The sequence below is a fragment of the Gopherus evgoodei genome, chromosome 1, assembly GCF_007399415.2.
Source record: "Gopherus evgoodei ecotype Sinaloan lineage chromosome 1, rGopEvg1_v1.p, whole genome shotgun sequence".
Classification (NCBI taxonomy): Eukaryota; Metazoa; Chordata; order Testudines; family Testudinidae; genus Gopherus; species Gopherus evgoodei.
Genome location: NC_044322.1, coordinates 51,321,110 through 51,465,288, shown reverse-complemented (window position 1 = coordinate 51,465,288; position 144,179 = coordinate 51,321,110). Strand labels below are relative to the sequence as shown.

The 144,179-nt window shown below is 40.8% G+C and overlaps 1 protein-coding gene across 1 annotated transcript; it reads right to left on the bottom strand.

The window, feature by feature from the left end:
- Positions 1–67,943: 67,943 nt before the first annotated feature.
- On the bottom strand, positions 67,944–143,896 carry COG6 (component of oligomeric golgi complex 6). The gene is made up of 19 exons (XM_030563975.1): positions 143,714–143,896; positions 142,154–142,297; positions 140,716–140,787; positions 138,298–138,356; positions 120,200–120,311; positions 116,640–116,722; positions 116,334–116,404; positions 115,389–115,482; positions 108,953–109,081; positions 108,773–108,864; positions 99,512–99,576; positions 93,977–94,068; positions 92,134–92,251; positions 82,041–82,172; positions 81,084–81,251; positions 76,726–76,833; positions 75,576–75,629; positions 72,248–72,327; positions 67,944–68,179 (listed from the first exon to the last, which is right to left on the bottom strand). Exons 1-19 carry the CDS (start codon positions 143,858–143,860, stop codon positions 68,032–68,034), a joined length of 1,968 nt encoding a protein of 655 aa, XP_030419835.1. The 5' UTR covers positions 143,861–143,896; the 3' UTR covers positions 67,944–68,031.
- Between the last annotated feature and the right edge of the window lie 283 nt (positions 143,897–144,179).

Here is a 144,179-nt window from a genome sequence, read left to right as displayed (position 1 = left end):
CTCCGCTATTATATCCGCGTGCTGTACCCTCCATAATATTTGTGAAGGGAAGGGTGAAAGATTCAGTGAGGAATGGACCTCCGAGGTTCGATGCCTAGAGGATGAATTTGCACAGCCAGAGAGCAGGGCTACTAGAGAGGCCCAGGAAAGGGCTTCAAGGATTAGGGATGCCTTAAGGGAGCAATTTGATGCAGAGAGCCAACAGTAATGTTTGGTGCCTTTGCTGTGCTCCTTTCTACCTTGGGGTACAATATTTACCACTTCCTGCAATAATAAAACGTATTGTAAAAGCCATAAAATCCTTTATTCAAAGTACAGTACATAAAAGGCCAGGGGGGTTATGGTGGTGGACTGTACATTCAGAGGTTTGAATATGTCCTGTTTGGATTACTGTTCAATGTCTGCTGCACTTCAGGATTACTATGCTGCAGGGTAATGGGGGTGGAGTGCACAGGGTAAGAATTGTAGTTATCAGGGCTGGTAGGTGATCGTACAGGTGTTGGGGGCAGCTGGGGGTAATAAGAAACTGGTTGCTGGAGAAAGGTGTTTTGTGCAAATACTGGGGAACAAGAAAGAGAGCTTTGGGAGGGGTGTGGGTTACCACTGTACAGATCTGCCTGCATGGCTACGAGAGACTCGAAAGACTGAGTTTGGCGAGCCAGGAGGCTTATCATCTGCTTTGAGATTTTTTGGTAGCCAATTCCTTTCTCCTGCTTTCTGTTTGCCTCCACTCATACATTTTCTCTCTCCATTCCTGCGTCTTCCTACTTTCTCTGTTGTAGTGAATCATAACTGCTTTGATCAATTCTTCTTTTGATTTTCGTGGATTTTTTCTCAAGTTCTGCAAGCGACGTGAGGCCGGTGATCTGGCTGCATTAGTCAAGGTCACTAAAAAAAACATAGATAGAAACATGTAATACACAGAGGCTACATTGTTTATTATCACACAGTGAAGGAGTTTTTAGACTTTTTGTAGCATCCTTCCCACATACCTAACATAACACAGACAGGCCAGGGAAGCAAAGGCATGGCGAGCAATGGGGTGAGTGTTTCTGCCCCGACTTCACCTTGGAGGGGGAATTGACCGATGGGTCACTGGGGTTTATCTGCACTGGGTACAGGAGGTAGCTGGTGTCCTGCACAGGGGACAGTAGTGAACAGGAAAGTGACAAGCTGCTGGCGGGGGGGGGGGGGGGGGGCAGTCCGCGTAACTGCCGGCCTGCTGGTGGGGGGGGGGGAAGCAAAGCTGTGCTGGCTGCCTGCTGGGAAGGGGGGGAGGGGAAGACCGGAGGACACCGCGGGGCTGGCTACGTGCTGGGAAGGGGGGGGGAAGACCGGAGCGCACCGCGGGGCTGCCTGCCTGCTGGGAAGGCGGGGGGAAGACCGGAGGGCACCGCGGGGCTGGCTGCCTGCTGGGAAGCGGGGGGGGAAGACCGGAGGGCACCGCGGGGCTGGCTACGTGCTGGGAAGGGGGGGGAAGACCGGACCGCACCGCGGGGCTGGCTGCCTGCTGGGAAGAGGGGGGGAAGACCAGAGAGCACCGCGGGGCTGCCTGCCTGCTGGGAAGGGCGGGGGAGACCGGAGCGCACCACGGGGCTGGCTACGTGCTGGAAGGGGGTGGGGGAGACCGGAAAGCACCGCGGCACTGGGGGGGGACCGCGTACCTGGCACCCTGCACTCAAGTATCCCTAAATTCTCAACAGGGTTTCCTACTGCCAGATATATCACTGCTGCGTGTTACCTGGGAAGAGAAGGAGGGTCTTCTACAGCAATGTGGATTCCGCCCTGGCCCCTATGCAGCTTGCCTGTGTGCAACCATGGTCCCTCCACCCCTCGCTGCACAGTGGATCGGACGAGTTAGCCTGACCGGGACAAGGACCACGGTGGCTCTCCCGATAAACTTGAGAAAGCAAATTGCGCACGCTCTGGCTGCAACTTTTCAAGAGATTACCGAGGCAGATTACAGAGACGTGATAGAGCAAATCAATGGGCTATTCCACATTTAGGCATGCATGCAGGCAGCCATAACCCAAACCCTCTTCTCCCAAAACATAAAAATCTGCTTACCCCGAGCACACTCTGCAGCTTCTTCCTCACCAGCAACTTCCAGCTGCTGCGACTGGCTAGCCTCCTCCTGGCTTGAGAAAAGCTCCTGGCTGCATGCCTCCTGGGACTCCGGGGTGTCTCCCTCCATGCCAGTAGCCTCACTGTCGGCTTCCTCTACATCCTGCCCCACTTCTCCCTGCTCTGAACTCTCCATCGTGGTCCTCGGATTGGCAGTGGGGTCACACCCAAGTTTGGCATCCAGCTCCTTGTAAAAACGGCAGGTTGTGGGGGCAGCTCCTGAGCGGCGATTTCCCTCACGGGCTTTGCAGTAAGCACTCCTCAGCTCTTTTATTTTGACCCTGCACTGCAATGCATCCCGTTCATGGCCCCTTCTCAGCAAGGACTGCGATATCTGCCCATAGGTATCATAATTTCTCCTTCTGGAGCGCAGCTGTGCTTGCACAGCTTCCTCACCCCAAACACTGATGAGGTCCTGCAGCTCGGAATTGTTCCATGCTGGGGCTCGTTTGGGGCGTGGAGGCATGGTCGCTGATTGATTGAATGATTGATTGCACTCCACACCTGGCTGAGCAAACAGGAAGGGGATTTTTAAAATTCCCGGGGCATTTAAAGGTGAGGTCAGCTGAGCCCAGGGCAGTGGAGTGTGCATGATTACCAGAGAGGCTTCTAAGGTATGCTGGGATACCTCCTTATACCACGGAGGTCAATAAAAGCGCTGGTGGGCGTCCACACTTGCTGACCAGCGCTGGATCAGCAGCGCTGGAATCCCTACACCCGAGACTCAACCGGGTGTACAGCCAGCGCTGCAACCAGGGAGTTGCAGCGCTGGCCGTGCTTTGCAAGTGTGGCCACATCCTAAGCTGCAGCGCTGTAACCCCCTCACCAGCGCTGCAGCTCTCTAGTGTAGCCATGGCCTGAGATTCTAATTCTTAGCACTATTTTATGACCTCCATATTGTTGATAATTATTACCCAGTGAGGAAAAGAACTGCTTACCAAAAATAAATTTTAGTGTCCTAGACATATACTGGTAATATATATGCTATGGGGCTGTCCATGAATTATATACCATATAGTTTGTTGATTTTCAAGACTCACCCATCCCTTGTAATACTTTGTAACACTGAAACAAACATGCAAAATTGAGGACCCACCTATTCCCTAATGCATTACATGATTTATGGACAGTTCCTAAAATAGAAGTAAATCATTTTGTAAGCTAAAAGAAACAATACATTTTCATACATCCAAAGAATTAATACATATTAAATAAGTAAAGTATCACATACACATTTACTGCAACAGGATCAATATTCCAATTAACATTCACTTACTGTAAGTATTTTATACAGGTATAGAAATATTAGCCCTCCAAAGAGTTTAGAACCGGTCTTATCTATTCTTTTCTCCGGACAAGACCAATCTCCCTTGTCTCACTGGGTGTGTATGTCTGGCAGCAGCTGATAAAATTACTTTTTACAAACAAGCTCCATGCAACAACAGCAGTGGTATCAGCCTTTTCTATAGTCTCACTATGGACAAAGCAGCGATGGGTCAAAATTCCACAATGAGACTAATAAAAACACACTTGAACTGGTACAAGAGATTCTGTTCCTGTATTAGTGACCTTGAAAAATATCTTACTGGAGCTTTCAAATTGTTTCTATATATGTATATATATATGTAAATTGAGAGAGAGAGAGAGAGAGAGTATTAAAACTAATAACATATTCCCTGTAAAGATATATTCTGGATAACAGTGATGACAATATTCTTCAATCAGTGCCACGGCTACTGATAAGAAACCATAATACTCTGCAACAGGAAAGCATCTAGCTACCTTTTGATCTTAGTTTCAGCCTTACAAATGTTTAATTTCTGTTTCATATTATCAACCTATTGCAGAGCCTGGTCCAGTGTGGTTCTGAATTCTCTCAACTTCACAGGATCAGGCCCTCAAAGATCAGAGTCTTAGGCAGCAGCTAAGCTGACATACCTTTAGAAACCAAGGCAGAAAGAAATGCTCTCTTCCAAACGATCTTGCTTGGACTCCACTGCTATGAAGAGCAGGAGGGAGCGTTTAATTACTAATTAGGACAGAGTTCAAGAATTTCAGCCAGAGGAAAACCACAAAATGATTAAAAGGTGCAAGACTGGTCTATTTCTTTAATGGCCAGGCCAGGTCTGCTGAACTGGAAAGCTTAGGAAAGCTATCAGAACAACATAATACAGAGCCATTAGTAATCTGTGTCAGGTAAACTAAATTCCATGTCTCAGAAACATGCCCATTCTTAATAACCAAACTTGTTTCCATTTTAGAGATTTTTTGTTTGTTTCTTTTTATTTTGATGTGCTGAGTACAATGTGCATGATTACTAAGATATATGGAAAACAAGCACAGTTCATGTTATTTACAAAGTCTTTGAAATGAGGGATTCTTTGTAAGCTACCATCACAAATGCAGAAAACAAGCCAGGGTTATACCTTGGTTGGGGTTTTCAAAAGCACCTAAGTGACTTAGGAGTACAAATGTCATAGTCCTAAATCACTAACTCATCTAGGTGATTTTGAAAATCCTACCCCTTCTCTTTGAGAAGGCAGAGCTCCCAAGCTATGGGCAAGATCTTGCCCCGTGTTCCATATACAATACACTGGTGGGGAGCTGAAGGGCCAGGAAGCAACCCATGCAGCATAAGGGCAAGATGGACCACTAAATACACTCTTGAATACAAGGAGGTGAGCCCAGCTAATGCACCCGCTAGTTCTTCAAGCTGTCAAGGAGGCATAGTCATTGGGAATATAGCTAGACCCCAGTTTACATACTTTAGTTAGCAGCAGGGGTGTATGTATGTGTGTGTGTCATTTTAAGAACCTACACACACACAGGAGCTGGAGACTGTCCTTCATATTCTTACCAACCACTGCAATATAGACATGGATAGTGCTTAATTTGCCCCGGCACCTCTAGGCTTGGCAGTTCATAGCCCCTGCACCTCTGGGCTTCTGCCCATCAGCCACTACTCCCTGGCAGCCCAGTTCTGAAAGCAGTGCTGCCTTCAGAGGTGGGTGCCCAGCCAGCAGCCGCGGCTCTCCGTCCACCCAGCGTGAGCCCCTGCACCTCTTTCATTACAAATTAAGCACTGGGCAAAGATGACAGCCATTTTACAAAATGGAAGGACACAGTTATGTATATGCTAAAGGCAGTAGAGCTAAAGTTGTGGCAAAAGTAGGAGATCTTCATTCCACATAGCTGGATGTGGAAGGTGGGAAGTGGGGGCTGAGTTGTGAGGGAAATGCACACAGCTGGAGGGTGGGCAGGGGCACAGTAGAAGGGAATCTCCTTCCTGTATTAGGACAGTGAATGGAGGAGGGTAAATTGGAGAAGATCATTGGGGAATAAGGGGCGAAGTTAACAGGAAGATTGGTGTAAAACAGGGAGAGCTGCGTGACCCATGTGTGCCATATAACTCAGCAAAGGCGAACACACTAGCTGAGCTTTAAAATAGGGTTTGGTTTAAATGCTCCACTTTAACGACTTTAATTTTAAATTTTGCTTGTAAACTCTTGCCACAGGATACATTTTCACTAAAGTAACACTGCTCTAGATCACCATCTTGTGGTGATGAAAGATATGCAGTAAAACAAAGCTTCATAGTATCTCTTTCCTTTATTATTTTGATTGGTTTGGGCCCATCATTATAAAATATCATCACCTCTTTCCCCTACCCCTCTTGCTGCTGGCATCTGCATGGAAATGCAGTGCACTGGGGGACTTTTGGCTCTTTAACAGGGAGAAACAAAGAACACGCTCAGCTTTTAATGGCGCAGCAGGCTGACAAATCGCAACCATCCCCCTTTTGCAGGGTGAATGCTGTACAGGTTCAATCTGTGCAAATCTCTGAAGGGTAAGACACTAGCCATGGAGTAGGATCACCTTTGACTGGCTGAAAAAAAATATGGGAGAAACAGGGTGAGGGTTCCCCTCAATGAACCAGGATTTCTGGCACCATCTTATTTGGGGGGATGGTCTCAGGGGAGTATTAATTTTGTAGGCTGCACCCCTGCCTAGCTCCTAATGAGATCTCCAGGATCTATTAGAGGACTCCCAACAGCCTACCCTTCTTCTACATGGAGTTAGGAGCCATTCCATAGGGCTGCATCATCACTTGAACATATAAAACAAGAGTGGAAACAAAATCTAGAATACGCACTGTAGAAAAAAAAAAACTCATGGGCTGCTCCCGTAGGGATGGACTGATGGTGCTAAGAGACCCCTCTCTGATCTCTGTTTGCATGCTTTCTGGACCTCGTGGCTCCATTATGTACCTCTGGCTAAGGTGTCATGCTGTAATTCTCTCTGTGTCATTTGTTTGGATTTTATTTATTAATGTTTCTAATGTTGGCATTGCCCAGCCCCCTTTTTAGTCCCTTTTTTATGTAAATGTAGCTCTGGCTGCAAATGAAGGCCACATGACTAACATCTCCTGCACCACCCAGAAAACTTCCTCCAAACTCATTCCTTGAAAGGAGAAGCTGCTAAACAAAACAGCCCCAAATTGGGCTGGAAATCACATCAGAACACACTGTCTCATGCATTTTCCAACTTTCCCTGAGTTTGGAAATGCTGCCAGGCAAGGCTTTCTTGTGGTGCTCTAATGATGGTCAAGGCCAGGAAGCGGAGAGAATAATTACAAAGCCAGGACATTTTATTAAAGTGAAAACAAACAAAGAAACAAACAGTATGAACAAAAACTTTTTGAACCACAAAAAAAGCTTCCACTTGATTAGAATTTTAGGGTTCGATCTTACCTTATCCAAAAAAGGTTTGTGATATTTTATATCCATTTTTATTGGTATGGGAAGGCCCATTAAACTAAACAGGAAGGCCCAGATTTTCCAAAAGTGGCCATTAAATTGGGTTGTATCCATCACTGGTTGCCCAGTTTGAAATATATTAGGTCTGATTTTCATAAGTGCTGAAGCCCCATAGCTGCCATTGAATACATTTAGAGTTGTACGTATTCAGAAGCTCTGAAAAATGAGGCCAAAGATATCTCAGAGTCAGACACTCAAAATAAGTGGCCATTGCTGAAGATCAGAGGCATAATTTGTTATAGGGGGACAGGAGCAGTTGCCCTCCATGCCCCATACCTCAACTTTTCTTAGGTCTTTATGCTCCATCGTATCATCTGCTTTCCCCCACCCCCACCCCAAGACTTTGATATAATTTAATCACATGTAATGTCCTATAAACTGACAACTTTGCACTCTCCCTGAGAATTTTTCTGAAATGACGACCTTGTTGAGGATTTCAGCCTAAACATACCCTAGCGGATATGTACTTTTCCACAGTGCATACTGTAGCTGTGCACTGTACCTTGCAGAAAATAGTTTCAGTGGAGGCTGTATGACAACACGAGAGCTTTAAACAATAGTACAAGCTTTGTTATGACACAGGCAATGTGAACCTCTTCAGTCAGGAGGTGAGGATTCTACTTTACTGCCAGGAGAGAGGGGGTAAAAGTGAGTTCATTCCAGACACTCGGCATACAAAACAAACACACATGCACGCACCTGCTGGTAACGTGAGCCTGTCATCACCCTGCCTACTGTGTGGGTGCCCTCATGCTGGCGTGCCAGCCATGACCTTCAAAAATGGCAAGCAACGTTCAAAAACAAGATGAAACTGGGAGGAGAGAAAAGAGACGAGCCTTCCAGACTCACATGACATAACACTACAGGCATGATCAAAGTGCAGGACTGCTGAACTCTGACTGCTTGTTTAGTCACAGAAGCTTGTTCTTTGAGGCTTTGTTTATTTTGTGAACTAGCGTATGTGATTGGTTTGGGTTTTTTTGATCAACTATGTTTTACTCATCTTTTTAGTAACTTCTTTGGTAGGCACTACAGTATCTGAAAGAGAATCATGCCACCAATGCGCCATGTAATACTTACACTATCAAATAGGAACTAATAAACCAGGAAGTAACCCTCCTTTGTTACATAAACCACTGGAATCTGAAAAAGTTACTCACAAGAAAATAAAGATATCTGCTGCCTTGCAAATATCAAAAAAAGCCTGGTACCTATAAGCTTAAATTCAATATGTAGCTCGTGGTAAAGTTATGTGGCATGTGCATGTCTGGGATCGGTTATTTTCATTGAAACCAGAAAAGCCACTGTATAAGGCAATCATTAACTAAGACACTTTGTTCCCACACTGGGTACTGTACATGCAACAAAATACATGCTGGACAAGGACATTTATATAAAACATGTTTTTGCTTCAAGTGTCTTGTAGCCATGTTGAGTCTTTGGGAAGAAGAGACCATCAGAGATAGTGATGCTTTTCACTGACCTTGCAAATAACGTTGAATATTCAAGCTTTCGGGCCAGTTTACCAGAAAAGCTTAGTTTACAAAAGATAGACAGACCTCTTTGTGTTTTCCAGTAGCACCTACAAATGTCAGCCAAGGCTGAGGCCTCATTGTTCTCGTACACAGAACAGAAGACAATCCCTGCCCTAAAAACGTGCAGTGAAACAATGTAGCAATGGAAAAGGAGGTTGCTACTAGAAAGCCTTTTTCCTCCTTCCCCTCCCTTACTCTCCCATTATCTACTGGACAGAAGCTGACTCCTAAACCCCCCTTCACCACCTTCTACATGGAGCCAGAGTCCCTGCCATTCCCAGGGCATGATCTCTTAAAGGCCCCAGATCTCTCCATGAGGGCACTGAATGTGGAGGGCAGCAGCAAGAGGCAGGGGAGCCTAGTCAGAAAAAGAGCTTCTGCAGGAGCAATGCTATAGGCTGGGCAAGCAGAGTTAGAACACATCCTACTGCCTGCCACATGGAGAGAGTTCCTGATCCCCTAGAAGTGGCTTGTTGAAAACTCCAGTTCTCCTCAGGAGGGCGGGAGAAAAGGTAGCAACAGCAGAGGAGACACTTTAGTGCCTCAGAAGCCCCGGCCCTCAACCAGGAGCACATCTGTTAAGGGGGAATTGTCTAGCATCTAATCTTCAATTTAGCCCTTGTGTTGGGAGCTTTAGCCATTTTATTTTTGTCACTGTCTTCATGCTTGGTTTGGCATCCTTTTTGTGGTGTCCAGTTTTTGATTGGTTAATGTTTATGTAATCCTGCCGAGCAATTGAGCAAAGGCGTGAAACCCAGACAAAAGAGTGGGAAAGGGTCACATGATCTTAAGTAATCTGCCTGGTAAAAGGACATGCTATAAGGGGCTGACGTAGTGTGACAGGTTCCTGCGTTTGAGCTGCGTGATTCTTCAAAGGAACATCAACCACCTACCGGCAATTCATATGGTGACCTGCGCCGGACATCTGTGGTTCCTGATCCCTGGTGGTATAGTCCTGGAGGTTCCCTGACCATGGTTCCCTTTCTCTGCAACAGAGGCAGAAGTGAACTGTTCCCATCCAGCCTGTGGTCATTGAACTGTAACATTAAGACTGTTTGGTAGCCCATTTATTCTAGTTGGGGTCTGGGCTTAATGCCCATTTGTTTGGTAAACCACTGAGCTGTTTTATATCTGTTGTTTTATATCTGTTTAATATCTGTATATCTTTCTTGTTAATAAATCCTTTCTTAGTTTACCTTGTAAATATCTTTAAGTATCTTGTTTTCACATGACTATAGGTGGTAGACCCTAATTTGGGGAAATCTAACTTGTTTTGGAAGGAGGGGTCCTTAAATATTTCCCTTTTAGTTTTCTTCTGGTACTACTTGTTTCTACTTGAATAGTAATAATTATAATAAATAGTGTCAATGTAAATCATATGTCAAAAGTCAACACTGTCAGACCAGCCCCACTCCTTTAATCTACCCAAGGTATCCATATAAACCTGTCATGTACAGGGACTCTATCTAATATATATTACATATGTAATCACCATTGCCATAGTAACTGAGTTCCTCACAACCTATAATGTAGTCACCTTCACAACATACCTGTGAGTTCGAGATTATCCCCATTTTACAGATAAAGTGAAGAGACAAAATAACTCGCTCAAGGTTACACACACACTGGAAGTCAGTGGCAGAACAGGGGATTGACACCACTTGTCCTGAGTCCCAGGTTAGGGACAAGTTAGACTATCCTTCCTCTTTAAAAGTCCTGCATCTTTGAGGATGGAGACAACAGAATGCAAATAGGAGACCAAGGGACTGAAATATGGAAATGTCAGAGAAGACTCAGACTGAAAATTCCTTTTGCTTGTACATTTAAATAAAAACCTGCTGTTGAACAAATGTAATTAGTCTTGGAAGGATTAGATTTTTTAATAAGTAAATGTCGATGTCACACACACACACACACACACACACACACACACGCACACACACACTTCCATCAATAAAAATTTACAGCTAGGCAAAGTGAGAAACGTGCTGCTTGAGAACTGATTAGAGTTTGGTTTAGAGAGATTTACTTTGTATATTTTGACCTGTGATGTTGACCATTTGTGTTTTAACAGTTATAAAGCTATCAACTTGCAACATCTATGTCATTAAATAATTATTCTCTGACCTCCTCCTATAATTTCCCACAACTATGACAAGTTACATAAAGATGAAAATAAATTATTTGAAATAAACTTTGCTATTACCCATCAAAACTATCAAAAAATATACTCTAAATCTGCAAGCCTAAACATAATATGGCCTGCCTCCCTGCATGACAGAGTCAGAAATCATTTTCCTTCAGAAGAATACAAATTCCCTTCAGAAAAACCTATGTTCAATGCCCCAATTTGTTTCCATTTTAGCAGGCTGGCCTGGCAGACATCAATGTCTCTACAGGTTCATCACAGCAACCAAGCAGAGGAATAAGACGCAGCTTCAGTGGAAAATTTATGCTATGGACAAAAAGTGCAAGTAATTGACTTGCATGAAGCAGACCAAGGCCTGGATTCACAAAGGGACTTAGGTGTTGGGCTACTTCGAGGGTGCCTAGAAAATCATTGGAATAGCGATGGGATCTAAAAGCCTGAGTGAGGTACCTTGGCTCTCTAGTCAATGAATAGGGAGAAATAGGCACCTAAGAATATGACCCACCAAAGTTCCTCCTCCTCCCACCCCACCCCACCCCACCAGGCCAGCTGTTTTGTGGAGTTAGGCAGCCTTTGAGCATGCTTACTAGGTCAGGTCCCACAGATGAGCTAGGCATTCTGCTGCCTACTTCACCACCTTTGTGCATGACACTGAGGCTTAGGTGGGAGATAGGTGTCTAACTCTAGAGTTTAGGCACCTAAATACCCTTGTGGATCCAGGCCAGAGAGAATGTTGGTGGTGTTTTAAGGAAGCCAGTTAATACTCCATTCCAAAAGGCAGCATGCGACGTGAGTGTGTGCTCACATAGCGTAAGCAGGTAAAAACCATAAAAGCTTTCCCCAAGATCTCAGTCTCAGCTAGCGCCTCTGATCATCTGCATACATAAATACCACATTGGTTGAGCACTGTGTGAAGTATATGCCAAGATTCAGACAGATTCTTGTGCACACATTTGCATAGATGACTCTTTTGAAAATCGTTCCTGAAAAGTGTGATTCTACTTTGAAAAATAACTACGGATGACATTGTGGCATTCCATGACTATTTCATTCCCTTCAGGTCAATTCTGCTTAGTTCATGAATTAAAATGAAGTTTTTTCTAAATGCTAACAGTGTGTATTCATCCTGTGAGAAACTTTGTGCTTTTCTTCTGCTTTATAGTGTCTCAGTTGGCACCTGTGAAATGAGATGTTTGTTTGGCTATACAAGGACTACTGGGGTGACTAAGAGCCGTGCAAAAACTAAAATTCTAGTATGGTGGCCTAGCTGAAGTACAGCTTTAAAACCGAAGTGTGCAGAATCAGGAGAAAGAATCAGGAAAAGGACTTGTTCCTCACAACTCCATTAGCAGGAAGACCATGGGAAAGAATCACAATGGAACATGGCAAACAGGACACACCTATATAATAATTAATATTTTTAGATGTACTCAGGCTCTAATGGAATCCCACCCTACAGGATGCCTCTCTGCAGATGCTGAATGCTGGTGCTTTGGGTCTGCACATCTTGCAGCACCCTACAAAATCAAACCTTAAGTCTGGGATTTTGAGAGGGGGCCTAAAGGACCCAGCTCCCATTGAATTTCAATAGTATTTGAGCTCTAATTCCGTTAGACTCCCTTGAAAATTCTAGCCTAATCTACTAAAAGAGGCATTCAAGGGAGATGGTTGTCACCATTACTGTATATTTAAAAATTGTTCAGACATGATGTTGGTGGGAATGGGACAGAGAGAATTCCTACAAAACAGAGACCTGTCACATCACACTTGACCCATTTGGCCCAACTCTTTATTGATTCTGTGATAAGGACCTCAGTGCATTCAAGGGACGTATGTAATAAAATGGTTTATTGCATCATTGTTTCACAATATGCCTGTTTGGCTTGCAACCTTAACAGAACAAAAAAGTTATGGGGCAGTTATATATACTATTTAAACATTAGCTGTGGTAAAACTGACAACCACCAGCAACATTATATCTAGCAACAAAGACATGGTAACCATTAATGTACAAATATAGATTATTTTCCCTGTAACAGTAAAGGCCTGAAGAAGAAATTTATTTCCAGGACAAACATTAAAGTAAAAGTGAGCACATATCATGCTTCTTGCTTTTAGTTTTACAGAATATCAAAAACGTAAAGGGAATTTACTTGGAATTGGGCCTCACCACACTAAAAGCAGTAGTACTATTGCAGCTACTTCTTCTATCTTATCACATATACTTCTAAATAGATAATGGGCCTGATCCTGCACAGGCCGCCCAGAGAATTCAGGGGGCCTGAGGCAAAGAAATTTTGGGAGCCCCTTCTATAAAAAAATTGCAATACTATATTCTCCTGGGGGCCCTTGTGGGGCCCAGGGCAAATTGCCCCACTTGCTCCCTCCCTCTATGGGTGCCCCTGGGAAAAATAAACCTTCTGCATCTCGGCACAAACCCAGTTTTGAGAAAACTTCTTTACAAGGTATCACTGGTTCTGAGCATCAGCTAGTGCTAAAAGGCACTAAAACTCATTAAAATGATTGGACAAATATTTTCCATCAAAACTTTTTCTGGATCAAAAATTGGGGTTTTTAAAAAGCAGAAAAAAATCACAGATAATGTCTGCTTTCCTTCAAAATTTGTTGTGGCTTTTTTTAATTGAAAAGCTGAAAATAGTGTGCTAAAACTCAAACATGGTTTGAGGTTTCAGAAGTGTGTGGCCAAATATTTGCTGCTTGCTGTGTCTGATTGTTTTAAGAACCATTAAAAAAATTCTGCTTAAAAAAAAATACAAAACTTTTGAACCACCTCAGCTTGTAACCAAACACCTGAGCCCATCCAGGCAGAGATTTTTCTCTGCTGGCTTCCTTGACTCATATCTGTCTCCATAACTTTGGGTTCATTTAGGTTAGAACATAAGAACAGCCATACTGGGTCAAACCAAAGGCCATCCAGCCCAGTATCCTGTCTACTGACAATGGCCAATGCCAAGTGCCCCAGGTGGAGTGAACCTAACAGGTAATGATCAAGTGATCTCTCACCTGCCATCCATCTCCACTCTCTGACAAATAGAGGATAGGGACACCATTCCTTACCCATCCTGGCTAATAGCCATTAATGGACTTAATCTCCATGCATTTATCTGTTTCCTTGAGACTGGCTCCATGGGGTCCCTCACAAACTGAAGATGGTTACTGTGGGTTTGTCTTTAGTATAGCTTATGTACATAGTCCACGAACTGAGCATTTGAGCTTGTTCCAGAATCTGGGATAAGCCTATGTTATCAAAATTGAAATGCTCCAAATAGCACATGCATGTGAATGGACACAGGGTGTTAAAATTAAATTAATCCAGGGGTTCTCAAACTGGAGGTCAGGAAATTATTACTGGGGGTCATGAGCTGTCAGCCTCCACCTCAAACCCCGCTTTGCCTCCACCATTTATAATAGTGTTAAGTATATAAAAAAGTGTTTTCAATTTATAAGGGGAGGGGGCCGCACTCAGAGGTTTGCTATGTGAAAGGGTTCACCAGGACAAAAGTTTGAGAACCACTGAATTAACTTCTCTGAAGCCTCAGGGAATGCAGGGGAGGGGGGGTCTCCCTTGGTAAGGTTGGGAAGGATATTGCTCTTCTCATGTGATCCCTCCCCCAATTTTAATGAAGCTACCCTCCCATGACATGAATCTCCCTATGGCACTGAAATTAAATATAGACTATAATTTGGCATTTGAGAAGTGAAAGGGGTGGTAGCCCTTATGGAAAAGCTAACAGCTTGGCTCTTCTGTAAGCCTCAAACTGCTGAATGAGCTTTAGGGTAGGGAAGGCTGTGCCTCCCAAACAGCCTGGCCCTGCCCACTATCCGACCTCCACCGACTTCCTGCCTCTGACTGCCCACCCCCCCTCAGAATCCCCGACCCATCCTGCTCCTTGCCCCTCAGCATCCCCCAGAGACCCCACCACCATCCCGGGACCCCACCCCTGCTCCCTGTCACCTGACTTCCCCGACCCCTATCCACTCCCCCCCCCTGCTGAGTCCTGACAGACCCCCTGGAATGCCCACAATCCAACCCCCCCATTCCCTGTCCCCTAACCACCCCCCAACCTCTACCCCCTCCCTTTGCCCTGACTGTCCCCAGTACTCCCTGCCCCTTAGCCAACCCCTGGCCTCAGCCTCTTATCCCCAGCTCCCTCCTCACCCGGAGCCTCAGCTCATCACTGAACAGCTGCAGCGAGTCTCTGGCGGGGCCTGAGACCCTCCCCGCTCAGAGCTACGTGGTCAGGGGGCAGGGCTCTGAGCTCCACACCTAGCGGAGAGAGCTGAGCTCAGTCTGGAGCTCGCAGCACCACCCTCTCACCACACGGCTCTGAGTGGGGCGGGGCTCAGGGGCCCTGCCGGAGCCACATTGCAGCACTGTCCGGGAATGCTGTTGATGCGCTAAGGCTCCGGGAGAGGGCGGAGGTGGGTGTTAGGGGCTGGGGCAGGAGCCTCAGCTGTTCTCTTTCGGGCAGGGCCAGCGCTTCCATTTAGACAACCTAGGCAGTTGCCTAGGGCCCTAGGATTTGGGGGGGGGGGCGGCATTTTGCCACTCTTGGCAGCAATTCAATGGCAGGGGGGTCCTTCTGTGCTCCAGGTCTTCAGCGGCAATTCTGTGGCAGGTCCTTCACTAGCTCTGGGACCCACCACCAAAGTGTCCTGAAGACTGGGAGTCGTGGAAGGACCCCCCCACCACAGAATTGCCACCAATGACCGGGAGCGCAGAAGGACCCCCGCCTAGGGCGCCAAAAAACATGGTGCCGCTCCTGCTTGGGGGGCCCCTGTGGAGCCCGAGTCTCATGGCAAATTGCCCCACTTGCCCCGCCCCCCCCCACCCTTGGGGGGCCCTGATCCTGCAGCACTTATACATCTGAATAGTCCTCCATGCAGTCTATTGAATTATCCTGTGAATAAGGGCAATGCATTTCACAAGGGTAATGTAACAATGTAACATTTTCAAATCACACACATACAGCCCATTGAAGTTAATGAAAAGGATCGGGCTTTTTTATTTCACACAGATGGAAAACCCAAGATAGAGAAGTGATTGCAACTCAAAGTGGCCTGAGGTGGAAAGTACAGGGGAAGTGGGCAGTTTTAGGCCAGCCTCTCTTCATAGGGCAGTAAGGGATGGTTAGACATTACAACCAATCTACTTTACCAGCTTCATTGAGCTTTCAATTAATGTGTTAGTTTCTTATTCCAAAAATGGGATTCAAACAACACAGGCAAGACACTCTCTCTACTAGAACATTCCCATATAGTAAGTGAATTCCAAGGCTTACAGCACATCTGATATCGTCCCCAGAACTCATCACTCTGCTAATACACTAGAATCCAAGGAATTGTGCACAATTTCAGTATTAAGAACTATATCGGAGCCTGCTTTTGCTGGCTGTGCTAAACTTTATCTCAGTACCCAGGAGGTCATTTGTTAAATTGTGGCTGGAGGACTGGGGTGAAAATGGAAGGATGGACTAGTTTCACAGAAGAAAAGTAGCTGGGACAAGGGAGACTGTGCAGGGGAATGAGGGGTTGAAGCACATAATAAAACATACGATTCTGGCTTTTATTGCCATTGCAGGGGGACGTCTGCATGGAATAATTCTTTCTTGGGTTAATTGCACAAAGGTAGATTTCTGTGAAGAAATACAGGGTTAGGTGACCAGCTCACCTGCATGAAATAATAAGCCACAATGCAGACACAGCTGAGGGATTGGAGTCCTTCCAATTACTAGCCCTCAATATAAAAAAATACAGTGCAATGGGCCAGAGACAAAAATACAATAAATATTCTGGGGAGAGCTATTCAGAACAGAGACTATATTGTAGTGCAGATTAAAAGGAACAGTCTGAACTGGAAAAGGATTAAAGGTTACTTTAAAGAACTCCTCGAAGCCATCAATGCAGAGGACCTGCTCCTGTTCCCATGGAGGTCAATGTTTTTCTTTGATTTCAATGAAAGCCTGAACCAGCAGATATACTGTAGGTCTATATTCATTACTGAGATGATTTTTTTTGTCTTGCTTGCCATTTTACAATATACTGTAGGTGGTATTCTTAGTTATCGGTGTTCAAGCTGTTAATAATAATTTCTGATTTTCTGTGTTTGCAAAATGTAGGTCTCAGAGCAAATGGTGCTATCATTTGCTTAAGTCCTAGTTTCATATAAAGGGTATGTCAACACTACGAAATTACTCCGATTTTACAGAATTCGATTTTTGGCTACAGATTGTATAAAGTTGAGTGCATGCGTCCACACTAAGCACATTAATTTAGCAGTGTGCATCCAAAGTACCGACGCTAGCGTCGACTTCTGGAGCGTTGCACTGTGGGTAGCTATCCCATAGCTCCCGCAGTCTCTCCCGCCCACTGGAATTCTGGGTACATGTTGTCAGGCCCCCCCCCTCCCTTCCTCCCTCCGTGAAAGCAACAGCAGACAATCGTTTCGCGCCTTTTTCCCTGGGTTACCTGTGCAGACGCCATACCACAGCAAGCATGGAGCCTGCTCAGATGACCATCACTGTATGTCTCCTGGGTGCTGGCAGATGTGGGACTGCATTGCTACACAGCCGCAGCTCATTGCCTTTTGGCAGCAGATGGTACATTATGCCTGGTAGCCATCGTCATCATGCTGCTGGGTCCTCTTTTAGCCGACTTCGGTGAGGTTGGTCAGGGGCACCTGGGCAGACATGGGAGTAACTCAGTCAGGTCATTCCCATCTTCTGTCAAGCAGCCAGGAGATGAGGATTGCTAGCCGTCGTAATGCAGCATCTTCTGCCGAGCACCAGGAGATGACGATGGCTAGCAGTCAAACTGCACCATCTGCTGTCAGCCTAAGATGTAAAAGATAGATGGAGTGGATCAAAACAAGAAATTGACACAATTTGTTTTGTATTCATTTACTCCCTCCTCCCTTCCTCTGTGAAATCAATGGCCTGCTAAACCCAGGGTTTTGAGTTCAATCCTTGAGGGGGCCATTCTGGGTGACAGTCGTTTGTGTTTCTCCTTGATTTTAATTCCCTGTAAGCCATGTCATCAGTCACCTCTCCCTCCGTCAGAACAATGACAGACAATCGTTTTGCGCCTTTTTTCAGTGCAGACGCCATACCACAGCAAGTATGGACCCTGCTCATCTCAACGCAGCAGTCACCAACATTGTAAACACCTCACACCTTATCATGCAGTTTATGCAGAACCAGAACCTGAAAAAACCAGGCGAGGAGGAGGTGACAGCAGCGCGGTGACGAGAGTGATGAGGACATGGCACAGAAGTCTCTCAAAGCGCGGCCCCCGGCACTTTGGAGATCATGGTGTTAATGGGGCAGGTTCATGCCATGGAATGCTGATTCTGGGACTGGGACACAAACAGGGTGGTGGGACTGCATAGTGTTGCGGGTGCAGGACGAGTCCCAGCGGCTGTGAAACTTTCACATGCGTAAGGGCATTTTCATGGAACTTTGCTTCCCCCTGCCCTGAAGCAGCAGAATACCAAGATGAGAGCAGCCCTCACAGTGGAGGTGAGTGGCAATAGCCCTGTGGAAGCTTGCAATGCCAGACAGCTACCAGTCAGTCAGGAATCAATTTGGAGTGGGCAAATCTTCTGTGGGGGCTGCTGTGATGCAAGTAGCCAAAGCAATCACTGAGCTGCTGCTACCAAAGGTGGTGACTCTGAGAATGTGCTAGTCATAGTAGATGGCTTTACTGCAATCGGATTCCCTAACTGTGGTGGAGCGATAGATGGAACCCATATCCCTATCTTGGCACTGGACCACTAGGGCAATCAGTACATAAACTGCAAGGGGTACTTTTCAATGGTGCTGCAAGCACTGGTGGATCACAAGGGACATTTCACCAACATCAATGTGGGATGGCCAGGAAGGGTTCATGATGCTCGCGTCTTCAGGAACTCTGATCTGTTTAAATGGCTGCAGCAAGGGATTTACTTCCCAGACCAGAAAATAACTGTTGGGGATGTTGACATGCCTATAGTTATCCTTGGGGACCCAGCCTACCCCTTAATGCCATGACTCATAAAGCCATATACAGGCAGCCTTGACAGTAGTCAGGAGCTGTTCAAATATAGGCTGAGCAAATGCAGAGCGGTGGTAGAATGTATGTTTGGATGTTTAAAGGGTTGTTGGCGCACTTTAATAACTTGCTCAGACCTCAGTGAAACCTATATTCCCATTGTTATTGCTGCTTGCTGTGTGCTTCACAATCTCTGTGAGAGTAAGGAGGAGACCTTTATGGCGGGGTGGGAGGTTGAGGCAAATTGTCTGGCTGCTGATTACATGCAGCCAGATACCAGGGCAATTAGAAGAGCACACCAGGAAGCGGTGCGCATCAGAGAAGCTTTGAAAACCAGTTTCATGACTGGCCAGGTTACAGTGTGACAGTTCTGTTGGTTTCTCCTTGATAAAAATCCGCCTCCTTGGTTGACTCATTCCCTGTAAGCCACCCACCCTCCCCCCTTCGATCAGAGGTTGCTTTTAAAGGAAATAAAGTCATTACCATTTAAAAATCATGTAATCTTTATTAATTGGTTATAAAAATAGAGAGAGAACTGACAAGGAAGCCCGAGTGGGGTGTGGGAGGAGAAGAAGGAAAAGCCTACTTCAAAACTTGTTGAATGACAGTCTTCTGTTGCTTGGGCTGTCCACTGGGGTGGAGTGGCAGGGTGCACAAAGCCTCCCCCCTCTACCTCCCACGTTCTTGGGCATCTGGGTGAGAAGGCTCTGGAACTTGGGGATGGGGGAGGGCAGTTAAACGGGGGCTGCAGCAGCACTCTGTGATCCTGCTGCCATTCCTGAAGCTCCACCAGATGCTGGAGCATGTCTGTTTGATCCCGTAGTAGCCACAGCGTTGCATCCTGCCTCCTCTGATCTTCCTGCCACCACCTCTCACCTCAATCGTCCCTCCTGTTCTCACGTTCATCCCTCCTGTCCTCACGTTCATTGGCTGCTTTCCTGTACTGTGATAATGTGTCCTTCCACACATTCAGATGAGCTCTTTCATTGCGGGTCGACTGCATGATCTCAAAGAACATTTAATCTCGCGTGCGTTTTTTTTTGCTGCCTTATCTGAGATAACCTTCGGGATGGAGGAGGGAGGCTTAAAAAATTTGCAGCTGCAGGAGGAAAAAAAGGGAGAGAAGCATTAAAAAAGATACATTTTACAGAACAATGGGTATACTCTTTCACGGTGAACAACACTATTCACATTACATAGCACATGTGATTTCGGTACAAGATCATTTTTTGCATCTTATATTGAGTGCCTGCGGCTTTGGTGTTAGAGATCAGTTAGTTTCTGTTTGTAAAATGCTTTGATATCCTCTCTCCTCAGAGAAATATTCACAGACTAGGAGGCTTTCACAAGACAAAACCTTATAGAATAAGTACATACTAATATTCATTTTACTAATGAATAAATTGAGACAGACAGGTAATAGGACTTGCTCAAAATCACATCTAGGAATAGAACTCTGCAGTCCTGGCTCCCAGTTGCCTGCTCTAACATTAATTTTAACTTTTACCTTCCCTTAATTCCACCAGTGCTTTAGATACATGAGGTGCCCGCTCACTCTCTCGCTTGCTCTCTGTAATTACTCTGTATTTGGAAGGAAAATGACAAAATCTTGTCTCTTTATATATCCTCTTGTGCACAGAGTAAGAGGATTCTCTTCTCTGTAACACTTTTTCACTAATAATGGAGGTGGATTCCTGAAGATGCCTATTAACTTAGGTCTCCTATACAGTGGTGACAATCTTTTCCATTACCCATGTACAATACTAAAATGAAGACTCTTTCTCTTCTCCTCATTTACAAATTCATATTACATGTGAAATCAGAACCAAGATCTCTTCTATCGGAGCAAAGGTTTGCAAACAGTACTAGTTCAATGAGCAGAGGGTTACATATTTACCTGCGTCACCTGGCAAATATAGTTACCAGCTGAGCCAATGGGACAGCTCTTTGAAAGACATCCTGGTAATCTGATGTCTTTGAGGGAGAGATACAACAGTTTTTGTTTGCTTACAGTTCTTTATAAAAGAGAAACCATTTATTGAACCATGTCTTTGAAGGCTGCCTCTTTGTGGCAATACAGTTTTTCATTCCCTTAACTTTATAGGAAATGGCACAGCATGAACTGTATTGGTAAGATACAATAAAATGAATCTACCTACAATTTTCGGCTAGATAGCGTAGGTGCATTAGAATTAAATGTTGATTTGGAAATTAAGCGCAAGATGGAGCTTGGAACCTAATTCAGCAATAGGGTTAAACCCACTTAAAATGGGTACAGTAAATATAGGCTTCTGTTTATCATGATACATATTAAATGACAAATATGAAGAACATATGGCCATATTCTCAGTCTGATGTAGATTGGTATGAATCCAATGATTTCAAATACAGTGATGTTTATTTACATCAGTTGAGGATCTTGCCCATTAAAACGCTGCTAATACTAGACATGTAGAAAATGCAAACACCACCAGCCTGTCATCTGTGATATTATGGCTGAATATGAATGTGCTTTTTCTCTTTGGTTGGTTGATAGATATTTGTTCTCTAAATCAATATGCTTCCTATGTTTACTTTCCCTCTTCTTAATGGCCAGAATAGGCCACTCTTGAAACAGTAAAAAAACAAGGCCCCCTTTCACTCTTGTGTCATCAGCTATAGCATTTGTAGTTATCTGTTTATTAAGGGACATCCTTTAATAAAGAATGTCCAAGGACTCAGTCTTTGTTCCCTGGTTATACATTTAGGTATTCCAGATTTATATTGCTCATTTAATTTAATTGAGGCTTATTAGGACTACAAATTTTCTGCTAGAAGGAGAAGAGAAAATAGCAAAAGGTATGTGGCATTTTTCATAAAGAGATCAAAAGTAATTGTGTCACTTGTTTTCAAGGTCAGGTTTGCCATTAAGCTGAAATCTAAAGTAGGGTACATTGATTTACAGGAAATTGCTCACTTACACACATATTAGGCATTTACAAATACTACTTTCGGAGCCCCTCTATGCTGATAAGCTTTTGTTATTTGAGCCAAGTATGTCATCAATAACGTCAGTGTATGTTTATAAACATTTTTTTTTCTGATTCTGGTATTCAAAGTTCAGACAAATATTTGTTTTAGAGTCGCTTCAAATGAATGGCCTGAAATTCAGCCACACACCTCTCTTCAACAGGAAACTCTAAGTCTATTGGACTTCCTAGAAGCAAAAGAACCAATTAGAAGGTTAATGTAGTTTTCCTGGAAAATGGAACTAGTTCTTTATTTACTTCTTGAACTAGAAAAGACCCAGCAGTTCTTATCATCATCCCCTTAATCTTAGAAGCTATTAAAAAAAACTCTTCACAATCTTTACAATTAAGTACAGAACATTTTTATCATTTGAGAGTATTTTTAAGCTAAAAATAAATTAAAGATGGTCTTGTGTTTAAGGCATAGGATTGGGATTTATGAGATTTGAGTTCAGTTCTTGGTACTCCCACGTATCTTCTGTTGTGGCCTTAAGTATGTCAATTAGGCTCCAACTGAGCAAAGCACTTCAGCTCATGCTTAACGTTCAGTGCATGTGTTTAAATGTATTGCTGAATCAGGACCTATATCTCTCTGTGTCTCAATTCCTCATCTGTAACACTGGGATTTATAATGTTTTCTCTCCCCCCCACACCTCTGTTTCATCTGTTTAGACTGTACACTCTTTGGGGCAGGGACTGTCTCTTAACATGCTATTGTACAGAGCTTAGCACAATGGATTCAGATCTTGGTGCATCTACATGCTCCAGTAATACAAATATTAATCAATAAATAATAGGAGTAATGGTGTAAATGGGGGTACACCGTTGGGTACTATGTGGCCAAACTTTCAGCTGGCTTCCCTGATGGAGGCTGCAGAATTTACAACATGCAGCAGGAACATGTGCAAATCAGAGGTGCTGACATATTTTGTAGGCACAAGTATGGACACCAGCTGAAAATTCAACTGTTTGTCCAAAAATGCAACATAATTTAGAAAAAAAAACAACCAGCCCCAATTTTACTCTCACTTAGACCAGTTTTTATATGGATATAACTCTGCTGACTCCACTGAAGTTACATACATGCTCAAGAGCCTTGATGAATGGAGGCCTCACTCTAGGAAGAGAGCAGTGTCAGACCCAGTACATTTTCTTTATGTACACAAGATGCATTTACTGAGGAAAAGTCAAAGCTCTAACACTGCCTGTGTTCCAGCATAACAATGCTAGATGGTGTCACACTGGAGAAGTTACAGTTCTCTTTTGCTCTACCCAGTGCACTGAGATAAAAGCACCCCTTAAACAAACCAATCATGATTTGCACTTCCTTCCCACCCCACTATACGACTACCCAAATCTGTGCAGGATTGGCCTGTCCGCTCTTTTGGTGTTCATTGGTATCAGTGTAAAAAGTAAGAATTCTTGTTTATTTCACCATCAGTGCACAGCAATGTGATACTGATTAGAGACAGCATGCAGCCCCAAACAAATTGCCTAGCATCTTTGGCCCCTGCTGTAAATTGATCTCCTATATCCCTGCCAGACTAAATCCGGAAGCAGACCAAATCTTTTTTTGGAATGATTCTTCTTAGCTATTTTTTGTGTCTCAACCACTCATCCTTCCAGCATTCTGAGACTAGTCATACGTATCCTTATTCTCCTCCAGGAACAAAGAAATTGCTGTACTAGATCAGACTAGTGATCCACCTAATCCAGTACTCTGCCTCTGACAATATCCAGCACCAGACACTGCAAGGGACCCTTGTGATGAAAGATTTTGTCATCTATAGAGGAAATTTCTTCCAAACTTCCATCAGTTAACAGTTGATTTATCCCCTGAAATCTGAGTGCTTATATATCCCTAACTTTCTTCTATCCTATCTAGTGTAATTGTGGATATTTTCATTAACCATTTAAATGTCTAATCCCTATATAGTGACAAGTAATTTCCTTTTCTCTCTGCCCCAGCAGCTAAGCAAGAAAAAGACTCTCTGTATACTGGTTCTTAGTTTGCTCTTCTGTCAATCAAATAATAACAATCCATGTCAGATAATAACAGAAAAATTAATGTATTCAAATATGGCATGTTGGCTGAGATAGTGAGCTGCCAGATTAAAACGAAAATAGGAGAGCAGATTCCCAGAGGAAAGTGAGAGAAAACTTCAGTAAGGCAATTCCTATTGCAATTTCACATATGAGTGTCAGGTTTCAGAGTGGTAGCCAGTGTTAGTCTGTATCAGTAAAAACAAGGAGGAGTCCTTGTGGCACCTTTGAGACTAACACATTTATTTGGGCATAAGCTTTTGTGGGCTAGAATCCACTTCATCAAATGCATGGAGTGAAAAATACAGTAGGCAGGTATAAATATACAGCATATGAAAAGGTAGGTGTTGTCTTACCAAGTGCGGGGGCTGGGGGGAGGGTCAGTGCTAATGAGGTCAGTTCAAGGAGGTAAAAGCAACAAAGAATCCTGTGGCACCTTATAGACTAACAGACGTTTTGGAGCATGAGCTTTCGTGGGTGAATACCCACTTCCTCAGATGCATGTAATGGAAATTTCCAGGGGCAGGTATATATATGCTAGAAAGCAAGCTAGAGATAACGAGGTCAGTTCAATCAGGGAGGATGAGGCCCTGTTCTAGCAGTTGAGGTGTGAAAACCAAGAGAGGAGAAACTGGTTCTGTAATCGGCAAGCCATTCACAGTCTTTGTTCAATCCTGAGCTGATGGTGTCAAATTTGCAGATGAACTGAAGCTCAGCAGTTTCTCTTTGAAGTCTGGTCCTGAAGTTTTTTTTGCTGCAGGATGGCCACCTTAAGGTCTGCTATAGTGTGGCCAGGGAGGTTGAAGTGCTGTCCTACAGGTTTTTGTGTATTGCCATTCCTAATGTCTGATTTGTGTCCATTTATCCTTTTCCGTAGAGACTGTCCAGTTTGGCCGATGTACATAGCAGAGGGGCATTGCTGGCATATGATGGCGTATATTACATTGGTGGATGTGCAGGTGAATGAACCAGTGATGGTGTGGCTGATCTGGTTAGGTCCTGTGATGGTGTCGCTGGTGTAGATATGTGGGCAGAGTTGGCACCGAGGTTTGTTGCATGGATTGGTTCCTGAGCTAGAGTTATTATGGTGCGGTGTGCAGTTACTGGTGAGAATATGTTTCAGGTTGGCAGGTTGTCTGTTGGCAAGGACTGGCCTGCCACCCAAGGCCTGTGAAACCTCATCCACTGGCTATACACAGTACTCTCTGTGCATCCTCCAGAAACTATTCCCATGACTCTGCATTTATACAGGGGAAATTGACATTTTGAGATTACCTTGTTAACCAATAAATATATGTTCGGTATAGTATAAACTACATTAATAGATATTACGTGCATGGCATTAATATAACATACATTATATATCTAGGTGTTGGGAAATTATGTTAACAATGTATTATGCTTTCTCCACAATTCTATTCACCCATGTCAAGTATCCCACAAAACATTGCAAAGCTGAAGTCAGCTTTGACCTCAGAAAATAGGAAGCCTGTCAAAGCTAAGATACATGAATGGTGTATCCTAGTACAGATTGGGATGTACCTCTATGCCCATCATTTGGAAAATAGTATCCAAAACAGAGATAAGAAAAGCATAGAACAAAACAAGTGAAGGAACTGTTATGAATGGGAGGGGATTGGATTTTAGTGATGTGGAAAGAGTTTTGTAACTTGTGAAATCACCCTATACCACTAGTTGAAATGCATCTCTTTGTAGTACACCTTCTGTGTAAGGTGAGCACACTGTGAGAAGGAGGTATGTATGTCTCCTTTTGGGGCTGTGCCATTTTTCTTTAGACAATAAATTTGGCTATGTTGGGTTATTTGGTCTCCTGAACATTTAAGAATGAACCGCAAGTATAGTCAAACAATTGGCTCCACGTTTGAATCAGTAACCTCCACTATTTAGCAGAGGAGAATAAAATGAGAAGCAAGCTTATTGCTCACAATAGAGTGATTGAGCTGTAAGATTACAGAAGTGAAATAGAGGCTGATGAAATGTGTGTGTAGGTGTTAATGGGGAGATAACCATTTTTATAACTGCCTTAAAAGCTATTTCATAAAATAGCATCATTGAGAGAGACTTAAACATGTATGATAATATCTTAACTGACTGTGTCTCTGTAGCAGGGTGGTCTCCTGCTCCTGCCCTGAAGGGGTAAAAACAGCCCTGGGAGGCGGCTGTGGCTGGAGAAGGCAGCTTTAGGCTGGGCAAGGTAAAACTCTGACTGATTGGGGGAAGTGGCTGCAGCTGGGGCCATGCCCCAAACAGACTCATCTGGCCCTATAAAGGCAGAGAAGCCAGGAGCAAAGAGTCTCTCTCTAGCTATAGAGGGAAATGGGCCTGGCTGTAGGGAGCTGGACGTAAGGTACCTGAGTGAAGCAGGGCTGGAAAAGACAGAGGAGTTGGGGAGCTCCAGCTGGGAAAGACCCAGGCTGCAGCTTAGCATTGGGCTAATAGGTACTTGGGGTTGCAGAGGGCAGCCCAGGGGAAGGGCCAAGGCAGCAGGTTCAAACCCAACCTTGCTAGTGATGAGCAGGCTGATAATACAGTCTGCCCCAGGGCAGGGGCTAGACAATGATTGGCAGTAGCCTTATACTGAGGCAAGGTGGGGATAGTGGGTGAGGGTTCCCCAGGGAGAGGAGACCCTAAGACTGAGGGGGTTGCTGCCAGGGGGCAGCACCCCATGTAAAAGGCTCCAGGGAGGGACACAGGGGCCAGAGGACAGGTGGATCACCAGCCTGCAAAGGGCGCTCCAGAGCTAGAATGAGCTAATTCCCAGGCGTCACCCGCAGGAGGCGCTGCAGGGGTGAGTCTGCCCGTCTACAGTCTCATTTGGCATTATCTTGAAGGATAAATTTGTAAGATGATATACGCTATTTAGATTTTACTATACTTATGTCACAGCGCCAGTCAGCACCCTCTTTTGGCCGCTCACCAGAATGCTGTGAGAGAATCCAGCTGCTGAAATTCCCAGATGTTTTAAATCCCCAGTGTCTAAATCAGTAGTTCTCAAACTATTGTACTTTCACATAGCAAGCCTCTGAGTGCGACCTCTCCCCTAATAAATTAAAAACACTTAATATATTTAACCCCATTATAAATGCTGGAGGCAAAGCAGGGTTTGGGGTGGAGGCTGACAGCTCGCGACCCCCGTATAATAACCTCGTGACCCCCCTGAGGGGTCCTGACCCTGACTTTGAGAACCCCTGGTCTTATGGCATCTGGGCACACTCTTGGGGTGCAAATCTTCTTTCTGGTGCCCCTTCTGGGAGCTGTGGCCACACAATACTCTGCCCAGCCCTTAAAACCATGCTGACCCCTCAGAGTCTCCCTAGAGCTTAACCACATCCTATCTCAGAACTCCGGTCATGTGGCATTCTGGGCCCACAGTTTTACTACTTCAGGGGCCATGTGAGTGGAGTAATACTTAGAACAGAGACTTTTCACATTGTTCTAAAACTATTGCTTTTAATCTCATGAGAAATACAGAGATCGATACAAAAAGAATAGAAAGTACATGCATTTCCCTGCCTTAGTTTCCTCATCATTCCAGGACACTTTCTGGGCTAGAGTCAGAGTTGTCTGGGGTTAGCCAAGTTCCTTCTGCTACATGTATGCATGGTGTTATGAAACATGCAGCCTTCTCCCCTAGCCTGCCGTCCCTTATCCTGGACAGTCTGTTCCTGTCCTCATCACCTCTCCTGCCCAAAACTTCCTGTGTGTCCCCTTCAGTCTTCCCCCATGAGCCTATCATAGGATGTCTGGCCCTTCTAAGAAAAGTAGGCTCAATCCTCTTGTGCCTGAATACTTGTGTTCTTGTCAAACTTGATAGGGGTTACAGGGTAGTATCTGCAGCTAGGAGATCTCTAAGGAGATATAAGGGCTGGGAGAATAAAGGTGGCTGAGAGACCAGAAGCAGGGAGGCCTGAGTGATGAAGGCAGAGACTGTGGTGAGCCAGAAGGAAGCCTGGGAAACCAGAGGCTATGAACAGCAGAGGCAGCGAAGCCTAAGGGCTGGAGATGGTGACACTAAAGGGCCAGAGATATGTGTCTGGGGTAGAATACAGGGATACGAGGCATGGGTTTGACTAATTTATATTAATAAAATCAACCCAAGAATGGTCACAAAGTTGTTTCTGAGGGGCCAAGGGAATTGGGGGACTGAGTTTGGCCAACTTTTGTTGGGGGGCTAGACTATTACAAACCCCTTTTTAAATGCCTCTTTTGTCACCTCTCTGTCTCTTTATTCTACTCTGGGAATTTTCCACTCCCTCTACTTCCCCTTTCCCTTCAGAGAAGTAGATGGAAGCGTCTTCTCCCAAACTCCTAGCTAACCCATAGTCATTCACATCTTTCCACCTGAACTGGTGGCAACTGAGTTCTAATGACCGTCCATTTTACCTGGCCCGACAGGCATGACACAGCCCTGCCAGTCCATAGACAAGTCCATATTTAAATAGATACATTCAGGCCTCATCTACACTACAGACATTTTGCCAGTATCACTGTACCACCAGAGTCCCTTAGTTTAAGTGAAACTTATGCAGACTGAAGGAGTTTTTCTATCAACATGGCAATACCACCTCTCCAAATGACCCAGACATCTGTTGGAAAAGTAATATGGCAAATCACAAAATTTCCAGTAAATTCTTGGAACTTAATGGGGACAAGTTTAGCTTCAGAAAGTGGAGGAAGTAAACAAGGGGACAGCAATTTCAGTCTTGATTCTGACAAACAGGGAGGAATTATTTGCAAATCAGAAGGTGGATGGCAATTTGGATGAAAGTGAGCATAAAATGACAGATTTCATGATTCTAAGGAAAGGAAGAAGTGAGAGCAGCAGAAAAACGACAATGGACCCCAGGAAAGCAGACTTCAACAAATTCAGAGAACTGGTAGGTAAGATCCCACAGGAAAAAAATCAGGATTAATTCTGATGACCTGAAAATCAAAAAGGAATCCTACAAAAAGTGGAAACATGGACAAATTGATAACAAGGATTAACAAAATAACAACACAAGCATATAGGGACAAAATCAGGAAGACTAAAGCATAAAATGAGTTCCACCTGGCAATGAACATAATAGGTAATTAAAAAGAGGTTCTTAAAATACATTAGGAGCAAGAGAAAGAAGAAGGAAAGTGTAGGTCCTCTACTTATGGGGGAGGGAAAGTTAATAACATGAAGAAGGCTGAGGTGCTTAATGCCTATTTTGCTTTGGTCTTCACTAAAAAAGGTTATTGGTGATCCGATACTCAAAGCAATTAATATTAACAAGAAGGCAGAAAGAACAAGTTAATGAATATTTAAATAAGTTAGATGTATTCAAGTTGGCTGGGCCTGATGAAATTCACCCTTGGGTACTTAAGGAACTAGCTGAAGCACTCTCAGAACCATTAGCAATTATCTTCAAGAACTCATAGAGGATGGATGAGGTCCCAGAAGTCTGGAGAAAGGCAAACATAGTACCTATCTTTAGAAAGGGAAGCAAAGAGGACCTGGAGAATTACAAAGCAGTCACAGCCTAACTTCAATACCTGGAAAGATACTAGAAAAAAATATTAAACAACCAGTTTGTAAGCACCTGGAGAATAATAGGGTTATAAGGAATATCCAGCATGGATTTGCCAAACCTACCTAATTTCCTCCTTTGACAGGGTTACTGGCCTAGTGAATGTGGAGGGGGGGGGAAGCTTTAGACATGATATATCTTGATTTTAGTAAGGCTGTTAACACAGTTCCTCAGGACATTCTCATAAGCAACTAAGGATATGTGGAGTAGACATAATTACTACAAGGTGAGTGCAACTGGTTGAAAGACCATACTCAAAGAGCAGTTATCAGTGGTTCATTGGCAAACTGGGAAGGCGAATCTAGTGAGGTCCTGCAGGTCAGTCCTGGGTCTGGCACTATTTAGTGTTTTCATTAATGACTTGGATAATAGATTGGAGAACATGCTTATAAAACTTCAAAATTACATCAAGCTGGGAGGGGTTGCAAGCACTTTGGAGGACAAGGTTAGAATTCAATACACCCTTGATGAATTGGTCTGACATCAACAAAATAAAATTCAATTTTAAAAAGTGCAAAGTACTTCAATTAGGGAGGAAAAATCAAATGCACAACTAAAAAATGGGGAGTAACTGGCTAGATGGCAATCCTGTAGGAATGGATCTGGGGGCTTTAGGGGATCACAAATTGAATGAGTCAACAACGTGATGCAGTTGTGAAAGACTAATATGTTGGGGTGCATTAACAGGAGTGTTGTACGTAAAACATGGGATGTAATTGTCCCACTCTACTCTGCACTAGTGAGGCCTCACTTGGAATATCATGTCCAATTCTGGGTGCCAAACTGTAGGAAAGATGTGGACAAATTGGAGCGAGTCCAGAGGAGAATCAACAAAAATGATAAAAGGTTTAGAAAACCTGACCTCTGAGGAAAGGTTAAGAAAAACTGGGAATGTTTAATCTTGAGAAAAGAAGACTGAAGTGGCACCTGATAAAAGTCTTCAATACATTAAGGGCAGCTATGAGGAGGATTGTTCTCCATATCCACTGAATGTAGGTCAAGAAGTAATGAGCTTAATCTGCAGCAAGGCAGATTTTGGATAGATATTAGGAAAACTGTTCTAACTATAAAAGTAGTTAAGCTCTGGAACAGCCTTCAGAGGCAGAATGTGGAATCCCCATTGTTAAAGATTTGTAAGAACAGGTTGGATCAACACCCGTCAGGGATAGTCTAGGACAGTTTTCTCGGTCCTGCCTCAGCCCAGAGGGCTGGACTTGATGACCTCTTGAGGTCCCTTCCAGCCCCACATTTCTATGAGATTAGGTATGCTGACAGAAGCAGTCTTATTGGGATAGCTACATTGGTTAGGGGGTGTGGTTATTTCACACCCTTGACTAATATAGCTATGCCCACAAAACTTTGTGGTGTAGGCCTGGCCACAGTGATATGGCAAGTTTCATAGCAGCAACTTCATACTAACTTTGTGACAGCAATCAGAGTTCAAAAGTCATACATAGGTTCCCCAAACCATCATAGCTTGTATAAAAAATTAGAATATTTTGTGCATCTTCAGGCACTATGGCAACTGTGTTTCAACAACTGGAAGTAAGCAAATCAGATTCATAGATGTACTGAAGAGGTTGCTGTTAAGTTATAAATGCACTGCCAAAAACTATAGTGATTTTTTTCAGATATATAAAATATATCTTGAACACCCATAAATGTAATATTAAAGTCACAAAACAATGCTGACATAAGGGAAGATCATTAAAACATGCTCCTTTATATTATCTATATTCTTTTGACTTCATATATTTGTTAAATGGCAAATTTACAGATTTTGGAAAAAACATGAGATATGAGTTATATAAAAAAAATTGGGGGGATTTTATTTAAAAAGATCTTATCAACCTCACCAGAAAATCTAGCAATTTGATTAGTTATCTTCAGGACATCAAAATAAATACAAATATATGTCGTCCTATATTAAGACCTAAGGTTGACTAGAAGATGTCTCCATATATGCTTTTTAAAAAAAAAACAAAAACAAACAAACAAAACACCTTGCACACTGAATAACTGCATATAATCTGCAAACATACAGAGGAATCTCTTCTTATGTCACTAAATGCATCAATTCTGAGCTGGAAGGTAGTAGGTATTTAAAATAAGAACTTTACGCAACAGCTTAGAACAGGAAATTAAGAATAATAATTGAAATTGCAGAGGCAATTTGTATAGGCAGAATGCTATTACTCACATTGAAATTTGGTGAGTTAACAGCCCTATTCCTGCAGAATGTGTCATTGAATCTTTGATGAGCAAAGGTGGTGAGGAGCTTGGTTTCAAACCCTTATCAAGATGGCTGATCTACACTGGGGGGGTGGGTATCGATCTAAGATATGCAACTTTAGCTACGTGAATAGCATAGCTGAAGTCAAAGTATCGTAGATCGATTTACCTCGGATCCTCACAGCGTGGGATCGACGTCCGCAGCTCCCTGTGTCGACTCCGCTACCGCTGCTCACTCCAGTGGAGTTCCGGCGTCGACGGGAGCGCGTTCGGGGATCAATATATCATGTCTAGATGAGAAGCAATATCGATCCCCGAAAAATCAATCGTTACCCACCGATATGGCGGGTAGTCTGGACATACTTGGTAGTCTCCCTAACACCATGTCTGGGCATTGCTTCAGTATTGACTCGGAATGAAATATATAACCTACTTAATCACTAACACCACTTCTTGAAGCACCTTACAAGTTTCTGTCCCACCCCAGTGTTGGCTACATTTAAGCCTGCTTACCTTAAGACATCTGACAGGATTGCTTCATAGCTTCATGTGGTATAGCTGTGGATAAGTTTTTGTAGTTTTGTAACTGTAATGTCTGTTGCTAAGTGACTGCACAGCTGAGCTCCTGCAGTAGTTTGGAGCCTTGTTAAAATGAGAACAGACACAAAAAGGGTGAGTAGAACACTTTTGAAACTATAGCTTCAGTTTCTGGAAACTGTATATGCTTTGTGCAGGATATGAATAGACAGGTGTGAACTGTGCTTCCTTCTAACTAAAACAGATCATTTTTCAGTTCCTTGCTGGAGATCAATATCAATTATAGCAAGTAATTTATGGCTTTTCCATCAAATATGAGATCAAATAAAGTGCTTCCCATACTGGATTTTAATTAATGTGTAACTAGAGTGACTTTTCACCTAAATATCCTCTGTGCAACTCAGTGCTGTCCGGTTTGGTATTACCCAGCTTTTCCTTTGAGATTAGATTGCAGTAGAGTACACTAATTCTCATATTAAACATTTTTAACAAAATCACATAAAATCAAATGTACCCTACATTATAAAATCACATCTGTTTTCAGAAGTTACAGCCCTCACAGATAATAAAAATAAGACATTTTTGTTAAAGGCAAGTTATCCTCCTCTTCTTACTAATTAATATTGTAATTTAAACTTTATTTTTGTATTATTGTAGTGTCCAATCTGCCAGGCATACAGATGAAGAGACAAAGTGCTTTAAAATCGGAATGGAATATTTATCTTTCGTATTATCTATCTATCCTTCAACATACAACAACCCCACTGTCACTGGGCAGGCTTAGTGCATGGACAAGATCATACGGATGAAGAACAGACAGACAAAGCAGAACCTAAGCGAGACAGAGGTTACGCTGACAGGCACTTTGAGGAGATAGCTGCCACAATGTGCTCTCCTGCAGCTGAAGATGCTCACAAGTTACAATTGGTCAAGTTGGTCTGCAAGCATATCTGTCATGTCCTCTGCTCACTACCTTGGTTCCTTCTAGAACATCATGTCAGATTCAAGTTCTCAGTCCTTGTCATCAAAGCATTTAAATGTGTGAACATAGGGTACCAAAAAAATCACCTAGAGCTCTGAGATGAGAACCACATTCAACAACTCCTCTCCTCAAGTACAGTGGAGTAAAGCTGGGCCATGTAGGAGACAGTTTTCTCCAGGGCCAGGGCCAGGCCTAGACTGTAGAAGGAACTCTCCCATGAATTAAGAACCACCACTCACCCCACAACCTTGCACTCCAGGTGCAAGGAGCAGGCCTTTGCCCTTGTTTTTGCCAATATAAGCACAGGACACATTGCACATCTAATATAATAAGCATTTAAAATCCCAACATAATTTCTCCCTGGGGAGAGGGAGGAAGAATGAACCAGTGGCATGTGACAGATATCATTCACATCACTTCATACATCTCTAGAAGACGCTTGGATACTAGAGTGGCGAGGGCTGTATAAGAATTTGAATAGAATAAAAGAAACAACATATTAGCAAAATATCAAAAGGCACCAGCTCTTGTTAGCTATACTGTTAACAATTCCCCACTCACTTCTCCCTCTTGACTAGATGCCTCAGCTAGCATCCCCCACCACTGGTGACCTCTGCCCTCTCAGCTCTTTGTCCAGTCCACAGAAACAGACTCAGGCACAGGATGAGGAAAAAATGACATAAGCAAACAAAGAACTGCCAGTCTGATGGTGTCTGTGTTACTGAAAATGGTTTCACGCCTCATGGCAAGTCTGCACTCCCCCCATTCCCACTGTGTCTTCCAGCAGATACTCCTCCAAGCTGCCACACTCTTCATCCACAGAGGGAGGAGACACGGTCTGCAGGGGCAGAATAACCTCCTGGTCAGTCTCGGCCTCCTATTTCAGGAGTGTCTGGCAGTGGCAATTCCTACCACTCTTGCCCACCTTTCCACTTTATTGCTGCCCAATTGAAGGGCTAGCTTAACCCTACCAGACATCTTCCTAATGGGCCACAGTTCACTTGGAAGTATAAAAACAGATGGAAAATTCAGCACTCTGGCCTAGCTGTTGCAGCCCTTGGAGTAAAGGGGAGTTTTTCTATCAATTTTAACAACAGCAAGGTCACCATTTGGTGCTAACAACAGGATCCTCCAATTTTTAGCTCAAATTCTTCTAATTAAACTCAACAAGCAGCTCATCTGTGTGAACAGGGTTTTTAAAAAAAATCTTAGAAGACATGTTCTAGTGGCTAGGAGATTGCAATGAGAATACAGCATATGTAGCCCTTCTGCCTGTTGGAATCAGCAGTAACAAGGGCTGAGTTCAGTATCTAGGAGTTCCTTTTCAACAATACTACACAAAACCAGCTCCAGTCCCCACCCAGTGACCTGGGATAATTACACATGACCCCGGGGTACCTCTGAGAGGCAATACTTCCCCTCTCGCAATCACAGAGTCTGAGTGTAAAAAAGAAACTTATTAAATGGAGCGAAGTCACCCAGCATCAATTTGGGAAAACGCCACAAGCAGGATTAATAAAAATAAAACCATGAGCAAAAGGCCCATGCCAGAGTACATTGGGGCAGTGTCCTTTTCCCCTCAGATTCTTAAGTCCAGCAACCAAATGTCCATTTAATGTGCCTGTCCCTTCTCTGTACCCCACTCAGAGTTGTTGTTCTTGGTCAGTGCATACCTAGAGTTCAGAGATGCATCTGCAGAGCTCACCTCCCACCTGGAGTGGAGGGGGGGGTAAGAAGGCACCTTACTCACTCTGCTGCCCAGGCACTCGCTCAACAGCTCCTCCCCACTGGCCGCCCTGCCAGCCAATCACCATGCCTCTCTGCCAGATGCCCTGCTGTCCAATCGTCGTGCCCCAGTCCTCTCTGCCAGTCACCCTGCTGGCCAATCACATCATCTCTCTGCTGGCTGCCCTGCCAGCCGATTGGCCAGGATGTCTTCAGGGCCCACTACTTAATACAGTTCTCAGTGATTTCAGCTGTTAGTGGGGGAGCCTCACTGCTGGTGCACACTAGGCAGCCTCTTGCATCAGAAACACAGTCACAAAGCAGGTCTAATGCTGAGACCTAGGTATCAGTGATTTCAGCTCTGCGGTGTGTAATAAGACTCTCAACTGAGTCTAAATTAGCTCTGTCATTACACAGTGGAGAGAGGGAGGGTCAAATGCTTGCTCACATGATCACTTTTAGCTGCTATTGGAACTCCAGTCTCCTTGTTGATTGGGGCAGGAGCAATAAAGGGATGTGTGAATCACAGGCAGCAGAACTGTGCTTGGCATACCCTGACTGAGGGACTCACCGTCAACTAAACGGCAGGGGACATGGGTTCCAAAGGCCAGTGAGTTGAGAGAGGGTGAGGGCCAGCTATTTGTAGTGAGTGATTTGGTTCCTGCTTAAGGGCCCTAGACAGCATTTGGGAGTTTCTAACCAGCCAGAGAATTCTCCAGCTACTGTTTATGGACAGAATCCATCCCTTGGTGCTACCTGAGTAGCACAAAGGGATCAGAGCACAAACACAGGATCTAGCTCTGTATGTCTATGATCTTTTTGATTCTTATGCCTCCCTATGATTTTGTTCACTGCATAGACACCAAGGTGAGAGGCACTTTAAAAATACCACACTGGATAATTAGGTGTACATTTCAGCTTTTTGGCTCAGCAACCATCTTCTGATATATGTATGTACAGCACCTAGCACAACAGAGCCCTGATCCTCACTGGAAGCTGTAGGTGCTGCCACAGTACCAATAACAACTTATGACCAAGATCCAGCAAGACACTGAATGTCTCCTGGGATAGGCTGAGAGCCTGGAGCTCCTAGTGAAGTCAATGGGAGTGAAGAGACTCTGTATGGGCCAGGAGGCACACAGTTCCTCACAAGGTGAGGCCTCTTTGAAGGGGAAAAAAAAAAAAGGACCCTCACTGCGGGGACAAGAATAGAATTAGATCAGTGAAAATCTGTTCATCACTTGTAAAGGTAGCAGCTGAAAACTAGGGCACCAGATTAAAAGAACCTCCTCCCCTGGGTTGTAACGTTGAGCCTTTAGTTAATACCATTGGTGGTAAGCCTGTGGCTGCTGCCAGTTGGAATGACAAGGTGAGTGAGGAAATATCTTTTACTGGACCAACTTCTGTGGGTGAGAGAGACAAGCACACTTTGTCTTCACTTTGAATCAGAAGCATTAAGCATCTCCCAACTAGTATTTTCTGTAGTTCAAAGCCATACAGCCATGGAACGGGCATGGTATCCAGTGTGGTATTTTTAAAGTGCCTCTCACCTTGGTGCAGCTTTCCCCATGCTGCCTAATTAATTTGCCCCAATTTGTAGAGCAAAGGGTGAGCTCATAAATCAGTCTCTCTCTCCATTCCTGCTTTGGATTCTCTACTAAAGGTGTTACTTGGTTTCAGTTGTGATGGTGCTTTTAATTTCGCTAGTAACTATACGCATTTCACATAGGCCATTGAACTGCGGTCATATGATAACTTTCAACTACCAAAGCAATCTGGCTTTGAGCTGGCCACCTCGAGAAGAAAGACTCCATAGATCATTACCAGCTACCTTTCAGCCATGCCATTTTCCCTTTTCAAATTCATGTCTGCATTGTAACCCATGGCGCCTGTATCACAATAGCCAATAAATATCCTTGAGAGCAATTTGAATATTCTTCTATTGTATCTGTGTTGGAAGCGGGGCCCCCACTCTGATCTCACACTAGCAAAAAAAAAAAACCAAACACAAAACCCCCCTCCTTTGTGCTATGGACTAGAAATGGGTTAGTATTTTAGAGAACTTTTGAAATACAGTAACTGAAGTCATCTCAACTCAGTGAGGGCTGGAGTTCATCCTCAGTCATACTCAATATGAGATTTCATCACATTATGTTGCAAAACACCTTTCCTGCTAGATAAAATGTAACTGTAACAATCTCAAACCCACAGTTCTCAACCATTTGGTGTTAGCAACAGGTCAAAGTTTAAGAGTAAAATAATTTAATATACAAACACTTGTAGAATATCTAAAAAATGCCTTTTTAAAAGGTCATGTTCCGAACCCAGGTGCCTTTGAGATTGTTAAGGGGAAGGACGGGACTCTACCATTTTCCCCTTTCCTTTCTAAACTTAGAATAGACTCATAGAAGATTAGAGTTGGAAGAGACCTCAGGAGGTCATCTAATCCAAACCAGGGGTGGCTCCAGGCACCATCACATCAAGCGCATGCTTGGGGCGGCATGCCGTGGGGGGCGCTCTGCTGGTCGCCGGGAGGGTGGCAGGCAGGCCGCCTTTGGCAACATGCCTGCGGAGGGTCCGCCAGTCCCGTGGCTTCGGTGGACCTCCCGCAGGCACGCCTGTGGGAGGTCCACCGGAGTTGCAGGACCAGCGACCGGCAGAGTGCCCCCTGCGGCATGCTGCCGTGCTTGAGGCGGCGAAATGTCTAGAGCCACCCCTGGTCCAAACCCCTGCTCAAAGCAGGACCAACCCCAACTAAATCATCCCCACTAGGCTTTTGTCAAGCCTGACCTTAAAAACCTCTAAGGATGGAGATTCCACCACGTCCCTAGGTAACCCATTCCAGTGCTTCAGCACCCTTCTAGTGAAATAGTGTTTCCTAATATCCAGCTAGACCTTCCCCACTGCAACTTGAGACCATTATTCCTGTTCTGTCATCTGCCACCACTGAGAACAGCCGAGTTCCATCCTTTTCAGAACCCCTCTTCAGGTAGTTGAAAGCAGCTATCAAATTCTCCCTCACTCTTCTCTTTTACAGACTAAACAAGCCCACTTCCCTCAGTCTCTCCTTGTAAGTCATGTGCCCCAGCCCTCTGATCATTTTTTTCTGTTTTGCACTAGTGCTGTCTGAGCCTAGCCTTGAACTCCACAAGACTCCCACCTTTCTCTACAGACAGTACCACTGCCTCAGTCTGCCCCCTACCTCTGGTCTGAGCCAGTTGAGGTTTCAGATTTATACACAAGAGTCAGAAGCCCTAACTGATGTTCTCAGCAAGGGGGGGAAAACCTTATAAATTTGGTAAGTCATCAACTGATTAATGTGCTGGGTGTTTGAGGTTAGACACTCTGATAATAAATATCAGACAGTAGTCTAAAATATTTAATCAGATTTCTTTAAACTGCTACGTAGCCCATGTGAGAGCTGCTTTTAAATGAAAACAATGTTCATAACTTTCAAGGATAGCGTATTTATTGTTTTGCAAGAACTTTCATCTGGAGAACTTCTCTATCGTCTCACGTTAGTTCCTATACACAAACCTTATGATGTTTTTGTTCTTTCCACTGTTTAATGTTTATCTTCCTTTACAAAAATAAAAAGTCAAATGGGAAAGTGTGTTTTGTGGGCACTCCCACTGTGTGTATTTGCATATTTGAATGGTATCTCAATAGCAGAATGTTCTTCAAACAGTCTGAAATCACAGAGGCTATGCAGGTAGTAATCAGAAGACTATGCACAACTACAGATTATTATGCCAACCAAGAATCAAGCAAACAGTAGCAAAACACTCTAGCTAAAAGTGCCAAAGTTAGTTGGATAAATCCCCACAACAAGTATGTTCAGTAATGGCTTGCTTTACATTTTGGGTTTAAGTGTAATGAAATCCTCTTTGGCATGGTAGTTGTTTCCAAATTAATTGCTGTTTTATTTTAGAAGATTGTACAGCCCAGCATCTGAGAGTGACTTTGTTTGCCAACGAACACTTTTATCTGGAGGTTCTTCAGAAATTTCAGAAAAGTTTGATCTAATGTGACAAACTGCAGCACTTCTGGAGGATTCAGTCACCAGGAAGCACTTTTTAAAAAAAAAAAATTCCTCAGCCATGATGTGAAGAAGTGATAAAAGTGGTTCTCCATTATCAAAGTTAACAGCATCCACTTTCCTCAGTGCTCTGTTCTGACAGTTCACACAGTGAGGAAACGTTTCTTATTATGTCTGTATTGTGAATTGAACAGTTTTTAAAAAGAAATGGTCAAATTCCAACTTGATGGAAGTTGGTGCAGCTCAATTAGAAATGTTTGGGACAAATTCTGCTGTGACTTGAAAACCATAGGGTAAGTAAGCTGGTCAGAAAACAAGTATAAATGGAAGTCAATCGTAAAGTAGTATCACTTGCACCAATCTGGCATTCAGTGGACATATAGATAAGAATGTGGAAGCAAAAGGTGCTCATGTGTGTGTGGGGGAAAGATGCTAATATGAAGCTGTGAAATAATACACAATTGAGGCTGACTAATTTGACAGCCTACTGTTAATTTATTTTTTCTCTTAATCACCTTCTTCTGTCTCTGCTGAGTTTGTAAGTTACACCAGTTTTTGTACACTCCCTGGATGTCAAATCAGTTACACTTCATAAACAAGTTACACCTGATTTGTGAATAAATTTGTTAGTCTCTAAGGTGCCACAAGTACTCCTGTTCTTTTTACATCAGCACTGAGTCTGGTCCAAAGTTTTTAAATAGAACTGCCATGTCAGAACTCTGTTAGTGTCTCTTTCTTACTAAAATGTAAATCTGAGTAAATAATTAGTAATTAGAGCTGGTCAAAAAACAGGACAAAGATTTTGTGAAATATTTGGAAATTTCAAAGTTGTTTTCATTTGGCATGATACAAAATGGACCCCTTTCTCATTTTGGATAAAATCCACACAATATTTTTACTGACATTTTAGTTTTTAGAAATTATCCATTTTTGATCACCAAAAGTACATTTTCTTAGCAAAAGCCAGGTTTTGAGTGAACAAAAATATGTTGAAAATATTTTGAAATAAGTGATAAAAATATTGGTAAAAGATATTGTGAGAAAATGGAGAAGTGTAGAAAGCTCAATTTTCAACAAAAAATTTATCACAAAAAACAAATTGACTAGTTCTATGAATAATAAACAGGAACATGGGAATTGCCAGACTGAGTCAGACTCAAGGTCCATATAATCTGGGATCTGACAGTGTCCAGCATCAGACACTTCAGAAGAAGGTATAATAACCCCGCAATAGGCAGATGTGGGATGATCTGCACCCCATATAGGTGTCACCTTGAATTCTTGTAGTTAGAGATTAGCTTAATCCCTTAACCATGGGTTCTAACAGTTCTTCCAATTTTTTATTATTAATTATGACAACTCTGCATATTCATCATATCCAGTCCCTTTTTGAATCTTGCTAAGTTGTTGGCCTCAACAACTTCCAGTGGCAATGAGTTCCACAGTCTAACTACATGGTGTATGAAGTAGTATTTCCTTTTACATGTTTTTAATTTCCTACCTTTTAATTTCAGTTAATTTATTTATTGAATTTCCACACTCAGATCACAAACGTTTCCCATTTATTCATTATTTTTGGTAGCATAATTAGTATTACAATAGTATTTAAGATGCCCAGCAGAGATCAGGTTCCCCATTGTGCTAGATACTGCACAAACACATAGTAAGAGACAGACCCTGGCCCCAAAAGAATTTACAACCTAAAGAGACAAGATCGAGTGGGAGAAAAGTAGTATTATTCCCATTTCATAGATGGAGAACTGAGGCAAAAAGACACAGATACCAGTTTGTGCCAACAAAATGCATCCAAACACACATTATCAAGGAAGTTCTTATATGCATATGATACATAATACAACTTAATGATCCTCAAAGCAGATACCTCAATGACTGGAAAAGCCATCCTGAACCTACCTCTTAATGATGAAGAGAAGCTGACTGAGAATAATAAGAAAGACTTGAACAAATGACCATAAGGCTACTTGAATTCAGAGTAGTACAGAATGGGATCACAGCATGCAGCAGAACGAAGTTATAAGATTTCAGGAAAGAAAATTTGGGATCTATTAAGAAATCTAGCTAGTAACAAGTGACCAGGAGTAAAAATTAAAATCAACAAGTGAAGAAGGAGGTTAAAAAATGCTACTATAAGAACCAAACAATATGGCATTACAACATGCTCCACAAAGATCTAAGAGTTAAAGAAAATCTGTATTGGAAATGGAGAATGGGAAGCCAACCCCTCAAGAATAATCTGAGAATCAAATAAATCCAACATGCAAGAGACAAGAGCAGCAAAAAGCTAGCCAAAAGGGAATAAGAGTTTTAAAATATACCAGCTTTCATTTTTAAGCTAAATTCCCCTAATTAGTACCTGAAAGCAAAAACCTCAAAGTAGTTTTTCGTGAAACAGACATACTTGATATTCCAAATTTCCCATTGTAACAGAGTCATGTGCCAAGTGAGTCAGCAGATCCTAGCATCACAGAGGGCCAACTCTTGATGTAATTTAAGAGAGAGAACTTTTAAAATACAATAGAATCTCAGACAACACCAGAGTTGCGAACTGACCTGTCAAACAAACACCTCCTATGGAACCGGAAGTACACAAAGCCGCAGAGACAAAACAAAAAGCAAATACAGTACAATACTGTATTAAATGTAAACTACTAAAAAATAAAGGGAAAGTTTAAAAAAAGATTTGGCAAGTAAGGAAACTGTTTCTGTGCCTGTTTCATTTAATTCAAGGTGCTTAAAGCAGCATTTTTCTTCTGCCTAGTAAAGTTTTAAGCTGTATTAAGTCAATGTTCAGTTGTAAACTTTTGAAACAACAACCATAACGTTTTTTCAGAGTTATGAACATTTCAAAGTTATGAACAACCTCCATTTCCAAGGTGTTTGTAACTCTGAGGTTCTAGTGTATTAGTGCAAACTGATTCTTGCCCTTATAAATGAAACGCCAGGTTCACCTGCCAGAAAAGAAAACAGTAACATTTTTTAATAAACAAAACAAAACCTGAAAAAAATCAATGCTTAAAATTGGAATAATTTCCCAAGTAGCTTTGCGTGGCCATTTTAGATAATATCAGTAACTGTTTCCCTGCAGGCATCTTTCCCATTTTCTTGGATTCATGCTCCAAGAAACATAAGCTTTCATGGAACACTGATGATTCAGGATCAATCTGGCTTCCATTAAAGCAAATGACAAGACCGATGGCCCTGGAGCTGAACTGAATCAAGCCTCCTGAAGGATGGGATATTGGTAAATACTGGTAAAAGATATTGTGGGAAAACGTAGAAGTGTAGAGATCTCATTTTTCAACCAAAACGTCTCATGAAAAACAAATTGCTTAGTTCTATGAGCAATAAATAGAAACACAGGAATTGCCAGACTGGGTCATATTCAAGATCCATCTAGTCTGGGATCCTGTCTCTGACAGTGGCCAGCACCAGATGCTTCAGAGGAAGGTCTAGTAACCCCACAATAGGCGGATGGGAGATCCTCTGCCTCCCATATAGGTCTCCTATTCCTATTGACTTCAGTACCTTGCTGTCTCAGGGCCTTAGTTAAACAGTTTTACAGCTGATGGCAGCAATCTCATTCAGGCACAGTATCTTCCCGCAGATCTAACATTCACGTAAAAAAACTGCTGGAAAGGCAGATTATCCAGTTTTGTCTTTCTATCTGAGTGGCAGCTAATGGGTGTGTGATCAGATGTAGGCAGGGGATTTTCCATGCCTTCTCAGGGCAGGCTGTGGCCAGATAAGGGCACAAACAGAGCAGAAAGATTCACATTAGGGATACATCAAAGTATTAGAATACCTGCTTATTCAGTGCTATAGTTTGATTAAAACTCATAGTGAATGGGGGCTTTTCCTCATAGACGTTAACAACCAGCCTCACAAAACTCCTGCGGGATACTAGCTATTCTTATCCTTGTTTTATAGACGGGGAACTGAAGCACAGAGATTAAGTGATTTACTCACAGTCTATGGCACTCAGGAAGGAACCCAGATTTCCTGCCTCATAGTCCCGTGCCTTAACCACAAAAAACTCTCCTACCCTGAGCCTGCACAACACTGTTTCACCCTCCCTCCACCCAAGAAAATCACTCCACTGTGCTCACATCAGTTTGTGAAGTGACAGCATTTGAAGTTTATAGAAAATGGCTGTGGGAATTTCTCGCCACCTCTAGCCTCCTCCTGCAGAGCTGCACCCAGGGAGCTTTTGCTGGGCTCTCTACACAATTACAATATTTAGGCTAGTTTTTCAAAAGATATTTATGCAGCTAAGCTTGGAGAGAGGGGGTGGGAACTCTTAGGATGCCAGCAACTGCAGGGCTGTCTGTACAATTTGGTGACACTCAGTACTTCTCTAATTACATCTTTATGGAGTTAACCCCTTGTGGAGTAAGCAGAAGATAGAATTCTCTCCATGTTTTAGAGCTGAATACCCTGAGGCTGAGACGATAAGTTAATTGACTAAATCTACAGGCACTGTTATAGTGGGTTTACAACTCAGGAGCTGCTCTCAGTACTGGGTTTAGTAAACTCACTCATGTTACCTCCGTTCTAGACTTGCAATCCCTGGCTTCATTCACTGCCTGCTTTTCAATTTCTGCAACAAAATGAAACAGGATTCCTCCAGTCAGCAGCCATTTTCACTGCGCAGTTCTGATTGATCCACAAAGCAGATCCATCCTGCACACTGAGTGCGATGGCTCTAGATGCCCCTGGCTCCAGAATTCATATAGGCCTGTACATTGACTGAGGCAGGGGTTCTGTGGAAAAAAACAGTATGTGACCATGTAATTAATGCATGCATACAAGGAGGCTGAATTAAGGTAACATAGGCAGCATTAATGCTGACATTTTGTAACTTCTGAGTGCTTGACTTTGCAACTTTCATGTTCTTTTAATGTAGTTGTTTTTTAATGCATAATATATATATATATATATTCAGGCTCCTGCAAAACACTGTATTACCATTACCAACTCTTGAGACAAGCAGGCCTGTCTGAAATATCTTGAAACCTGAAAAGTCTTTATTCTCTCAGGTCTTGTTTTATTTTTAACGTGATGCACAATCCCTCTTTCACAGATGATCACTACATTCTCTCTTATTTATCCTATCTGGTTCATTTCCTAGAACTACGTTCTAAACAGACTGATCTTGTCAGCTGCCTGCACAAACTGTGTGAAGAAACAATTCTGCGCTATCTCCAAAAACACACACTCTCCCTTGCTCATTCCATAACTACCTTTCCTAGTCAGTGTCAGGATCATCAAAATCCTCATGGCCAGTGTTCTAACTGCCTCCTTTATCTGCCTTTAACATTCCTTCCTCTGTCCTCTCATCCTGCCATCAATGTCTACAGTTTCCTGTCATGTTTTCTGTCCCATTTGTATTTTAACTCATCCCAAATCTCTCTGCTTTTCTAGTAAGCACTTTGCACACCATTTCTTTCTTCAGACCATATATCTTTCCTTGCTCTTCTCCAAGCCCATTGCATTTCTTCTTTACAATCTTGTGATTTTGAAATTCCAATCAGTTTCCTGTTTTCAGAAGTCAGGATTTCTTGACTATATGCTGTTAGTGTGTTCACTTTTGACTCATCAGCTGAAATGTTCTGACCAAATCTTGTTGTATTATATTTGTCTTAAAAGATACATCATATACCTCAGTTTCTCTCTCTCTCTCTCTCTCTCTCTCTCTTTCTTTTGCTCCTTGAGTATGAATGGAAGGAAATAGCACTGTTCCTCTGTGTATTTAAATACTTTCCCAAGCTGTTGGCACCTGAAACAGTTTTGTACCCACTCAGCAAATAAGATGACCATGAGGAAACAATTCCATGTAACAAATATAATCAACTGAAAGACTAAACAAAAATGTTATTTCAATATAAAATACATTGTACACAAACTATGATACATGATAAACAGAAAGCATTTGCTATACATAAAATAAAGGTCTGGTGTCACTGAATTCATAGCATCCCAAACAAACATTTTTGGTATAAAAGGGATCATAAGATTCAATGACAATTATACGTATATATATGAATTAACTGGAGTATTGTTTAAATAAGTAAAATTTCCAAAATTTGTGCCAAAATTGTAACTTTTTTCTGTATATTTAGTCTTTCTATTATGTACGGATGGACATCACAGGTTAACACAGGTTTTTTATTTTGGAATTTCTCCTTTTGCAATAGGGGTGGGATGCAGAAGAATTCTTAATGCAATGAATACATAGATACATTTTAACTGACGACAATTCTTTTTTAGTAAATCCCGTCAAATGTGAATGTTTAGATTTTGTGGGGGATTTAGTAAATCCCGTCAAATGTGAATGTCCTTTATTTTTGTGGGGGAAAATCATGCATCTGACGAAGTGGGTATTCACCCACAAAAGCTCATGCTCCAAAACGTCTGTTAGTCTATAAGGTGCCACAGGACTCTTTGCTGCTTTTAATGTTTAGATTGTTATTCACGAAAGAGATTAAAAATGTTTAAATGCCAAAATGTATCAATTTCTACCAACCCCGACTAAAGAAAACATCTGTTCTTGACCTTCTTGAGGGAGAGAACAAAGAAAGAGATTTCTTGTAAAGGACCTCTTAGGGTTAGTCCACCAGCAGTTTCTATAGAGACAGCATCCTCACGATCATCTTTATTTACAGCTATAAATAACTTACATTGTACAGTGCAAAAATGGAATTTAAATCATAGCTTGCACTTTCAATAAAGAGTTAGAACTATTGAAATGCAACATTATATGCTCTTGTTAATGTAACTATTGAACTCCATGAGAAAGCCCACACTCAGGTTATGTCTATACAGTCATTAAGCACCTGTGGCTGGCCCACGTTAACTGACTTGGTTTTGCAGGACTCAGGCTTCAGGGCTGTAAAAACAGTCTAGATGTTCAGGCTCAGGGTAGGGCCCGAAGTCTAGGACCCTACAAGGGAGGAAGGTCCCAGAGCCTAGAATTCACCCTGAGCTTGAACAGCTACATTGCAGTTTTTTAGCCGTGCAGCCCAAGCCCCACAAGCCCAAGTCAGCTGACTTTGGCCAGCTGTGGATATTTAATTGCTGCGTAGACATGCCCTCAGAGAACCCATCCTGCAGTGACACATGCTTAATTCTACATAGGTGAGTTCAATGGGACAACTTGTATGCTTAAACTTCCATATGGTGTGTAAGGCTTTCTTTGTCAAATCAGGGCCTTACTGAAGAAGCTAATTACTGAAAACCCCATCTGCTTATATGAGGCAGATTATACTTACCTCTGACAGAACTCTGAGTGATCCATTTCTTATGCCTTGACAACACTTACGCAGTTTTTCTAAACCTACAAAAGTTGTGGCTACAAACTTTGATAACTTGGGCCAGGGCTAGCTCATTGGGAGACAAAAAAATGTCCATTTCTAGCCCTAGACATGATCACAGACTTTAAAGCCATGACATTTTTCTGCATAGAAAAGCTATCACTAGTGCAGAACTGTTCCTCGCCTATTCTAAGCCTTAGGAGATGTCCTTTATTTTTGTGGGGGAAATTCAGTATTTGGGGGATAGGGAAGAAGTAGAAAAAGAAAGTGTTTCTATTTGATGGTTTATAAAAGTGGTAGGTGTTTGAAGCTGCTGAGAGGTTAGGAGTAAGTCCAGAGGAGATGGATTAGAGGGCACAGGTGTGGTAAACTGCACGAGGCCATCATCTCTGATCGATAAGCATAAAACCTTCCTCCTAGCCTGAAGAAGTTAAATGAGAGCTAACTTGAATTCTATCTTCCATGTCATGCAAGAGACTTAAAAAAGGATATTTCAAGCAAGCACCACATAGTGCTGTAGTCTGAGGCATGAGGTAAGGGAGCATATGGGGTCACATTTCCCCCCAGATTTGCTGCTTGGCTTGTACTGAGCATGCTCATATGGACTGAGCATGTTCAGTAACCCTGATGCCCTCACTCTGCCTCCTCTCGCCCCACTATCGGCCAGCACGGGTTATCTCTGTGTCTAGTATCTGCATTGACTACTCAGTGGTCTCTGGGTGCAGTTTACAGTGTAGGTTATGACACTGAAAGTCCTAAAGGCCTGGGACTGACCTACCTGATGATCACCTCTCTCCTTGTGTCATGCTGCCACAGCTACAACTGGCTATGGTACTCAAATTGGATCCCCCTCATTGTAAAAAAGGGGAGGGGGTGTGGCTGGCAGGGTTCCAAGATTCTAGAATTTGTTCTCCTCCTTGGCCCATAAAAGTGCAAATTTGGTGATTTTCAGAGCACATTGCAAAAGATGCCTGTTTGAGAGGGATTTGGAGAGGGCTGAAGGAATGCTTCCCACAGTGAAAGGTCAGAATGGCATTTTGTGATTCTGGTTGAATTATTTTACTGCTGCTGAGATTTGATTATGGTGTTAATGGTACTGTATGGCACCTGGAGCCTTGGAGAGGGGTCTTTTCATTATTAAATCTGAATAAATAAAATACATAAATAGGGCCACTTTTGGTTCCAGATGAAACATAGGCCCAGTTTTTGTTCCTCAAACTTTACATGCTTGTCTAAAGAGAGTCATGCAGTTGTCCTGTGTATTAGTGCTACCCCACTCACAACTGAAACAGAAGCCGGGGTAGCCAGTGCTCAGGACTGTTACACCTGTGTGACTATTCAAAGAAGAAGAAAAAACGTGAAATGGCTTGTGCAGCAGCATGCATGTTTGCAAGCTTTGTTAGAATTCCGTGTATTGTTTTGTAGCCTCTTAGAGCACTCTGAGATGCTAGGAGTACAATTGCAAAGTACTGTTGTTGAAAGAGAGCAAACTCTGTTGCTGGGAGAACACTCCCATACTTTGTGCTTGACACTGCACCAGTTAGGGTACGTCTAGACCTGCAAATAAACACCCCAGCAGAGTCTCAGAGACAGGTCAGCTGACTTGGGCGCACGGGCTTGCGCTGCTGGCTAAAAATAGCAGTGTAGATGGTGGAGCCGGAGCCCAGGTTCCAAGACCCTCCCCCCCTCAATGGGGGTTCAGAGTCTGGGCTCCAGCCTGAGGCCTAACATCCACACTGCTATTTTAGCCCTGTGAGCTTGAGTCAGTTGACTTGGCCTCTGCAACTCATTGCCACGGCGTTTTATTTGCTGTGTAGACATCTCTAAGTCACTAGAGCGATGCCATTGATGTCAGTAGAATCTGGCTCAGGGCCACAGGCCCTGATTCATGACAACACTTAAGCACATAGCATTGGAAGTGACCCCCCTTGGTCACTGAATCCAGTCCCCCGCTATCACAGGCAATTCGAACATATAATTATGCTGGTAAACTTATCAAGCTCCATCTTAAACTAGTTAGTGGGGTTTGCTCCACTACTCCTATTGGGAAGCTGTTTCCAGAACCTCACTCTCTGGTTGTCAGAAACTTTCTTCTCATTTCTAGCCTAAATTTACTCATGGCCACTTTATGCCCATTTGTTCTTGTGCCAACATTGGCCTTTTGCTTAAATAGATTTTCTCCCACACACCTTACATTTAAGCACACACTTAAATCTCAGTAAAGTCAATAGGACTTAAGTTTTAGTGCTCTGCTGAATTAGGGACGCTTTGATGAATTGGCCCTATGGGGCATATATACTCTGCAGCTGGGACTGAGTCTCCCAGCCTCAGTAGACAGACTTGCGCTAGCTCGGCTGGAGCTGGAGCACTAAGAATAGCCATGTGGATGTTGCAGTTCTTGCGGAGACTTGAGTGAGCCACCCAAGCTCGGAGCTAGGAGATTGGGTAGGCTTGAGAACCCATGCTGGCCCCTGAGCCACCACAGCCACACGGCTAGTTTTAGTGCACTAGCTGGAGCTGAGCTAGCGTGAGTCTGTCTGCTAGGGCTGAAAGGCACACTTCCAGCTGCAGTGTAGACATATTCACATAGGCCACATGCCATGGGGTGGTGAGCTCGAGTGGCAACTATTACAAAGAAGCAGATTGTAGGGGAGGGTCAGAAAGAATCTATTAAAGTTATGGTCTATGCAACTCTACTCCTTTTTATTCCGTAGTCTCCAGCATTGCTTATAGTTTGAGGCTGTAGAATTTTTTTGAAAATTTCAAGCCTTTTTATTTGTGATATTCCTGCTGTTACAAATCTATAGTGAATCAGAGCAAATATTTAATTTGTTCCCTTATCCATAGGCATATATTGTTGTGGAACCTATGAACCCTTTTACTTCATTAGCATCAGCTTATTCAATGTTCCAGACTAATTGAGTGTGATTTTCCAAGAAGAAAAAGAACATGTTCTGCACCACAGAAATCCCACCTGTTTACTTTACCCATGGCATTTTTTGGGTGCACTTACTGGTAGCAAAATACTGCCTCTGACTTCTGCTATTTTGCCAATCCACATTTGTTCCCTTAACTAAGAGCCATGTCATTTGGTGTTTTAGGTGTTTTGCTTGTATTTTTTATTTAATTTTTTCATGAATTGTTTGAGCAAAATTCTGCTCTCACATTTGCGCTGAAAATTTCATTTCCTAGATTTTTATTTTCTAATCAGAAGGTAGTTACACACACAGGAGCTGAGCTTTTCGCCCTCTGCTTGCACTGACAGTAAATGCAGAAGTACATGATTGGCCACAGTGGAAGACGAACCAAGGGAGACGAGCAAAAGGCTGTGATGATGGTGAGGGCCGTGTCATCGCCAATTCCTCATCATGATGGAGACTGCAGAACTATCATTCTCCCTCACCAGCCCAGTTCTCCACAGGTCTATGCAAGCAGTGCTGGCACTTTGTCTGCTGATTGCCTCATTCTCTCTTGCTGTCAACACACAACCTACTGCCTGCCACTTGGCAGCCTCATTGCTGCTGACGTCCCCTTTCCCAACTTTATTCTTACGTTGATACCCTAATTGAGCTCAGAGGCCCATTGTGAGGGGCAGTGTATAAAGAGAGGCAAAATACGCAGCTCCATCTTCAAAGAGTGAAGAGTCCTGAACAGGACAAAGACATAGCAGCTGGGTATAGAACATTAAGAGAGGTTGAGGGTGTGGGGCTACCAAAGGGGTGATGACAGGAAATAAAGGTTACTCACCTGTACCTGGAGTTCTTTGAGGTGGACTCTGCATGTTCACACTCCTGGGATGTACCAGCAGCACAACTCTGAGGGTGAAACAGTTTGTAGCAGAGTTCATCGGAGTGCTCTTGTGTCCCCTCCTCCTACACCTCTTCTCCCTGTGCCTGCATGTTCTGAGGATGAGGCTATACAGGAAGTGTGGTGCTTGGATTGCCTCCATTCCAAGATTAGAATCAAGATTCAGAATAAAATGGTGAAAAAAAAATCCTCCCATCTTGCTTTTTACACAAAAATCTGTCCCTTCAGTGGGGTGACTCTGGACTCTCATGTTGGCAGAACCTTCCTTCCACCAGAAAGATTCCTGAACATTCAGTCAGCTGTGCTCAGACTTCAGAAGAACTCCAACCAGACAGTCATGTTCTTCCTCAGACCAATGGGCCTCTTGGCCTCAGCTGCATACATAACCCCCTATACTTGACTCAGAGTGAGGACTCAGCAACACTGGCTAGCCAAACACTATCAGCCATGTTCAGACAGCATGGTCTTGAAAGTGACTCTCCCCAGAGAAGTGCTCCAGTCCCTTCATGGTGGATATGGTATCTAAACATCCTGAAAGAAGTAATATTAACCGCCCCCCCACCATCTCCATCAGCAACTACCACCTCTAACACTTCCAACATGGAACAGGGCCCACTTCAGTGACCTAACAATTCATGGTCACTGGAATCACAGGGCAAAGAAGCCACATAAGCAACATAGCAGACACTCACTGGGTTCTCAGATCTTTCCTTCCTCACTTGAAAAGCAAGGTACTCTAAGTAGTTATGGACAACAAAACACCACTCTACAACATGAAAGGGCATCTACTGTCATAACGGAAGTTGGCAGCACCAAGGACTTGGACTGACATCAGGAATTAGTAGACTTGTTACAGTATGACCTGTGATGCCAAGAGCCCCTTGATGCCAACTGGAAAAGGGTTCACTGTCCTGTGACAGCAACTCTTACCATGCCTGACAAACTCACCTGTCAGTCATAGTATTGATCTATTAAGAATGTTGTGTGAGATGTTAAATGATAGCTAGGATCATGCTGGTCATTAATACCATTATGAAATGTATGCATTGATTATATTTAAAACATTAGGTCTTAAACTGAAATACATCCTTAAAGTTTGTATGAAGGTGTTACTCCCCAACAGAGGTAAAAAACTGGTGTTGCCAGACAGGAGGATGTATTTTCAGATGCCTGCCTAGGGTCATATGTAGATTAAGCATTGTAAAGCCAGCACAGTGGAAGCCCTATTTACATTGAAACTCAACATGAAAAACAGATTGATGGGGGGATTTGAAACAAACAGTATGGATGACACCTTTGAGCCCAGAAGGGGAACCACAGTGGTCATCCTGTCTTTGGGAGAGAAAACAATTAGTTTTGGAAATATGAGAAGCAAAAAGACATTTTTCCATCCTTCACTGAGAAAGCAAGTTTTTTGCATTAATGAAAGTTGTATCCTGGCCTTGTGGGGTAATGATGATGAGATATTGCTTGAGGTGAGAAGTTGCTTTAGACCAGGATTTTAGTCTGTTAAGGTTAGACTCTAAGAAGCATGTTATACCTTTTGTTTTACATGTAACCCGTTGGTCTTCTTATCTTTGCACATTATGAAATGGTTACTTACTGGAATGGTGGTTCTTCAAGATGTGATGCAGACCTGTATTCCATTTTGGTGTGCATGCACCCAGTGCACTGGAGCTGGATAATTTTGCCTATCAGGACCCATGAGAACAGTGCTCAAACCTCATGGCCATAGCCCCTCCACTGGCTATATGAGGCGGTGCCCTGACCCCCCCAGTACTTTTGCACCAAATGTCAAAGAGTGAAGACTCCAATGCAGAGGCGACGGAGGGTGGGTAGTGGAATTCACATCTGCATCACATCTCAAAAAGTCTACAGTTACAGTAAGGAACTGTTTCTTCTTTCAGTAGATGTAGCCGTGTATTCCACATAGGTGATCAACAAGCAGTACCCGCAGGAGGAAGTGCCTGGAGTCTACTTCAACAAGAATTGCAGCACTGCTCTACCAAAGTTTGCATCTTCTCTGGATGCCACGGTAACAGGCTGGACTTGCCCCTCAGTAACCAATTGTACAGGTCTGGGAAGATATGAATTCCCCTCTTTCTGAGGTACCCTGTCAATACAACCACACATTTAGTAAAAACCTAGAGAGCAGAGAACAGATACTGATAATATCAGTGTACCATGATAAAGCGGAGAAACACTCTGTGGCTTTGGAGAATTGTCACATGAAAATAAGTGCCCAGAAGGTCCAGAGAAGCATATCAGTCATTCTGATTTAACGTATTTGATATTTTTGTTGAGGTTTCAGAGATCAAGAAGAGGTCTCACCCCTCATGTAGATTTGGGAAACTGAAAGCACTGAGAATAAATTCCTTAGCCTCAGTGGGAATAGAAGCCATCAAAAGGTACATAATATGCATTCATAGGTACAACACAGGGATTATCTGAGTGCTTTGCTGTGGGTGGCACTGAAGCTGGAGTACTCCAAAGAACCTTTACAGGCTCCAAAAATGCACAGTTAATAAGAAGAGCTACTGTTCCCATGACAGACAGCTGGAGAATATCCAGTAGTTTGTGAATATTCTCCTGCAGGAGCTCTTCCTGGATGCCTATGGTAACAGCCATGTGCCACAAAGGTTCTGGTAGGCCTTGAAGTCCCCTGGCACCGGAGGTGAAGAGGAGCCTGGTACTGTTGAATCATCAGGGGATGACAATGAAGTGATCAACTGCACTAGCGATGGGTCCTGGTCCTGAACGGTTAGACCTGGATGGGACAACTCCAGCAGTCCAAAGAGGGGAAGCTCCTGAACTTGTGGTGGATCAACAACCACAGCTACTGATGTGCCTGGTGATCTTGATCTGGAACAGGACGACGAGTGAGATGGAGGAGCATGCCACTGATTCCAGGGAGGCCACTGGGAATACAAGTAGGACATTGATGGCCACTAGGCCCAGGGCACCTTGGCACCAATTGGGCAATGGAGAGCAGGAGGAGGACCCTAGCCTGGATCCCAAGGGGCCTCCGGTCTCTGGGGGAAGTGGTGGAGCTAGATCCAATGGCACAACCAACTGGTCTGACTCACCTGCTACTCAGTAGGAAAGAGGTACTGGTGCCAATGATGGAACTTGCACCTCCAGTGCCAAAAACACCACAGTTGTATCTGGTGCCAGGAGTGGGGCTGGTACCAAGGTCAGTGGTGGTGCCACTGCAGCAGATGGTGCTGAGGTAGAAGACGGGATCTGCCACCATGACAGCATCAGTGCCCAGGAGTGTTCTGGTGCCAAGGAGGTCCTCAGTGCTGGGCCTGCCAGCGCTCTCAACTCTGCAGTCTGTGGCAGAGGGAAACCAGGCTGTGTTGCCAATGGATCCTGAGATTCTGTGACATGCCCAGACAGTGCCAGTGAGATCATGGATGCTGTAACCCCAGCAAAGTCCTGGATGAATGGGGAATCCAGAATCAAGGGATAGAGTAGATCTGTTGCTGCCTGGTATGATGCTGGCATGGAGACAGCTGGTGCCAGCATCAATGTTGTCAGTACCGGATTCAACAGACACTCCAAGGCCGGAACCGGAGTCAACAGTATGGGCTCCTGAATGTCTCTATGCCAGGGGTAGGCAACTTGCGGAACGTGACCTGATTTTCAGTGGGACTCATGCTGCCTGCGTCTTGGCACCATTGCATTTTAATTTAATTTTAAATGAAGCTTCTAAAACATTAAAAAAAACTTATTTACTTTACATACAACAATAGTTTAGTTATATTTTATAGACTTATAGAAAGAGACCTTCTAAAAATGTTAAAATCTATTACTGATGTGTGAAACCCTAAATTAGTTCTGCTAACAGAGACAGACACCTGTGTGGTTCCATTGTCTCTGGAACTAGGATCCAATGGCTTAGAATCTTTCGCTACTGAAGGTTTTGTTTTTACTCCAGGAGTGGATGACAGTATCTTCTGCAAACTTCCATTTCAAGTTTACCAGCTTCTGCAATGCCAAATGTAGCCTCTAGGGGTTCCCACTAAGGGATTACAACTATATTTGGTACCAGAGCCCTCTGACACCATTTCCCACTTCCCAGCACGGTTGGAGTCAGGAGTGGGGACAGAATTGACTATTAGAAATTCCTGCAACGGCCAATAGGAAGGCTTCTGCATGGGGTGATATGGAAAAACAACTGCTGGGCCAATAATGAAACAGGGCTGCTCAGCACCGTAGTGGGAGGGGACAGGCTGACTCAGAGACAGGAGTGTCTGATTAATTCCCCCTATCTCTCCACAGAGGGCATCTTGGAACTGCTGTAGAATCTAGTTCCTGGGCCAGTTTGTTCCAGGCCTGCAGAGACCAGGGTCAAGAGGGGCAGAGATCCAACACCATGCCAGTGACTGAGAGCCAGCTGAAACTCCAGGACTCCAGACTAGGAATCCAGGAGAGGATCCTACCTCACCCAAGGGCAAAGACATACTCAGGGGACCCTTTTTGTTTAAGCTGGCCAATGTTCACTGAAGCACTCAACTCAACCTCAGAGTACCATCTGCCTGCCTGGGAAGGTGCCAGGGAGGGAGCTGGGGGTTGCAAAGTTTTGTGAGAATGTTGGGAGGTGTGTAACTGGGAAATTTGTTAATGTTTAGTACTTATTAGTTAACTCTATCCTTTTCCTTCCCTAGATCCTATTTTCCTGCTCCCAGTAAAGTCCTCCTTGTTGTACTGTTATGTTGGGTGTGGTATTCCTTTGGTGGGTTTGTTTCATGTACTATATTGTGCCCTATTGTACTGGGCTTTATACGCCTTGTTAGTAGCAGTGACATTAATGTTCCCCGGGGGCAGCACTCCCGCGTCTCAGGCAGAGTGAGGAGTCATTGTACAAGGAGCACCACATGACAGGAAAAGGAATCAGGACTCAACCCACACAAGGAGAGAGGAGAAGCCACTATGACTAGCGGACAACAGGGAGGAGGCTTGAGAGGGGCTGTGTTCAGTTTCCTGTGGGAATAGGGGCTGACGCTGGCCTCCCAGTACAAATAGAGCTGGTGGAGTTTGGCTGCTAGAGACTCCTGTGGTACTAAGGCTTGGGGGTGGGTTTTGACACTTGTTACAAGCTCTTTGGGAAAAGATGCTGCAGATCATTCACCATAAGGAGTGCCCGCTTCCCCCAAGCAAGTTAGCCGCTGCCTAGGAGCATCTTAAGTGGGGAACACAGCAGCTTCTTAAATCGTGGCTTTTTCCTGCACCACAGGATCCATCAGCCCACACCAAGATGAGGGAACTAATAAAATAAATCATTTATTTTACACAAAATGAAAAAATCTAAAATAATCCAAAGTAATGGAAAGTACTGAGGTTTTGAAGAGGTTGGATTGACCCCAGAATGTCTGCTACCCTGGCTGGAAAGCACTGAGACAGCCGGAACACCCTGCCCCGTGAGGAGGGATAGGAAGGGGAATGGCACCACTCCAACTGGCACTGCTACAAACAGTTCCACCATCAGAGCTGCACTGCCAGTGCCTTCCTGGAGTGAGAATGTGTAGCAGCTACTTGAAACAGAGTGTAGAAATGTATAAGAAAAAGGGCAAGGTATGTTTGGAGTACCAACGCCTTGGAGAGTGATTTCCTGGTCTTAAAACTAGGGTCTGAGAGAAATAAATCTATAGGAGCCACAAAAGAAGAAACAGGAGGAGAGATCTCAGCCAGAACAGGGACTAAAAATCAAACTGAAAAAACAAGATAAAACAAAACCCAAAACCACTTATATTCTCTTCTGATTCTTCTTTTCCCACTTTGACTCCTCTGATCCCAGAAAGTGAGCTCATTTCCTACTTATCCCGCCAGTTGATTGTACCTCTGTAGAGTCAAGGACCTGTGCAGCTTCAGCTGGAGAAGTTGCTCCACCTCCCATTGTGAGCAGGACCTGCTCCTGTTGAGGGCTGAATATGCTGGCAGCAAAGGACTGAGGAAGCACTGAGACTGTGCTGTTTTTTCCTCCTTTTGCCTTCTCCATGACTCCTGGAATTTGTCTGCATGTGGGGGGCAAAAAAATCAAATAGGGAGGAGAAACCAGGGTCCACCTAGCTGCTGATCAAACCAGAGAAAAGGTGTAGTTTTAAAATAATACAGCTCAGAAACTAAGGAAATGAAAATAGATCTGCCTTGTCTGTATGATTTAAATTGACACAGGGCTGCATTTAAGTGCAGAAAATGTTTGGAGCTGAATACTGATTTGCAAAGCACAATGAATATCCTTCACAAACTTGAAAACCCCCGTATTTTCCATTCATGAGCATCTTTTATTCTATTCTAAACCCCAGAAACAGGCTAATTGGCTTAACAAGTGCAACAAATGGCTTTCTGTCGACAAAAAGAATCCTGTGAAATGCACATTACAGTCATAAAGCATTAAATTACACTATTCTACTGAAAATGGATAAAGATTACTTTGATAAATCACGACTAATGTTATCTTTGGCAGATTAAGAACTTTGTGCATATCTGTGTGGGTTCTATAAATAGCGTGTTCTGAATGTCTTCTCCCTAAATATAGTCAGTGATCCTGCCTAGAGGCATTTTCCTCTAATTTGACAATACCACATCTATGATCTAGCTAGCAATGAAAACTTTACTGACTGCATGTTAAACACGCACCAGATTAATGGTGTTTTTACTCAACCACTTTACATTAATGACACCTCATGTCTTCCAACCATATCTTGCTTGATCATTTAAGTTTCCTTTAAAACTTCAACAAAGCAGCCAAAAATAAAATGTATTTGAGAGAGGTTCACCTCCCAAATGCACATCAAATTCCTGTATGGGGTCTGTATTGTTCATGGGTCAGACCCTGAGCGGTGGCCAAGGAACACTTCCTGCAGCTCAGGGAGTGTGTATGCACAAGCATGTGCAAAGGTGCCCTTTGTATACCCTACCTACCTTTGGGAGGCTCGGCACCAGTCTGCTCCCCTAGTCCTGGAAAACTGCATCTCTGCTGCTGGCCCCACTGGGGCTGTTCAATTATTTGAGGATCACCAAGGTACAGGGGAGGCCCTGGCAATACTACTCCAGCCAAACCTCTGGTGTGAGGGGCCACTAAACTGGCTCCATCCTTGCAGGGATGCAACGGTAATCTTCAAATAGCTGGACAAACCAACTGAAGGGAAGATTTTCATGCTAGAGCTGCGCTAAACTGCTGTACCTAGGCTGAATACCTGACCCAATGTATTGGTTTAGCACCAATCTGCTCCTGCATAATAAATACAGCAATGAGGTGAAAATTCTAATTACAAAGTGGACACTGAGGTCCAACTGAGAAAGCATTTAAGCCTGTGCTTCATATTAAAATATATTTTTCAGTCCCACTAATTTCAATGGGATTTACGCACATGCTGAAGTTCTATCTTGAACGGGGCACATAAAAGGAGAAATTTGATTGCCATAAAGGATCCAACATAGATCTGGTTGGAGAAATTCCAAAACTTTTTTTTGCATTGACATTTGCTGATTCATTGAAAGCTAAATTTTTTGCAGAGACTGATTTTGATGAAGTGCTGACACAACTCAGGCACAGATTCTAAATTTGAATGAAACTGTAAACGTCCGCTGTTGGGGTTCACCCCTCTCTGAGGCGGCTGGGAGCCAGGCCGCCTCACTACATGAGTCCAGTGTACTGGCAAATTAGCCTAGTGGGGTAGGGAACAGCCAGGAGCTCCGGCCCTCAGGCAGGGGCTGAGCAAACAGTTCAGTAAATTAAGCCCAGGCCGTAGGTCAGGGCGGGGAAGCAAACCAGGGCTGAGCAACCAGTTCAGTAGTTTAAGAAGCCCAGGCTCCTGGGCTTGAGTGCCGGGGTGAGGGGGACACTGCCACCCATGAGTGGGGTGGCAGGGGGGGCGCAGGCCCGCCCACTCCTCTGTGTCCCAGCCCGGGGCCCTAACAGCGGCAGGCAGCCTGCTGCTGTGTCAGTGGGGATCCTGGCCGCAACACACTGACATTGGCTCTGGGTGTGCTGCAGCCAGACTAGGGTTGACTGCCCCCGGGCTACTTCCGACTTCCCCCGTACCAGGACCTGTATCTCAGCAGCGTCTTCCACAGCGTCCCACACCATGGGCTCCTCAGGATACTGAGCGAGGGGTAAACTGGGCAGCTTCTCGGGTCCCTTTGTACTGGTCGGCTTCAGAGCTCTTCCAGCATCTGGTCGGTGTCCAGTCTCCGTAGGTATGGCCAGTCCTCGGGTCGGTCTCCCTAGCAGGAGCTAGGACATCAGTGTCTGGCCTCTCCGGCAGCCAGGCAGCTTCTGAGCCCTGGGGCTGGGCTTTTATACTTCCTGCCCTGCGCCTTGACCTCTGAGGGGTGGGCACAGGCTCCAGTGACTCCGCCCACTTTGGCATCCGTAAGGGCTTGTCCCTCTCTGGGGTGGCTGGGAGCCAGGCTGCTTCACTACAGAAACCAAATTTCAAAGTATCAAAATCCTTTGTGAAATGGAATTACCATTCTCCACCCAACTGTAATCCATCAGTACATGCTTCCAGTTCAAACATCCTGCTCAAGATTCATTCATTAATTACAACAAGAAAAGTTTTCTAAGTATCTCAAGAGTCAAAGGGGTCCCATTGCCAGCTCTGCCACTGACTTACTGTGTGAGCTTGTGCAAATCATTTAACCCTTCTATACTTTACTTACCCTTACACAGAAAGGGTATGACCTGCTCTGACATTTATTTATGACTTGCCTTTATGTTGCTGTATGACAAGGCTAGGAATGTTGGGTTTTGTTCATTTGTTAACCAGTAAAAGCAACACTGGAAGAATTACAGTTATACAATGCAACTGGATAGTCTTTTATATTAGTGTTTTATAATCTGGGCTCTGAAAATCCTTTTGATTAGCTAAACACAGTGTATCTGTGATGGTATTCAGCCCACTGTCGTCACTAGTTAGAATTGCTGTATTTCTACAAAACAAATGCTTCTTGGGCAGCAATTTCCCTTATTACAAGTGGGGGACAGTAGCTTTCAAACAGCTTCACACCCATGTCTGCACCATCTTTTAGTCATAAAAGTAAGTTTTACCCGTTTATTTATTCTCAAAATGTTCCACCTTTTTTCTCACTGGAAAATGACTCAGCAAGGCAAGCAGAGAGGTTAAAAAAGGCAGTAATTTTTAAATTGGAAAAGATGAGCGGTCCTGAAAGTCTTTTTTCATTTTTTAAAAATTAAGCTTTTGAAGTAACAATTAAGCATTCTTTTGAGAGCAAATGCAGGGATAGAATCATAAATTGCATAGAAGTAGAGCTGGTCAGGAAATTTTTAACCAAAGGCTTTTTCATTGGAAAATGTCTATCAAAACAAAAACTTTTTATTGAAAGTAACACATTCAACAAAACTTTCTTCAAGAAGAAATGGACAGAATTTCTAGTCAGGGAGCCCCATTCCTCCCAGCAGCCCACTGGTTAGATCACACAGCTGTGATGCAAGAGAGTCAGGTTCAAGTCCCTGCTCTGCCTGATTCAGACTAGTGAGTTCACCTTTCTCTCCTGCATCCCAGGTGAGTATTCCATTCACTGAGTTATTGCCTAGTCTGGGGTGGGTTTCTCACTCTCATTTTGACCCAAAATTCTATCATGGTCCAGTGCTGGGACTTGAACCTGAGTGTCTCACATCCCAAGGGAGTGAGTGCGCCTCTTCCTTTCCCATTCCTCCTCGCCGACAAGATCTAAAGCTCCTGATTTAGTTCTGGAACTGAAACAAACATCAAGACCGTGACATTTTTAATGAAATGGAATTTTTGTTTTCTGACCAGTCCTACACAGAACAGAACTTTAAAAAAAATTAGATACTGCTCAAAAAGTCCACAAAAACATGCACCATAGGGGGGTGTGTGTGTGTATGTGAAACAGATCTCTTTTAGCTAGTGTTTATAAATAAAAAGGAGTGTATTTTACATATTTTTGGCATAATACAAAAAAAATCTTAGAAAGATATAGGAAAAAAAACCATCACAAGACATAAAAGATGTCAAAGAATCAGAGAATCAAAGTTACATCAGAAATGTCAACTCCTTGAATGTGAAGAACTGATTCAGAAGTTCTATTGCAGGGGACTGTCATAGTACAACAGGAAAAACAGAACTTTAAAAATTGAGGAGGGACATAAGGGGAGAGGAGACAACTTCTCTTCTGTCCTTTGGTGGGGGGGGGGGGAAGGTGACAACAGCCAGCTAAAGCAGGACAGGATAGAAACTGCCTGAACCTGAAGCACTGAAAGCATTTCTACTGAACTTTCATGTTTTTCTCTAGCCTTTTATCCCTGACTCCGAAGGTGAGGACTGGCTGGCACAGCTGGGTGGTGCAGGGTGAAACACTGCGGTGAGGATTCCATTAAGCTTACGTTATATTTGTTGTTGTTGCTGGGGCACTGTGATGTAGGAGTAAACAAAATGAGTCTTCATTTCTGAGTGTATTTTTAAATAGATCGTCCAGGGCTCCCAGAGTTTGGGATAGTTGCGAGGTTGTGGTAGATAATTAAAAAAAAAAATTCTTGGTGGGAAATCAGAAATTAAAATCACATTGCTATTTTGTTTTGTTCTCCTGTCTACATAGCACCATATACCACACCAATCTGGGCCCATATATAAAGATAAGCTCTTAAGACAAGATTTTCCATAAAGGACTCTACTATTTACCACTTAGTGTAGCACCGAAGTGCTAGGTACAATATCACATCATCTTAGACCTTAAAAATCACATCCTGAACATCTTGTTTTCCTTTCCCCACGTAAACTGTAACATGATTTCAACAGACAATCTCAGACTACTAAAATTCAGGATTAATACTTTATAACATTTGAAAGTTGACATTCCAAGCATTCAGAAAGTGTAAAGCAACTGTTTCTACCACTGTCACTTGGAGAAAACAGCTGCTAAATTCACAACTGAAGTGAGGTAAAACTAAGCAAGATGGCAATCCAGATGATATAACGAGCTTTTGAAATAACTTGCCAAAACAAATTGAGATGTGTAACATCACTAAGCAGCTGGGATTGCCAGCTTTCTAAGAGCATAGAATATTTATTTCTTGTTCAGTTATTTCATGAGACATTGGCCTGTAAAACTCTTACTAGTTCCCCAATCTAGTGTTATTTTGGCACTGCCACAAGAGTCAATATGGCATGTCACAGATTTTTCAGTCTCTGATTAATCTAGACCTAGAACAGGGGTGGGCAAGCTTTTTGGCCTGAGGGCTACATTGGGGTTGCCCCAACTGTATGGAGGGCTGGGTAGGGAAGGCTGTGCCTCCCCAGACAGCCTGGCCCCGCCCCCTCCCACTTCCCACCCTGATTGCCCCCCTCAGAATTCTCAACCCATCCAACCCCCCCTGCTCCTTGTCCCGACTGCCCCCATCCAATGCCCCCTCCTCCCTGACCCCATCCACATCCCCACCCCGACAGGCCCCCTCGGGACTCCCACTTCCAACCCTCCGTTCCCCAACCCCTAACTGCTCGCTCCTCCCTGACTGCCCCCAGGACCTCCGGCTCCCTTACCCAACCCCCCACCCCCACCCCCACTCCCTTACCAGCAGCAGGAGCTCACAGCTGCAACACCCAGCCAGAGCCAGCTGCGCTCTCCACACTGCCCAGCGGGGGAGCATGGCCTGCATGGTGGGGAAGCTGCAGGGGAGGGGCCGGGGACTAGACTTCCTGGCCGGGAGCTCAGGGGCTGGGCAGGACGGGCCCACAGGCTGGATGTGGTGCATTATTTTCATGTGGGTAAAATATAGAATCATAGGACTGGAAGGGACCTCAAGAAGTCATCTAGTCCAGTCCCCTGCACTCATGGCCGGACTAATTATTACCTAGACCATCCCAAACAGGTGTTTGTCTAACCTCCTCTTAAAAACCTTCAATGACGGAGATTCCATAATCTCCCTCAGCAATTTATTCCTGTGCTTAACCATTCTTGACAGTTAGGAAGTTTTTCCTAATGTCCAACCTAAACGTACATATCAAGGTGGCTTGAGCTGACTTTATGTTACGTGAGGTAACAGTTATGTAGTACAGGAGAGCTGGATTCAGAAGCCAGTGGGGGTGAACAGATGGCTAGTTTCTACATTTGCACTTTCTATGGGCCAATTTGCAGAGTGGTATATTTGGTTCAGTTCTAAACATGGTGCTTATCCACTTTTTCAGGACTGAAGGTGTCAGGTTACAATAGCAGGATTTATTTTCTTGTTGGCAAATTGGTGGCTCTCCAGGTTAGAGATGAAGTATCCTAGACTCCCATGTGGAAGAATACACTATTGTACAAATATCAAGAAAGGTGTAACGTGCCATCATGCGCACGCACACACACACAAAGATGAGTAAACACTTATTTTCTGCTAACATGCCACCAACCTATCCCTACATGTGCACAATTTGGCATTGAAAGTACATTTTTTTCTTCTAAATTCAGGTCAATTGTATTTGCTTTTACGTTGGTTCTGTTTTGTCCACTGAATCATCTTGAAGTAATTACTTTTTTTTTTAAAATTCACTGGCTTCAACTTGATTTTGATAGTCATTAATAATATGAGTGCATCCACACCTGTTCAAATTGAAAGCAGTTGTGCAATGGGAACTTTGAAAACTGAAAGCTGTATTTAAAGAACAGATTTCAATATGCAGAGATTCCAAAAAGTGTGTTTGTGAAACATCGACATTATGTATCAGGTACAGTATTTGAAACCCAAGGCCTAAAGCATAGGCAAATTCTGAAAATCTAGCCCTAAATCTCTATGGCTAAAAGTAAGCTGCTTCTAAAAAACCCAACACTTTAACACAGTACCCTATGTAATTTCAGCACAACATGGTATATAGGAAATGCACCATTATCGCCTACAAGTAGCAATATGTAAACCTGCTTATTAACATCTGGACCATATATTTAACTCTACAAGAAATATAAACATGGCTCCTGCTACTATTAGACACTATTATGAAAGCAGTTTTTATTTTACACACACACACACACACACACGCAAAACCTATGTGAAAGCGTCAGGACACCTGAAGAAAAGCTCCGTGTAAGCTTAAAAGCTTGTGTCTCACACCAACACAAGTTGATCCGATAAAAGATTTTACCTCAGCCACCTTGTCTTTCTAATATTGTGGGACCAACATGGCTACAACACTGCACACAATGATAATAAGTGAAAGTTAGTCCTTTTCCCCACCAGTAATCCTATTTGTTACAATACTTACGGGACTGCTTACAGGAGTAGGCGCTAATGTTGAATAGGTGTCTGCAGGTTTTGGCCCTTTGCAAGGACAACACTGCTTCACATTTTCTGATGCATGTGTGTTACAGGATCAACACGGGCAGTTTTTTCCTTATAGACTTTTATTTTACAAATCGGAAACTGCAAATAAAAAGCTCATCTAGTCTTTTTTTTCCTTTCAGAGAATAAGAGGAAAAATCAGGCATCACCACCAAGGAAGACATAATCAGTTACTCTAAAGCTTTTATTGACTAATTTTTCTCAACTATGATCCTTTGTTGTTCATCTCTATTGATCAAACCAAAATTAGCAATTGATTTTTATTTTTTAAAGTAACAACTTTATGACCATTACATTACTAACAGGAAAGGATGAAAGGGTTAGTTGAGGCACATCATGGAGAAGTCTCAGCATGGATTCAAGTATAGGAAATAACTTCTCTCAAATCCTTTGCAAGCTATTGACTGCTTATTGAAGTTTGTGGTCAGTTTCTGTGACTGGAGAAAACATTCGTTTAGTCTTTCCTAAACTTCAAAGCTGAAAAATTGTTTAGTTTCATGTGTGTTATCACAAGCCCATGTTTATTGTCCTCTTACTATTTGTTATGCAATTCCCATAATTTAACACATTAATTAAACAATAGTATACAGCACATTATACAGCTTCAACAAAACTGTTTCCATACAAATCATGGTAATATAAAGATCAAACAATTTAAGATGTCTCACCTGGTAACAGAGGAATGAGAAGTACTGAAGAATTGTTTTCCTTGGGAGTGTCTCAATTCAAATATATTTTATGAATTGGGGCTGGGTTCTCCATATGAAGCTTTTTCCAGGCTTGCTGGATTTCTTTCCTTGCATGATGTTAAGAGTTCAAAATGATACCATACTTTTTAAACTCTCCCTTTAAATTATTTAAAGACTCAAAACACCCATAACATTCATGTTTATAACAGATCAGAGTCATTACTCTAAGAGATCTAGGACACGTATTTTCTAGTTCTTTTATATTATGCCAGTATACTATACATTAGAAAAGTAAGATGATCACTGTCCTGTGACATTACCACTGCAGTGGATTTCTAACATATAGTTGGACTGGACTATTTTTCTAGGATTACATTCTGAGTTGCTTTTCTTCTCTGCCACTGGTTCTTTTACAGACATATACTGGCTGTCAATGTGGTAGCTGATCAGCACATAACTGGTATGGAGGTATATAAATCTCTACAGGTGCCTGTCACAGTTTTGGTCAGGTGGCCCCTGCAGGCCATCTACTGCACTGCTATGAAGGGACTCCAAGCCTCTAGATGCCTCGGTCCCTCCATGGTTTAAGCCTTCCTTGAGTCTCAGCAATTCTGCCCAGCATCTTGTCCTCCCTTGGCCTTTCTGGCACATTTCCTGGGCAATGCTTGTCTGCTACCCCTACAGTTTCTCAGCCCATGTGTCGTAGGCCTCCAGGACCAGCCCTGACCCCCAAGATACTCGAGTTTTTTAAACACACCCTGTCTCAGAATCTCATGGAAAAATGTGAGCCTTCTAGTTTACAGTATAATTCTCTCAGGAGGTACGTGTAATTGTGAAGCATATAACCCAGATGTGTTGCCCAGAGTCTAACACAATTCTCTTGTACTTAATCAGGCACAAGAGAGTATGCATCAGTTAGAATACAAACATCCTAGCTACAATGCCCCTCGCTAGTTCACCCTGCCCCTGGGAGGCTACCTGGGCTCAGGAAGGCAGCCTTATGCAGGCTGTTACATGCTGAGTGGCTTCTCCCTCATGGAGTCTTCCTCCCCAGGATCTCCCTCAGCATCCCTCAACGGCACCCTCTCTGTTCTGGTGTGTTTCCCCATTTAAATCCCGGTTTCTTTGTTCTGTATTTGGTAGCTTTCCACTGCTCCAAAAACATCCCTCAGAGAAGACTGGTGTTCTTTAATGATAGCGCTTTGACCACACAACGGTTATGCTAAAACGTGACTGCATCCTGAACGTTAAGTATTCTGCACTGTACTCAGTCTGCAGTGTGCACTTGCAGTATGTCTTGTCAGTGACAGTGAATCCATACTCGTACAGGCTTACAACACAGTAATGGTCATGATACAATGTCATATCATCCAGAATTCATAAATTGTACAGTCCTGAACTCATCACAATGCACATCCCATACATTTAAAATACATAATACAAAATTCTATGTGAACGGTAGCTCATTCCACCTAAGTATGCACCAGCTTAAACTGAAGCACCTGAAACAACCCGCTGTCTACCTTCTACACAAAATCTTGGAGGAAAAGAAAACATGGAAACTGAGGTCTCCCAAAAGAAGGTTTCCCACCTATGCCTCCTTCTTCCATAGTATAAAGATCCCTTATTGGTAACCTCTGATTTTCTGGGCAGGCTTTCTTGAATGAAGCAAATATTCTCAATTTATAATAATGTTTTCACTGTCTCTTAACAGGTCAGTTGGAAATCCAGTAAAATTTCTATTATATATTTTACTCTCCTTCTGGAAGCACAGATCATCTGTAAAAATCCTACACTGGTCACCAGTAACTTATTTAACAAAGGTAAGTAGTTCATATCAATTTGTTCTGCAAGTACTCTCCATGCTAAATACAGGAAATACCCAGTGATACCATCTGCTTGCAAAGACAAAATGTAATGGTATATGTAATACTATACAAAACAATTTTCCAGTAGTTTTGTTTTGTTTAATGATTTCTATTGTTTAAAGAAAAATCATTTAATCAAACTCAAATGGCTCATCACTTCAGCTTCCAGAACAAGAGAAAAATGCATTATGGCCAACTAAAAACTATATCCCCAGTAGGTTTTACAGAATCATGCAAGAGTTGTTGGGATATCCGCAGGGTTTCTACAGAATTTTACATCCAGCCCACATTGTGAATGACATCACAGACTGCATGAATGTGCAGACTGTGTGCACCCTGTGTGCATGTACAGGAAAAAGTATTGTAATTGAAATACAGTAGATTAAGTTTAATAGCAACCAGGATATTAACTACTCCTGGTTAATTGCATCATTTTGCCAGGAGCCAATCCCGTTTTACTGACTTTAATGTTCATGGGATTCAGAGATTATTAATAAGCAGTGTGCCCTTGCCAACATTTTTCAGAGGAAAAGGACCATTTGCAAGCAGGTTTGCATGGCTGCAGCCAGAGAAGGAAGTGCTGAATGTGCTTGCCCAGGTTGAAGTCCAGAAACATGCTTGGGGCCATTGATCAAACCATTCCAGCACTTCCTTCTGGGGCTGCAGCCCTGGAAACCTGCTTGTGCACAGGACTTCACAGGAGGTAAGGGGCTGTGGTCTGGCAGTGGAGGCTGTGAACAGGGCAGCAGCGGGGAAGGGGACTACAGGCATGCCTGCGGATGCTCCACTGGACCAGCGGACCCTCCACAGGCACGTCTGTGGGAGGTCCACTGGAGCCACCTGCCGCCCTCCCGGCGACTAGCAGAGCGCCCTCCGCGGCATGCCGCCCCAAGCACACGCTTGGCATGCTGGGGCCTGGAGCCACCCCTGATGGTACCTCTGCCTGTGCTGCATCCTGCCAGGGAACGGCATGTGGGAAAGTGCTGGGATGTTCTGATCCCCAACCCCTGGAGAGAGCAGGGAGAGGTATGGTACAGCCCCACAGCACCACATAGAAAGCCCTGGCATCCAGGCTGCAGCCTTCTCCCCGCTGCTGCCTTGCCTACAGGCAGTTTTGCAGGGCTGCAGCCAGGGAAGGCACTTCTTGTCCTGGCTGTTGCCTAGCAAACCTGCCTTCTGCTTATTAGCAACTGCTGGATAATAGCAACTATTTGCTGGCAACTGAGGGAGTGCTAGTAAGTGGAACCTACTGTATTTCCTGTTCTTACTGGAAATACATTACACATTTTTAACTGCCTAAAGGTCTGAATTATTTCCCGTTAACAATGGAATATAATTCACAGTTAAGTTACTAACCTTCTAAATTCTCCTTTATGTTTGCAAGTTAATTATCTGTTCTCTAAATTTAGATTTTTTTGGTATGGGCTCCAGTGGCATCAAGAAAAGCATCAGAACCAATACACAAAACTGATTTTTTTTTACCTTGTTCCAGAGACATGAAATCAGTGGGCTTTAAAGAATCTTAGTATGCCACAGTGCCAAATATTTTGAAATGACATACAGGATGTAAAGCAAATTTACTTCTAGATATTCAGAAGTATACCAGCTATATCCAAATTATGTAGTATTAGGAGGGAAACTCTTTTGTTCTGTGTTTGTACGGCACCTAGCACAATGGGGTCTTGGTCCATGACTAGTGCTCTTAGATGCTATGACAATACAAACAACAATATGCGTACTTGCAATAGGCTATTGAATAAAGCACCTAGCAATAGAATGGAAGAAAAAAACGAGGAAACAGCAATTAAGAGAGTATTGGCTAGTTCATGAATGATGTCAGAAGACAGAGTGTTTTAACATCTTATTCAAAGGATTAGGTGTAGTAAGTAACAGACTATAATTTTTCATTTCTGACCAGAAAAGTTGTCATGATCCTTCATTTCCTTTCCAAGAATAAATTAAAAGTAATAATCTATATTCTATTTTCTTGTTCTTGTCTATAGCAAGAACTCAACACAAAGTGTAAAGAAATGGCCAGACTTCTGTTAGACATATTAAACAAAACTCCATCACTGCTCTTCAAGGTAACTGTATGGTTATAATCAAAATTCAAAAATATAAAAACAGACTGCAAATATTGAAGGCTTTAATATTGAGGGAATGTAATGTTAAGTAACATTACAGTAAGTGTTCTGCAACATAATTTGGAAAATAAGTTTATGAGAGAAGTGACTGAACTTGATGAGGAGATCTGTGTAGTATTGTTTCCGGATCCTTATATTCGTTGGCTGGATTCATCACAGCTGCATATATATCACTGTAGGCTCTGCAGACCAGTTCTGTGGACTGTTTTATTATCTGCTCTCTAAAAAACGAAAAAGTTATGTGAATACAGTGTACAGTAAAGTTACGATCAAGATATTAAATCTATAACACAATATATGTGGAAGATTTTTTGTTTCAACAGTGAAAATAATCAGCTTAGAGTTTACGACAAAAACTTTTTTTGCGTCTGTGTACTGTACACACATAAGACCACATATGTGATTTTGATAAGCATGGAATAAGCCTCTTTTTTTCTGCAACATGAAAAATTGCAAAGAATGGTATAAACTGCATTTAATTTGCATACATGATCTTTTTACCTGCAATTTGCTGGGACGACTAATAGAATGTTAATTCTATGAAGCGGTTTTTCCTCAGCTACTATTCTTTTTAAATAAAAAGAATCTACTACCAAAATGTGTTCCTCCTCTTGTGATATCCTACCTCACAACATGGCTCAAATATGAGCAGGCATTGAAAGTTTCCCAGTTCTGTCCAGTGTGGTGTTATATTTTACTTTGGACCAAAAACAGTATTAAAATTCTGTCATCTTATTAATTGTCAGGGCTAGAAATGAACGTTACTGGAAGTAGGAGAGTTGGAGACTAAAATCATAACATTCTGATTTCCAAAAAATATTTTAGCATTTTAAACAATTAGTGGTTTTTCTTCATTCTACCTGTACATTCAGTTTGCTTTAGTTACCATAGCAACTTGTCTATAATTATGCATATCTACAGTACATAGCGAGATGTAGATCAACTGTACAGTAATTGTAACTTCTGCTATGTAGGTTCACAAACACCGGGAATTCTCAATGATATCAGGATGATCATGGGTCATATTCACATCTGGTGTAACACGCAGACTTATACCCACTAATGCCATGTCTCAATTTGGCACCAGGTCAGCTGGACTAGTGGGATTTGAGAAGTTAAGAGAATCTCAAGACGTATGATTCTAAGTCTCCAACTATTTTTCAACAAAATGTCCTGCTTTTAAATATTTGAACACTAAGCAACAGGATTTATAGCAAATGGGATTAGCAGAAATAAATTATTATTAAACTGTATTTTCTTTTGATACACTACTAAGAATCAGGCCTTTGGATTTCCTAAATTTCTTGACTATTACAATACATGAAAATGGATCAGACACAATAGCAAATCCAGAAATCCTGCAAGTACAGGAATACATTCACATTTTCTGGGTATACAGATACCAACTCTCTTCTTAGCACATCCTAAAAATGTTAAACTGCTGATGTGTGAAAATCTTTAAGCAAATATTTTATGCAGCTACTCATCTGGAGCTGGCAAACTGAACTAGATCAGATAATATTCAGTTAAAATAATTTGATGGAAAACCAGTTTATCAAAAATATTTGTATTAAGTAAGGAACTGCATCAACACTTGAGCCTTTTCAACAACTGGTGTCAGTGGTGCATTTGTCATTCGGATTTCAGATGTCATAACATAATACAATTTTTATCAATACAAACAACGGCATTTTCTAAAAAAGCATCTTATTTCAATTTTCAGTTTCTGTTTTCCTACTTAAACGAAAATGGAGCCATATTATTATAGCCATAATTAAAATATTAATACCTAGCTTTCAAACAATTAAAGGCATTTTCTTTATTTGGAAACAAGTACAACAGGATACACTATAAGTATTTTTCCTGGTTATAGCGTTTAAATGTTACAAATCAATGATCAGAATGAATCAGTAATATGGCTAATCTCTTGCTACAAGCACATGTCGTGCTTTATAGAGACAAACAAACAATCAGCTCTCAGCTCCCAACAGGACAGAGCAAGTATTCAGCATGCTGGTGTGGGGCAGATTTATACCCCAGCTTGCCATCAACTTAGTGTTTGCATAGACACATCCGGAGTCTCGTCTACTACCCTATAATTTGTTGTATTAACAATAAATTTAAAAAAAAATACATGTATTTTGTACCCAGTTTCCACATTAGCTATTCTCTGTACAGTCTTCCTGATGCCCTGACATCATCAGGTCTGTCCAGCTATGCTAGCTGTGCTCCACAATCCTCTCTTTTCTATCAAGAGAAATCTTCTGCTAGTGAAGGCAGGGGGCTGGACTCAATGACCTTTTGAGGTCCCGTTCAGTTCTAGGAGATAGGTATATCTCCAATTATTATTATTATTATTATTTTAAGAGTGCCACATGTATGTCTAGTGAGGTCTGCTTGGCGGCCTATATGAAATCTGAGATCACTGAGGTTGTCTCCTGACCCTGTCTGCCAGTGCTGTGGTGCTGTTCCTCTGACTCTGGTCACAGCTCCCATCATGAAATTCCTCTGTTGCACAGAGCGGATGTAAGGCACTCTACCCAACATACACAATTTTCTCCAGGAACTGAGGGTGACAGCTATGGCAGGAGCAATCTAGCTGAGACTAGAGAGACTAGGAATGTCTGTGGATAGAACATCTCGCTGCACTTCCCCTAAGTCTCCTTGTTTCTCCAGGAGATTCCAACTCTCAACTGGGATCCCATGAGAGGGCACCTATATTTATAAGTCTGTGTGACCTCAGCCTGCCTCCTTTTTGGCCCTCTCCAAATACAGGCCAAGCAGGTGGTAAGTAGTGAAAACTGCTGCTGACTCATTGGGAACTGCACACACAATTAGTCTGTACTAAAGCATCCTATTATTTTTGTTACTTAGCCTCTAATAAAAAGGCCATTGAGCTGATGTGCACAGAGACTGAAATACTTCACCACCCTTAGAGGTGGTCACTCTGTAAAACGGAGGCACCTTAGCTTGCATTGCCACATGCCAGGTCTCTTAAAAAAACACATCAGGCAGGCAGAACTCCTTTGATACCAAACAAGGAAGAGTGAGCACTAATCAGCAGGCTTCACCAACACTGCTAGCAGCAAGAAAGCAGGGGAGGGAAATGCTAATGGTTCTTAAATTTTATGGTGGCAAAAATATTTTTTCAGTCATATACACAACCACTTTAGTGACAAGACAGTATCCTGTGTAATGAATACATACAAATGGACAGTTAACGTTGCTAATACTGCTGACTTCTGTAGTATTAAAATAATAAATTTAATGTCATATTAACAGTTTTTCATATGATACTATATAATCAGTGTAATTTTCACAAAGTGCCAAAAATAGTGGCAAGAGACCTTTTGATCACTGTAGCATATCTAATTTTTTGAACGCAAGTGTTATACAATGTCTTCGTGAGCTTCACATTTAATTGGAAAGAAATTCTTGGCATATTCTAGCCTTAAGGTTGAGTATTCCTGTATTTGTCATATTTTAAAATATATTCATGAAAACAAGAGGAGATACACAAAATAAAATCCTCACTTTAATACTTCAAAGTAGAAGTCACAAAATTCTGCAAAAAATAATTGCAGCACCACATTAAATGGGACAAGAATATCAATATTCTACAGTACAGTGCAACAAAGCTGTAGGATTCTATAAAGTAGATATAGAAATTGGAATAAAATAAAAATGTTCTATGGGGAATTACATATTTCATATATCTTTGGAAGGCTTATAAAACAACAAACAATTTCCAACAGAGATGAGAAACCAATAATGATACAGGGAATATGTTCTAAATAGATTACTGTGATTCATAGGCTTGCCAAGACCAGAAGGGATCATTGTGATAATCCAGTCTGCCCTCCACTATAACATAGGCCATAGAACTTCCCCAAAATACCTAGAGCATATCTTTTACACAAATCATTCAATCTTGATTTAAAAATTGTCAGTGATGGAGAATCCATCACAACCCTTGACAAATTGTTCCAATGGTTAACTACTCTCACCATTAAAAAATTTATGCCTTATTTCCAATCTGTATTTGTCATGTCAATGTATTCATGGACTCTGGAGTAGATACTTTAGAAAGTTATAAAATTACCCCTTACTAACTACTTGCTCAAGAAAGTGCAACCAAAACAAATTAAAGTAGAATCTAAAAGCATATCTGAATAGCATTTACAATTGAATAATTCCACTTCTAACATACTCTGCTATATTCCACTCAAGTCTGTACCTTTTCAATGGTGCAAAAGTACAGAACAAAGGAATTCACTCAAAACACTTACTTCACAGTAGCACTTAAAAGAAAGTTGAGTTGTGGCATTAACAGATTATCAGGAGCAGACAGGTAACGATCAAACTGAACCTAGAAGAAGTAATAAAAAGTAAGAGCTTGACAATGTACACCACACCAAAGCACCAAGAACGTGATACAGACCTCTACATGCAAATTTCCTCTAAAAATACAGTCCTCTTCTGAAAAGTGACTATAAGAAGGTGCTGTTTTAATACTCAGCCAATTAGCTCACACACACACACACACACACACGTTAGTTGTATTAGCCCTACAGATACAACATAGCTATGAGAGAATGAACTGATTTTTTTTTCTTGCTAATTAGCCAACAACATTATTAACTACGGTGCATTTGCAGAAACACTTTTGCAATCCCACTGAACACAACTGAGTTGCACTGGTGTTAATTAACAGCACAATCTGAGGAAAAAACGGGCTATGCAGACATAACTGAGGGCACATTTTAGTCTGCAGAATCTTTATTAATAGCGACAATGCATGAATCAAAACATACAGCATGTCCTACACAACCCCGTTTGAGTTTTTTAAGGTTAGAACTCAGGGAAACAAATTCTTTTTTCACTTATGAACTCAGCAAGTTTCATATGGAAATCACTGAATCCAAGTAGCTGTGGAACTCTAAAATGCTATTTGCATAGATAGTCACCTTTTCAGCGAACTGTACTTTAAAGGTTTACTGAGAAGATTGACAGTTCATTTATAGCTAGCTGTTGAACTGTGAGATTGCATCTGTGTCATTTAACTTTTGCATGCTGTTTAAGATGAAAAGCATTAACTGATCATTTGTTTTTAAATCTACAGTGTAATGAAACATACCACCACCCAAAACCAAAAATCAACTGCAACATATGTTCAGTACCCAACTTTTGAGCTTCACCGAACTACTTGCATAAAATGAAAGCTTTACTTTTCCCTATCATTTATAACTGTAATTCCTGTATTTCAAAGCACTCAGGCAAAAGAAATCCCAGTGATTAGAACTCATTAGAACTAATATTTGCTCTCAGCAATTCAAAATGTTTCACAGTGTAACATTATTGTAAGCAAAATTTTGTTTCTCAAGACTTAGAAACTTGATAGTCTTACTACCAGTTCACAAATAATTTTATATTTGAACTACTTCAGTAGATCAAAGGCCCACTATTAGAAACAATGAAAATATTCCAAAACACAATTTATTGGATTTTTAAATTTCAATATGAGTGTTTCAAAAAGAGTGTGATGGCTTCTATTATGTGATGCAAGATTACTATAGTTCAACAAGTTACGACTAGGGCAGTCAAGTGATTAAAAAAATTAATCACGATTAATCGCACTGTTAAACAATAATAGAACACCATTTATTTAAATATTTTTGGATATTTTCTACATTTTCAAAAATACTGATTTTAATTACAACACAGAATATAAAGTGAACAGTGCACACTTTATATTTTTATTACAAATATTTGCACTGTAAAAAACAAAAGAAATAGTATTTTTCAATTCACCTACTCAAGTACTGTAGTGCAATCTTTGTCATGAAAGTTGAACTTAAAAATGTAGAATTATGTACAAAAAAATAACTGCACTCAAAAATAAAACAATTTAAAAACTTCAGAACCTACAAGTTCATTCAGTCCTACTTCTTGTTCAGCCAATAGCTCAAACAAATTTGTTTACATTTGCAGGAGATAATGCTGCCCACGTCTTGTTTACATCACCTGAAAGTAAGAACAGGTGTTCACATGGCACTGTTGTAGCTGGCATCATAAGACATTTATGTGCCAGATGCACTAAAGATTCATATGTCCCTTCAGGCTTCAAACACCATTCCAGAAGACATGCGTCCATGCCGATGACAGGTTCTGCTCGATAATGATCCAAAGTGGTGTGGACCAATGCATGTTTATTTTCATTATCTGAATCAGATGCCACAAGCAGAAGGTTGATTTTCTTTTTTGGTGGTTCGGGTTCTGACGTTACCGCATCAGACTGTTGCTCTTGACTCTTCTGAAAGCATGGTCCACACCTCTTCCCTCTCAGATTTTGGAAGAGGCTTCAGATTCTTAAATCTTGGGTCGAGTGCTGTGTCCATCTTTAGAAATCTCACATTGGTACCTTCTTTGTGTTTTGTCAAATCTGCAGTGAAAGCATTCTTAAAATGAACAACATGTGCTGCGTAATCATCCAAGACTGCTATATCATCAAATATTATGGCAGAATGCAGGTAAAACAGAGCAGGAGACATGAAATTCTCTCCCAAGCAGTTCAGTCACAAATATAATTAACATTTTTTTTAAAACGAGGGCCATCGGCATGGAAGCATGTCCTCTGGAATGATGTCCGAAGCATGAAGGGGCATACAAATGTTTAGCATATGTGGCACATAAATACCTTGCAATACTGGCTACAAACATGTCATATGAAAGCCTGTTCTCACTTTCTGGTGATATAGTAAATAAGAAGTGGGCAGCATTACCTCCTGTAAATGTATACAAACTTGTTTTTCTGAGTGATTGGCTGAACAAGAAGTAGGACTGAGTGGACTTGGGGCTCCAAAGTTTTACAATCTTTTGTTTTTGAGTGCAGTTATGTAATAAAAAATCTACATTTGTAAATTGCATTACAGTACTTGTATGAGGTGAATTGAAAAATACTATTTTTTATCATTTTTACATTGCAAATATTTGTAACAAAAATAATATAAAGTGAGCACTGTATACTTTGTATTCTGTATTGTAACTGAAATCAATTTATTTGAAAAAGTAGAAAAACATCTAAAAATATTTAATACATTTCAATTGGTATTCTATTGTTTAACAGTCCAATTAAAATGTGACTAATTGCAATTAATTTTTGAGTTAATCATGTGAGTTAACTGTGATTAATTGATAGCCCTAGTTATGAGCCAACACAAAATTACAAAATTTCTTTGTGACATGATTGCTATGGGAAACAGCTGAAAAATATTTTGAATTCTTAAAGTCTTTGAATTAGTTTTGTAATAACACACATTACCTCTGTATTAAAATACCCTATTTTATTCTTGAAAAATTTCTGAATAAGATAAATGTTCATTTTTCTTTTCCAAACAGTATAACTGATTTATTAAGACCTACAGCTAGACAAAAACATAGTTAAAGGGTCTTATACTTTGTTGAATGGATTGAAAAATGTTTATAGAAGAAATACAGATATTAAACTCCAAAAACAAAACAGATTTTAGATAAATATTTTTGTCTTATAACTTGGACAGTATTCCTTTAAAAGTCATAGCAACACCACAGCTCAACATGAAATTGCAAAAACCTCACCATTGCAGCCTTCAGTGATACTGAATCCAAGCTAGGCAAGTTTGCCAGGGACCCCTAAAAATAGGTAATCAAATAAAGCAGCCTTTTAAACAAGTGGATAAAATGTGAAAATAATCTTAGATTAAGATTTCATTGTAATCCAACGCTAGATTGTAAACTCTTTGGGGCAGGGACCATGTCTGACTACCTGATATGACTGTCAACAACTACACCTGTAGGTACAGGAAAACAGTAATAATATTAAGTAATACATTCACTAAAACAGGCCATTTATAATTTCCTATCACTTCTTTAAATTAAAAATAACTAAAACTGAGCTCCTCATCTGTCCTCCCAACCACCTCCTCCTCCCTTTTCATCACCACAGACATCACTACAGTCTCCACCATTTTGCTGGATTATAAATTGTTTCATGGAATCAGTATAATCTAGAACAGAGTTTGAAAACAGACTTAGAATAGGAATTGGCCTCTGTTGACCAAACAATCAAATTTAGCATCTTAATGTGGATTGCCACGTTTAAAAATGCTTGTTTAACATTATTTCTCCATTATAGATTCATAGACTCTAGGACTGGAAGGGACCTTGCAAGGTCATCGAGTCTAGTCGATGTTGGGCATTCACACACACACACACACACACACACACACACACACACACACACACACACACACACACACACACACACACACACACACACACACACACACACACACACACACACACACACACACACACACAATCAATCTCTCTACTGGTTTAGGAAACAAGAACCCTAAATCTAGGTATCTTCCTCTACAGAACAATACACTACCCTCTCTCCAAACACATGCTTAATTTATCACCTTTAATCATGGGAACCTATTCGGAGAATTTTGAGTTCACGGAAGTTAGAAGACATAGGACAAAAATCTAGCTGAACAGAAAAAGGAACTTAATAATACCTGTAGTATAACAAATAAGCTATATAAAAAGATGAGTGGACAGGATCTAAGATTGCAGGTTTTCAAGAGATAGTAAAAACTTATTTTTGTCACACTAGTTCTGACCGTTTTGAAGTTAGGATAGCCACAACAGAAAACAGATAACTTTTCAACAGTTTCAGGCAAAACAAAGTACTCCATTGGCTGCTGAAAAAGTAAATTCTTACTTGCTCTGGTTTGTGCTGCTGCACAGATTTGTATATGCAACTTAGACCGGCTCTAGTTAACACACAGGAAGCTTGTTCATTTATTAGCGTATCCAAGTGTGCTTCAATCTGAAATTTGAAGGGGAAGAAATATTTAAAAGAAACATTAAATAAAAGTTGTTCTTAAATTACAAAGTGACAGTTTAGTAGTCATCCAGAAAATCAACTCAGAATAAAAGGAGAATCAGCAGCTAAGAATTCAAACCTCATGCACTACAGAAAATCAAGAATAAAAAGTGACAATGTGGTTTATACCTTTTAAAAGATTTAATTTGCAAAGCCAATTTGGATCTCGATTATTTTTCATTACCAGGGAGCTCAGTGAAGCAAGATGTTTTGACAAAAGCTGAGGTCTCAATCCTGCAGTGAGCTCCACACGGGCAGACCCTGTGCACAGATGAAACCCCACTAACTTCAGCGGGGCTTGACTTGGACACATGGGTCTGCCCACATTGTAATACTGTGGCCTAAATGCTCAAATCTGAAAAATCGATAGTCATAAAAGACAAATACTAATGCTTTAAAATTAAAACTTCAAAAAGTTTTAGTAAAATATCAAAACTAGAATGATATAATGCGTTGCAACTATATGAAAGAAATAATCAAATTCTCGTTGAAAATGCTGAAGAGTGCAAGACAAGATCAAACAAAAAATAAAATGAAACCATTAAGATTTCATGAAGAGAATAAAACTGAAACTTAAACCATATTAGGCAATCAATACAGGATTCAAAAGGCATAATTTAATTTATTTTAAAGAAAGAGAAAGTTAGCTACAAGCACCTATTCAAAAATTAGGCAATGAAGAGCTGTACAACTGTCAGCTCTGCTTTTATCATCTTCAGAAAAAGCTCCCTTATTACCTCTGAGACATCAAAAATGCCATATATTCATAAAATCATTGAACAATTTTTGTACAACTGCAACTTTGCTAGAGATTAAAAACAAAGAACCCAAATCCAGTCAATTCAACCCAAAGGAGCAGCAATTTTCTTCTTCAGGTTTGAGTGGCCTTACAAAGATGTGAAGAAATATACTTTTTTTAATACATAATCCTTCATTTTCTTTATTGCTCTCCTGGTCTACATAAGAAACAAGAACTTCTATTATAGCATGAAGAGTCCAATTTAATTTAATAGATATAGCAGATACAGAACCTTTATTAGGTATCCTACAAAACTTTGATATCTCAAGAGAAGAATCATCATTTTCTAATGAATGTATGGAAACTAGAATATTATAAAATACATCTTTCCTTCCTGACCTTTAAGGAAAGCCTACTATTTCAATATGGTGATTTCAATAATTTTCAAAAGGTCTCGATTTTCCTATTCAGTAAATTATTCTTGATGGATATCCCCAATAAATGTTTCTGTTCCACATTAGTCTATCTCAAAATCAGTAACCTTCTTTTGCATGACCTCAAGATATCCCTTCTAATTTAGTTCTAACTGTGAAATGTTTACAGAAAGTGAATCTGGGTTAGTAGCAAATGTTTCCCACCTAGTCTCTAGATTTTGAATCGCAGAATAAATGGATTCCAGAAGTATCTTAAAAACACCACATTAGTAGTTTGGTTTTAGACAATCTGAATTTTTTGTATTAGTTAAATGGCCAGCTTCAAGTGCCAGAGCTTCTATTGCTAATGACATAGTGGTGATAATAAAGAAGGGTAAGAGATAACCTCCACAACCTTCTGAAATATTACACAAGAGTCACTAATGAATAACTTGTTCAGAGAAACTCCTTGTACTTGTGTTTCCTGTTGGGAAACACTTTAAAGAACAAAATCAGCACATGGGATGCAATGCAAAGTTGCGGGCATAAGTAATCTATACATCTGAAGATGGACTGTGCCAAATGTGCCCCAAAATTAACTACCCAAAAAGCATATATTTTAATGTCTTGGTGAACTGTGGATAGTGTTAACATTACTTATTAACTTTAAAATATTACAATATGTATAATATTGCTTTGGCATGTTACGTAAAAATAAGCACTAGGGGAAAAAACTTAACATCTAATCCTCTCATGGATATATCCCCATGTTCAGGGAAAGAGAATTTGATTATTCATAATCATAGTTTAAGGCCAGAAAAGATCACCAGATTGTCTAGTCTGACTGCCTGTATATCACAGGCCACAAGCACCTGCTCACTAAACTAAAAAATCAAAATTAGATCAAAATATTACAGCCCGCAGAAGACTAGACTATTTTACACCACAGACAGAGAATAGGAGGGACTGAGGTGCACCAGTGCCAAATTTCCCCCACAGGGAAATGATTAAGTGAGCTATACTCACATAGTCCTGGCAAATGATCCACATCCATATGCTGCAAAAGATGATGAAAACCCCTCAAGTCACTGCCAGTTTGACCTGGGGAAAAACTGACCCTACATATGGCAACCAGTTAAATCCTGAGCATGTGAGCAAGAATCAGCCAGCCAAGCACCTGAAAGAGAGAACGCCTGGTGCCAGCTCAGAGCCCTGGCTCTCCCTGTCCAATGTCCAGCCATGGTCAGAGTACGGAGATACAAAAAATTTCACTGACTGATAATCATACTTAAATCATTACTCCTGGGGGAACTGTATGCCAAAAAGTTAAAAATTCTGCATCAAAAAATTAAAAATTCTGTGCACGATATTTTAAAATTCTGCATATTTTATTTGTCAAAATATCACAATATAATCACACCAGTTTCAATAATTTTGGTAATTTATTTCAAAATACCCATCAGCAAATATGTCTAACAATACAGACAACAAAAAAGATTCAGGAATTTTTTTTTTTTTTTTTTTTTTTGACAAATAGATTCCTTAGTAGGCATATTAATACAGAACTCTTAGGCTTGATTACATTACCCACTGGATTGACAGGCAGCGATTGATCTGCTGGGGGTCAATTTATCGCATCTAGACTAGATGCGATAAATCGACTGCCAAAGGATCTCCCGTTGACTCTGGTACTCCACTGGAGCGAGAGGTGCAGGTGGAGTCAAGAGGGTGCATCAGGTGTTGACTTACCACAGTGAAGACACCACAGTAAGTAGATCTAAGTACATCGATTTCAGCTGTGTTATTCACATAGCTGAAATTGCATAAATTATATCAATCTTCCCCCCCGCCCCCAAGTGTAGACCAGGCCTTAGTAATAATTCATTTAACTACAATACAGAATCGTATTACCCGCACCCCTCAAAAGCAGTGGAAAGGCTTGAGGGAGTCAGAGGCAATTGAAGAGCGGAGGGAGAGGGAAGCAAATTGCTGGGAAGGAGCCTGGGTGTGAACTTGGAGGGTTAGTGGGTATGGGTGAGAGAAGTAAGGAACGGGTATTTTGGGGGTGGGCAGGGAGGGATTGCTAGGGAGCTTCCTTCATGCAGTCTCTGGCTGACCCCTAGCCTCTCTCATTCAGTCAGCCGCATATGTCTCTGTCCCCATGTGTTCCTGCACCACATGTTCTTGCACCCCCTGTCCACATCTCTCCACCCCCACTCAGACATCCGCCCTCCATCCCCTCCCTGTCCCATGTATCTTTGTGCCCCCACTCAGTCGCCTCCCTTCTCCCATGTGGCCCTGCACTCCTTCCTTTCCCCTGTAGCCCTGAGCCTCCACTCCCATTCAGCCTCTGCCCCAGTCTGTCCTGCCACACTAGCCCTTATGAGCCTGTTTGATCCCCGGCAGCCCCACGCTGTCTGTCTCCCCATAGTCCCTGTCTCCTGAATTGGCTTGACAGGTGCTGTGAAGAAATTACTGCAGGCTCCCTTTCTTCCCTAGCTGGCTGGAAGTGAGCAAAAGGCGGAACTGCAGCAACTTTCTGGCAAAGCTATTTTCTGCAAAAAAAATTAAAAATATGTGTGGCGCATTATGCATGCATGCAGTGGTGCAGAATTCCCCCAGGAGTAGAACATTAGGGATGTTGCATATTGGTGTTTACACTTCCATTTGTTTTAACTATCTCAGATCATTTGTCTTAAAAAAAATGAGTGACTAGAATAAAAAATACCTTCACTTATATTGGTTTACTTTCAAATAAAAAAAACCGTAGGTCAAAATTTTCCAAGCTGGGTGCCTGAAATGTGGCTCCTAAAATCAATATTTAGGTGCCAAAATAAAAGAGGTGTAAATGTTCAAAGATACTATGTACTTTCAGCTGTCACTGATCTCAGCACCTATGAAAATAATGCCTCATTTAGGTGCCCACATCTGGATTTAGAAGCCTAACTTTAGGCACCCATGTTTGAAAATGTTGGTTATGTCTGCTATTCACAGCTATAAAACAATATGCGATAACCTTTCTACTTATTGTTGATGCTTACCTGAAACTGTAACATTTCCAGACGTTTGTCAGTGAATTCAAAGAGAGCCAGGGTAGTTTTCATCATATAAAGTGAATTTACCATGAAAGTTGCCATGTCAGCTGTGCCTAAATTACTAGCAGACACAGTACATAGCTGTAATAATGGATCTAGCACACAAGACAGAACCTAAAAGGGAAATATGAACAAGAGGGAAAAATGTTTCATGAGACTTTAGACTTGTGGGGTAATGACCATTTTGCCTTTATCATCTATTTATTTCCCAAAACAACATTTAAAAAAAAAAGAGAGGTCCCCTGTTGAGATCTAGTGAAAAACAGCTCTTGACCAGCTGGTGATCAGCTACTAGACTAGTAGTGTGGTATAAGAACCCGAAAGGAACAAATTTTACCCTAGCAGGAGATGGAGCAACTCAGAAGAGAAGATTGGGGGCTCATAGAATCATAAAAATGTACAGAGCGGGAGGGGCCTCAAGAGGTCTTCTAGTCCATCCGCCCACACTGGGGCAGGACCAAGCATATGGGCATAGTGTGTATATATAATTTTTAAAAAATAACTATCAATAGGATAATAGAATGTGGATATTGTAATAGGACATTCCATGCTGTCATAACTATCCATTTTATTAGCCACAGTCTTATCAGTATTACAATTGGAGGGTGGGGTGGGGGCGGGAGGAAGCCTATAAACAGTTGCAGACAAAAACCATACGAACATAAGAATGGCCATACTGGGTCAGACCAAAGGTCATCTAGCGCGGTATCCTGTCTTCCAACAGTGGCCAATGCCAGGTGCCCCAGAGGGAATGAACAGAACAGGTAATCATCAAGTGATCCATCCCCTGTCACCCATTCCCAGCTTCTGGCAAACCAAATTCATGCCTCTTCAGTATTTTTTAAATTGAGACCAAATTATGTGCATATTTCTCTGTGTTCAAATGAACTCTACAAACTATACCTGTACAAAGTCAGCCTGACGAGCATCCAACGGCACAACAGATGAGTCATGGGATGCCAGAACCTCACGTAGCAATGTGAGTGTTTGATTCAGTGCAGAGCTTGGGCCAAGATCCGGTGGTGGGAGTTCAACCTAGACAACAGATAATTTATTCTCTACTTGTGTTATATTCACAGGAAATAATAAGCAGTATGTATCCATGTTACTAGGTACCAATCAGCTACCGGTAATGTCACACACAGTCAAGCAGAGATGGAGTTCAATATTTTGACACTGGACAGATCTATAACTTGTTCTAAAATATACTTGCCTATGGCTCCCGGCGTTACAATATCACTTATTACTTACTGACAATAAACAAAACCAACCTTCCTCTAACATCTCAGTCATATCTAGCATTAAACTTAGTATTCAGCAACGTGCTTCATGAATGCTTCAGAAATTGGCAAAATTAAAATCTGTAGTGGCTTGTAAAATGGAGAGGAAAAGTAATATAAACTTCTTAAGTCCTTTTATTGAAGTTTGGTGTGCTGGAAGCGAGTCAATAGTCCATCATGCTATTTATACAGCTCTTCATAATGGACAAATAATTTAGATACCTTGTACAGTTTCCAGAGAAGAAAAGTAATCAGAGGAACAGAGGCTATCAAGTGGACAAAATTCTGCAATAAGAGCGCTACAAATCCCCTACAGAAGCTGAGATAACACAACTTTCTTGAATAAAATTAGAACCAAAAAGGGGGACTATTCTGGTTAAGAAAGAACAATTTTCCTCTCCCTTGGATCTTGTACATAAGCTTTCATAATTTGTACATTTAGGAAACACTTAAGGTACTGTAAATATCTACCTGCTATTGGTAACAGACTGAACAAATAGAAAATTTAGATCACATTCTTCTTGATAGAGTATAACCCAAATGTTTTTCCACTTTAGCTTTCCAACTGAAATTATAATGAAATGTATAGGGATTCTATGAACTTACCAATGGAAACCTAAACTACATTCACGGGGCTCATCCATCTTTCAATTTAATCTTGATTTTCTGACAGCTTTTAACAGAATACTTTTCTGGTGATAAGGGAACACCACCAGTAATGGTATTAATGTGGACCAGTTCAGACCACATCACAAAACTATTCCGTTTAAAAATGCAAGCCTTTCTGGTAGATGGCTTTGGAAAGACCAGGAGAGGATATGGGCCATCTACTCAGAGATGATATGTCTAAGGACCTCTATACTGGATGTGTGCCATGGAAACTACAAGACCCATTGAGGTAATGGAATTCAGTATTCAAATTCCATCTCAATGTTGGCAGCTAGCTCTGGAGCTTCCCACTGTTTGAGTGGAGAGATTTCAATCTCTAATCTGGAAAATGAGTTTGAGGATGAGCCATACATACAGAGCTCTTACTTATTCCAAAAGTCTGCCCTGTAATGTTGAAACTTTAGAGTCATATATTTGAACTCAGTAATTTCAGCATCCTGATAGTGACCTAATAGATAAGGGAAGACATATACTGTACTAAAAAGTATAATAGTGTTATCTGAAATTCAAGGGGCAATGTGTCCAAACAGAAATTCAAGCACGTTTCCACTGATAGGTCCCAGACTGCATTGTCTACCACAGGGCTTGTAGATATGGGAGCAATGAAGAGTCAAAGCACCTCTCATGAGCTAACCAGGCCAGAAATATTCATGCTGTCTTGAGACATCAAGAAACATCCCAACTAGCTGCTAATGACATTGTGCTTGACCCACACCACTTACCTACCTACAATCTTCGAGCCTAGGTCATACACACACTGAGGTAGTAATCTTCGGAAGAGGCAGAACATTGACTTAAGGCATCAGTATGGCATGAAATCCACACTAGAAGACCCCAGTACTAACAATCCTTTCTGGGATTACCAGAAGGCAAGGATGCTAACTGCACTGACAGAAGCAGCCTGTGCCTGGTCTTAGTAATCACAACTCTGTTCAGGGCATGAGAAAGTCATTAACAAAAAGGCCAGCAAAATATGTTGGGTGATGCAAGTGTCAACATCCTTGCTGGGAGGTGGGAGTGCCACAGAATCTTCCCACTACCGTGGGTCAAGGGAACACACACTGGCAGGTGCAGAGTTGGAGAGAATGTGTCAACGTTTATACAGTGCAAAAGCATCACAGTTGTAGGACTTCAGGCATTTAAAACCAAACAATGGATGTGCAGGGAACACCAGAAACTACACAATATGAGGGCTCAAACTACTAAAGGTGCCCAAATTCTAATGACAACGGCCCAGAAAGCCAATGAGGCAAGGATATGCCAATACTCCCAAGAAGCTAGCTTACTTCATTTCAACAGTGCAAATACCACCAGCCACATGAGATTCTAATGTTGATATCCTGAGGGCTCTGAGCAGTCATGTTATTCTGATACTAAACCACGAGAATAGCAGAGGAAGAATCCAAAATTCCTAGACTTTCGATCTGCCTGCACAGAGCAAAGAGAGGCATAAAGAAGGATACATAGGGATTGAATAACTCTGACTATGGTTCTAAACTGTTCCACCAGCACTGATACACTGAATTCAAGAAGGCATGGAGAAGACAGATGCTGAACAGTTTCTTCAGGATAGGGACCCTGTGGAAGTGCAAGAAAGGTCCCCTGGCAACACATTATTCTGACAGTGCTGACGCGCTGAACCCAGGAGGTGCTGGGAAAGTCCTTGTTGCTCAATCAAAAAGCCAAGGTGGCATGGGAAAGACTCCCTGACACTGAGCTCCTGTACAGACTCTTGTCCTTAGGAGGCATTCTTTGGTATTGAGTGGGGATGGAAAGACCCACACTACTGATGCACTGCGGAGAAGATCTCTTGCTACTAAACATTGCCATAGGTGTCAATGCTTCAAGCCTAGTCTGGGGAACCAAGACAACTTCCCAGTGCCTATACTCGCCACAGGTCAAGATTTACTTATCTTCAGGCACCAAGCTGAGGATCTACATGTGGGGGGGAGAGTTAGCTCAGTAGTTTGAACACTGGCCTACTAAACCCAGAGTTGTAAAAAGTTCAATCCTTGAGGGGGCCACTTAGGGATCTGGGGTGAAATCAGCACTTGGTACTGCTAGTGAAGGCAGGGGGCTAGACTCAATGACCTTTCAGGATCCCTTCCAGTTCTAGGAGATGATAATAATAATGGTGATACACCTATTTTTTTTTAAATGTGTTACCGATGTACAATATTACAGCTCCTGAGAAGCCAAATCAGAAGCCTGAAAAGAAGCAGGAAAGAAATAGAAAAAAGATTCCAGCACAAACTGAAACTGGGTTGGTTGAACCTGATGGGAACTTTTATTGGCTGACCACAGAACTGGAGTCTCAGAGACACTGGAAGTATGCTCACCAGTGCAGTGCTCTTGAACAAGCCCACATGTGCCACTGTAACAGGGTGCTGGCCAAAAGGCACTGACCCAGACCGTTAGCTCAGAGCCTGCTAGCTCAGCTCCCAGTACGGGGAACTGATTGGAGCTTACAGGGTGTGGCTGGTTAAAGCGCTAAAAGAGAATCACCTGTGAGCTTGATGGGAGGTGGGGGGAAGGCCTATAAAGCTAGCAGGAAGGAAGCGGAAGAGGAGGAACAGGAAAGTGAGGAGTGAGGGCCTGTTGCTCCCAGCGGCTACCTGATTGATACTGAACTGTATACAGCTGTATATAGGTGGTGGCGGGAAAAGACAGGGAAATAAAAAGGCACTGGTGTGATAAAGAGTGGTCTGCAGCTAATTTGTACCCCGAGCAATGAAGGGTCCGTTTACAGCTACATAGGATCAAAAATCTTTAGAGCTAGGGCTTTTCCATCATAACTCATACTGAATTCATGAGGACCAAAGAGCAAGAATCCTGAACTCATGGTATCCTGAGAAAAAACACACTTTGGTAGCTCTATGTACTAGTGACACTTTTTACTTACTAATATAATGTGCGGCACATCAGTACTCAAGATGAAGAATTGCTCAAATGTGATTCTCTTCTCTCCACAGACTACTAGACATAGAATGTAGATCTATCAAAGCAGACAGCACTGCATCCATATTGTGAGACTCAACATTTCAGTTTAATCTAGAAGTCATACTGCATTATTTCCCTCACTACAGCAAAAATACATTTCCAATTCAGCATTAGCAAGTGGTGTAAAAGAGCCTTAAGTCAAATTTACAGAGCACAGGCAGGAATAAATGGTCTAATCATCTGGAATTCAGCATGTGAACAATAACTAACAAAAATTGAAAGGTCCTTTAGAAAGAAAGCAGTTCCAGGAATCTAAATAGCAACTTATTTAAAATCTCCAGATAAACAGTTTAAGACTTCCTGACAACCACAAATAAATTAAGCTATCAAGGGACTATTATAATCAAAATTATATTTTAACCACATCAGATTTATTTCTAGTTCTGACACAAAAACAGTCTAAATAAAAAAAGGGTTCATTTGGATTACAAAAAATAAGTTTAGTAATTACTTACTGGTATTCCTAAAACATTTTAAAGTGATTTTTAATTGCTTTATAAATTAATTTTATTTCATTTATATACTTGATGGATATTCAATATCCTCTGAAACAGGTGTAACAATAAAGAGACTTATCTTATAGTAAGTAGTTCCTTTAAAGTAATTAATTCAAGAAATAATGAAGAAATAGAGGAAATTGTTAAACAATCTAGAAACAATAAAACAATAAGCACATTTTATTTTTACAAACAAATATTCTCAAGTGGGCATGCCAGGTGATGTGCACTGAATCCTTAGCAAACAGCATACTGTAAGCTCAACAGACTGCTGTCTAGTGCTATCATCTTCCCTGAAAACCACAATGTTCTCAGAAACAGTTTCCGTGTGCTGATACATGCACATAAGCACAGTCCAAGGAACTGGTAAAAAGGCAGAGATGCTCCCCTACACACTTCGGTTTTGAAGTACATTAAAAAGGGATGATTAAAAACATAATCCTGTGATTTCCTCCTAATTAAAAAAAAAAAAAAAAAAGATATTTGCCACTAACTTAAAATCAACAAAAGGCTCCAATATAAATGCTTAGCTGATTGTCTGCATTTTTAAACTTTTCAGAGGTAATGAAAATTAGTTACAACTAAACAAAGCACTTTATGGAAATTATATTGAGTATATAGTTATGTCATCAATTTGCATTTTTTTAAATGAATGTAGAATTGATTTGAATCACAGGAAATGCTACACTGGATCAGACCAGTGGTCCATGTATGATATGCATGTTATATTCATTTAAATGGAATATATGGGCCAAAGGTGTTAACATTATCCAGTCACTGTACAACATTAAATTGTTAAACAAGGTAGAGGATTTGGTATACAGAGACCTCAGCTCTCTTTAATGCCATGACAAACACTCCCTTAAAACACCTTTTAACTTTGTATTAAAAAAAAAAAAAGGGGCGGGGGGAAGGGGGGAGAACCAGTTAGAGTATTTTAAATTTAAATAATTAGGTAAGGCTTTCATTTAACATCCCTTATCCTTTAGCTGGAATTTTTAGAAAGAAACCCCTCCTCGTTGACGGTCTCACATAGTAACAAAGATGGTAATATCATCCTTTTGGTGAAAAGAGAAGCAGCAGCTAGCTGAGATGGATTGGAGCTGCTGCTGCTGCTAAAGTCTCATCTCATTTCATTCCAGACCGTGTTTGGGATTCAGCTGGAGCATAGAGATTGTGATATCATCTGAGTCCCTCTTTCTGGCCCAGTTTGGTCTGGACATCTCTCAGGATCAGGGTGACGAAGGCCCAGAGCCCCAGGAGATGGTGGGAGTAACAGCCATGGTGGCGACGCTCCCTCCAATAGCCAATTTCTCTCCTGAAGTCTCTCTCTTTCAGGATCCACAAAGGGAATGGTGAGAAATATATTCCACCCCCTCAACATTTTGTCCACCAATTAGGCCCAGTTTGACATGCCAATTTTGGTTCACTGATTTCTGGACCACACTTTCCTTGTTTACCAAGCATGGTCTTAACACAGTTCTTAAGTTATATCAGTAGGCCTTTTTGTTTGGACTAATACAGTCTGTCTCCCTTTGTCTTTTCCCATAAATATCTTATGAACCTTTACATACAGTTGAGCCCACAATTAGGGTAAATTACTGTGCCCAATTATCACAACAGGAAACCAAACCAGATGCCTCAGAGGAATATGAAAAACAACCTGTAGGGACAATTATGAAATAACCTGTTCCTCCTCACATGAGACATTTAGCAGTTGGTTTAACCCCATTAACCATTTAACACTTTTAATTCCTTTAACCCTTAAAAATATTGTATTTGTATATATTACCATATGAATATTTTATCAATTTTTAGACTTAAGTTTATTGAATATCTTATTGTAGGATCATGAGAGAGTAGAGTTTTTATACTATATTCTCAATAATAGTAGAACTTCCTATGCCATTCATTATTTTGTATATCGCTGTTATCACACCCTTATTTCCTCTGTAAATAGTGCCAGTCCTCTTGCATTTGAAAGTATTTTCATATTCCTTGGCATTTTCTTTGCCTCTCACAATGCCCCTCTATTTCTGCTATATCACTTTTTGAGATGAGATACATAGAATACTGTGTTAAATTTTAGTTAAGGGAACACTAATGATTTATATATTGGAATTATAATATTTTCAGTACTATTTTCTACCCCACTGTTTACACATACTAACATTTTGTTTGCTTTTTGGACTATTACCACCACCCACTGGGCAGAGATCTTCATTCAGCCCAGGTCTTTAAACTGAGTTTACAGTTATTATAGAACCCAATAAGATGTATGAATAGCACAAGCTATTCCTTCTAATGTGCATTATCTTGCATAGGTCAATATTGATTTTCAATCAACATCCTACTGCCCATTCACCTAGCTTTGTTAAGTTTTTCTCAAATTCCTGATAACTTTCTCCAGTCTTAACTAAATGAAACAATCTTTTCATTTACAAGTTTTGCCACCTTACTCATTTTCCCATCACTGATAAGTATATTTAATACCACCGATCCTAGAACCTATCTTTGGGATACCCACTCAACATTGTCTTGCTGAAAACTGATAATTTATGCCTATATTCTATCTGACTTGACCCTGTAGTAACACAATTCTGAATTTGTGATATAAGCACTTTATACCACAAGATTAGGACTCCTTTACAGAATCACTCAAAGAGAAGATAAGGGCTACGAGGAAGAAAGTACTCATCAAATACTAGCCAGTAAGATGGTGGGCAGTTTCATCTGTCAAGGAATGAAAATAAAGCCCCAAATATTAGTCCTTTTAAGGCCCCTTTCCATGGGGCTTGCTTGTTATCCACTAAATAAAGGTGAAACTCAAAAGTAAATCAGCTGATATATCTTGATACCCATTCAGAGACAGTCTTTGAATGGAGATGTGAGCTTCCGTCATCCTTTCTAAGAAGAAGATAAAGAGTCTAAGGGAGGCTCTAAATGGATCAGTACTGTCAATATAGAATGCCAGGTCTCCTCTCACATCCAGGGTATGAAGACTGGCTTTTTCCTGTGAAGTCTGAAATTGTGGTAAAAACCAGGTAATTGACTGCATTGATGGATTAGAGAATTTAGAGATGAAGTGAGGATGGGGACACAGAGTCACAAAGACAAAAATCTTCAGCTGGTAGGTGAATGGCCACCAGGTGGACTTTAAACATACCTCAAAGAAAAACCTACAGTTTTAAAATTGAACTAGTTGTTGCCGTGGATTTGAGGGGTGTGTATACCCAGAATGTGATCAAGTTAATTGCAACCATATGATGTGCATTCAGCAACTCTAAATTAATGAAATAGAACACCACATAGTTAAGGGTTAATTTGGAGACAGGCTTTCAGAAGCCAGGTTAAATCTAGCTGGCAGTTTCTGCTACTCAGAGTGGAGGAGGGGGCAGACAAGTAAACAACTGAGACCAAAAACCATGCTGGTTGGAAAACCTTGAATTTGATATTAAAAGTTTATTGAAAGTTAGAAAAGTGATGATCCAGTAGGTGTCATTATGACTTATGTGTTTTGCAGAAGTTAGTTATAAAAGATTAGCTAATACAGTATACTTGGGAGCAGTCCTCTGAAGCCATCTTGAGACACATTTTTCCTGACACCTTTTCTCCCTGGTTGGTGAGCAACTGGCCACTGTGAACCTGCTGTTAATTACTCAATACTGTTCCAGATATTAGGTAAATATCTGGGAAGTTTGGAGTATGGTGAGAAAAAAGTTACTCCGAGCGCTTGGCTACCACACAGTACAGTTGTCAGCCCTCTTGTATGTAGGTAAGAGAGTAGTTGGTGTTTGCAAAATAGTATGGGCAGGTAACAAGAAGGCATCATTAGCAGCAGGGCTATCTTGCCTTGAGGAGAAATATGCAAGATATGTACCATCGATTGTTGAGATTCCTGTATCTCCTCTGAGGGATCTGCAAAGTCTCAGCCAGTCTCTTTATCAATTCCTGAAAGATGTTGCAATTATCAGCATAGGATGCAGGAGGAGGCATAACAACCTCATCTGGGGAGGAAGAGGATTTGTTTGAAGGGTGTGTCCCCTCCTCTGCCCTTAGCTCCTGTTCTTCCAAAGAGTCTCCCTAGCGAAGAGAGTCCCATCTACTGGTGCCTACTCATCTTGATGGTGGTTCTTATGTGGGGACATCCGATAGAACTGGTCACTGTAGGGAGCCCCAGGTTCCAAAAAACACACTGTGGAGGAGCATAGGCAAAGGGGAAGGAATCTCAAGGTACTGCTGCGAGGGAGTGTGGATTGGACAATGACTAGTACTTAGAGTCTCATCATCTTGGTATGCCATGAACGGAGGCTGGAATGGGAAGAATTCCACCACCTCAACAGAAATTTCCAAGTCAGAGGAAGTGCCATCCCCTGTATCCAAGGGAAGAGCTAGGGGTGTTAGTACTAGTGGCCATGTCAGTATTGGAGGCCAAGTGAGTAAGTACTAGCATCTGCATCAATACCGGTGGCTGACTTTGTGTGTGAAGGTGCAGAGGTACTGGAGGATATGTCAGTGCATGCATACATGTTGATACCGGCAGCAGATGCCTCTCTGATACTTGTAGTAGAGGGGATTCAGGTCTTTCCAACACCTGGAGAATCTCATGGAAGAGAAACATGGTTAGTACTGGTGATCCTGGGCACTGCTCCTCAGGATGGGATGTGTTGAGCAGTACCAGAGATGATATGGACTGTATATTCCTCAGGTCTCAAGGAGCAATTCATAAGGAGTAGCTTTCAATCTGTCCTCCCTCATCTTTTTGGCTCTACTTTTGAATCTAAAGCAGACCTTACATTCAATGGGATGCTGGACTCTGAGGCAGCTGGAATGTTCCTTGCTGAGGCGAAAGGACAGGGACAGATCTGGTACGGTTTGAAGCTCATAGTTTTGGGCATAACCCATGTAAGATAGGCTGCAAACAAAAGAAAGGCTGTGGGGGAGAAGGCCATGACTACAAATGTGTGTGGGGGGGGAATCCTCATGAAAGTACAAACTTATGCTATAAAAGAGAGAAGAAAACTACAAGCTAAATAAAAAAGGACAAAATACTAAAAAAGTAAAGAAGAAAATAGGCAAGCTAAGGAGCTAGCTTGTTAGTCCTGCTTTGAGCAGGGGATTGGACTAGATGACCTTCTGAGGTCTCTTCCAACCCTAATATTCTATTATTCTAGGTAGCAGACACTGCAACACTCTCTCTCAAGCTACACAGGTGGCTGAGAAGGAACTGGAGTGGTGGTGCGTCTGTCCCTACCTATATACCCTCGGTCTGGAGCATGAGGGTGTATAGTGCGCAGGTGTGGACCTGCAGAAGCTACTAACAAAAAGTCTGATCGGAAATGCACACACATCTATAATTGAGCAACTGGTAGGGACAATAACGTGAATAATTTACTGTGTGTTACAGAGTGCATGGAAACATGAAATGTCAATTTTAAGATAATGAATCAAAATGTAAACAACAATTTTTACTCCAATAGTCTCCTTATATTAAGGAAAAACTGGAGAATTTGTTTTAAAATATGAAAAGCTTATAATTCTGAAACAAACCTTTTCCATTAGTTTACTTGCATGTAGGCTCAGACTATTGAAGAATATCTTTTTGCTTAATAAATGCATTTCTTCAATTGTGGTTAACAACGTAGCTGCACTGTTGCCCAAAATACCACTGAACAAAAAAAGAAAATATTTTGTTAAATCCAAGAAAAAAATAAAACAGATCCAGATATTTTAGTCAAGGTTCAAGAATATGACACCAAGTCTAAAAGTTGGAAATGCAGAGTGAACTGTCATAGGAAACAGCTTTCCCTATTAACTAATTCTAATAATAATTTGTAAGATAGGATGATTTGTGAGAACAAGCACCTCCAGCCAAGATAATTAACAATTAGATACTATCTCAGCTATAACATATGCACAACTTAAATTAAGTAATATATTCCACTAAAAAAATATTGGAATTACAGCTTTGTTGAAAAGGAAACTACCTAAGCATCCAATTCACGTTTTGCCTTAGTGAGTTTTTGTTTGAATATTTAAAGCCAACAAGGAAGAGAAAATGCTAAATTTTCAGTTATACAGGAAAACATAGTACATAATGAAACTAATATTTTATTTTTTCAAGATAGGCTAAAAATATTTACCTATCCAATATGCTACTGTCTTTTTAAATAGTGGGGGAAAAATACTCAACTTTATTTCTGCTATATAGAATAAAATCCAAACGAGAAAGATGTGTTGATAATGTCATTTCATCTCCACTACTATCCAGATAAATATGTCTCTTCACACACAAAATTGTACTCTATAACACTTTAAAAATGTACATGCTTGGCTACTGGAAGTGTAAAATTAGTTTATTAGTTTTACTACAACTGTGTTATACCCATTACGCCATGACACTTTTCTACACGCTTCTTGCATATGAGTTTGTCGTCTAAATTAAAAGTGATTCTAAGTTACAGACTACCTTGGGTAAAAACTATCATATCTGAATGAGACTAATGTGACACTCTTAAAAAAAATAGCAGCTTGGTTTTCAAAGCACTATCAGCCCAAGTCACCAAAGTCTCAAATTAGACCTTGCTATAGTAATTAGATATCAGTTTCCCTCTATTTTTGACAAAAACATTTGGCTAGTAGGATCAGTACTATAATCTTTGACCTTTAAACAATGCCTATAGTTAAGGCTGCCAAACACTCCCCATTATAAGATTGTTTTCAGTTGCTTGTAACTACTAAATCTTAACAAAAAAAAAAAAAGAATTCTTGTTGTCTTCCTCATCCACTTTTGGAAAGTTTTAGCAAAAATGGTTCTGCCAATTTGAGAACAAGACTAGGGGAAATATGCTGTTTAATTATTTAAAAAATTCTTACAACTGTTTTACTGAGAAATTGTACTGCCTCATGCTTTAGAGTAGGATTTGAAATTTGGCAGCCAGGTTGACTATGTAGAGATGTGCCTTTACTGTTCCCATGTACATATTCAGAGACTTGTAAAGCGTTTAAACTGAAGCTAAGGTTTTCAACAGGTAACTTTAATTCTGGCATTTCCTACTTTGGAGGTTTAATTTTGCAACCTTAATATTCTTTTAATGTAGTTTTTTGTGTGCACTTTAATATCTACAGTGCTACAGAGTGATAAAGCATGTCTATGTGTTGAATTTTTTTTCCATTTACAGACAGATTTCTATTACAATAATTGATTACTACTTCAGGTCAGGGCTGTGTCTTTCTCTTTGTTCTGTACACAGCTAAGCGCAGTCAGAACTCAAACAAACAACCTCCCCCCAAAACAAAACAAAGCAAAACAGAGGGAGTGCTTTTTACTGTACCAGAATTGGTGCACGTTCAAACAGGAGAGTTACTTAACATGTTTAGTAATTCTGTATACCTGATTGTATGGTGATAGAACTTGAGAAGATTAGATATTTTGTATAATAAAACTGCTCCTGGTTCAGCAACGATCACCTGCTCAATTCTGACCTGTGGAACAAAAAATAATCATTTTTATTTATAGGCCTATTCTGAAAATCAGCCTCTATGTTTTTACGTGCATTAGGGATATTCAAGAACAAAAACTTTGCAAGCAGCATAAGAACATCACATTGTCTGCTTATATTGCAGGATTCCTCTTGAATAGGGCATTTTTTTGCAGCAAGCTGAAGGGCAGAAAACAAGCAGGTGTATGCCACTTCTTAAGAATGGCCCTGTTTCCCATAGAGTTTTGTATGCAACTTGTTGCTGGAAATTTCTATATAATGAGATCATTTTGTGGATTAGCATCAGTACATACTGGAATTCCACCCAGCCCTGAATAGCAAGAACAGCTGCAAAATCCCTAAATTACAACAGATCATCAATGGCAGCACTCAGCAGAGATGCAGAATAATCAGAACTGATATATCAGGGGGTTTATTTAGGTTTATTTACCTGATTTAATCTCACCTCCGAGTCATGACCTCTAGCCAGTACTTTATCTTGAAAAGAGTTGCTAACAATAGATAAACTGATATATTCGACACTAATACATGCATTTATTGACATGCTGACTGGGCCAAGAAATGCTGGATTACACAGCAAAACAAGCCTGACTTCTTTCGCCTCCATGGCACATGCAGCCTCCACACAATCATAAGAGGGCTGCCCCACAATCACTTTTTAGGCATTTATGAAGCAACCATGGTCAGTGACTATTATAGCACTATTCCTCAAGTGCTTATATGTGACAAGTCCATCTACATATTGCTAACCATTCATCATCCTTCCAAATTATTCGTCTGCTGCTCAGTGTAGCATCCCAGGGTCAGATTCACAAAGAAAATTAGTCATGGTGACACTGAGCGTTGCCATGCCTAAATTTTAGGCGCCTAGAAAGTCACTGGGATTCACAAAGCCTGAGGTTTGGCACTTAGGCTCCCCATTCATTGAATGGGGAAAGATAGATGCATCAAAATGGGATATACAAAAGCCAGCACCCTAGGCAGCTCCTCACCTAGGCTAGTCAATGGGAGGTGTTAGGATATAGATATTCAGGCCTGTCTGCAAAGGCCTATACTTTAAGAATTTAGGTGTATTCTTATCACTTAGCTAGTTATAGAGGTATAAAAGAGAGAATCAAAATCACTATCTGTGTAATGGCCTTCTCTTACTGTGACAGGCTAAGGCCTTCAGCTAAGATGTAGTTAGGCAGCCATAAGCTGGGAAGTGTATGGTCACATCCTCACATTCCAAACTAGTCACATTGAAATAAGGTGCTATTGGACTGTTAGGAATACAATCCTGTCCTGATATTCCTATCACCTCCAGAGAAAGGGAAGAGCCTAGAAGATAGCATCCTGTCTGGCAAGAACTCACTTATCAATAGACACAGCTGGAAAACCCTTATGTCTGTATAAATGTAGTTGTGAAATCCTCACTTCTGTATTGTTTTGTATGTTTATCTGCATGGTCTCTGTCTGGTTCTGTAATTGTGTCAGTCTACTGTATAATTAATTTGTTGGGTGTAAACCAATTAAGATGGTGGGATATAATTGGTTAAATAACCATGTTACAATATGTTAGGATTGGTTAGTTAAATTTCAGTAAAATGATTGGTTAAGGAATAGCTAAGCAAAACGCAGGTTTTACTATATAGTCTGCAGTTAATCAGGAGGGGGAGCGGGAAATGGGAACAGAGGAACAGGGACTGGGGGAATTGGGATCATATTTTGCTAAAAGGGAAAATGGGAACACGGGATGGGAACAGGAACAGGGACACAGGCAAGGGTCTGTGGTGTCAGAGCTGGGAAGGGGGACACTAAGGAAGGAAACTGGAATCATGCTTGCTGGAAGTTCACCCCAATAAACATCAAATTGTTTGCGCCTTTGGACTTTGGGTATTGTTGCTCTCTGTTCATGCAAGAAGGACCAGGGAAGTAAGAGGGTGAAGGAGTAAGCCCCCTAACAGGAGGTGCAAAGTGAAGGGCATACATTAAACTTCACCCCTCTTGGGGATAGGTGCCTCAAGTTGGGCTGCAAGGAGGCATTTTCCTCTGCCTGGGATTCTCAGCTGCAAAACCTCTCTTGGCGTTAGGTAGCTATGCATTTTAGCAAGAAGCCGAGGGGAGGCCCTCCCTTGTAACTTAATGTCCAGTGGTCAGGGCATTCACGAGGGATGTTGGAGTCCCGAGTTCAAATCACTGGACCAGGGGATTTGATTTTGGTAGTGATACCTTAACTACTGGGCTAAAAGTTATAAGGGAGCTCTTTCTCCCCATACAGGCAAGTTTTCCAGGCTGACATCTATCACCATCAAACTTTCTGATTTTTTTTTTTGTTTTGGTTGTGTGTTTTGGGAGGACAGACAGGATGCTAGGAATTCTATATTCAATTGTCTTTAGTAGAATATCAAAACCTTTTAAAATCAGAAGGAAAATAATATTTTTTGATTTTTAATCACAGTCTCCTCTACAATGAAATGGGAGAGTTATTCACTTACTCAGATCAAATTTTTCAACCTTAATTCCTATCCAGGTGCCTAAATAAAAGTGGCCTTATTTTTCCAGTCCCACTGAAGCAAAGAGAGTTGCATATTTCAGCCATTCTGAAAATCAGGCTACTTTTTATTAGGGTTGTCAAACAATTAAAAAAATAATCTTCAGAATTAATCGTGAGATTAAACAAAATAATCACAATTAATCAGTTTTAATTGTACTGTTAAATAATAGAATTTAAATTTATCTTTATGTTTCCTACATTTTCCAATGTATTGATTTCAATTGCAACACAGAATACAAAGTATACAGTGCTCACTTTATTTTTATTAAAAATATTTGCATCGTAAAAAGATAACAAAAGATAGTATTTTTCAATTAACCTCATACAAGTAGTGTAGTGCAATCTCTTTATCGTGAAATCACAACTTATAAATGTAGAATTAAAAAAACAAACCTGCCCTCACAAACTTTAGAACTGACAGGTCCATTCAGTCCTACTTCTTGTTCAGCCAATTGCTGAGCGATTGCACTAAAAATTGCTAAAGAAATTGCTAAAGAATTTGAACTACAGTACTTGTATGAGGTAAATTGAAAAATACTATCTTTCGTTTATCTTTTTTACAGTGAAATATTTGTAATAAAAATATAAAGTGAGCACTTTACACTGTGTGTTGTAACTGAAATCAATATTTAAAAATTTAGAAAACATCCAAAATATTTGTAATAAATTTAAATTGATATTCTATTGTTTAACAGTGCAATTAAATCTGTATTAGTTGCAACTTTTAAAAAATCTAGTTAATTTGTTTTGCGTTAATCGCTTGAGTTAACTGCGATTAATTGACAGCCCTACTTTTTATTTTAACTCACTTATTTTAGGCACCTAAGCTTGAAAATTGTGACCTTTAAGATCTCTAAGCACAAGTAAAATATCTTTAAGAAATGGGACAAAATTCTATTCCATATAACCAAACTATTTCTTCAAATGTTCGGAAATTACAAGGAAAGAGACATCTTTATAAACAAGGCTAAACCATAAAAAAAAAGTCATATAAAATCCTTTATATATTAAGAAGTAATCAGAGAAGAAAAGCAAGTCTATCTTAAAAGAAGTATTACATTAACATCTAACTTTCAAATGCTTAGGGAAAAGGAGGGTGCTGCAGTATATCGTGAGAAGCAAGTTGTAAAATGTTATGGTGTTTATATGATTAATGGTGCTTTCTCCTTTGTCTTTTCTTACACACACACACACACACACTCTCTCTCTCTCTCTCTTCCCCCCCATTACTTTCTGATCCTCCTTTCAATTTTTCACCTCTCCAGTCAAGGACATGGGGATATTTCAGCCACAACCTGCTTTTTAATATGTAGATTACCAGACATTTTACAGAATTAGTCAGCTAGTCAGATAGTATAAAATTCCTTGAAATATCCTAATTTTTCTACTTTAAAAAAATGATTTATAGATTGTATGGAAGCATGCCTTATTAGTAGATTACTAATTTTAAATTAATTAGCCTGAATTTATTTATTTGTGCTGAGTCTAAATTATAATAAGTACGGCAATGTCATGTATCTGATTTGTAGGTTTTTCATTATACTTAATGAACAGAGTTCATTTCTATTATATGCAATGAGGTAGAATGATGATTTGAAAAATGATGGAGTCCTCTAATCTCTCATTTGTTGCACAATTACATGTTTATTAGGAATCTCAATTAAATGTGTTCTTAATCCAGTGTTTCACCCAGTATTTTGCACTCAAAGCTAAAGACGCAGTACTGTAAATCACTTTAACTCCAAGTTCAGAAATTTCCTTTCTTTGCCTTTCTAGAAAGGAAAAGGCAGCTTTTATGACTAGTCCCAAATCTGAACACTGGATCTGAGCACCCTTGAACTTTGGAAGACATCCGATATGGATCAGAATGCCTTAGAACCATACATAAAATGGGAAGATCTTTTTTAAATACAGATGTGCTATAAAAACTTAAATTTAATAAAATCTAGGGCCCTACCAAATTCACGGTCCATTTTGGTCAATTTCACGGTCATAGGATTTAAAAAATCATAAATGTAATGGTTTCAAATATTACCATCTGAAATTTCTCGGTGTTGTAATTGTAGGGGTCCTGACACAAAAAAGGAGTGGGGGAGGAGGGGCATGACAAGGTTATTGTAGTGGGTGTTGCGATACTGCTACCCTTACTTCTGTGCTGCTGCTGGCGGTGATGCTGCTGTCAGAGCTGGGTGGTCTGAGAGTGGTAGCAGTTCTGCCCAGTTCTGAAGGCAGAGCCACCACCAGCAGCAGCAGCGCAGAAGGAAAGATGGTATGATATGATATTGCCACCCTTACTTCTGCACTACTGCCTTCAGAGCTGGGCCCTCGGTCAGCAGCCACCACTCTCTAGCCATCCAGCTCTGAAGGCAGCAGTGCAGAAGTAAGGGTGGCATGATATGGTATTGGCCTCCTTACTTTTGCACTGCTGCTGGTGGGGCACTGCCTTTAGAGCCGGGTGCCCAGTCAGCAGCTACTGTGCTCTGGCTGTCCAGCTCTGAAACCCAGGCAGAAGTGAGCATTGCAATACCACACCCCGACTAAAATAACCTTGTGACCCCCCTGTAACTCCCTTTTAGGTCAGGATCCTCAATATAAGAAACACTGGTCTCCCTTGTGAAATTTGTATAGTATAGGGTAAACACACAAAAGGCCAGATTTTATGGGAGGCAGACCAGATTTCATGGTCCATGAGGCGTTTTTCATGGCCGTGAATTTGGTAGGGCCCTAATAAAATCCCCCAATATTCAAGTTATGCATGTACCACTCTTGATAATACACTGTTACTGTCTTCAGCTGAGATATGATAAAAAGCATTTTGTAATAAAAACATAATACAGCTTTAATGAGCAGTAGGAACACACAAAAAACACACACAAACAAAATAGTCCACCTTCAGAGGTCTGCAGACACCTTCTGTGATGTGACCAACTACTTCTTGTACATTTTCTTCCACACCTACAGTTAAAAGAAAACATACAGTAAGCATTATACAAATTTATTTTAGTTTCTTTTCTTCCACACATTTGCTAATTTTATCTTAAGTCATACCTCTTCACTAAAAGCAATTTACATGCACCCTGGAAAAACTGGTACGTAAGATACATATGCACTATGTTTTAACCACACTTACTTCCCTGCCATAGCATACCATAAACATATACCTGTTCATTGGGACCTTAGCTAGTTCAAGTGATTAGTGCAAACACATCCTTCCTCACAAAATAAACCAACAAACTATTGTCCTGTCTTCTTGTCATGAAACAGAAAAACAGTATTGTCATAAATTTTTCCAACTAGAAATACCTGCCCTACAGGTCTCAATATAATACTGTCTCAAAATATATCATCAGAGACAGTAAATCTCTAATTGTAATTTAAAACCTATCAACATGAGTTCAACCTCAGATGAGGCCCATGAGGTAAACTGTAACTAAGTGTGGTTAAGCCACGTGATAAAATCAGGTGACACTAGACCACGTTACCTCCCTATTTCACACCAAAACAGATTATCTGTCAGCTGCAAAATGAAGACACGAATAGTGAACACAGTAATCCTTGGGAAGCAGGATCAGAGACAAGTCACGTCATTTTATATTAACCTTAAAGAGGTTGTTTATGCAGAAGCAACTAAAACAAGGCAACTACACTGAATTAAGAGTTTTAAATGCCATAAATTGGTAAATCAATAGTCATTCAGAAATTTAACATGTATAAACATTGTCAATAAGGAAAGTCAGCTAACATAAGAGACATGCACCTATTTTGTAACTACTATTATCTAAAAGAGATGTTCCTGATTCTGCATTATCCCTTTTAATAGAGCTTACCTGTAAGGCTATCATTTTAGTGCACATCAAAACAATAAATCCTTGCCCACATACACAATAGTAGATTAAAAACAGGTTAAAAATGAAAAATCTATATCTTAATGCATATGGGTTACATTTTAAGTTGCAGAAAAGTAAAAATTCAGGTAGTAATATACTTTACACACAGCAACAATGATTTGTTCATACTACACAGGGCTTTGGAGCGGAGCCCGGAGCTGGAGCGCGGAGCAGTAGCACAGAGCAGTGGAGCTGCAGGTTTTTGCCCAGAGCTGGAGCGGAGCCGGAGCACAGAAAAATCTTGACTGCTCCCCCTTTTTTTTTTTTTTTTCCATTTTCAATGCAAAATAAATGGACTGCATCCGATGAAGTGGGTATTCACTCACGAAAGCTCATGCTCCAAAACGTTTGTTACTCTATAAGGTGCCACAGGATTCTTTGCTGCTTTTACAGATCCAGACTAACACGGCTACCCCTCTGATACAATCCAAAATAAATGATATTTAGCAAGAAAGTCCTAAAGGTGTCAAAAAGTTTCAGATTGTATAACAATTGATATTAACATCTACTTTACCACTTTACATAATATGTCACAGTTATTCTCACTTTGGCTGAAATCAAGATTTAATGTACAGACACAAAATTACAAAGTTTTTTGGAGATATGTTTTATTAAAGAATCAGATAATTATCAGACATTCGGCAACACTGCAGACTGCTCCCAACCTTGTGCCAAGCTTAGGTGAGTGTGTACTCACATAGATTAGTATGTGTTGATACTTCTTTTGTAAGGGTTGATCAACGAGACGCGATAAGTGCTGCGATTATGAAAAAGTGTGACGCAAGACGCAACATTTAAGATATCATAAACAGGTATATTGCAAAAAAAAATAATATTTTTGTTTATTGCTATATTAAAGATACGCAAGAGATATTAATCACTTAAGCTCATTTCTCACACAGGCTCCCGTTACCGGTACATTTGTTCATTTGTACATGCTCCCGTATCACTCTGGCGGACTTATTTTATGTCATCTGTTCAACAGTCTTTTGGTAGTGTTGTTTGTAATTTTAAATTTACTGAAAAAAAGTTGTGTGCAGCAGGCATATGAATATACAGTAAACATTTTGGCATGAATTAGGAGTGATTTTTGTGATATATCCAGAGTGATTGGAAAATGTCCAGCACAACTTTGGGGGTGAATCCTTAGGTCATTTTAAGAAAAAAACATTTCTGTGAACATGTGTCCTAAAATTCTTCCTCAGGGAGCTACAGTCACTTGAAGGAAGTGATGAAAAGTTAATTTCTGATTAATATCTCAAAAATGCTTTAATACAAAGTAATGAAATTATGTCTGTGTCTTAGTGTTAGTATGTGCTACCATATTACATTATCCAAAATTATTTAAACCATAGGTGTTCCGAACTGGCAGTTGGTCATTTTTATTTCATATATCAAGAAAGGCTTGTCGATGACTGCCCCTGGCTACAAGCAGTAATATTATGTTCCATAATAAGTTAATAATTTTTGGTTATTTATTATCACGTTTAAAATTTATGGTTCCAAAGTTGAAAAATAAGTAATGAGTAAAATTGTTTCTATCATTCTAACCATCTAAGCAGATTAAAATGTGTAAAGTTTTCTCAGAAATGGTTAATTATACAAAATAAGAGTACCATTTTAATGTATGTTTTAGCATTAAATCATATTCAAGGGTCGTATCTGTTAAATAGTCAAAGATTTTAAAAAATATTAAATAAAATTGGCCCAGTCCCCCCAGTTCATGACGCCTGTAGTTTAAATGCTTTTATTTGAATGATGTTGTACGATAGAACGTTGGAAATAGACTTTAACGGGAAAGCGGATTCAAACTGCAAGCACAGTCCTTTTAGTAAAGAGAGCAAATTTTCAGAAATATATTTTTCCTTCATCAGGCTGGAAACATTATACAAGATCGAGCAAATAACAGGTTCTCTCTTGTATAATCTATTCAGGTTGATGAAGCAAAAACATATTTCCGAAAATCTTCCGCTTTCCCATTGAAGTTTATTTTCAACCTTGTAACGTGTAGCCTCGTTACTTCCCAACAATTAATGTTGTAGAACAGTGATAGCACGTACTAATGCTATGGCATGTACCAAATTTCATTGATATATCTATATTAAAGCATTTTTGAGATATTAATTAAAAACTTGGAAAATATTTCAAATATTTTTACTGCAAAATTTCATAAGAAAAACTAACTTGCAGTTTATAAATAAAAATGTATATTAATTATGTATATTAAAAATACTTCTTACTTCATTAAAACTGCAAGAAACGTTAAAATATTAAAATATACTTTAATAATAATTTTGTGTAAAAAGAAAATGCGATCATTTTTGTCCAGAAAATCCAAAATAAATTCAAAGTACCTTAAGTGGTTAGGATATCACAAGCAGGTACATTATAAAAAAATGTAATGCTTTTGTTCATTGCTTTTCGAAAATCATAAGAAACATTTGGATGCGGTAGCTGCACAAGAAGATCTGGCTATGGTTTCAACAAAAAAATCAAATCTGCCCTCCATGACTGATAGCCGATTTACGGAAAAGGATCTCAACGACATCTTTACTTTTGAATTTGAAAAGCCCAAGTTTGGGCTTTGAGGAAAAGGAAAGAAGAAATCGGCACCATGCAAGGTGGAAAAGGAAGTGAATGGCAAGCTTAGACCATGTAGCTTTAAGAAAAGTGAAACAAGTGCTGTGAAAAGTTTCAACCTTTGGCGCCATGTAAAACATAACCATTCTGAAAACTATGTGGCTCTGGTTACAAAAAAGGACCAGGAAGATGAGGCAAAACAGAAAGCTGACATGGCTAAAAGGACTTTCATCTGACTCTTTGAAAACTCCTAGAGAAAAGATTTTTTTGCAGAGCTTCATCTGAAAAGAAACCCAAAATTAAGCAAACAAAGCTTGACTCATATTCGAAGTCCTCAAAGGTTACAGTTACCACGGATGCCAATACTTTTCGTGAAGCGCTGAGGGAAATGGTTTGCTTGAGTTCAACACCACTCACTACCTTCAGGCTAAAGAATAAAGGTTTCCAAAAAATTGCACGTGAAATGGGTCGGCAGCTTGGTTTTTCGATGGGGCATGATGCAGTTAATCATTTAGTTGTCAGCACATCTGAGTCTGGTCACAAAGAGCTCAAGTAAGCTTTGGCTCAAAAACTGTGCTACCTGAAAATGGATGCGGCAACCCACGGAAACAGAAATTTCCTTGCAATCAATGCTCAGTACTACGAAGAAGGGAAAAGATAAAGCTGTGGTAAAAACCTTGGACATACTCGACACTGAAGGGCGCCACAATTCTTGATATGTGAAAAGTCAAGTAAAAGCTATTTTAGAAAAATTTGGGATCAGTGAAATGCAAGTGCTGAGCATTTGCGTTGACAATCCAGCAAACATGATGTGTGCCATCAAAAATTTCAGTGAGGACAATGAAACCATTTCTACCTCCAAGAACAGGGATGTGGACAGAACTGAAGCTATTCTGCCTGAGAAAGGAACTAAAGGAATGGATGAAATTGAATTCAACATGGATGCTACTGCGCAACGGGTTAATGACCCTAGCCTCATACTTCCAACATGGCTTCATGAGGATGACTCAACAAGTCCAACTGATGAGGTGTGGTATTCACACTCTTTAGTTGGCAATCTGGGATGGACTGAACAAAGAACATGCAAAGAAATTTCTGGCAAAAATTCGACAAGTTGTTGTCAATCTACGAATCCCAAGTATTCAAAGTGTTCTGCTTGATCTACATGGGGTAACTCAATCATTGGATACTGTGACTCGCTGGGGTTCAACATTTGCGATGATTGATTGGCTTCTTGTTTTTCAGTTTTACTGGGAACAAGTGGCTGCTGCTGGAACAAGAGAACTCAAGTTAACAAAAGCTGAATGGGACGAAGTGAAGACCTGCGAGACCTCTTGGCAAAGCCAAACCAAACAACTGTGAATCTTCAAGCTGTCAATGTAACCCCGGGAGTTTTAATGAAGGAATGGCGAAAACTGTCAAAACTCTTGAAAGAAAATGGTGGACAAATTGCAGAAGGAATTCTATCCTTCATGCAGAAACGTGAAGAGAAGCTTTTTGACAATATTCATTTCCTTGCTGGCGTTATTTTGACCCACGGTACCGGATTCTTCTTACTTCATGGGAAATACCAAAGGCAAAAGGAAGGGCTCCTTGATATTGCTCGACAACTAGAGAAACAAAACCTATTGCTACATTTGAACTCTGTGAAAGAGGTTGAAGAAAACGAACACAACAAAAAGAAGTCAACAACTGAATTTGTGGTTTCGGAAAGTTCACATCCTTCAGAAATAGCAGGCTGTTCTCAAACTTCAGTCTCCATTCTGAACTCATTCGAGAGTCCATCCCTGAGACGTCTTCAACCATCACAGGGAAATGGAGATAATTCAAGCATCAGTTCTTCAGAAGATGATGACTTCAAAAAAGGAACTGGATTAACAAGAAAGACACCGGCGAGTTTCTGCAATTCATAATTGTAATGAAGTATTATTTGAGAGAAACTTTCTGGAAGATTGTGAGGTGATTGAGTCTATTGGTAGGCTAAAGGTTAAGTTTTTGAGGCCAGTCACAGCTACCCACACCGCATTCATGCTGCCTGTATAACTGCTTTGAGCATGCCAACAACTCAAGCTAGTGGAGAGTGACTTTTTTCGGCTTTAAAGTTAATTCTAAATGATTTGCGGCAGGCTATGAAAGACGACTTGATTCCTGCAATAATTTTTTACGGAATGAATTATGAATGATTCTAGCTTGTAAACATTTAAATTATTTTTATTCAGACTTTTAAAACAATGTTTTTTCAAAATTACAGTATGCACTTTTATTTAGTAAAAAATTAATTTGAGTCGGATCGTGGAGGGGAGTTGGAGCAGAGCTGGAGCAGTCATTATTGATGCCAGAGCGGAGCTGGAGCAGAGCAATTAAAAAATTTGACTGCTCCAAATCCCTGATACTGCATGCATAAACACACATTAATGTAGATTGTTTTTGCATTTAATTTGGCAATTTTCATTTAATAAAAATAAACCTGCCAGCTCCATTAATTGCACAATAGTTTCCATTTTTTCCCCTCAAAGTCACAGAGCTTTAGGAGACACCAGCATAGTGGCAGAAAGCAGATGTCAGTAACAGGCAGGAACATATCAAGTATCTTTCTCCCCCTCAGTTTTGGATGCTTTACAGTGGAGTCCCTTTAACTTCACAGGATGGGGAGTCTCTGCTGCTTCCCTTTAGCAGAATTCTTGAGATTCTTCCCTTCCTGTGGAGCTCAGAAACTCTGAAGGAGAGGAAAGTCTTTGCTATTTCTCTCTGCTGGAGCAACTTAGCTCTATGGAAGGAGAGATAATCTGCCTCTTTTCTGGCTCTACAATGTGAGGGGTAAAATTTCTTTGCACTTGCTATTAGCCCTTTCAAATTTAAAACAGCACAGTTATTCGACTAAATTAAAAGTTAGAGCTTGAAATGCAAAGCTTTTAAATGGTTTTAAACTATTTTTAAGCATGTGATTATGTGCTATTTGACTATTTTTCTTCAAAAACAAAAGGGCAGTTTTCTTAAAACGTGAGCTTGGACTTTTCACATTTTTCTTCAAATGTGTCACTTGAGCCTTGAACAGTTTTTCCTCCATCAACACCAAACCTCCATCCTCCTCACTCCCCTTCCCCCGCATTCTGTAGGGAGGGCTGGACCTATGGCCTTGTGTTTGCAGACTAAAGGAAGCTTTCAGGTGATTCATACATTTTCCTTTTCTTCATTGCTGATGGATTCATAGATCCTACATGGGGCTTACTAAGAAGTGTGAATTTTGGGAGGTAGACATTGAAGTTAACAACTATTTAACTAAAAAAATTATTTATGATAGAATTTGGTTGTGGCATCTTACTGAGCTACCTCACTGTACAACACCAGTCACCTGAAGGCTACATCAGTTGAGGGTTATATAATGATCTTGTATTACCTTAGTTGACATACTCAGTGGTGACCAACTAGCAGCTTTCCATATTTATTTATACAAGGAATATAATCTCTTCACTCAGGATGTAGCTACTGCTCATGGCCTGATCCAGTTCCCACCTAAGCCTTCCAGTTGATTTCAATAGGAGCTGGAATAGGCCCTTAGTGAGTAGTCTCACCTAACAGGCTTGTGGATGATTTGGAGTCCTCATATCCTGCTTGAAAATTCTCCTGCAGTTTATCAGTTTAACATCTCTGTGCACGATGTTCTCTCCAGAATGCTTGGAATTTGGAGAGAATGACGAGTGACCTATTTTTGTGATAAATGAAATTTTACTTTGAGCTTGAATGCTGGGTTTGCCTTAAGACTACGTTATTGGAGTGCAGCTTTCCCCAGGAGACTCCCAGTTTTGGATAGCCTGTCATGGGTTCTCAGTTAGGTTCCTGATTCTCTCAGAAAACTAAACAGGAATTGAGGTCAGACACTCTTCCCATGCACACTCCTTGCCTCTTACAGTTGATATGGGTACTTCCACCTTTTCGTGTTCTCTGTACGTATAAATATCTTCTTACTGTAAGATCCCTTCTATGCATCCGATGATGTAGCCCACGAAAGCTAATGCTCAAATAAATTTGTTAGTCTCTATGATGCCACAAGTACTCCTGTTATTTTTGCTGATACAGGCTAACACAGTTGCTACTCAAATTCCTAGACTTCATATCGTCAGATACGTTGGTCCAGTCTATGGCTAAGGGTGGTTATGGCTATAGATACTAGCAGTGCGTGTGGTAAAGCAACTAACCCCCAATTCCTACTATATAACCTCAGAAGGGAGCATTTAAGTAGAGAGCCTTACACTTCCAGTATATAGTGATTTCAGAGTGGGAAGTGAGGCTGTGGGGAGAGGAGTGACTGTAAGGCACAGACTGCAGCAAAAGCAGAGCATGGAGATGGACTCTGAGATTCCAGCTTTCAGAGAGCTCTTCCTAAGAGAGTGTCTCCTGCCAAAAGAAGTGGAAGCATAGGGCTCCCGTGGCACATGTAAAATTAATGGAATTGACATGTCTTTTCCTCTTCCACACCCCACAGCAGTGTCTGGACTTCTTGCTCCCCCTTCTTTAGTGTCTGGAGTTTGTAATGGGACACCCCATCAGATTGTCAGTAAATAAATATATTAAACACGGTACAAAAACTTTAACTTTTATAGTGTGCCTATAACTGGAGCAGAACAACTGATAATGTGGTGAGAGTTGGGGATAGTTGAAAATGTTTAAACATTTTCAAAGGACAAAATATACATAACCACAAAATAGGACAAAATTTCCACACTTCTCAATCTTTGGCCTTATTGTGGTTTGACGGAAACTGGGAGCTCTTCCAACACCCTTCTTGCTGATGTGACATCTATTAGGAATGCCACTTTCTATTTCCAAAAGTATAGGAAAACAAGGGTGCGTTAAACAAATCATATTAAATTTAAATCCCAGGGCAGGGCCCTGTGAACCAGTTAAGGTTCAAGTAGCTGTTCATATGTCAGTATGACAAGAACTTGGCTTTCACTGGTAACTCTCAATACCTGTTATAGGTGAGCCATGTACGCTCAACTGTAACAAGCCCCTGGTTGTAGCTACGGAGGTAGATAACACTGGCATCTTCTACAGGGATTACCACTGTACTGCTGACAACAGGTCCAAATCTGCCTCAAAAGCTGCAAGCAGGCTGAAGACTCAATGCAGGCTCTGTGGACTAGTTGATGCAGAAGAATTTGAAAATGATAGAGTTGCATAGGTGTAACCAGGGGTCCTATTTGGCATTTGGACCATTTTAATGGTACAAGATGGAAGGAAGCCAGACTTGCCTCATAGACTGGGCAGGAGCATGCAGTGCAGGCTGTTAGAAAAATATTTGTTTACTAGAAAAAGTAAATCTGATACCAAAATTCCCAAGATACAAGCAGGGTACACTACAATGGCATTTTTACAAAGTTCCTTTTCAGAAATGCACTTGAGTTCTGAAGTCTAGCATGAAAAGTTCCCTTCTAAATCTAAATATATTGAGAGGGCAGGAAAATGCACATATTAGTGAACTCTGAAATATTCTCTTTGATTAATGGTTTTCTTCCTAGCAAATTGAATTATTACATTTTCTGAAGTCATTTACAATACCATTTATCCTCAGTGGAGCAACTGAAGTCCACTCTAGGAGTTTTGTTGTAATTTTCTGGCATATTGCTCACTACTAACTTCAGTTTCTACAGATTTGCAAAATATGCATTAAAATCTAATAATACCTTGAGTAGTTACAAGCTTTAACATAGCTTCCAGATGTTCTTTTTCAGAAGCAGTAGCTTGATGCAGCCATGCCAACATGTCTCCTACATATCTAAATAAAAACAAGAATTGCTACATAAAGGATTTATTGTATAAATGACAAAAAGATTATGTAATTCACAGTTTCACTACTATCCTACCTCAAAGGATCATGGGAGTGCATTTCTATAGGTCGGGGAGTACCGCCTGGACCTCCTCTGGTAAGAGCATCAATAAAACCACGGACTACTGCACTTCTTCTAGCTGTTCCAAACTCATCCAGGGTGTACCTGTAATTGAAACATGAAGATCGTCAGAAAAAAATATTTTATCCCTGACAATTTACATTAGCCTAATTTAAGAGCACTGTACTGGTGCCCATTCATTTGGGTATATATAAGGTTGCGTCAATGTTTCCAATATACAAAGTCCAAATTTTGAGGTTTGTGATTTAGCTGTAAAAATCTGATTCACTATGACCCTCTCTTTGCATTTTTTTTTTCTTTTTAAGAAAACTAAAACCTTCTTTATGGCTTGGACCTCTGGCCAGATCACAATAAGTTATTAAAGTCTCACAGGACTGGCTGACGGTATCATTCCCAACAGTCCTCCAACTCACTTTCCCAGTAGCTAGTAAGGGAACCCCGGCCCACCCAATATTCTTGGTTCCAGCCCAGGGACCCTTGAACCAGCAGCCATGGTCTGCACCATCCAAAACCTTACTGCCCTTTTCCTGGGCCTTTCCCTATTCCACCTCTATCAGGCTTCCCTGTCCCTCCTCCTCTGTGTAAACCTTTCCCTCAGGGCCAGCACCCCAGGGCTTCAATTCTCCCCATGTTTCCTCCTTTTCCTCTCTAAACCCAGAGAGTTACTATAGGCCTTCATGCTGCAGCCCTTTTTCTGCTACATATTTCCTGGCTTTATACTAGCCTGCCTGCTCCTGCTCAGCTGGGCTTCATTCTCAGTCAGTGCTTGCTTATCAAGCCTGACTCGTCCTCAGATGTGGCCTATCGGGTTACTTACCCCTTCTGGGCCACATTAACTCTTTCCAGGTTAGTGTGGGGGAACACCCCATTACACACACCCCTTTAAATACTTTATTAATAGAGTCCCAAATGAATCATTCCATTATTTTGCCCAGGATCCATGTCAGGCTGACTGGCGTATAATCACCATATTATCCCATTTACACTCTTAAAATATTGGCACAAATATTTTCCATTCAGTCTCTGGGGACCTCCCCAGTGTTCCAACACTTATTGAAAACCAACATTCATGATCGAGAGGGCTCCTTAACCAGCTCTTTAAAATTTGTGGATGCTAACTATCCAGACCTGATGATTTTAAAACATTTTACTGTAGTAGCTGCTGTTGTTCATCCTCCTTAGTTACTTAGTATCAGAATATGGTATGACTACTTTATCTAGCTTTTTCCCAAATACAGAACACTTCTGCCTTTGCTGCATTATTATTGACATTTCTACCATTTTCAACTAGTAACAGACCAATATCACTTAATTCTTTTTGTATACATAAATTCCTCCTTATGGGTCCTTATCTTTACTGGATATAGAATTTTTCCTTGTATTCTTTTGTTTCTCATAATAATTTTTTACAATTCCTAGCTTCTGGTTTATATTGATTACTACACATTTCCTCTTTATTCATTTTATTAATTTTATTTTGTATATCTACTTTTACTTCCCCTCTAAGCTTGAGAATACTGAAAGCAAATGCAATCTTCTCTCTCTGCAAAGAGGAAAAAGTAATCATATATTATCAGAATGTTCTAAATAGGAGCGTTACTGCCCCCAGCTTCCAAAGGCTGAAGAAAGCTCTACCGCATTTTCAATAAATTTTGTGAATGTTTTAAAGGATCACTGGACAGAATCACATTCTGTATGACATAAGGTAAAGAAGGATTTGTGGTAGTCATGTACCAATAAGTACTTTTAAAAAATATATACACTGAGATTGCAACGGTATTTGCTTTTTAAATAATTTTCTTTTTGCACACAGTTCATTCACAATGTATTGTTCTTCTGCATCAGTGGTGAGGTTACTGTGCTGAAGGGATCAATAAGAAAAGTTTTATTTATCTTGACTATAAATTGCTAGTTACTTTTTTGCAAACAATACGCACATTGATAGGTACTTAAATTTCTGCATAATCCATTATATTTTATCCCCAAATTAAGTTTGCTTGCCATCCACTGGTAAAAAAAAATTAACAAAACAAATGCTACTGCTTGATGAATCAGGTGAAAGGTATATTTTTAAATGAATTTTGGTATTTCGGAAGAGCATCTGATTAAAGCACTAGAGAGCTAACGTCAACTCATTACCCATAACACAGGGACAGCAGTGCCAGTGCCCCTTCCTCCCTCTCCCCCCCAAAATAGCACAAGACCATAGGTGTTTTGCACAAACCACATTGATTCTTTTTTCCAAACAAGCAATGATATTATAGAGTATCAGAGATTTGGCAAATGACGAGATCTTGTAATTTTGTTCTCATCAGTTTCGAGAACTGTAACATAACACTGATAATTATGTTTGCAAGAGGAAATAGAAAATTATACTTTTCTTTTTACCCACAATAAAATACAATATAATTATGACATAATTCTGCATTGTATAAAAAATTCAGCAAAAACTAATTATTATCTGTACTTGAAATGGTGTATTTACTACAGCTTTATAATAAGTATTCATTATGGAGAAGGAAAATAGTATTTGGATTCTTTTAGCTTCTATTCCAACAATAGACCAAATTCCCAGTGGAGCTATAATTGCAGATGGGGGAGGGAAGAGAGTGGAGAAAACCTTGAGAAATCAGCAGGGAAATGTTCCTTCTTGCTGTGGCTGCTCACGCGTCATCTACAAAAGCCCCCGTTTTCAAATTTGTCTTTATTCTAGTTGGGAAGAGGAAGTGAAGACCCAGATGATGCATTTATTTCAGTTGCTCTGGACTGACTGCAGTTCCAGGAAGTATGTCAGTAGTGCTGTTAAGTTTTGTTTACTAAGTTTGACAAGACAAAACCCAAAATATTAAAAGAAAAACTACAGATTTTTCTACTGTTGTTCTACTATTTTCCTAACTTTTGTTTGTCTGAGGAAGACTCTGAATTAAATGTACGAGCAAATTTTTTGGGAAGACAGCTAGCTTTCAGTTTGAACAACAGCACTGCTTAAATCTCTGAAAAAATCTCATCAAGGAAGACAATACCAGGTTCGAACACTTTTGAAGTGTGGTTCCACTACTGGATTGTGTGTAAGAATAGCTGGGATTTTTTGGTTTTGTTTTTAAATGGAAAAAAAGAGTAAAAAGTATAATCTTCAATTCAAATCACTGTAACATAGTAGCACTTTATGTACATTTCCTCCTTTTTTGGCATCACTCTGGCCTCACAATTAATCAAAAATATAATACAAAGTCTAAAATTTTTAAGTGTCTCTCAAATTTAAAAATTATATGAACACTAATGAGAAATTAAGTCTAAAATACTGAGCATGTTTCCAAAATACATTGATTTTACAAACTAATTTGAACACAGTTTTTCATTGCAACCTGTGTGTCATAAAATATGATTATGACTAAAAGTTTTAAGAATGGCAATAATGTTAAACAAAATGATCATTTCCTAACCAAAGCACACAGTTAGCTCAAATTAGCACGCATGAGGTAACTGCACTTGAGCTAGCTTAGCTCCAGTGACCATACTTCAAAACCACACTCAAGTTACAGAGTGATTTGATTAACAGCACAAATGATTAGCTGCAGAGGAGTTGTGGTATCTCAAGCTGTTGCATCTCCACCACATTGCCAGCCTAAGTTTCAACCCCCTTCCCAAACTAGTTAGCTCATGCTTAATGCACAACTTCATTTGTGGGAAAATTTCAGTTATAACTCAATCTGACTTTGCTATGAAGATTTGATCTCACTCAGAAAAAAAAAAAGAACATACTTTAAATGTTATTCCTAATTAGTTAGAAACTTTACGGCCAGTAAATTATATCACAAACTACCACCCCTGCTCTTTTTGTGGAAGACTACCATCAGCTCTAGCAAAGATTTACGGGATGTCTTCACTAGTAACGTTAAAGCACTGCTGCTGTGTAGTCGTGGCACCAGCGCTGGGAGAGAGCTCTTCCAGTGCTATAAAAAACCCACCTCTACGAGGGGAATAGCTCCCAGTGCTGGTGCACTGTCTACACCGGCACTTTACAGCGCTGAAACTTGCAGCACTCCAAGGGGTGTTTTTTCACACCCTTGAGCGAGAAAGTTGCAGCGCTGTAAAGTGTCAGTGTAGACAAGCCCTTAGAGACCTTTAATTGAAGCAGGCATTAGCATTTAATCTCTGAGATTTTAAAAAGCACCAACAGGGTGTTTCATTAGTGTTTACCTTTTCATTTATGGGAAATAATTTATTTTGTACTCGTAGTTTTGCAGTAAGAACAGAAATCTGACTTGACCACAAAGAACCTTCAAAAGATATCTGAAATCTCCTTCCACCGACAGTAGTAGTAGCACTACCAAAAATCAGAAACTTTCTATAAAGGTTAACACATCATCGCACTTCCCAAGGTTTTGAAGTAGGATAATTTAAACACAACATACTATTTATTGTAGAAGTATTGTACAGTATGACCCTAATAAAATATAGTGAGCAATATTGCGGCTTACCCTAAACTTGTCTGAAAAGGGCACTGGGGAGAGATTTAAGGAATCTCCGTCTCATCCCCAGAAGGAGATGAAAATTAATTTTAAATAGAAATAAAAATTATTTCGTTTCAAATTACTTCTACATATAATTACTGAAAATTAACTCTGCATTCAAGTCACAACACACGAGTTTGATGTTCAGCATGATTATTTTCTTTCAATTCTGCCACACATAATATTGCTCATAAGGCCCTAATTCAGCAAAGCACAGAACCCCCTACCTAACTTTAAGCACTTAAACAGTCATATTGAAGTCAAAGTGAGTAATCGTGTGCTAAAAATTTGACACACAAGTATTTTGCTCTATCCAGGCTAAATGCAGCACAATGCATAACAGACTAACGTGACCAGCCAAAGCAAAAACAAAGACAGTTCTGATAGTGCCACCTTGTGGTTTATTTGCCTTTGTTATCAGCAAACTGGATTTAGGTTTAAACATCGTTAGAAAATTCTGATCAAGAATTAAGCATTCACTATAGAAGATAACTCTTTAGCTTGCGCAGTGCATTTACTGTAGTGCAGGAAATTAAGAAATAAAGTTTTCTTGATGTCAATTAGAACAGTTACACATACAATATTCTTTCTTTATAAAACGCAGATATTCATATTTTAAAAGTTAAAGTTATGTTATTAAAGCAGAAAGATGAAGCATTCAAAAGACAGAAAAAATACAGAATTTACTTTATTCATGTTGGCAGGAAAGGCTAAACAGATCAGTAGAGGAGGGGATGTGGGCAAGATAGAAACCTGGAGAATACACAATTCCCCTGACCCCCCATTAGTACTAGTGAAGAGATGTACTTGTGTATTTTGGATCAAGTCTTTCAAATCCTGACTGAGGCCTCCAACAATGCAGGAAATGAGGCTGTCAGATGATCTCCATTTTAAACCATATACAGTAGTTTGTACTTCAACATTAACTTTCTAAGCAATGCACTGAACTGGAAGACCTAATATCTTCAAGTGCCTTCTTTATTTGAAAAGAAAGCATGTAGGGCATATATATATAAATACATTGCTTTTAACAGACTACTATAATTTAGTCTATAAATTTATAATTTATAATAGGAAATACTCTCAGTATTGGTAGAAATTAGATAAAAATTAAGTAGGCTTTGGCAAACTTTTACTTTCCACAAGTAAATGGACTAATTAGATGCCTTGAATTCTGACAAAGGAAACCTAGACTAGCCCCATTAAAACAAAACAAAAAAAACTTAAAAGAGAGCACACACATTCACATTTAAATTGGATGAAAGCATAGTTAGTGTAACGTTTTATTTGAAATAAAACCCAAATATGTTTGCAGAAGACCAGCAGTGAGACTTCTTGTACAGTGTTTGCACAAAGAATATACCAAAAGTTTAGAGACACTGAAACATGCCTTTCTTAAAGTTTTCATAGAATTATAGGATATCAGTGTTGGAAGGGATGTCAGGAGGTCATCTAGTCCAACCCCCTGCTCAAAGCAGGACCAATCCCCAGACAGATTTTTGCCCCAAATGGCCCTCTCAAGGATTGAATTTACAACCTTGGGTTTAACAGGCAAACCCCGCCCCCCCCCCACACAAATACATGGAGATATACCTATCTCATAGAACTTGAAGGGGCATTGAGTCCAGCCCCCTGCCTTCACTAGCAGGGCCAAATACTGATTTTGCCCCAGATCCTTAAGCGGCCCCCTCAAGGACTGATCTCACAACCCTGGGTTTAGCAGGCCAATGCTCAAACCAGTGAGCTCCTCCCCCCAGACTAATCATCATGTTCAATATCATTGTTTATAACGTTACAGACTCGGAATGGATCTATTTGCTAAGAGAAAAAAAAGATACTCTTACATGTGTTAGAAATAATTATGAACATTTACTTACTTATACAGAACAGGTCTATCTTGCAGGGCTTCCATAGCCTGGGTGAGAACTGGAGAAATGTCACATGATTCTTGTGTCAAAGTCCTGCACTCACCTATAAAATAGCAATACAAGATCAGGTAAACCTATATTATTTAGACAGTAAAGATGGTGTAACATCTCTTATGTCCCAGAAAGATATTAGGCTACAAGTAGAGTCTCTTCATTTTACAATATCACTTTCAGAATATGTAACAGGTTGCCCATGTCTGTATCACTATAATTTCTCCATGAGCAGTGCTTTTGTATATGAGTGATGTGGGTCTCACTTCTTAACAAACGATTTTTAAAAACAGTGTAAAATGAGACTTATTGAATACAGATTTGTGCATGCCATCAAGTTCGTATTTTTAAACGAGTACTATTGTATAAAAATGTAAAGGAAGAGCATTACATGGTTTTAAAAGACTGCACATTTTACCTTAATTTTAAATGAAGCAGTGCCTATAAAGAGGTAACCAGATACTCTTATACTGCAAGGAACAAGCTAGCTCAAAATGGAATAAAGCCACCTACAGGCAAAATTCTGACACTGGCCATTGATTTTGAGTGCTCTCACCGGCAGGCACTGGTGGGGAATCAGAGCCAGACCTGCTGCTGGCCTCTTCCGGGGCGCAATGTGGTATCAGAACAGGTAGGGACTAGCCTGCCTTAGCTGGGTAGCACTGCTGACAAGACTTTTAATGGTTGGTCGGTGGGGCTGACCAGAGCTGTTGTGACCCAGTGCCTTACATTCTTTGAAAACCACTGCTCTACAGTGTAGTGTCTTAGATTTCCTTCTGATTTAGTCAAAGAAAGGGTTCTAGCTAAGCTTACCCCCCCATTTTAAAAGAACTGAAAAGTAGATCACCCTAATATTCAATAAATCTAAATCTTCTAGAAACAAAAATAAAGGTGTAACCCTACTTTGAGCCCATCTGTAAAGTCGCTCATAGGAAGTCTCTTGGAGCAAAGCCATCTGTTCCATAATTTCTAGGCTACAAAATAAAAATATTTTATTAGATGTTTATAGAAGCATCTAAAATGTAATGTAAAAGTTAGCATTATAACGAAATGGAAATTTCAAAATGAATTACTGTTATATTATGTGTACATTTTGTTCATATTTGCAGCGCCTTTTGTCATCATTTGAAAGAACAAATAAGGCATCTCCACATAATTACTGTTTTAACTATTAAATGACTACTTTGCAGTTATTCAGATTAAACTCACCCTGTTCTCTGTTGGTTTGTACGGAGAAGAATCTTGACATCATTATGAATTTGCTTTACTCTTCCTAATGCCTTGAAAAAATCCTTTAAAAAAATGAATTTCATGATTTAAAGCATTTCCAGTTTTTAAATGAAGAAAAATAAACTTAACAATACTAAAATGCTATACTTGACTTCTAATATCAAATGGTTGTCAGTACAACCTTAGCATTTTTGGATGAAGTGGCATATGCAACTGAGCAGAACATCTCTTGCACAGCGCGCACATGCTCACAGCAGCCTTGTGGCAACCACAGAAACTACATACATGGGAAAGTAACATTGGAATGATTTTTGTGCAATGAGCATTGTGTCCCTTTTGAAACAGAGCAATCAGACTGCCTGCTTTTGCTCTTCTGTTCAGATTTTCTCTAGTGGTAAAAATGGCAACAGCCAGCAGCACATTTGGAACACAAGCAAATGTTCCATGGATCACAATCATGAAACCTCTGCTCTACACACATTCCACTTTGTGACCTCTGCCATATCTAGAGTTTTGGCAAACATTTCTTACATCTACTGTCTGACCTCTCCCACATTGGGTTCAATTTCACATTTCCAGCAGTCTCAGTTGCTTCTCTGTTTGGAGAATCATAGAATAGAATCACAGCATATCAGGCTTGGAAAGGACCTCAGGAGATCATCTAGTCCAACCCCCTGCTCAAAGCAGGACCAATTCCCAGACAGATTTTTGCCCCAGATCCTTAAATGGCCCCCTCAAGGATTGAACTCACAATCCTGGGTTTAACAGCCCAATGCTCAAACCACAGAGCTCTCTGCCCCCCCCACTGCCATCGCAAATCAAACGTGATAAAAACTGAACTTATCATTCCTCCCTAACCCTCTTTTTTCTCCATTAATTCTTGTTCAAATATAAATGGAATAATAATCCACCAAGGAAACTAAGTATTTGCAGTGGACAAAATAAAATCCAGAGTTTAATTATAAATCATTCTGCATATAAAAATAAAAGCCAAAAATATACAATACACAATCAACAGTTAAAAAGAATCCCACAATAGTCACTTTGTTGTATTTGATGTTATCATTAAGGATGCACCATATTTCCACTACAGTCCCTGATTTGGAGGATGCATAACTAACACGGTAGAAAAATATAGGTTTTCTTTCATTTAAAAAAAAATGAAAAGGCAAAGTTAGTCTTTGATTAATTTTGACATACAAGGTCTCCCCAGAGAAAATACCTGCAATTTGTAACAACTTCAAAGGTGTTTTTTAATAGTTTAAAAATGTCACTGTCTCTAATTCTGAAAAAGTACAGAATCATTGGGCACGTGTGTCAATTTTTTATTTCCTAAGGAGTTCATAATACCTTGCAGTGCATCATGTCAGCCTGCACAGTAAACTTTGGCCAAAATGAGTTTAGACAACAGCTTAAAAATTACTCTACAGATATTTTCAGATTAAAGAGGCTGGTATTTTAAAGTTTTTAAGGCATGAGTGTGGGAGGAGGGATTTGAGAACAGCTTTGCAAATTCACACACTGTAAGCTACATAACAAAAATAGTAAATTTCTGACAGAAAAGAATAAAAGCAAAGAAATCAAGGCTAACATGCATCATAAATTCTCTGCTAGCATAGCACAATAGTTGTCTTGTAGCTTTCTGAATTAACCCTATTGTGCTTAATTATTGGAGGACATACATGAGGTCATTATGGTCCACTAGGCATCCACTATATTTTTACATAGGAAATCTAATTTTAAAAATTGTTTTGTTTACTTGAAGCAATCATTGATTGTATAATCAACTATAGTATTTTCTGATCACCTGCGTTAAAGGTAAGAATCAAATAAAACTATTTTCTGATACAGTTTTACCAACTGTGTTTTTCAATTCTGAGGAATGTATTCTCAATATTTTTTTTTCAAACACACTAGAATTATCTACAGTCCATACTAGACTTGTAGCTATCTGATTGTGCATCAAGTCTGCTGCTTCAGTACCCCAACTGCAATACTATTCCCACAATTTCTGCAGTCTTAGGTAGATTAAAAAGAATGCACAACAAAAGAATGTTCTCTGCTCTGCCCTGACCCAAACGTTGAGTAAATTTACTCAGTTATGTGGGTGCTCATGTCCCCTACTCTTATCGATCCCTACCTACACAAAGAGAAGAGAACAACATGAAAGGAGTTTCAAGGATTCATAGCCCATACTCCATTTAGACAGGGTAGGGAGAAATGATCTTCCAGCTATTGCTGGAGAGCTCACCAGGAGGAAATATACATTTTCTCCCAGGAAGGCAAGGAGGAAGACAGCAGAGAACCCCCTTTTTCATAGGTATGGTGTAGTGAGAAGGGTTAGGATTTGGATTTAGTTTAGTTTCTGTCAGAATCTGAACTTCAGCAACTTCACCCAGGAATGGGTGAGAGAATCTTTTAGGACTTGATCTTGTGAGTTACTGCACTTCCTCAACTGCAATTGGATTAGAAGGCATGCAGCATCTTGTAGGGTTGCCTCCTACATTCAAGGAGAAGCAGGAGCATAGATATAACTGCAGAAATAAAGGTTAGGGACTAATCCAAAATTCATTGAAGTCAATTAAAAAAAACCACATCTCAATGAGATTTGGATTAGGCCCTTGAGAAGTAAACATTTGAGAAAACTGTTTTATGAAAATGTCTGTATTTTGAACTTACTGTTTTCTATCACAACTGAAATGTTTCTTTCAAGGTAACATTTGGTGCTTTATTAAGTACATGGCAATTACTCAAGTGCATAATCATTTAACATGCTTTCATTTGTGCTTTTGTAAGTGTTGTTTATGGGTATCTGCTCCATGTCTTTAATAACGCTCTCACTGCTAACAGGATGTCTGTGGAAACGAGATACTGAGTCTCAGCAGGTATTCTGTATTTCAATGAAAGTTTCCATGTAACTAAAATAATAAAAGCTATTAAATACACTTAATTCTCTGCATATTTTAATTGCTTTCGCCATAGAACAATGTGCTTTGTTAAGCAAAAACATATCAATGTTTAAAAACTTAGTTTAGAAGGTGACTAAAAATAAGTGAGTCAGCACCTAATATTTCAAACAACAACAAATGAAACAATGAGGGAAAGTCCTACTTTAAATCAGCTTAAACAATTTATATATTGCCGAAGCCAAGCAAAATATATACACACACAATAGTGGTGCTACATAATCTGAAAGTACCATGAACTGTTAAGTTTCTTTACTTGGTCAAGACAGAGTTTTAACAAACTAAAAATATAGAATTTGAGGCTTTAAAAAAATATCTTTTCACGGTGGAGGAGAAATACAACATTAAAATATCATTTTATGGCCCCTCACCAGTCATTAATCAGAACAGAATTTTTACTGTGATTATTTTTACTCATGATATCCAGACACTTACAGACATCAGTCTATTAAGATATGAATTCATTCGATATAAAAGGAAAGTAATGATGTGATAGGAAAGTCTATGTATGCTGCCATAACGGTACTGTTGTGTTTTAACTCAGTACAAAACTTATAATGTATTTTGAGTTACCTCGGTAATTGGGCCATCTCTTGTGCCTCGAAGAAGGTTCATTTCATCTGGAGTCAGCTGGAATTTTTCTATGAAAGCACCAGCAACTTGCGCTTTCATTTCTAGTCTTTGACTGTAATAAAAGTGCCAAGGACATTAGTTTTTTTTATATTATTATCTCCAACTTATTTTGTATCTACTGATTTTTGAAAATATTAGTATTTTAAACATCAATGCTCTCTTTATTTCTAATAGTGCAATCTTGCCCTCAGATACTTAAATTGCATCACCATATACCAGATATAATTACTTACTAAGCTCACACACATTTTCATAGATTTTACTCAGCAATGTGAGCCCATGTATTTGAAAGTAGGAACAAGTTACTAAAATAGTCAGTTAGCTGCCTTCACCACTTAACTAAGCTGCCTTCACTTAACGGCTGATCTGAGTTCCTCTAGCTCTAAAGAAATTTTTGGTTACTTTCTAGTTAAAAGTTGATAGCCACAAATAAGACAGTTCAGCCTAAATCTATCTTCTACTAAGATTTTTAAGTTATTTTTATAAATGTTCTTAACTGTACCCTGTTTACTTAAACTGGCTTACATTTTCACAAATGACCGATGATTCTGGAAACTCAATTTTGAAGTGCTCTCCTTATGTGGCATGATTTACAGAAGTATTGAGGCCCACACTCTCCGAAAATAAAGTCCATGTAAAATTGTCTCGGGCTGACCCCTTAAAAACTGAAGCACTCAAAATCAAGTCACTTTTGAATTTTTGGCCAGTAATTATTACAATCTTAAAAGCTTGGACATTTGAAAGGAACAGTCATACTACAATATGATAATGTAGTTGCTCTGGAGAGAATTATCTTTCAAAAGAATACAAAAATCATTGTGTGAAAGCAGCCACCATTAGTTACCAATGAAATGGAAAAAACAAACAGTCCTCTCCTCTCAGGGTTCACTAGCCACATTAATAATCTTTTTATTCATATCTCCCAATCAATCCGCAACCATCCACCCACTGAAAATTCACTCCTTCCAAATGACCTCATTTTGTATGATCATCTCTCCACCCTTTCCATCTCTCCACAGTGGTCACCAGGATCAGGAGTGATGCTCCTCCCAAAACAATGCTTTAAATCCACTCTAACCCCAATATGACCTTGGTGATTTTCTGCCAGAACAAACTGACCCACTTTGAATTCTCACAATAATCAAATAATTTCAGTAAAACACAGCCTAATTCAGTAAAACCCTAGGATTTGGGTTGAACTTGTCAAATATCAGTGTTATACCTTGCATGCAGCAAAATATGCAAGAGCCTCTAGGTGGCAGCAATGTTTTATCTATATCTTATATAATTTAATTTGATTATAAAGAGAAAAATGATTAAAACAAGAATCCTATCAATTTGTGTGTTAATTAAAACCCTGTTGCTTACTCGTCGTTATGTTAACCAAATTGACATTCAACTGATAACGTGCTTTTAAAGTAGTTAAAAACCACTCTTTCTATATTACACGTTATTTTTCCACCTCATAGTTAGACCAAAGGTCCCTCTGACCCAGTATCCTGTCTACCAACACTGGCCAATGCCAGGTGTCCCAGAGGGAGTGAACCTAACAGGTAATGATCAAGTGATCTCTCTCCTGCCATCCATCTCCATCCTCTGACAAACAGAGTCTAGGGACACCATTCCTTACCCTACTCTGGCTAATAGCCATTAATGGACTTAACCTCCATGAATTTATCCAGTTCTCTTTTAAAAGCTGCTATAGTCCTAGCCACATATCATACCTGTTTTTATTATTCATTCTTTAGTCCATTTGTAACAAGCCTAATTCAAAAAGCCTAAATCACTGGACTTTGACTAATGAATTCTAAAGCATCACTTTTCTTGCTTTGTCTATTTGTAAAATGCAATTATAGATGGAAATATTTGTGTTGGGTTGTGGTGTACTGTGAAATTGATGTTTACCGACATTTATCAATAAAAATTTAATCCTTCCAAGCCTATTTATGTTGACCAGTACTTTATTATGAAAGTAGCTCCATTGATTTCAACATGAATAAGGGTGACAGAATCTGACTCCTAGGCAGCAGGAGACTGGAAAATCAACCAACGTCTCCCACATGGTAGTATACAGCATTAATATAAAGCCACTTACACTTGAAATTTTTTTTTAAAGTAGTATATTTTCTTGAACAGCATGCATGTGAACTTTGTAGTTAAAATAAATTGTGGAATTTAATATAATAGTTTCAAGAGCCATGAATTCAGCAGAAAGCAAGCACAATTGAAGATACTGCTAATGCGTGTGTTAGTGAATTGCTAACAGACATGAGGCAGAAGTGCTGTGCAATTTACAGAGTATGTACAACAACAAAAAATTAGAGAGGAGCATCTCTTACATATACAACATAATAAAGAGATTTGTCTAGTACTTGGCACAGTTTTTCAGGCCCTATTATTTTATCTGACATAGTGGAGATCATTTTAAAATTGTGTGCTGAGCATGTACATTATAGCAGAGGATATGCAGATACTGTGCTGCTATGCAAAAGGCAATGGTTCCTTTCAGAAGTCAACTCTGCATAAAAGAACAAAACTAATGTATCATGGGAACATACCACCAATGCAAAAAGGGGGAAGTACCAAACACTGTTGCACTTTAAGCTTTCAGGGCGAAACTAGTGAAGAGCCATTTCCCAGTTAATAGTTACCATGGAAACAGAATACTTCTGTGAGAGCACTCAAACTGCTGGGAAAATTATGCACTTCATGCACTTTTCCCTTGAACCAAACACAAAAGTGCTCTGTTTGTTAGGATTATCACCTTGACTCCTCAATGAATGAGGTGGGGGAGAAAGTGCCTTTTCTGAGGTTCAGTTTTATATTGCTACTGAACATTTCCTGGCAGTCTGTTAATCTCCTTCATATGAAGAGTCACGGCAGCACATTCTGACCCCTTGAGAAATTAATTTCAGTTTAGTAGTGCACTAAGGATTCATCATATTTTAAAGCTTTGAAAATTGGTAAGTGCAAGGAAACCATCCGCAAACATGCACTTCAGCAGCAAACAGGAAAACAAATGTTGTAAATACAGAGTGGTAATGAACCATTAATGTTTGTGGTTTATATATTTTACCTAATTAAGCACACATTTTAAATACAAGAGGTTAGAACCATTAGTTGCTGAATTTCTTCACATAGTAAGTCATAGGATATAATAAAGAAAAACTATACAATAAAAATTTTAAAATCATACTAAATATCCTCAATGCAAGCTAGGGTTGCCAACTTTCTAATTTGCACAAAACCGAACACCTTTGCCCCAGGGTTCCTTTTCCACCAGGCATTCAGGTCGAAAACTAGACATCTGGCAATTCTAATGCAAGATGAAAGACAAGGTGGGTGAAGTAATATCTTTTATTGGGCCAACTTCTGTTGGTGAGAGACAAGCTTTTGAATTTACACAGAGCTCTGTGTAAACTCAAAAGCTTGTCTCTATCACTGAAAGAAGTTGATCCAATAAAATACGTTACCTCACCCACCTAGTGTGGGTAATATCTGGGACCATCACGACTACAATATTACATTAATACAAAATGGTCAGGCCTACCTTACAATATTAAAGATCTGCACAAGCACTGGCATAAAGAGACTAACTTTCCACCATAAAAATCTTTTAGGGGAAATGAAGCAAGCTAAAATCACAAGCAATACTTTAGGTGCCAGATGATATTAACAGTCCTGAAATGGTACAAAACTTCTTTTATGTACTATGGTAAACAAATTCTAGGATTACTAAATATTACAACTAAGCAAGTTATTCATTGTGAAGAAATTCACTAAATTTAATCTATTTTTCTGTTCATGAGGCAATCTTGATTTCAGTGAATAAATTCTCTTTTGAGAGCATTCACGTAACTCAACCAAACACCAGCTTTACTCGAAAGCTAATTTGCATGAAACAATTTCATTGGTTAAATAAGGGTACTGCACAGATGGTGCATTACCTGACCCAAATGATACACCCAGTAACACACAACACAACCATACACATTAAACTCAAATACACACAGCCTCTCAACCCAGCACACGTTCCTCATTTGCCACTTGCACAAGTCCACAGACTCCTCCCAGCACAACATAACCCACCAACAACTCCACACAACCCACAACATCACTCTAAAGCAGAGGAGGGCAAACTTTTTGGCCCAAGGGCCACATCTGGATGAGGAAATTGTATGCAGGGCCACGGATGTAGGGCTGGGGCAGGGGGTTGGAGTGTGGGAGGGACTCAGGGCAGGGGTTGGGGTGCAGGAGGGGGTGCAAGGCAGGCAGTTGGGGTGCAGAGGGCATGCAGCAGGGGGCTCAAGACAAGGGCTTAGGGGGCTCAGGGCAGAGAGTTGGGGTGCAGGGTGTGAGAGGAGTTCAGGGAGCTTAGGGGGCTCAGGGCAGAGAGTTGAGGTGCAGGGTGCGAGAGGAGTTCAGGGAGCGGGCTCCGGCCTTGCTTACCTCGAGCGGCTCTGGGATGGCAGCGGCATGGAGCGGGGCTAAGGCAGGTTCTCTATCTGCTCTGGCCCCGCACCACTCCTGGAAGTGGCCAGCATGTCCAGCAATGGCTCCTGGGGGGTAGGGTGGGGCAGGCTGCTCCACCATACGCTGCCCTCACCTGCAGGTACCACCCCCAAAGCTCCCATTGGCCACGGTTCCCCGTTCCTGGCCAATGGGAGCTGCAGGAGGTGGTACCTGCAGGCAAGAGCAGCACATGGAGACCTCTGTCCCCTCCTACCCAAGGGACATGGTGCCGGCCGCTTCCAGGAGCAGCGCGGGGCTAGGGCAGGCAGGGAGCCTGCCTTAGCCCCACTGCGCCAGAGCTGGCAATCCTGCAGGCCAGACTGAAAGCCCTAACAGGCTTTCCAGCCCGTGGGCCGGAGTTTGCCCTCCCCTGCTCTAAAGCCTAGAAACTCTGTTGAATCAATGTGAAGAAATGAAAACAACTACAAGCACGGTTGAGAGCTCTGTTTGTTTAGAATACTACCAGGTTCAATCATCAGTGGAATCTGTGGTCTGCTACAATTCAATTTTTAAGTTCTAAGCCATTTGCTGCTTTCTTGCACATGTGAATTGATGAATTATACCCATGCAACATGGGATTTCAACTACTATTATTGAATTAAATAGCCATGAAACAACCAAACAGCCATCCAGAATTCAAAAGAAAGTTTACAAAAATCAGTTTTTCAGTATTTCACAACGTGGTCTCCAAAAGAAGGTTGATACAGACAAATGAGAAAGTTGTTTTACATCAAATAACTTTCGTTCCTTGTCAGGATGAACCTCTTTTTGTAGGCCACATTATTAAATACAACTCTGAGCCTGATTCTTGTTTATACTAAGGCAATGTTTTGGCCGTGTCAAGGAGCTTAAAATGGGCATACATGCTCACTGTAATGCCTTTTTACACTCTTACAGTGATGTAAAATAAGGATCAGAACCATAGTTTTTAATGCATTCATGATTTCTCTTATAATGAAAGATTAATGTTCCAACCAGCATTAACCTGCACTAATTTTCCCATTAAGAAGTCATCTGTTCATTTTCAAGAATCATAGAAATGTGGGGCTGGAAGGGACCTTGAGAGGTCCCCGAATGGTGGGGCAGGACCAAGTATACCTACACCATCCTTCACAGGTGTTTGTAAGTATAACCCAGGGGTAGGCAACCTATGGCACGTGTGCCAAAGACGGTATGCAAGCTGATTTTCAGGCACTCACACTGCCCAGGTCCCGGCCACTGGTCCAGGGGGCTCTGCATTTTAATTTAATTTTAAATGAAGCTTCTTAAACATTTTAAAAATCTTATTTACTTTATATACAACAATAGTTTAATTATATATTATAGATTTATAGAAAGAGACCTTCTAAAAACGTTAAAATGTATTACCGGCACGCAAAATCTTAAATTAGAATGAATAAATGAAGACTTGGCACACTACTTCTAAAAGGTTGCCGAACCCTGGTATAACCTATTCTTAGAGAATGATTCTTACAGACTGATTCAGACTCAGCTCAGTTCTAATACAGTATTACACTTTACACACACAAAAATTCCCAATAGATAGCTAATGTTCAATTGCAGTGCAGGTGGTCCATAGCTAGCATAGTCTGGAATACATGAATTTCCTAATGTAGATCGATGGCCCAAATTGCATCCGTTATACCATTTTTTATAATGGTAAAACTCCACTGACCTCAGTGGAATTATTCCTGCTTAATGCCTCGTTACTTACGCTTTATATCTTGGTATAAGTGATAGGAGAATCAGGCTCTAGGTCTTAACTTTTCCCTCTCAAAATTAATTTGTATTGAAGTTTAGGCAATCAGTCAGTTAATCTTCCACATGAAATGTTCTTCACAGAAACAAAGTGTAATTCCAGCAAGACTGAAAAGGTCAGGACACAAAGTACATCTCATTAGTACAAACCACCACTTTCTTTTCGCCATGGATACAGATGAAAGCATATTTCTCAAACCTGCCACAAACATTGCTGAACTTCCTGAAGTCCTTCTAAATCAATTACTAATGGGAAAGTAATCTATAAAAAAGAATTCCAACATATCAATAGGAATCTCAGCTAAGGGAGTACTATAGAATGTGCAAGATTACTGTAGCAGAACGCATGTTTATTGAAAACATTGTTCCCAGTGAAAGGCTTTCAAGCCTGTTTTTCTGAGAACTGTGGGTGCTCTCTCCATGCTCTCTCTTTTTTCCTTTATAAATAGTGTAAACACTAGTAATGCATTAAAGACAACCATAAAAATAATTTATAAAATATAGTTAAAGGTTATTTATTTAATGTTTATTAATGTTTCATCTTGTTTAATTTACTTAATACTACAGGAAACAAATGCTCCAGAATCAATATAACTAACACAGCTACATGTTCCAATAACACAATAGGTTCTTTTTTTGGATTCATTTTTATTAAAACAAATACAAATGAAAGATTGCTACAAAGAGATAAACGTATTGTTCTCAATTTACCTAGTTTTAATGGCATGCTCATACAAGCAGTTTCAGATTTAAAATAACAAAATGCATTTTAAAAATAATGACCCACAGCAGACAATACACCTCTTATATAACAGCATGAAAACTGAGGGGGAGAGTCTAAAAAAGTCTAAGGTATTTAGGAGCACAAGCCTAATTTAAAGTTCCTAGATTCCTTAACGAGACAAGAAGGGTGAGGTAATATCTTTTATTGGACCAGCTCCTGGAAGAGACAAGCTTTTGAGCTACACAGAGCTCTTTAGGTCTGGGAAAAGTACTAAGGGCAAGTCTACACTTAAAATGCTACAGCAGTGCAGCTGCACCACTGCAGCACTTCAATGAAAATTCTACTATGCTGATGGGAGAGCTTATCTTGTTAGCATAGTTAATCCACCTCCGTGAGAGGGGAGAAGTCCTCCTGTCAACATAGCGCTGTCTACACCGTCAGGATAGGTCGGTATAACTGCATCACTGTTTAAATAGCTCTTCAGTCTATAGTAGCTCAGTTCCTGCTAATTCTTGATTTTGGTGAAAAACAACTTGCTACTCTTTTTTCATCCTATGTATGCTGCTTTATAAACATATGAGAGAGGTCAGTGGCGTGGATATGCTTGTCACTCAAGATGTTTGGCAATTTGCCATCAGGATGACTGGCATATACATCAGAATTACAAATTCACTGCAAGTGAAATCAAATAATAACCCAGGGTAGAAATAAGCAGGATACATAAATAATTGTCCATTTTCTGCTACTGCATAGGACTTGCTCTCTCCCATGATGGCTGTGTATCTTGGATTCTGTTACACTGTTTATATCCAACATACTTAGTAGGAAAGTTCAGCTGTGAATTAATGTCAAGATTAGATATAAATGGAACATATAATAAATCCCAATACACTTCACAGTTGAGACTGAATTGAGATACACAGAATCTTAAAACAAAAATGAGACAGGAAAAGAACAGTTTGTCCCCACAAAGTTTCACTACTGCATCCCAGAAGGACCTTAGAGCAACCACATCTAGAGGAGGTTAGGTCAGTATACAGTAAAGGAGGAGGGAACAGTCTCCATTATTACGCTTTTTAAGGTCTTCTTTACAATAAAAACTGCCAACATTCAATTATTATTAATGGAAATTTAAATATCTTTTCAGTAGACTTTCACTGTCATACGTTCATTTTTATTTCCAAGCACTACTCTTTTTGTGGTTTTTCTTAAATCATGACTCTCTTGAAAAGTGGCTGTAGAACTGGCATTATGGGATTCCATTTTATCTTTTCAATTACTTCACTACCTAAGAAACTGCTAGCCCTGCCAAATCAATGCGTGATATGAAAGTCAAGCTGGGAACTTTCAGGTTGCTCATTACAATCAGTAATAAGAGATTCTGCAGTTGAAACTTAATAATTTTGTTAATGATACATGGACCAGAAAAGAATCCTGCTCACTCTACCGTGGCTTTGCAGTACTAAAAAGAGGAAAAAGCTGTGAAATCTTACTTTAAAACCACTACAACAACTAGTTACTATGTAAAATTCTTACTGAACAATCTGGTAACTTTTCTGAACACAACTGCATTCTGTACCCAGGTATGCATTGATAAGATATGGTTTTTAAAAAAAATCAAACTACAGCACATGCTTAGTTCATCTTTTATTTGTTTCAAGTTAAAAATCAGACCGGCAAGATTTACAAGACATATCTACGTGGTAAATGTGGCTCTCTTATAGAAACATTTAATATTTGTACTGAGTAGCAAATAATTTTAACATAATTATTTCAAAATATACATCCACCTTGGTAGTGAAAATAAATTTAAGCTGTCACTGATTCTAGCCATTCTTAAATGTTCAATGATTCATAACAAATCTGTAGATAGAAATTGTAGACAAAAGCAACATAAAGCCCTGAGACAAGAAAAAGTCAATCAGCTCATTATGGCTCATTACTTTCAATATTTTGTTTCTCCCAAGAAAGCAATCATTTCCTAACTGATCTCAGCAGCTCAGCCTGAACAATCTTGCCCAATAGGCATTATGTATATTACTCTGCTTAGCAGAGCACTTGAATTTTTATCTCCAGTGTAATAAAATGTGTATTTGGGCTGACAAAGAATTAAATGTAGTATTTAAACACTCATTTTATCCTTTTAAACTATTTTCATAATTACAGCATTATTTTAGTCTTCTGGATCACACATTCTTTTTCCTTATCTTATTCTGATGGTGCTCACTAGGTACTACAGTCTCTCCACCTTTCCAGTAATTCATTTTGCGGGATAAAATTTTGATGCAGCACAGACCAGAAACAGCATTCCCGCCAAAAAGGGAAAAAACAAACAAACAAACAAAAAAACTTACCAACTTGTTTCAGATACATGCCTCATATTCAAACCATGCTACAGTGAACACTTAAATGGAATATAAGCTTTTCATAATACTTATCTAACGAATTATAAAAGTTCTGTGAAAAAAAGAAAAAAAGGTAATATACCTGTAGCCCACTTATTTCAAAGTGATTTCTAGGGTAAGAATAATACACAATGCTGTGTAATACTGCACTGAAAGATCCTATGTCACAAAATCATCATAACTGGTAATGTATTTTATCCGACCAAAAAATGGTGTGGGTGTGCGTGTGTGCGCAAAAACAGCGGGCAGAATTGAGCCCAGTTATTTTAACTACTGAAATAATCATTTTACAGTCTCAAACCCTGTCATGGTATAATTCCCCACTCTGAACCTTAACGTCCAAAAGATGGGGTACCAGCATGAATTCCTTTAAGCTTAATCACCAGCTTAGAACCTGTAGCACTGCCACCAACCAGGAATTCCAGTGCCTGCTACACTCTGGCCCCCCCAAGACCTTGGGAAACCCCAAGACCCAGACCCTCTGGTTCTTAACACAAGGAAAGTAAACCCTTTCCCTCACCGTTGCCTCTCCCAGGATTCCCCTCCCTGGGTTACCCTGGAAGATCACTGTGATTCAAACTCCTTGAATCTTAAACAGAGAGGAAAATGCACCTTCCCCTCTCCTTCTCTCCCCCCCTCCCAGACTCTCCCTGAGAGAGAAAATTAACCTCTCTCTCCTCCTTCCCTCCTTTCTCCCCACCAATTCCCTGGCGGATCCAGACCCCGTCCCCTGGGGTCTCACCAGAATAAAAAAAAAATATTCAGCTTTTTAAACAAGAAAAGCTTTTAATTAAAGAGGGAAAACCAGTAAAAATTATCTTTGTAAATTTAAGATGGAATATGTTACAGGGTCTTTCAGCTATAGACACTAGGAATACCCTCCCAGCCTAAGTATACAAGTACAAATTAAAATCCTTTCAGCAAAATACAAATTTGAACTCCTTCCAGCCAAATACACATTTGCAAATAAAGAAAACAAACATAAGCCTAACTCGCTTTACCTACCTAGTACTCACTATTCTGAACTTATAAGAGACTGTACCAGAGAGATTGGAGAGAAACCTGGTTGCACGTCTGGTCACTCTCAGAACCCAGAGAGAACAACCACCAAACACTAACAGCACATACAAAAACTTCCCTCCCTCAAGATTTGAAAGTATCCTGTCCCCTGCTTGGTCCTCTGGTCAGGTGACAGCCAGGCTCACTGATCTTGTTAACCCTTTACAGGAAAAAGAGATCTGAAGTACTTCTGTTCTATTAAACCCTACTATCTGTTTATGACAGACCCAAAAATGTATTTCTGTTGATTAACAGACAATGTAAGACAGCTAAGGTTAATGTTAACCCACAGATGCATCAAATTTCAGAATTTTACTATTAAAACAAATACAGAGCCCTTCATGGAGAAACAAGCTATTATATATGTACGCAAGTGCTTACTATCTCTAAAAAAATATTCTACATTAAAATAAATGTCCAAAGGCTTCTTACGCATATAAAAAAGTAAGGAATTTCTTTCTATATTGCTATTTTATTCCTTGCCTACCTGGTTTATCTAGGCATTACAACTCATTTCATGTTCATGATTCACCACTGTTCTGAGGCCCCCAGGAAAACCATCTGAGCTGCAACTGCTAGAAAATATTTAAATAAAATGAAAAGGATACATAGCTAAACAAGTACCTGACGCGAATTACTACAGTAGCAGCTTTAGATTGGCCCACAATAACAGATCTAGGAAAGCCTCCGTAGAACCCAGGACCCAGGCAGTGCCATGCTAATGTATGGTATAAATATGTTCCTAAATCTTCACCGCTGTGAGCTGATAAAAGGACTTGTCCACATTATGGGCTAGATTTTCAAAAGAGCTCAACATCCTACAACTTCCATTGTCCTCACTGCTATGGCCAAGCTTGTAGGATCAGAAGAAGCCCCTAAAAGAAAAGAGCTAACTTCTTTGTTTAGGATTATTTTATGGTAATCCAGAGGAGGACCCTTCGTTTACAGTATCAGAGGGGTAGCCGTGTTAGTCTGGATCTGTAAAAGCAGCAGAGAATCCTGTGGCACCTTATAGTCTAACAGACGTTTTGGAGCATGAGCTTTCATGGGTGAATACCCACTTCGTCTATAAGGTACCACAGGAGTCTTTGCTGCCTTCGTTTACAGTCTCCATCAATTTCCCCAAGTCCTTCTCTAAGGGCTTGTCTACATCACAAAGTTGCAGCGCTGGTGAGGGGGTTACAGCGCTGCAACTTAGGAGGTGTACACATCTGCAGGGCATCACCAGTGCTGCAACTCCCTGTTTGCAGCGCTGGCCGTACTCCCATTTTGTCTCGGGTGTAGAGGATCCAGCGCTGGTGATCCAGCACTGGTAATCAAGTGTAGACACTTACCAGCGCTTTTCTTGACCTCCGTGGAATAAGTAGGTATCCCAGCATACCTGAGGAAGCGTCTGGTAATCAAGGAGGTCTCCTTCCCCGGTTTGCAGGGGGGTTCAGGGAACGCGAGAGCAAACCGCGGCGAAGCTGGTCTCCTTTCCCGGTTTGCTCTCGCGTTCCCCGAACCCCCGTGCAAGCAGGTCTCCTTCCCTGCGGTTTGCAGGGGGGTTCGGGGAATGCGAGAGCAAACCGCGGCGAAGCTGGTCTCCTTCCTCGGTTTGCTCTCGCGTTCCCCGAACCTCCGTGCAAGCAGGTCTCCTTCCCTGCGGTTTGCTCTCGCGTTCCCCGAATCCCCAAGCAAGCAGGTCTCCTTCCCTGCGGTTTGCTCTCGCGTTCCCCGAATCCCCGAGCAAGCAGGTCTCCTTCCCTGCGGTTTGCAGGGGGGTTCGGGGAACGCAAGAGCAAACCGCCTTCCCCGAACCCCCCTTGAAGCCGCCCAACAGCGCTGCAGTGTGGCCACATCTAACACCACTTGCAGAGCTGGTTGCTGTAAGTGTGGCCACTCTGCAGCGCTGGCCCTACACAGCTGTACTAATACAGCTGTAACAACCAGCGCTGCAAAATTGTAGATGTAGACATACCCTAAGTCAAAAAGTAAGTTATCAATAAGTGGCATGGCCAGCTCGAAAACCTTCAAAGTTTGTCTGACTAACCAGGAATTGAGTCAAGTGACCTGTGTACAGCACATGAGGCAACTATACTTCAAGTAAAAAGAAAGGATCAACAACCAACCTATAGAACATAACTGAATAACCCTGCAGGGTCCCTGCACTGGGCCACTATCTTTGGCAGCTACCTTGGAAGAGATCAATGGGAATAATCTGCAAGATGGAAGCACTAAATGAAGTGTCAGAGGACTTAAAGACTCCTCTCACACTCTGTTTTTCTTGCCCACTGGCTACCCAGGGGAAATGGCCTACCCTTTCTAGGATAGTGTGATTCATGCAAAACATGAGCAGTTACCTTTAAAGGAGAGCATTATGACCTGTGATTTGTGTGAGACGCGACTAATGGAGAGGTCTGTGTGTCTGTGAGGTAATTATAATGTAAAGTAAGGGGGGGTAAGGTCTTGGCATTATTTCAATGCTTCAAACAAATGTTCTGTTTGTATTTGTGAGACCCAATTGAAAAAGGTCTCCATCCCCCATTCCACAGTCTGAGTACTTTTATTTGTTTTAGTTTTAAAGTGAACCTAACTGCCAGACAATTTCAAACTCAATACTAATTACAACACCTATTAACGAAATGTTATTTTAAGTGAGAGCTGAACAAGCATGAGGTAAGCCTTATTGAATTCTTACCTGTCATTTATTGAAAATATTCTTAAGAATGTAATAAAATTATTCAGAGTCAGTGCTAATCCATTTAAGAATCTTACCACTCATGTAAGAGGGAAATGTAAGAGGAAAAATTATGTGGGCAAATAACTTGCAACATCATTTACAAGCACAAGTGCCAGTGATTATATGCAAACACTATTTAGGTACAGAAGTCGAGGGCAAATGGATTTTCCCCATATCCATCACTTATTTTTTGGTACAAATGATATAGTTCACAAAAAATGAGCATGCATTATTGATTATTGGGTGTACCAAAAGACACCAGGTTGAGGGTACCTTTGAAAACTAGGCCCTTCATATTCATTCCACTGACTTCCTGTTCTCTCACACATCAAGATTAAACTTCTATTTTCCCCTTAAATGCCTTCAACTGCCTCACACTCTGCCCTGTATATCTTCTTTAGTTCCTTACCACAGTTCCCTGTTTCCCAATAACGTCAGCCTCTCCCACAAGCATTTTTGTATTCTTCTTGTCACACTATCCCCTATGCTTGGAGAGCCGCACAAGCCAAGTCCACTCAGTCACTAAGTTTCAATGAAATCATTCAAAACTCACTTAAATTCATATAATCACAGAAATGGAGGGTTGGAAGGAACCACAGGAGATCATCTAGTCCAGTCTACCACAGTGAAGCAGGACTATGTATACTTAGATCATCCCTGATCAGTATTTATCTAACCTGTTCTTAAAAACCTTCAATGGTAGCGATTCCACAACCTCCCTTGGAAGCCTATTCCAGCGGTTACCTATCCTTATAATTAGAAAGCTTTCCTATTATCTTTCAGAATATCTTTTCCAAATATCTAACCTAAATTGTCCTTGCCTGCAGATGAAGCCATACCTTCAGTGGACATAGAAAACAATTGATCACTGTCCTATTTACAACAAATCTGTGCATATTCAAAGACAGTTATCAGGTTCCTCGCCTCAGGCTTCTCTTCTCAACTGTCCCACATTGTTGGCTCATATTCAATTTGCGATCCACTTAAACCCCCAGATTCTTTTCACCAGTACTACTCCCTACCCAATATTCCCCATTTTGTAGCTCTGCATTTGATTTTTTCTCTTCCTAAGTGCAGTACTTCGCACTTGTCTTTATTGAATTTCAATCTTGTTGATTTCAGACAAACTCTCCATACTCAATATTAATACCTAGGATATCGACTGCTTCCTCCTATTCACTAGGCTAATAACACCAGCAAAAAAGGCAATTAGGTTGGTTTGGCATTGTTCTCGACAAATCCATGTTAGCTATTCGTTATTACCCTACTAGCCGTTCAGTGCTTACAAATTCATTGTTTGATCATTTCTTCCAGCATTTTTCTAGGTATCAAAGTTAAATGTCACAGTTCAGGGTAATGGCTCCTGTATTCTCCCTTTGTGGTCCATGGAGAGCACTCACTTTAGGCTTTTGGCTCCTCACCAGTTACCTCTCTTGGGCAGAGACCTGTGTTCCTCTCCCTCCTAACTGAAGTTTCTCCAAGCTGCACAGTTCCCTGGTGACACTGCATTATTCCCAGCAAGTCAGACTGCCAGAACAGGCCACTGCCTGGATTTGTTTCCTTTTTGAAGGCTATCAACAGTGTAATGGCACACCGCCATAAGTTACCACAAAGATTTTTCTAAGCAAGCACATTTATTCTTAAGACAGAAGAATAACAGAGGAAATATATTAAAAATGATTAAAAAACCCTACACACATACTAAAAATCAATGAACTTTGCAAAAGGGCTATGAGGGTGAGAAACTGTTTTAGCCAAAGGATTGTAGACTGTTAAGTTTTAGTCATTAAAAAGTGTGTTATATTCTGGTTTTATTTGTAACTATATTCTATTTCTCTTATCCTTGCTTAATATCACTTGAATCTCTACTCTTATTAATAAATTTATAATGAAACAAAATAAGTTTCTCTCAGGTGTGCATCCTCAGCTGAGCCAACAGGCTGGTGTGTATACTGTCTCTATGGAGACCGTGGAATAGGTAATTTCTGTGAATGTCCAATGACAGGGGCTAGGTATGGCAGGGGAACGCTCTCCAAGGGAGTTCAGGAACTAAAGTGAACCAAGTGTTACCTGCAAGCTGAAGTAAGGGCTGAAAGGGTCCTGAGGTGTTTGTTGGGCTAGCTAACAGTCTGGGGTATCAAGGAGCTGACACAGTTTAATAGCAGGAAACCTCTCTCGCTGAGGCAGAGGTGTAACAAGGTGATTTACAGTTCTGAACGCCCCAAGAAAGCATCAGAGTATTACCTCTCAATTCCCTGAGTTTGTTAAAATCTGTATTTTTGACGTCCATTGCCTTTATTCTGCTGCCCTCACTCCCTTTCCTTAGGATCATGAAATCTATCATTTCATGATCACTTTCACCCAATTGCCTTCTACCTTCAGATTTGCAATTAATTCTCGTAAGTCAGAAATTCCTGCAGAACTACATTCAACTACAAGCATCTATTTGTTATTAAAATATATTTTATATCCACCAAAAAGATAACCGCATCTCGGTTTTGACCATTTCACATATTCATCTTTTAAACTAATGAATTATCAACATTACCTACCTTTTACTCAATTACTTATTCAAAGGGTGAAATTTGTATCAAGGTTTTGGAAAAACTTTAATCTACACAACATCCTACATCTTACTTTAAATCTATGTTTAAATTACAGTACAGCCCCACATTCACACTGTCATAGGGTACAATCCAGCTCCCAGTAAAATCCATGATACACTCCTATTGACTTATTTGGAAGCAGAATCAGGTCCACTCTAGTCATAATTTATGTTCTAAGTAATTATTTCCTGTGATAAAGTAATCTCCAGTGATCTATAAATATTTTTCAGAGGAAGAATACACAAGAGCAAACAGTTTCATTCTCCTTAAGATGACAATAAAGACTAAAGCTGTAACAAGATATGTCCTAATCACAAAACGTAAAAAGTACATAAAGCTATCATGGGCCATGATGAGTCCCAGGAGTAAAAGCAATGAAAAGATCAGAATACAAGTCTTCCTTTTTACTGGTACTGAGTATCTAATGGAGTTTAGGGGGAAATTATTCATTTTAATTCATATTAAAGAGCAATTTTGTATTTCAGAATGGAAAATATGGCAAAATAGACCTGTATTGTGATTTTTTTTTTTTTCTACCAACATACTTTTCTCCCCTGCAGACTTAACACAGCACAATACTAACCCACTGGATGAGTTTTCAACAACAAAAAAACAACCTACAATGGGAGACTGAGCATTGAGATCTAGGTGATGTTTGGTTAAGAAGTTATTTGTCTAAAATTTGTAAATGGGAACAGATTTTTGGGGGATGGGAGGATCTATTTAATGATGAGAACAAATTTTAAAGCCTGGCTTTGTGAGTGACAATTGCTTCCAGTAAAGCTAATAAGAGTTGCGAGTACTTTTGAAAATTTGGGCCTGATTTGTCCAATATCACACAGTAAGTCAGTGGCAGAGATGGAATAGAACTGAAGTCTCCTGACCTCTCTCTCTACTTTATTAATGTTCCCAGATTTTTCTAACTTTATATTTATAAATTTGAGGAACTTGCTTGATAGACACAGACACTCTCCTTTTTGAATTTGTGAATCATCTTTCCCTTATATACCAACCAAGTATTTCTTTGCAAGGTGGAGAGATCTCATTTAACAACAGTTGAAGCAGAATCAAGTCATGCCACTTCCTGTCAAAACAGTGCAAGAATCCTAATTCTATAGGAACAAGTGTAGACAGAAGAGTTATAGCGGGAATTGACAGAAATTATAGCAGGACCACCCTGAAACAAAAGTCCATATAGAACTGTAAGACATCCACACCAATGTCAAAAAAGCTTTATCACAACCAGTGTTAAGACAAATATCAGATATTAGAAGTCAAGCATTCTAAGTGTTCACAAATATACAAGTACAATAAATAAGTTAAAATGTCAACATGTATTTAGAAGTTTTACTTTATTGAACTGATGTACCATGTACTATGTACAAGCCTGCGAGTTTGTCATGGGGGTCAGGATTCTGTAACTTTCCACAACCTCCGTGACTTTTGCAGTGGCTGATGCACCTGGCTCAGAGGAGCTCAGGCAGCCCCTGTGCCAGGTGCACTGGCTAATGCTGGGGCAGTCTAGGGCCCTTGAGCCACCCCCTTCCCCCCCAAAAAAAAAACACCTCCCCCCAGCAGAACAGATTTGGTGTGGGAAGGGGTTGGGGCACGGGACAGGGTGAGGTGGGCTCTGGGTGGCATTTACCTGGGCTGCAGATAGGAACCCTGCCGGCTCCGCCAATCCCCCCTCTAGCACCAGTGGAGGTTCAAGGCCATGCACCACCACCTGCCTGCCCCCCCAGCATCCAAGCTGTCCTCCGCCAGCACCCGTGGGGCCCCTGGGCAGCCCCCCAAGTTTTAATCACCGGTATTTTTAGTAAAAATCATGGACAGGTAACGGACCATGAATTTTTGTTTACTGCCTGTGACCTGTGACTTTTAGTAAAAATACCTGTGACTAAAACGTAACCTTAACTATGTACCATGAACTGATATATAATGTATTATTGCAGTAAATGTTACATACCAGCTAAACATCAGATAAAGTGCATTATTGCTCATCATACTATACCACAGTAAGTTGTTCTTTTCTACTGGAAACACTAACTTTTAATAACAACAAGCAGCAGTGTGTTAAAGAGCTTCATGTCATCTTATCATAACTAGGACCCAATTCTGCTGCCTTTATTTAAGCTGAGTTTCAGTTGAGACCACTTGCAAAAAAAGGTACTTCTTAAAACAAGGATGGCAGAATCTAGTTTTTAAAACAATCCACAACATTATATAAAGTATAAATAAGGTAGCATACATACTTTTCTGCTTGTAGCTTTGTCGTCTTCACCATCAAATCCTGAGTCTGTTCCTTCGCTGCCTAGAATATAATTTGAATCACTGTAGCAATATAAAGTTAACATACAGTACCAAACTAATTCCATTTCTACTGTTTTTAAATATACTTTTAAAAGCCCTCTAACTACAAGCCATTTAAACAAAGTACTCTTTGAAGGAGAACCACCTTGTTATAATAACCATTAATCAATTATTTCCTAGTTTTCATTATTTAGGCATTATTAGGCATAAAAAAGGAATTCCATTTAAAATTCTTGACCTGTGCTACAGAACCATTTCAATACATATTATAATTAGTTTCAATTATTTTATTTGGTCCTTCAGGTTGCAAATACTTTGTGCTAGAAATGAGTTGGACATGCTCATCTGAATGCAAAAGGGCTCAGATATCTATTTAGCCGTGTTCTCTGGGCAGCCTTTAAGCATAGTACATCTAGCATAGGCTCTGGTTGCTGGGCAGTGACAACCCAATAGGTCCGTTAGGGCTAGCTCCCCAGGTGACAGCCAACTGCACCAGAGTTGTGGCTCTCCAGTGTCAAAACGAAAGCACAGGAATGTGACTTTGAGCCATGAGGTAATGAGCTCTCTTTTATTACTGTTGGTCTATCTGTGCTCCCTCTAGAAACTGTGGATATCATTCCAGTGACAGAGGAAACCTGAAAGCAAGATTTAGGCTGAATATCACGTATAACTTCCTAATAGCAAGATGTATTAAGCTGCGGAACAGTCTCCCAACAGAAGTAGTGGAAAAAAAACTAGAAAGGTATACGATAGGAAACAATCACAGAATCATAGAAATGTGGGGCTGGAAGGGATCTCAAGAGGTCATCTAGTTCAGTCCCCTGCTCTGAGGCAGGACCAAGTAAATTTAAACAATCCTTGATAAGTTTTTGTCTAACCTGTTCTTACAAACATCCAACGTCAGGGATTCTATAACTTCCCTTGGAAGCCTATTCCAAAGGTTAGCTATCCTTATAGTTAAAAATCTCCTATATCCTAAAATCTAACCTAAATTGCCCTAGCAGCAGATTAAGCCTTCTTGTCAGACTTTCAGTGGACATGGGGAGCAAATAATCAGTCTTCCTTAACAGCCATTTGCATATCTGAAGACAGTTATAAAGTTTCCCCCTCAGTCTTTTCTTCTCAACTGCATCACACTGTGATCCACTATAACCCACAGATCCCTTTCAGCATTACTACACTCTAGCCATTTATTCCCTATTTTGTAACCATGCATTTGATTTTTAATTCCTAAATGCAGTACTTTGCATTTGTCTTTATTGAATTTCACCTTGTTGAATTCAAACCAATTCTCCAATTTGTAAACATCATTTTGAATTCTAATCCTGTCCCTCCAAAATGTATGCAACCCCTCCCAGGAAGATGTCATCTGCAAATTTTAAAAGCATACCCCGAATCCTATCCACCACACCCCCGTTCCCTGACAGGCACTCGCTGGCATCCTGTTCCACTCCACCAGCTCCCAGCTGCAGCGCTTCGCTTCCCACCAACGATGAGGGTGAGGAGGTTCACTCATTGCCCGCTCCCAGGCTTGCAGCCTCCCTTTCAATTCAGTTACTAGCTACATTGAATTCCTGGCCCAGATCATGGTAGCAAAGTTAATATATGAAAAAGGTCACACTTCTGGCCAGGGGAAAAAAGGCAATCCTGGTCACTCCTGTTGTAAGATGGGCCTAAACAGCTGGAGATCCAACAGTATCCAGTTATTTCCAACTTGAGTAAAAATGGAAGACACATTCAATTAAAAGGGAAAATATATTCTTTGCCATATCTTCTGTTTGCATCCTTTCCATATTATCCAGCTTGAGCTCCAGCTAGCTTTTATCTGTCCCTCATGATCTACTGTACAGTGGCCAAGGCATTAGACAGCATTGTCTGTGTTTGATGGAAGTGATCTAGAGCTGGGTAGAACATTGTTGCTCATGAATTTATTAATCCTCATAATAGTTCCATATGCACATTACGGAGGAACAGGTAGTTTTATTATACTGTATAATACACTTTTAGATTCAAAGTTAAAGTACAGCATTCTTCATATAGTCAGTTTCACACCATATTAAAAAACTGATGGATACCTTGATACTCTGAAAGAAACATATTCCCATAACTGAAATGGAAGTAGTGATAGATAACTCCCCCCGAAAGTAGCTGAATGCCTTTTCTTTAGAGCTAGAAACACACTGATTACTATACTAAGATAACAGTTACATAACAGCATTAATATTCTAGAGAGTTGCCTTAATAGAGCTGTTAATGGAAAAAACTTCTTTGGTTACTGTGTTAACAGAAAGCAGTTAATTAATCTGCCAAGATGCAGCAGGGAAAGATAGGGAAAAAACAGACATTTATTCCTACAGTACCTGCAAACGAATGGTCATGTCCTGACAGCAGTTGCTCATTGCCTGGACATCTTCATTTATACTTTCAAGCTCCTAAGAATAGAATAAGACTGGTAGTTTATTTGTATTGTGATGTATTTTTTTGTAATGGTTATGCTACATGAGAGGTCAGCAACCTCCGGCACACGGCTCGCCAGGGTAAGCACCCTGGTAGACTGGACCAGTTTGTTTACCTGCTACGTTGGCAAGTTCCGCTGATCGCGGCTCCCACTGACCTCCATTCGCTGTCCCAGGCCAACGGGGGCGGCGGGAAACCGCAGCCACTACATCCCTCCTCCACACCGTTTCCTGCAGCCCCCACTGGCCTGGGACGATGAACTGTGGCCAGTGGGAGCTGTGATCAGCCATAGCTGCCAATGTGGCAGGTAAACAAACTGGCCTGGCCCGTCAGGGTGCTTACCCTGATGAGCTGCGTGCCAGAGGTTGCCAACCACTGTGCTACATCAAGTCTACAATTTGAATCTATCTACAGAAGTTTTCAAAATGTTGGCATGCATGATTTATCTTTGTTTCAGCAACAGTTCCCCTTCCCCACCCTCTCAGAAGTAGAAGTTATCTAGTCCAGTTTTCTTTTTAGGTGCACTTTTTCTAAATTTGTTTAATTTCACTCAGTGATAATACTAGTGAGCTTTTTAGGATTAAAGAACAGCAGATAATATTGCCATTTTATCTGACAAGAAGCAGTGCACACTATCTTCCACGATGCATCAGCATCTGTACAGAGTGTTCAGTATACTGCCATTCTGTACTACTGAGCAAAATATAAAAGGACCTTTTATTGCTACAGAAGAAAACTTGCCACTGCTTTGGTTCTTCAGTGCCAGTCTATCATACCAATAAAAACTAAATCTGGATACCACAGAACATTTAGCTGGTTTATTTATAAGGGAAAAACAGTTAGCTTTGGAAGTTTAGCATCTCTTTGTTTCTTGTTAGTCTGACATTACAACCAAACAAATTTCAAATTGTAGTACTGAGACAATTCAGTAAAAAGCATCTGTTTTGCTTGATTTTAATGAAATCACTTTATGATCACATCCAGTTACTGAGGGCTCTATCCAACCATATATTTACATGTACCGAGTCAAGTCATCTCCAGGAAGACTTTAGCTCGTGTATTTATGTTCATAAGTCAAAGTGATGAACATCTTACACATGAGAAAAATGGTCGAACTATAGAAGAGGCTGAAACAATACTACTATAATGGTAAATTTGCTTTGGAAAAGAAAAAATTCTCTGAGGCTTAGTATTCATGTAATCAATACCAGAGAGACAAGGTGGTAACATCTTTTATTGGACCAACAGAAGTGGTGAAAGAGATGAGTTTTCAAGCTTACAGAGGTTTTTTTTTAGATCAATTCTACATGTTTTAAGATGATTTGTTAACAAAAATGTTACCTCCTTAACTTGCTTGAAAATGCAGACAAATTCTTCATTTATGGCTAAGCTACGGCGCTCAATGTCTCCACGTAAGTTTCTTCTGGTACGCAAACTGTTTTCGACAAAAAAGGTTGAAAGAGCCTTGAGAGCTTCCAGCATTTCCTGTACAATATAAGAAAATTAACTAAAAACTTCTGTTCTGAAATACATAAGAACGGCCGTACTGGGTCAGACCAAAGGTTCATCTAGCCCAGTATCCTGTCTATCGACAGTGGCCAACGCCAGGTGCCCCAGAGGGAGTGAACCTAACAGGTAATGATCAGGTGATCTCTCCCTGCCTCTGTGATACAAGACATTGATGTTGAGTATTCTTTAACCATCTAAAGTTAACACATTTTAAAAAAAATTAGAACAAACTCCTCAAGCAGTTCAATTATCTCTATTTTAATTTTTTTTCAAATTTTCATGTGACGTGGTACACACTTTCAACCACTATATTAATAACTGATATGAATGTTCCATGCACAATCAAAATTTAGACTAACACAAATAATTAACTGTAAGGTGTTCTTCAGTGTGAATTTCCTTATGGTCAGAAAAGAGTGGGTGATACTTGATGTTAATTTAAACACAAAATACACGAATTTTAATGTCCAAGTAATAAAGTCTTAGAAAATAAGGTAGAGACAGAAACACATAATATAGATAGTATTTATTGCTATTCTGATTGCAGTTATGGGATATCACAACTGTCTGCTGAATATTTTCTGTTCCAAACCGCTGAACACATTCCAATACCTCATTAAAACTACTCTGGCCAATATCCCATAACATACGATTCCAATGAAAAGTGTAAACGTATACTTTGAAAAGTCTGCTTCCATAGCTGAAGTTTGTTGAAGGACTCTTGGACAAGCACCTTTACCACCACAACTAGATAGGATGCTTGTAAATAACCTAGGTGCTTTTATATAGCCTAGTGAACGTATTTTACATCAATATTGCGGGTTTTACTCCCAGACGACCAGACACCTACCCATGGGTTGCAGGCCTGAGCCACACTTGGGTTTTTACACTCCAGTGGGAAGATGATGAAGGATAAGAGAAGAGCGTATGGGTGTCTAGGGCAGCCAGCATCACCCATTCACTCCAACATGAAGCCACCCCTACCCACAGGCTGGCTCGGTAACCCGCCAGGCCCAGCGTGGTGGGTCAGGGTATGGACAACTGTGAACACCGGCTTTGGGGCTGCATGAGAGCATCTCAGCAAGCACCGATCACCAGACCGCGCTAGAGATCAGTCAAGGAGGGTTCACACCTCTCCCCTGGGAGGCTCAGGGGCCACAGGGTGTAGAGCATCGACCCCAGGCACCTTAGCCCCCCGCATTCTCTCCTGCTCTCCACCCCCGCCAGGGCATCTCCCCATCCCCCTGCTCCAGTGCTCCCCCCAACTCGCATGGGCAGCCTGCTCCCCCCGGCCCGGGCAGCCCCCACTCGCCCCCTCCGGCCTGGGCAGCCGGCTGCTCTCAGAACCTAACCCCCCCGCCGCGCCCCAGGCAGCGCCCGCCCCGCTCTCACCTTGTCATTGTCCAGCCGCGTCTCCAGGACCTTGTGGAGCTTACGGGACAGCGGGTTGCTACTAGGGGGCGCGGTCCCGGTGCTGCCGGGGAGCCCCTGAGCGGAGCCCGACAGCGAAGCCACCACCTCGCCCCGGCTCTCCGCCATCTTCCCCGCCCCCGGCGGAACCGACCTGGCCGCGCCCCTCCAGCCACCTCACCCACCTGCCGGGGAGCGGCCCGAAAACAGTCCCCCCAGGAACCGACTCCGAGCAACTTGATTCCGCTGTCTAGACCCGTGGGGGACAGTATGTGCTGGGACACCAGGGGCGAAAGGCGCCGCACGGGGGTTGGGTCGGGGCTCCGTGGGGAAGCGGTGGGGGAGGGGATGACGGGGGCTCCATGGCGACGTATGGGGGTTGGGGCCGGGGCGCCATGGCGGCGCGCGGAAGCAGTGGGAGCTCTGTTGACACCCCCCAGCTGGCGTC

Coding starts and splice junctions, on each gene's coding strand:
- COG6 (XM_030563975.1), bottom strand. CDS start 143,860: ATGGCGGAGAGCCGGGGCGAGGTGGTGGCTTCGCTGTCGGGCTCCGCT. Junction 138,357..140,715: donor ACATGACCATTCGTTTGCAG/GTACTGTAGGAA, acceptor ATTATATTCTAG/GCAGCGAAGGAACAGACTCA. Junction 120,312..138,297: donor ACAAAGCTACAAGCAGAAAA/GTATGTATGCTA, acceptor CTTTTATTACAG/TCAAAGACTAGAAATGAAAG.